The sequence below is a fragment of the Adiantum capillus-veneris genome, chromosome 2 (assembly GCF_014529385.1).
Source record: "Adiantum capillus-veneris isolate H3 chromosome 2, ASM1452938v2, whole genome shotgun sequence".
NCBI classification, from domain to species: Eukaryota; Viridiplantae; Streptophyta; class Polypodiopsida; order Polypodiales; family Pteridaceae; genus Adiantum; species Adiantum capillus-veneris.
The window spans coordinates 124,862,264-125,006,442 of NC_140932.1; the positions used below are offsets into that span (position 1 = coordinate 124,862,264).

General features: G+C 43.8%; 1 protein-coding gene across 1 annotated transcript; it reads right to left on the reverse strand.

The window, feature by feature from the left end:
- Window positions 1–64,094: 64,094 nt before the first annotated feature.
- Window positions 64,095–121,201, reverse strand: LOC147463548 (anaphase-promoting complex subunit 1-like). The gene is made up of 18 exons (XM_086489574.1): window positions 121,131–121,201; window positions 85,884–85,977; window positions 85,707–85,795; window positions 85,324–85,407; window positions 70,227–70,304; window positions 70,022–70,143; window positions 69,757–69,929; window positions 69,573–69,649; window positions 69,369–69,482; window positions 69,162–69,263; window positions 66,476–66,616; window positions 65,754–65,927; window positions 65,605–65,668; window positions 65,375–65,514; window positions 65,118–65,236; window positions 64,941–65,019; window positions 64,737–64,847; window positions 64,095–64,606 (listed from the first exon to the last, which is right to left on the reverse strand). Exons 1-18 carry the CDS (start codon window positions 121,188–121,190, stop codon window positions 64,187–64,189), a joined length of 2,241 nt encoding a protein of 746 aa, XP_086345700.1. The 5' UTR covers window positions 121,191–121,201; the 3' UTR covers window positions 64,095–64,186.
- Window positions 121,202–144,179: the final 22,978 nt, after the last annotated feature.

The following is a 144,179-nucleotide window of genomic DNA, read 5'->3' on the forward strand; positions in this document are numbered from 1 at the left end:
GGGCTTTTGCATTTGGAAATGCTTGATGAATTACAAGAAGGGACCTTCTCTGCTGATTGGCCAAGTCTTGCGGCGTCCCTGGCATGGGAGTGGATTGTGGACAGTGGTGCCTCTCAGTATGTTTCCATCTCTGTGCAGTTCTTTACCCGTGAATTGGCTCCTTGTTGGCTTTTGGGAGCTTGGGCAATGAGGCGTTCATGGTAATCGTACATGAAGGCCTCATCAGAACCTCTTATGTTATTCAGGTGCTCTTCTGGTCTTCACTATTTATTGAGAATAGGAGTCAAGGTCGCTATTACGGTCTAGCGATTCTATTTGTAGAATTGGCAAAGCTGGACAGTGACGACGCATTACCGCCTTCAGTGCGGTCTCTAAATCTTCTATGTTTCTTTACTTCTGTCGTTTCCTTTTCAAGAAGTGGAATTAAATAGTTATGATTGAATTAAGGTTGTGCTTCCTGTCCTGTGTTTGTGATATGAGAGACCAAAGAATCTTCTTAGCCCTATCACACAAGTACAATATATACATCCGTTGCCTGCATGCCAGACGTACTGCTGCATTGGTCTCAAAAGACAACACTAATGAGAAATGCAAGCCTGCAGTGGGAAGATGCGGGGAACGGTACGTATGAGAGACCACGCTTATACATTATCCAATATACTTTGTCACCGTTGTCGAGAATCCATGGCAGCTCCGCAAAAGGCTTGGCTATTGACTTCTTTTTATCACTCTTATCACATTGGAGCTGATTGAGCCAACAAATTTCAGAGCACTTAGCGTGTTTTTTAATTGGGGTGGAACCATGTGGTCCAGCATTTGAACTACAGAGCCTCTTGTAATGCTTCTCACTTCCAGCATCCTTCCCGAAGCATAAAATGCAGTCGCATATCTGATTGCACATAGTATGCAAGATTTATCCTATAATTCCAAACAAGTAGGTTTCATCTTGCTTATGTCCTTCAGAAGGAGGGAGGGTGCTCCAAATGGAACCATGTTATCACTTTTTTTTTTTTTTGTTGAATTTGGAGGTTAGAACTCGCAATTTGTGGCACTGTCAATGGCTCTTGCAAGGATGTCTTGGACCAGAAGCAATAGTTATTGCTCTCATGTAATGTACAATCAGCCTTGTGCTCTAAAAAATCATCCTGACATACAAAGTTTAGTACGACAAAAGTAACTGAAGCACATTGTATTGGTCTTATTGTAAGTCAACAATGAGGTAACTAGTCTGTTGGGTATGGTAGCTAATTTGAACCTATTATAGGTCAAAGATGACACAAAATACATCTTGAAAATACTTGGAAAGAGAGGATATCTTAGCCATAACCCACCCTGCCCGATAGAAAATGATAGCCTTCTTTTACCTTAATTTGGTAACGAAGAGTACTACAATCAATGAACTTTAGATGTACACATTTCTTCCATTATAAACAATAACAGCATGCATATTCGCAGTGTAGACCAATGTTCATCTTGGGAGTGCGAGTTCACCTAAATAATGTGTAGCAATCTTAAGCACAAGCTAGTCTAATTATAGTGACCAATCAGCAATAGTAGTGTGCTACCTCTAAGACACATCAAGGATAAGCTCATGGATTGCATCACTGTAAGTTGACATCATATAGTGTGTTGCACCACTTGTAATCTCATGCTTTGTGAACTACTCACATTGCTTGTGGCTCCTTGATTCGAGGCAACACAGACACTCTCCTCCCTCCCTCCCCCCCCCCGCCAACACACACACGTTCCTTATTTTTGACACATTCGTTTTCTTAGTTTTCACTAACAAAATCCAGGGAAGAAGTTGTTTGCACGTGCCACTCCGTCTCTACTATCATGTTTATTTTTGGCAAGCTTGTTGCTTGGTTCATAGTGAGCCTGTTGAATTCAGGCACCTGCTATAATGGACGGACCGCCAACGTGATGGCTTCTAGGACAACATGCCCACTGAAGAAGCTAAGAATTGTACTTGTTGTATGTAACAGAAGGGTACCTCCCCGACTGCAATCACTTTTCTTAGTGCGCTCAATGCATGTAGTCACTTGGGTTTCTTCAATAAGGGCCAATTTTTTTTTGATAGCATGAGGAAATATGAGGCATCATACCAGACACAAGGCAGATAGACAAGGCATTTTGGAAAAGCTATGTCATTCAGTTTTCCTTTGCATTGTCCACTTCACCTCCACTATCATGTTTATTTCCACCAGTGAGCCCATAAGGCACATTTCGTGCAACTTGTGTGCACCGGAGAGAGACATTTAATTGAGTGGTGAGTAATCACTTATATTTTTTTCTTTTTGACACTGAGAACGCAGTGAATGAATGCATTGAGAATCACATTTTTTCGTGGGAATGACATGTTTCCACGTTTTTATAAAAATTGGGGAGGATTGTGCAAACGCCCCCATGCAAGGAAACTTTTATGTTTTCTTTCTTTTCCAAACATAAAAAGGGAGCAACATTTAAAAGAGAGCATGTTACAAATGATTCATATCACCAGTTTAAATAAATTTTAACCCTAAATGATCCATATCATCAGTTAAAATAAATTCAAATCCTTCTTATGGCTCTTTTGCGAGGGACATTGCAATCATAACTTACTAGAGATGGTACCAAGTAAAAAACAATGTAATATGCTTTGATAAAAGGTAACAAGCTCTCTCTCTCTCTCTCTCTCTCAATGTAATATGCTTTGATAAAAGGTAACAAGCTCTCTCTCTCTCTCTCTCTCTCTCTCTCTCTCTCTCTCTCTCTCTCTCTCCCCATTTTCTTCTTTAAGGATGCATACTCTTGCTAAATTTCATACGACGGAACCACTAATTTATACACATATTCTTATACAAATGACAAGAATGCACACAATAGAGTGAGATTGAGTCAAAGAATTAATACAATCTAAAAGCTAAGTACAAATTTGAACATGCTCTTCTCTAATCCATTTGATTTGACGTCAACTCATTATGAATAAGGCTAACAATGTACTCTAGTTCCTTTCTATATGGTATGAGGAGGTTCCTATCTTATATCATTCGCATGCGGAACACTTTCAGAAGTTCTCTTATAAGAAGCATACAAAGTGGTGTGTGTCAACACACAACATACTCAAGGATTTTAAGTTGTTAAAGGAATGTATTTATTTGAAATCCAAGAGTATGGAAAAGCTTTTTTTGAAAAAGAGAAAAACATGGCACCTCTCAACACCACCAAAATGAATCAAAGCTTACTCCTTTTGGTCTTGACCGTTGATGAAATGCAAGATGTAATTGTTGATGACAAGGGTTCTAAGTTGTTAAGGAAAGTATTTATTTGAAGTCGAAGAGTATGCAAAGGCTTTCTTAGAAAAAGAGGAAACATGGCACCTCTCAACACCCTTTTAAAATGAATTGAACCTTGCTTCTTTTGGTCTTGATGGTCGAGGAAATGCAAGATGTCATTATTGACAACACTCAAGGGCAAAAACTCAATCTCTTTAGACATCTTATGGGAGTAAAAGTACTAGTGTGGTCAAAGAAGAAAAAGAAGTAGTGTCTATTCCTTAGAGCTGTCCTGTTACATAAATTTGTCTGCTAACAAGATTGTAGAGTGCATAGGATCTTTGGAATCCTTCATCATTTGCAAGTTGAAGAGCCAAGAAAATGCCACATGTTGAGAAGAACTATTTTTTACTGGATAAAATAGGGTAACCAATAGTCTATTGCCACTTTTTCCACGGAAATGGTGGAAAAAAAACCTACAACTTGACCAGAATTCATGCTTACAACTCTAGAAACAAATTTATCCTCCAAATCTCATAGTTATTGGTGGGCAGGATGGTGCTCTCATAATAGGTTATGAGATTATGCAGGAAGAGTGCCACCATAATACTCTCCTTACATTAGCCAGATGTGTGGAATCTCTACAGAACACACGAAATACTCTACCACGAGCAAGAAAATGAGACATGCATACCTTTGATGGTGTCCATGTGATGAGAGAGAGAGAGAGAGAGAGAGAGAGAGAGAGAGAGAGAGAGAGAGCACATGCACACCTCCTACAATGGACTGCTATGCATGCATGCAAGCAGAGGGGAGAAGGGAAAACAAGAGATACATGGAGCACTAAGTACAATCTCCCCCGTGAAAGTGAGTATTCCCTCATGCACATATTTATTTATAGATTTTAGTTAATGCTAAAAAATGATTACAAATTGTCAACTTGGATAATCTCAATTGATATATGATTGTCCTGCAAGGCATAAATTGTCCAAGAATGTGGCAAAAATTACATATCAAAAATACAATGTATCAAAATAAAAGCTTACAAACTATGCCTTTGGTCTTTCATATACTGCATATTTCAGTGTTTCATACTAACAAAATAAGTAGTATGCGGCATATCTTGATGTATCAAAATATCATTGGTGAAAGTGATCAACTAATATCCATCAATACCAAGTCCAAATCCATAACAATGTCATCATCATTATCATAAACCAAATCCAATTCCATATTAAAATAATTCAAATCATTTCAATTATATGCCCGAATTGACAACATCACACTCGTAGTGGTGGCGGCCAGTCATTGTAATATGATTTTGAGATCAGTGTTGATTAAATTGGCGAATTGACACCAATTGTGCGTGTTACCTAAACTGACAAATATGCACTTGTGCTACCTAAACTGGTGGATTTCCACTTATTTTGCTTAAATTGTTGAATTTGCATTTATGGTTATGCTGCCTAAATCGATGAATCTGCACCAATGTTGCCCAAAGTGGTGGATTTGCATTTATGGTTGTGCTACTTAAATTGATGAATCTATTTTGTTTAATAGAGTGGATCTGTATTAAATTCTTGAGTCTATATTATAAGGTCATGTTGCCTAAATCGATGAATGTGCACTTATACGGCTTAAACCGACGATGATGGTTGTACTACCTAAATCTCAGCCTTTGCACTAATGTTGCTTAAATCGACGATGATGGTTGTGCTACCTAAATCTCACACTTTGCACTTATGTTGCTTAAACTGGTAGATTTGCATTTATGGTCATACTGCTTAAATTGGTAAATCTACATTGGTGCTGCTTAAACCAGTGGATCTGCACTAAGTAAATTATATAATGTTGCTTAAATTGGTAAATCTACATTGGTGCTGCTTAAACCAGTGGATCTGCACTAAGTAAATTATATAATGCTTAAACCAATGAATCTATGTACATGTGACCAATGGACTCAATTTGACTTCAAATTGAGTGAGGGAGGAAGTACAATAGTATTGTTTAACATTGTTACAATTTTCCTACTCATTTGAACTTAGTGACCGTACCAAGAATGATCTTTTTAGATGCACATAGTTAGAATGATTAGTAAACCAACAAACCAACTGAGAAAATTCAAACCACCATGTAATAACTCAAGTATGCAAAACAATAACATTCGTATTGGTAGATTAGTAACAAAAGTCAAAATTAGGAAAATTTGATGAGCAATACAACAATCACAACATGGTGTTTGCATGAATGTGTAGAAAAAATCATTCCCTTGTGTAGATCTTCATGCTTACTTGCAAATAGTAACGTGATAATAAAAGTTAAGGTGAGTATTATACTGTATGATATAAATCTATTTTTTAAAGGTGTGGTTGGCAATGCTGCTTAAAAGAAATTGAACAATATGCATTATTTGGATAAGTTTGAGTAGAGAAAAACTCACAAGTACTGTTAGTTATTCCAAATTACCTCCACTCATGTGTTTTGGTGGTTTACCTCCAAATGTATACTTTAAAGACAAAGCACTAAAGATGTTGTTCTATTAGATTCAACTATACACCAATGTCTAAAGAGATGGTGAGATGCATTAGATACACATACATAAGAGAATTAACACAATCGAACAATCTCTCCAATCCAAAAATGTATTGATAGGAAATAAATTTAAACACATTTTTTATGAAAGCTATCTTTTACTCTCTAATATATTAACATCTTGGAATTCCATATTCAATATGTGCAAAAATGTGATTGTCTGATATTGTCCAAACTAGTATCAATTGAAAGGAAAAACTAAAAATAAAAATGAATACACCTTCTATAGTGTGTCTTGTATCTAAAGAGAAGGATTTAAAATTTCTTATACTTTGGTGACATATCAATTGTCTCCCAATAGGTCATAATCACAACATTTAATGAGGTGCAATACATGCATTGAACTGTTGCTTAAACAATCAGACACAGTGTAGGTGAAGATAGCCAAATAGCCAAACAACTAGCATGCCTTTGTGAAGGTGAAAATATTCATCAAAGGGCATAGATAAGCAAAATGTAGTACAATCTTATATCCAATGTAGATGCGTTCATACTTCTATAAAGACTCAGACTTGTTAAAAATAACCTTTCATGACATTACACATTTGGATTGTTCTCGGGTGTGATGCTTATTTTGTTCTCGATATTTTTTAAACATTTTTTGCCATAATTTTACTACTGACAAGGGCAAAGACCATAATTTTAGGGTGAAAATACCTTAATTGATGCTATACAATAATACACTGTGGGCCATATGGCTTCTTTCTAGATGCTCATGGGAAATAATGTTTGCAAAGTTGGACAAAAAATGGCCTCTATTGTATTTTATTTATGATTACAATGTTCATAAAATCGACCAAAAGTAGAAAATCTTGATGGTTTAATGAGGCGACCAATAAAATTTTATGAGTTAAAATCAGTAAATGCTTCAAATTTCAATACATGTTTTAAGGGAGATTTCACAAAAAAATTTATTTTTTGAGCGTCTTCCAAATCACTAGACGGGCTTGAGACTTGATACGATATTTTACCTTGGCAATGCAGGGAATGCCCGCCTCTGCTCAACTAATGATAAATATCAGCTAGGTTGGTTGCATGTAGGTGTACGTGATCGATAGAGCCGATCACGACGCTTTTTGGGGGGCACCATGTATTTTACTGTTATGACCAGTAGTGTGTCAGGCTTCATAACGTTTCCGCATGAGGTCCTCCCCCCCAAGAAGAAGATCAGCCAACGTTTTTGGATCGGCCAGACAAGCGATGGGATATGCTGAGTTTTCACCGCGGAGAAATCCTTCTCAACTTGTGTTTTTGCTCTTCCGCATGGAGATCAACCTCTTGGCATCTAGTGCCAACCTTTTCAGGGACTTTCGTCATCGAAAAACCGTCTCTAGCACTTGCGTTTTTAGCCAGCAATTTGCCTTTTTGGCAAATGTGCGTTTTCAGGGCTGAAATGCTTGTGTTTTTTGACAATAGGGCATCATTTTTTGCAAGAGAGGGGGAGTGCTAGCCACACCCACTTGGATGTTGCCTTCCTACCCGGCTTGGCATCCGGTGCCTTGCCGACGACAAACCTCTTCAATCCTTCAGATTTGAGCCATAAACAACTGGTGTTTTCTCTGTTGACAGCCCATCAAGGATATTGACTTTGATTCACCACCCTCCCCACACCCACTGCACCTCTCTGGACCCCTTATGGGAGCATACGAGCACGCTGGAAATCGCTGGATAGCAGCGTTTTCATCACCTTGCAGTTGCATTTTTGGGTGGACAACAACCACATGGTTTGAGTGTCATGGAGAGGATTTTGCTACCTCCTGCCAAGACACCATCCGCTGGTGGTCCATGCGGTCTCTCAGTGATTGCTGCAGTACACGATATCTTTGACATCGGCTTGATCATCTATGTGCGTACGATCCTTGGGAGATCCATTCATTCCAACCATCATTCGGTGGTTGCACACTCCAGAGGGGGTGGTGACTTGTGGTTTGCTATGGACACACCTATGCACTCATCAGAGGAGTTCACACGAGATATGGCCGTGATCATGGCATATGGGATTCTGACATTCCCAAAGAGGACACCACCATCTTGGGTGGACATATACTTACCACTTGACCTCGACACGTCAAATCACTTGCTTATACATGAGCATCTACATGGACTTAGGGAGAGGATCTTGGATATATTCTTGGAGAGGTTCATTGCTTGGATCCATAGACTAGAGTGGGACTTTAGTTCTTTAGACTCTCTTGGAGAGTTTACGTGCGAGATGCGGGAGATCAGGCATCATTACACGACTACACTCGGAGCTTGGCTTGGATGGTAGTGCATTTGCTCTTATACACTCCTGATCATTTGGATTGCTACCTACCGAGTTGCTTACACTCACCCTCGGTAACCTTATAGAAAACTTACCCCGCGACCTGGGAGTAGGCCACTCCCAGCTCATTCACACCGAGTTGCAGTTTGGTGGCACGTATTTTGTTTTGGTTGACACCGGAGGATTGGAGGAAGGAGATACACACAAGATGGAGCAAAAAAATTGGTATGGCTTTTCCTCTTCTTAGAGGTTATTTCACAGTGCAGACTGCTCAATCTAGCTTCCCTTCTTCATACACGATGATTACGGTGCAGATGCCTTGATCTTACCACACCTCTTCTGAGAGGCCCTTCACAGTGTAGACTGTTTAGTCTGGCTTTCCCCTCATCTTGGATTATCCTACCTACTGACAAGACACCATCCGGTGGTGGTCTTTGCCATCCCTCGGTGGTTGCTACAGCTTACGATAGCTTTTAACAATGAAGATTGTTTAGTCTAGCTTTCCTTGTTTTGGAGAACGTTTACGTCGTAGATTGCTACATCTGACCTTCCTAGAGTTTTTCACAGCTTAGCCATCTGGCCACACTGGGTTACAAGTTCATGCATTGAATGGCTTTCGGTCATTGTCATGACGGTTCCTGGGCTTCCCCTTTTTCTCCAGATGGTTTGACTACAGACACCACATATCCTATTGGGCAGGACACTTGCAGGTCTATTGGCACTTCTTTACGACGAGGAGTTTTTCTCACACTCAGTTTAGGACCTACACCGTAGACGCACTATCTTCGCCCTGTATCGATGCAATACACCAGTTTGCTACACTGGTTGTGACGACACTTTACCATGGAGATCTCTCTGCTGTTAGGAAACCCCAGATTGCTACTACACTCACGGAGTATCCTTCAGTGGACATCGTAGCAGAAATCTTCATCATTTGTCTCATGTCTTTGGCTTCATACGGTTTTTTCAGCATCCACCTATGCTGAAAGGGGGTGTTAGACTTACTCCACTCTGCTGCTTTTTCACTTAGATATAGGGCATACTTGTACAACTAGTATGTCTTCCGGACTGGCCACCCATAGTCTAGGTTGTGCATGGTCCGCAGCCGCTCGAGTTTGGGGCAGGTCGTCCACCTTTGTCCGGGCACCCTCATATATTTCCATATATCATTTTCTTCTTGGGTCGTGGGGGATATTTCCAGGAATTGCCCTACCTCCCCTTGGGCACCTATTTACGAGGCCCGGGGAGTACCCACTTCCATCATCTAGTCATTGTGTATTGGGTCTTCTGCTCATGGTAGTCATGGGGGGATTGATCGCCCCCTCTTCACTATATCTTGCGTTTGTCTACGCTCTCTCTCTCCTCGCCTCTCTCACACTTCCCCACACGCACACTATCACAAAGATTAATTTTGAGGCTACAACCAAGATAAAAATTAGAAGAATTGATAAAAAAGAAATAATGAGCTATTAGTTGAGCACACACATTGTGACCCTGAAGTGAAAACCCCATATATATATATATATAGGTAGATAGATAGATAGATGGATAGAGAGAGAGAGAGAGAGAGAGAGAGAGAGAGAGAGAGAGAGAGAGAGAGAGAGAGATTGGGAGGGAGAGAGAGGCACGGGCGGAGAGAGAGAGAGGAAAGAGAGAAGAGAGAGGGCACGAGCGATATTCCTAGTGTCCTGTCTCTTTTTTTCCCGAGAGAGAGAGAGAGAGAGAGAGAGAGAGAGAGAGAGAGAGAGAGAGAGAGGTGTGCAAAGGGAGGGAGAGAGGGAGATAATCATGTGAAAAGAGAGGGGGTATGGAGGGAATTGATGATATTGCCAGTGTCCTCCATAACCCCCCCCTCCCTCTCTCTTTGGTTTTTTTTTTTTTTTTTTTGGGTAAGGGGATGCATGAGGCACCCTTAACACAAAAGCCATCATTTTTGTACGCCAACCATACAAAGCCAAGAAAGTGATAGCACTACTCATGAGGTAGAACCAGAGGTAATGAGAAAGCAATCATGGTAATAGCCCCTTGTTCTCGGGGGGTTCACTATGTGTAAAACTACCATACCACGCGCGTTCAAGACATGTTTGTAAAACCCCTTATCTATGAATTTTGTTAAGAATATAATGTAACCATTTCTTTTAAAATCCGTAAGTTTTTTCAAATTTGAAAAAATAATGCCCTTATGTATATATATTTTTGTAAATTTTAAAAACTTTAAATACCCTTCTGTTGAACTCACGTGATAGGTTACATTTTTATTAGGTGACCTCCCCGGGCCCTTGTTTAGGCTCTCGTGCAAAGAAGAAACAAGCCACATAATTGCTTGGAACTCGCAAGAGTGATTTCCATATCCTTTTGTGTAACAAAGGCTCCTATCACATTGAGACAGGCACGAGCAAGCCAAACTTAGTTGGCAACAGTGTATTGGCTAACGTTCCACAAAAAGGGGACTCAACACTAGATTCTTAAAGAGAATCATGGAGTTGGGAGTTGCTATTGCAAATTTTTGCAGTGGTGGGGTGACGTAGAAGGTTCATATGGTCCCGATGATGAATGGCAATGGTGGGGACAAGAATGAGCATGAAGCAGGACATGGTACACAACATTTGGAACGAAGGAATAGTGCCGGTTCTCCATCTCTATGCCCAGACCATCCTTTGTCCCCTTGGGCCTAGGTTGAGCCCAACAATGGTGGCAATATCAGTATGCTCAATAGCTTTGCCCCCCTTTCATTTACAAATCCATTGCTAAACCATGCAACACTGCGATCACCCTTGTTGGGTAGGATCCAAACCTGTGAAAGCAGATATCTCTCACATTCAACATGGCTAATCATAAGCAAGCAACAACATGTACGGTGCCAAAGTCCTCTGTGAATCACTAGCAAGCAACAATTAGGCACCAAATTCTTCCTTGCTAATGTGTGTGCGACCATTGCAGTAGCTCCATAGTTGGTATTATGCCCTACTAATAGGTTGCTATGTGTCCCCCAACACTAAGAAAATGTAAAACTATGCATATATGTGGATATGCTCTCTCTCTCTCTCTCTCTCTCTCTCTCTCTCTCTCTGTGTGTGTGTGTGTGTGTGTCTATGCATATATGTGGATCTTCTTGGGAATAAGGGAGGGTCATTGAGATAGATCGAGACATCAGTGGAGGCTGCATTAGAGGGTCCGGACTGTTCTGGCACGACATGGGAGATGCTCAATCAAAGTACTCACTGAGGAGGATATTGATAAGTTTCATCAACGACCGACGTTGGATATCGTAGGATAGGATCCGGATTCCATTATTTCAGCCTTTCATTTCATTCCATTTCACTTTAGCTCATTTTAGTTTTAGTTTTCAGTCTTTTACACAGACATTGTATCAGATTCACCATTTGTAAAGTCTTTTGTCTCATAGGTCACTTTGGCCTTTTGAAGACATTAATATGTCATTTCATTTGTGTGTGTGTGTGTGTGTGTGGGTGTTGGGGTGAGGAGGCACACAAGATTTTCTGGTGTGTTTTTTTTTTTTGTGTGTGTGTCTGTTGGTGGGGGGGTTTTGGGGGGGGGGCAGGGGGGGGGGGGGGGGGGGGGCGGTGTGTGGATCTTCCTGGGAATAAGTGAGGAAGATATGATTTTATTTTTATGTTTGCTAGGTATCTTGGTGAGTGAGAAGCGATTCATTCTTACAAGGACCCAATTTCATTATTCTTGAGATATTCCTTATGTGTAATAAATGTCCACTACCTCTATCGGTGACCTCTATCCACCAATAGTAAAAACCAATACCTAGCAATCTCCCTCTCTCTCCTTCCCTGCCCCCATAAGTATATGCGGTTGGTGTTGGATCAAATCTCGATCAGATGCATGCATGGAAAAAAGATTGTGCATGGTAAGCACATGATCGGTGAGAAAGCATTGGAGCTTGAGAACTAGAGCAACCAAGGGTTGGTGGAGCCATCAGGTGCAAAGTAGAAAAGGTAAAATAAAAGGAAAAAATTTATATGCTACTTCTTCTTCATCTTATCCTTCTTCTAAGAGGAGGCAATATGAACCATCATATATACCAGAAAAATTATTACAATTATACCAGATATTACAACTTTCAAAATACCACCTACTGTACTAAACCTATCCTCATACACTTTTCTTCTTTGGTGTGCAAACTACTTCTTCTTGTTTTTGCATGCCCTACTACATACCACATTCAGACAATCATAATCAAAGATTGCATTCAACGAATTAAATATCACAGAGTCATGCAAAAGAAAGAAAGAAATAAATAACCTTATCTTCAATTATCATTGTAATTCAAATCTAGTATCTTTACTATCTCTAAGGCAGCTACATCATCCAACACATTTACTTGGCTTTGATACCACTGCAACAATTGGATACTCTAAGCCCCTGCAAAATACACAAAATAATCTACCAGGAGCAAGAAAAATGAGACATGCATACCATTCATGGTGGTGACCACTTGATGTGTGTGTGTGTGTGTGTGTGTGAGAGAGAGAGAGAGAGAGAGAGAGAGAGAGAGAAGTTAATCTAGGAATTACTAACTTAATGACTATGCCAACCCTAATTGCTTTTGTGTTGGATTCTTACAATGTGACGTACGTACTATGTGCACATTTTTTGGGGTGTCTTGAGTGATATGTAAGTGAACCTATAGATCAACAAGGTTGAGTTTGTCCAAGTTTTTAAGAGTAGAGGTTTTGAGGGAGCTTTTGGAGAGAGTTTTTTTTTGTATTTTTGCTCAACTAGCAATTCAAAAGAAAAAAGCTCGTCTCGTTCCAAAATCAATTTTTAGAGCGAGCTTTTTTTGAAGCGAGATTTTTTTTCTTAATCTCTCTCTTTCTCTCTCTCTCTCTCTCTCTATATATATATATATTCTTCTCTCCCCTCCCCTTTCTCCCCCCCTCTCCCCAATTGTATTACCCTCCCACCATTCCCTTCTCTTTCCCTTCTCTCTCTCTCTCTCTCTCTCTCTCTCTCTCTCTCTCGCGCGCGCGTGTGCACTTGCACACAAATATAAATATAAATATAAATAAATAAATATATTCCTCTCTCTCTCTCTCTCTCTCTCTCTCTCACTCAAAAAATATATATATATATATATTGAGAGAGACAGAGAACGATTAAGAAAAAAATCTCATTTCTAAAAGCTTGTTCCAAAAGTTGATTTTGGAGCAAAGCGAAATTTCCCTTTTGAATTGCTTAGCTGAGCAAAAATTTGAAAAAACTCCCTCCATTCCCATCCCTAGTTTCCAACTGCCCTCTAGTTGAAGGAAGATTAGGAAGGGAGCATATACATTTGATGGAAGAGTATGGCATGGTGGTGGACATTTTATTGGTTTTATTTTGTTTCACTTGTGGTATGCATTCCATTTTGAACAAGTGTTTACAGTGTCTTTAATGTGAATAATTCTCTCTCTCTCTCTCTCTCTCTCTCTCACACACACACACACACACACACACACACACAACACACACACACACACACGCCTTCCTACTTTCTTTGCAGGTACTTATCTATCTACCCACCTCTTTATCTACTTATTTGTTTGTCTATCTACTCATACCTCTTGATAGACATTTTCATCGTTAATCATTTATACACTTTTCCTTACACAAATATGCGTGATTATATCTCATCTCAAAAGGGCAAGAAAACTCATTTCTTCACAGATTGTAAGTAATTCCATGAAGACTTTGTATAGAAACTAGAATGACACGTTTCATGAATAAATAGTAATCCCATGAAGACTTTGTATAGGAACAAGGATAAAATTTCATCACTAATTATTCTTCTAGAATTTTAGTTGCCAACATCAATATGTAGATTATTCTAGGAAGAAAACCATTTTTGAGTGCATAATTAACAAGAAACTTGCCACTTTGTATACTAAACATGACATGATAAAAATTTGATAGAAACCTCTCATGCAAAATAAGTCTTTCTAACATGCAATGCACCTAGTATGTCCCCCAAATTTTGAAAGCTGGTTGCATTAGTGCGAATGTTGGAAGATGCCGACTTCTTAATCAAACAGGAAAAGGGAGGCGTCGCCATCTGGCAGGCAAAAGAGAAGAAGAAGAAGAAGAAGATTTTTAACGTCGTAGGAGAGTAACCTTAAAGATCTAGACGATGAGGAGTTGAACTGAAGACCTGTTATGAGAGAGAGAGAGAGAGAGAGAGAGAGAGAGAGAGAGAGAGAGAGAGAGAGAGAGAGAGAGAGAGACCCTATCTCATGGGCAACTGTCTGCAATGAAGACGATGTCAAATGGCACGAATGCAGGGCGAGTTCGTAGTCTGGAGTGTCAACGCAAACGTGGAGAGAGAGAGAGAGAGAGAGAGAGAGAGAGAGAGAGAGAGAGAGAGAGAGAGAGAGAGAGAGAGAGAGAGAGAGAGAGAGAACATCAGATGTGGCTGCATGGATCTAGGAGGGCAAGTGGCGGGACGTGTTGCAGGTAGGAGAAGAGACGTTCTCTTTCTCGGAGATGCATTTAGTGTGCAACCCCCCTGCATGCAACATGGTCTCTCTCTCTCTCTCTCTCTCTCTCTCTCTTTGCCACGCATTTGTGCCAAGGCAAGGGAATAGTGTCGATCAGCTACTCTTCAGGAGCTCTTGCCTTCAGGCGAGGATGACGAGGGGGCTACTCTGCAAGGCAAGCTTTGAACAAAGTGGATGCAGGACAGGATATTGGACACAGTCCGCAGGGCGGGGAAGGGGTTGTGGCGTGAACTGGCACTGCGATGTTTTTTTCCTTTTACATTTACAGGGCCGTGTTGTGTGCCCAACATAGGACAAGTAGGTGATGCAGCAGCCCTGTCTAGTTTCATGAGAAGGTGATGGTTATCACCATCACGGGGAAACTGAGAAGGGGAGATTTCGTGAGGCTGCATCAGAGAAATCCAGGCTTGGGGCGGGGAGGAGGCTGCGAAGCCAATTCGTGGGAACAGTAGAAGAAGTGGGGTGTATCATTTCGCAAGCTAACGAAAAGGCATCTCAATGGCTAATTAATTAACTGGGAGCAAAAAGACCTAGTATGTATGAAATAACTCCGATGTACAATTGATGACATACATCTTTTCTTGCTTACATATTGCTCTTTTTGCTTGTGTATGAGGTAGAAGTGCAATTTTTTGTAATGAAATGATTGCATAAAAATGAATGGGTTGACTTTTATGGATGAATGTGAGTAAGTGTGTAAGTGTAACATTTAATGGTCTAGTAACTTGTGTGTAGCGGAAAATAGCATAGACATAGTGAGCATTTCATTAGAATAGGTTCCTAATGAGCATAGCAAGAGTGCTTCAAGTTGGATGGAGAGAGAGCAACAAAAAGCATAACACCTAGTAGATAGGCATGAACAATACTTCAGAAAGAGAGAGAATTAAGCTATTGACAACAGTTGAGGGCTGGATTTACATGGAGCCGGTCCCCCCTCCAAAAGGCTTGTATTATAGGTTTCCCCCATCAAGGGGGACATTTTACAATACAATACTTTTGGTTCCTTCAATAACTTGTTGGTGCAATGAAGATGGAAGCTTCAAGCACCAAGCTCACACTTATAAAACACAACATCAATTCCCTCACGGTCTCAGACCCAAGACCTCACACACCTTGAAGATGGTGACAGCTAGCGGGGTATGAGAGTAGATCGAGAGGAAGAAGGAGTATTCTTACGAGAAATAAGTATATCTCCTTACATAATCACTCATAATAGCTTAGCATAGCTTAGTAATTAGCATGGTAGAGGAGATGAGCATGCATTGGAGCTTGGCTCTTGGTTGGATTTGCATCACAAATTCAAGAGTTGTTGGTGTAGGCTTCCTTCTCACAAGCTTGGAGTAGATGATGAGCTTTCCATTAAAGCTTGAGAAGGAGAGAGAGTCTTGTTTACTTCACACATGAGCTTGTGTGAGTGTGTGTGTGTGTGTGTGATAATGCCTTACCAAAATCAGCCCCCCCCCTCTCTCTCTCTCTCTCTCTCTCTCTCTCTCTCTTGGTCGACCTCTCTTTATTTTTACTCATGCTGGCATCCCATTGGACCGTGCAAAGTTTAGCCAATGATAATTAAGAAGCATAAGTGATAGCCTTCTGACATGTGTCCCCCTTTCCCCTTTGGTGAGAGCTTTAGGTAATTAAGTAATGCAATTAAACTCTCATTGGACCTCTTAGTCTTTTGGCCAATAGGAATCAGGCAAGCCATTGGGCTACTGAATGCTCATTGGACCCCTTAGGAGACTATCCAATAGTCTTCTAGAGAGCTTAATTTCTATTGGTTCTTTTATCAAGTGCTTGTAAATGAATTAAACTAAATTTACTCTAGCCTAATTCTCATTGGTCCACCTCTATGGCCATCCAATAGAATTTGAATGCACCTTGGGGGTAACTGGGCTAGGGAACTGACATGTGTCCTCTATTCCCTTTGTGTAAGGGGAGCTTGCTAGAGTATATGTGTGTGTGTGTGTGTGTGTGTGTGTGTGTGTGTGTTTCTATCTCATACCCTACAAGAAAGGCTCGCCCCCTCCTATCTAGGGATATGCGAAACTTTATGGTCTTCACATAAGCATCCAATTTTACCTGGAGTTTGACCATTGAACATTACCTTTGAATTTGGAACCTTAGCATTTTGGAGGTATTTGAAGTCCATTGTTGCACATTGCTCTTTTGCAGATGTCCCCTCCTTTGGATCCCTATTTTCCCTCCTTTGGATCCCTACTGTGACCGGTATGCCAACCTAACCAATATTCTAGCTTTTTCTCCCCTGGTACTTCCCCATATTAATGATCAATTTAACATGAGAAAATCATTTAGGAGAATTAGATATTAATTATTATGACAGTAAGATAATCAATTGCAGGGTTAGATTAATGAAGAAATGGCATACCATGTATCCTATCAATACCATGCAATGGTGCAACCAAAAATGTTTTATCTTTTGTGAATTTTTCATGTTCATCTCTAAATTTTGACTTGCCGCTTGTAGTTGTACCTTTGGTTATTTAAAATTTTCATTTTGTCTATTGACGAGATTTAAGTGAGTGAAAGCTATTGTGCCATACTGATCTTAAGTAAATAATGAGGAGTAATAGGGATATACGATGAAATAATTATGATTACCATCGTAGCTTGGGTCATAATACTCACTAAAGTTAGTATTTGCTTCAAGGTCATCTTTAGCTGATGGTTCATGCTCTATCATGGTTGTTGTTGGACCCTTTTGGAAAAAGACACTTATCTGCAAAATAACATTTGACATTCTTGAGAGCTTCACCATTGGGTTTTGGCATGGAATTGGCATTGTCGAGAGCATTAGGAGGAGTAGGTATGGAAGGATCAATTTGGATACTTGAATCCTTCCTGTAGAGAATGTTGCAAAATTTGAAGATTTTTAGGCCTTTTGCCCTGATTAGTCAAACACCATTTGGAGGCCAATGCCCATCCTTCTTTTCACTATTAAGAGCCAAGGAAATTAATTTTGTAAGAGTTTTAGGATTAAACATATCCACATCTACATCTAGCTATAGAGTTAGGCCAAAAATACAATCCTTCTAATATATCCAATTGATCGCAAGTGTATTAAATGGTTCTAGAGATGGTCTACATATGCTTTATTTTCCGTCTTTTGAGTCCTGCAAATCTTATATGTGTCTTAGATGTAGAATCAAATACATCATATCATAGGGATACAAATGTGCTGTTTCTTCTAGTTAGGCTACTTCTTCTTGAGTTATGATTCCTACCTAGATTCCCTCTCAAAGAATTGGTCCATGTTTGTCCATTATCCATCTTTCTGTCCTCGTCCTTCTTTTTGTTCAACCCATTTATTTTTGTTTAAATAACACTTGACAATCCCTAATCAGATGCCTTTGTTTGAAATAATGCAAATAAGCATTTGTAAATTCTTGAAGAGAACCTTTTGATTGTGAAGAATGTTACCTGCTGCTGAATCCTTAAGATAGAGAAATCCGCTTAGATTTTTGTGAAAATCTACTTTTATAAGCATCTGTGGATGCAATTTTGGGTTGATACTAGTAGTAGGCTTCTTACTCCAACCTCTAGCAAGTTGAGAGCTAACAAATTCAATCCAAGGATAATTATCAATAGCATATATATTCACACATATCTATCCAAACAAGGACCTGTGATGGCTTTTCCCCCCTGGGGTCAAAACCCTTGAGCCACTTGAAAAAGGTGTGTGTGTTTTTTTAAAAAATTAGCCACTATCCATGGCTAATGATCTATAGGGAACTTTGTGAGTCTTCAAAGCAAACATGAAATGATTGATAGGGAGGTAGTGGGCATAGTTGGAGAAGATGTTTCTAGGAATCCAATGAACATGCATCCACCACTTGAGAGATTCTCATGGGGATCTAGGGCCATGATATAGACCTACCAACTTGCAATGTTTGAACTAATTGTCTAGTACCGACTGCCATATGACGAGGATTGTAACATTTAATGGCCTAATAACTTATGTGTAGCGGAAATTAGCATGAACATAGTGGGCATTTCATTAGAATAGATTCCTAATGAGAATTACAAGAGTGCTTGGGTGGAGAGAGCAACAAAAAGCATAACACCTAGTTAGATAGCATCGACAATACTTTCAAAAGAGAGAGAAATTAAGCTATTGACAACAGTTGAGGACCGGATTTGCATGGAGCCGGTCCCCCCTCCAAAAGGCTTTGTATTATGGTTTCTCCCATCAAGAGAGACATGGTACAATACAATTCTTTGTGTTCCTTCAAGACTAGCTAGTGCAATGAAGATGGAAACTTGATGCACTAAGCAAAACACTTAACAAACACAACTTGAACTATCCCCGTTCTCAGACCCAAGACCTCACACACCTTCAAAGATGGTGAGAGCTAGCAGGGTATGAGAGTAGATTGAGAGGAAGGAGTATCTTACGAGAAAGATGTACATCTCCTCACATAATCACTCATATGTAGCATAGCTTAGCTTGGTAGAGGAGATGAGCATGCATTGAAGCTTGGCTCTTGGTTGGATTTGCATCCACATGCCAAGAGAGTGTTGATGTAGGCTTCTATCTCACAAGCTTGGAGTAGGTGATGAATTCTCCATTAAAGCTTGGGAAGAGATAGTCTTCTCTTTCTTCACACATGAGCTTGTGTGAGTGTGTGTGTGATAATGCCTTGCAAAAATCAGCCCCCTCTCTCTCTTGGGCGAGCCCTCTTGCTAATTGCTCTTGCTGAAGCCTCATTGGCCCTCCCCAAGTCAAGCCAATTACAATTAAGCAGCATAAGTGATAGCCTTCTGACATGTGTCCCCCTTTCCCCTTTTGTGAGAGCTTTAGGTAATTAAATAATTAAACTAAACTCTCATTGGACCCCCTTTGCCTCCTGGCCAATAGGAATCAGGCAAGCCATGGGGCTCCTGAATGCTCATTGGACCCCTTGGGAGACTGCCCAATAGTCTTTTAGGAGACTTAATTCTCATTGGTTTCTTTTATTAAATGTTTTTAAATTAATTAAACTAGATTTACTCTAGCTTAATTCTCATTGGTCCACTTCAAGGGTCATCCAATAGAAATTGGGCACACCTTGTGGGCATTTGGCATAGGGAGCTGACATGTGTCCCTCATTCCCTTTGTGTAAAGGGAGCCTGTGTGTGTGTGTGTGTGTGTGTGTGTGTGTGTGTGTGTGTGTGTGTGTGTGTGTGTGTGTGGATTTCTCTCTCATCCCCTACCTTTAGGGCTCGCCCCCTCCCATGTAGGGATGTGCAAAGACTTTTAGGGCACACACAAAGCATCCAATTTTCCCTAGGGTTGACCTTTGGACACAACCTTTGAATTTTGGAACCTTAGCATTTTGGAAGTCTTAATGGGCTGAACCTTAGGGTCTTTTTAGCCCATTGTACACATGGCTCTTTTGCAGATGGCCCCCCCTTTGGATCCCTATTTTCCCTCCTTTGGATCCCTACTGTGGCCGGTCTGCTAGCTTAACCAATATTCTAGCTTTTTCTCCCCTGGCCTTCCCCACATTAAATGATCAGTTTAATATGAGAAAATCATTTAGGAGAATTAGATATTGATTATTATGACATTACCTCTCTCTTGAAATCATAGTCGTCCTCGACTATGGTGTAGAGAAGATAAAGTATATTCATGAGTCCTTTTCTTAGCGGGTAGAGGATCCCTATGTTACCCTACGACATCATTCCACAATGGATGACTAGTCCATTTGGCGCTTGAGAGCCTGAGGCTGCCGCAAGCATGTCTACACATTAGTCCTATCAGTCTTCCATAGTAGAGTGACAAGCTCTACTTGGTGTTTGGGAGATGTCGTCTCCGCAAACTTGATCTAAGCATGCATACTACTTCATTTTTGTGCAAAAATAAAGAAAAAGAGAGTCTTATAAGACAAAAACTTTGTTCATTTTTAACATTTTGTACATTTGCTTACTCTTGGGAAGCATTGTAAGCATTGACAAGGTTTAGGTTATCCTTTAATTGTATGCCTTGCATCCATCTAGCATCTTCAAAAGGATAATTCTTAAACTTAATAAGATATCGTCGGATAGTCTTACCGCCTCTTAGTACCTTGTCTTCATGTCGGAGAATGGACTCAGGCTGCAGCACCTCTTCTTGGTCCTCGATCTCTGGTGGGTCTTCAATAGTTGGTTCTTGAGGTGGCTCTCCTTTGTAAGGCTTTAATAGGCTCACATGAAAAGCATTGTGTACGAGCCAATGATTGGGCAACTTAAGTTGATAGGCCATCTCATTGATTGGCCTAAGAATCTGAAAGGGACCATAGTACCTTTTTGCTAGTTTAGCATAGTACTTTTGGTGACCTGTAGGATTCTTGCCCGTTGTGTGCCTTAATCGAGCCTTGGGAAACTTTAACAAGACCCAATCGTTTTCTTTAAAGGCTTGGGCTCTTCTGTGCTTGTCAGCAGCAGCTTTTTGCCTTTGCTGTGAGATAGAGATAGCATCCTTAATCTTTTGAAAAGATTCTGGTAGGTCTCGGCTATACTCATCTGCAGCGAAGATCTTCCCATGTACCTTAAGTAGCAAGGGACTTTTTGATCTTCTCTCAATTACCTCGAAAGGTGCTTTTCCCGTGGAAGTATGTACAGTGTTATTGTAAGCATACTCCACTAAGGGTAAGTACTTCTCCCATTGGGATCTTTGATCTACTTCCGTTACATAGGCTTTTAGTAGATCGAGAATGGTTAGGTTAGCTATTTCACTTTGGCCATTAGTTTGTGGATGATAGGCCGAAGAGAAGTTTAGCCTTGTTCGTAAATTCTCAAAGAGACCCTTCCAGAAATTACTGGTCATTCTAGGATCTCTATCCGACACTATGGACATGGGCAAGCCATGGTACTTGAAAATTTGTGAAATAAAGAGCGTTGCCATTTGATGGGCTTTGATAGTCTTTTTGACAGGTATAAAATGAGCTTGTTTACTAAACCTGTCTACTATCGTCCATATTCCCATATTCCCATGGATAGACTTAGGCAATCCAAAGATAAAATCCATGGATATGCTCTCCCATGGTGAATTAGGGATTGGAAAGGGTTGAAGCAATCCAAGTTGCTTCCCTCTATCAAATTTTGTCTTTTGGCATACCACACATTTGGAAACATACTCTTGTATGTTTACTTTCATGGTAGGCCAATAGAAATATGTTTCAATTCCCTTTAAGGTAGACTGAATCCCTCTATGCCCTGCATAAGGTGGAGCATGAGATTCATACATTACTTTCTCATGTAGTGAGTTAGTAACGCATAGTCTATTACCAAAGAGAAGATAACCATCTTGTAAAGTAAATGGTTCTTCTTTCTTCCCTAATGCAATGGCTGAAATCATATCTTTAAAATCGGGATCAATAGCATACTCATCTATCATTGAAGATAGATCATTGTGAGTTGCTATGGAAACCGCATTCACCCTAGGCCGTCTTGAGAGTGCATCAGCTACTTGATTATGCTTGCCAGCAATGTGAGCAATATGAAAATGAAATTGCGAAAGGAAATTTGCCAACCTCATTTGTTTGTCGTAGAGCTTGGTTTGCGTCATGAAGTACTTAAGACTTTGGTGATCCGTTCGCAGAATGAAAGGAGTCCCCAATAAATAATGCTTCCATGAGTCTAAGGCATGTAGAACTGCAAGGAGTTCCTTTTCGTATATGCCTAGAGCTTGCTCAATAGGGTCGAGCCTTCGACTCTCATAGCCTATGGCGTGCCCTTCTTGGATCAAAACAGCTCCAAGGCAATCACCACAAGCATCACATTGGACCTCAAACGGTTTTGAGAGATCCGGTAGTATAAGCACAGGTTGAGAGATAAGCTTTTCTTTAAGGTTTTTGAAAGCATTGTTCTCCTTAGCAGACCATGTATACCTAACGCTTTTCTTTGTTAGGTCATGTGATGGTCCCGCAATTTGTGAGAACTTTTCTATGAAGCGTCTATAGTATGCACACATACCTATAAAGCTTCTTAGTTCATGAAGATTCCTTGGTTTAGGCCATCCTTTTATTACCTCTAACTTGGATGGATCCATTTGGATGCCATCTTGAGAGATAATGTGACCTAAATACTGAATCTCTTGCAAGAAAAATTCACTTTTCTTTCGATTAACATAAAGTTTATTCTCTCTTAAAACTTGAAATATTACCTAGAGGTGTTGCTTGTGTTCCTCCAATGAATTAGAGTAGATCACAATATCATCAAAGAACACTTCAGTGAAGGTTCGATGAGGCCTAAACAGCTTCTCCATCAAGCGGTTGAATGTGGCTGGTGCATTGGTCAAGCCAAAAGGCATGACAATGTATTCGTAAAGACCAAATGTAGTACAAAATGCGGTCTTTACAATGTCTTGATCAACTATCCTTATTTGATGATAGCCACTTTTTAGGTCAATCCTACTGAAGTAGGTCGATCCTTGTAGCTTATCAAATAGGACTTCTACCCGTGGAACGGGAAACCTATTCTTGATAGTGATCCTATTTAGTGCTCTATAGTCGACACACATACGATATGTGGCGTCTTTCTTTTGCACTAATAGCACATGTGAGAAAAATGGAGATGAGCTTGGCCTAACCATACCCTTCTCAACTAACTCATGCACTTGCCGCATAATCTCCTCTTGTTGAGCTTGAGAAACTCTATAAGGAGGTTTATTAGGCGGTGAACTTCCTGGAAGAAGTTCAATTGCATGGTCATCATTACCTTGTTTAGGAGGTAGCTCACAAGGGATGTTGTCAATAAAAACATCTTGAAACCCCTTGAGAAAATTGGATAACTCTAATTCCTTTTGGTTGCTTTTATTTTCTTTTGTTAAAGCATTAGGTTCATTTTGAGAATCTTTAACAAAAATCATGTACACGGAAATAGAGCTCTTTATTGACTTGTTGAAAGCTGGTGTATGTACAATGGGGATGGTGTTACCCATTTCCTTAGCATTTATATACATGTCTTTTTCCCTGAACTTAAAGGAGATTCTCCTTTCAGGAAATTTAACATCGGCAGCCAGGCGGTCAAACCATGGTGCCCCTAGGATTACATCCTCATGCTTGAGAGGAGAGATAAAGAAGTCCTCTTTGTCCACATAGCCTTGGACATGAAGCCTCAATTTCCCGATTAAGGGAGTGACTGAAGCTTCTTGCCCCTTGAAGGCACTGTCTGCGGGTAGGACATCTCCCATCTCGTAGGATTGTATGCCTAGCTTGGTGGCCAACTCCATAGATATAAAATTGTGAGTAGAACCAGGGTCAAAGAGAATAAAAGCATCGTGTTCTCTTACCTTTCCCCAAGCATGGCATAGAGGAGATCCTTTGTGATGAGTTTGGTGAATTTCCTCCTCTTGGATTTCAACCAAGGAAGCTCTAGGAGGATCTTGGCGGTTGTTCTTTTGGGGACAAGCGCGGTACGCATGCCCTTGTTCGCCGCACTTGAAACATCGGTTATCCTTACGATAACGCTCAAGCTCTTCAGGAGAGAGTTTATTCTTACCTTTGTAAACTCCCTTCTCTTTAGCTTTGTTGGAGTTGCCCTTAGGAGACTTTTGGACATTGTCCTTCCCCTTAGGCTCATTGGAACCCTTGTTTTCCGGGGGCTTATTATTTCTTTTTGCCCCCGTTTGGAAATTGATTCGAGAGGCCACCATAGTGTGGTGTATTACTGCCGATATGGTACGTGGTCTTTGGGAGTTGACATACTCCGCCATTTCTTCGGTTAAGCCTGCACAAAATTGTTGCTTTTGCTCTCCAAAATCCAACTTTTTGAAGACAGTGGCTTTGAGTTGTAGGTCCCAGAACTTGTCTACATATTTGTGGATAGATTCATTGGGAGAGAGCTTTAAGCTTCGCCATTCGGTGAGTACTTTGTCTTTGGAATCGGTGGCCAAAAATTGCTTCATAATGGAATCTCTTAAAGCTTTCCATGTTCGTGGAGCTTCACCATTGGCTCGTAGGCTAGACCACCATTGTCTGGCGGACTTTTGAAAGTGCATAGCTACATGGCATAGCTTAGAGGACTCCGTGAAGCCCTCATCTCCAAACGCCGCATCGAATTGCTGGATAAAGGCCAAGACTTTGTCTGTGGCACCAAAGGTACCATCATAGGTAAGGAAAGAGATGCTCTTCCCTCCGTCTTTGAATTTCTTCAGCTTGGACGACCTCTTCCATGCGGCATAGGATTTCCTATGGCCTCTTCTTTTTGATGGTTCAAAAGTTGCACCATCACTTTCTTCAGAAGGTGAAGAATTTGAAGAAGGTGGAGAAGAGGGTGACCTCTTTCCCACCTTTTTCTTGTCCTGATCTTTGTCGTCTTCACCATAGCTTTCATAAGAGGAAGAGGATGAAGAAGATGGAGAAGAGGGTGTCCTCTTTCTCACCTTTTTCTTCTCTTGCTTTTTATCATCCTTCTTCGAATTGTGGTGAGGAGAAGAATACGATGGTCTTCTCCGCTTTGGTGGTGATGGAGAGCGTTTAGCTCGCCGTCTTCGTGGAGCCATCTCCGCCGAGGTGGCGGGAGACTTGCTTCTTTCTCGTTCCTTCGGTGGAGGCTCTTGAGTTCTCCTTTGGGAAGGAGATGCATCATCAAGAAGTAAATTCTTGAGCCCTTCATAAGGATTCTCTTCTTCTTCCCGAATCGGAGAGAGACCTCTTTTGGGAGTCTCACAAGGAGACTTCCTAGGTGTTCTCTCGTCATGGTGATGCGCTTGGAGAATCCCGTGAGCACGGAGCTGCCGTTGCACTTCGCTTTGGAGAGATGGATTGCCCATGGCTTGTTGAAGCCTAGTAACAAGATAGTTAACAAGCATTGAAGCATCATTAGTAGCTTGCTCATGAGCAAAATCAAAGTTATCAACATTAATTTCACTCTCTTTACTATTGTCAGCCATTCTAACAACTTTTAGGTGTACTTTGGCACTTCAAGCCCTAGTTTCTACTCCTCTTTACCCCTTTAGAAAAAGCACTCAAGCTACTGTACCCGCGGCTCAAATACCATTAATTGCAAGGAATAGAAGAGAGGGTCTTTCAACACCAAAACAACACCGGCTCCTGTCAAGCTTCTAATAGCTCAATAGTGGTTAAGCCGTAGGCAAGCCCCGTAGGACTCCACTATTAAGACCATAGCTCTCGACGGTGATGCCCCGTTAACTGCACAAAGACAGGCGTACTGCAAGGCTGAAAAATCCCTATTCTACTTACTCACAGACAATTAATAATACCAACCATTTGTAGCTAGCTTGAGGACCTCCCTTCTTGAGCAAGAAAAGAGAAACCTTGAGCTCTGATACCAATGTAACATTTAATGGCCTAATAACTTATGTGTAGCGGAAATTAGCATGAACATAGTGGGCATTTCATTAGAATAGATTCCTAATGAGAATTACAAGAGTGCTTGGGTGGAGAGAGCAACAAAAAGCATAACACCTAGTTAGATAGCATCGATAATACTTTCAAAAGAGAGAAAAATTAAGCTATTGACAACAGTTGAGGACCGGATTTTCATGGAGCCGGTCCCCCCTCCAAAAGGCTTTGTATTATGGTTTCTCCCATCAAGAGAGACATGGTACAATACAATTCTTTGTGTTCCTTCAAGACTAGCTAGTGCAATGAAGATGGAAACTTCATGCACTAAGAAAAACACTTAACAAACACAACTTGAACTATCCCCGTTCTCAGACCCAAGACCTCACACACCTTCGAAGATGGTGAGAGCTAGCAGGGTATGAGAGTAGATTGAGAGGAAGAAGGAGTATCTTACGAGAAAGATGTACATCTCCTCACATAATCACTCATATGTAGCATAGCTTAGCTTGGTAGAGGAGATGAGCATGCATTGAAGCTTGGCTCTTGGTTGGATTTGCATCCACATGCCAAGAGAGTGTTGATGTAGGCTTTTATCTCACAAGCTTGGAGTAGGTGATGAATTCTCCATTAAAGCTTGGGAAGAGATAGTCTTCTCTTTCTTCACACATGAGCTTGTGTGAGTGTGTGTGTGATAATGCATTGCAAAAATCAACCCCCTCTCTCTCTTGGGCGAGCCCTCTTGCTAATTGCTCTTGCTGAAGCCTCATTGGCCCTCCCCAAGTCAAGCCAATTACAATTAAGCAGCATAAGTGATAGCCTTCTGACATGTGTCCCCCTTTCCCCTTTTGTGAGAGATTTAGGTAATTAAATAATTAAGCTAAACTCTCATTGGACCCCCTTTTCCTCCTGGCCAATAGGAATCAGGCAAGCCATGGGGCTCCTGAATGCTCATTGGACCCTTTGGGAGACTGCCCAATAGTCTTTTAGGAGACTTAATTCTCATTGGTTTCTTTTATTAAATGTTTTTAAATTAATTAAACTAGATTTACTCTAGCTTAATTCTCATTGGTCCACTTCAAGGGTCATCCAATAGAAATTGGGCACACCTTGTGGGCATCTGGCCTAGGGAGCTGACATGTGTTCCTCATTCCCTTTGTGTAAAAGGAGCCTGTGTGTGTGTGTGTGTGTGTGTGTGTGGCTTTCTCTCTCGTCCCCTACCTTTAGGGCTCGCCCCCTCCCATGTAGGGATGTGCAAAGACTTTTAGGGCACACACAAAGCATCCAATTTTCCCTAGGGTTGACCTTTGGACACAACCTTTGAATTTTGGAACCTTAGCATTTGGAAGTCTTAATGGGCTGAACCTTAGAGTCTTTTTAGCCCATTGTACACATGGCTCTTTTGCAGATGGCCCCCCCTTTGGATCCCTATTTTCCCTCCTTTGGATCCCTACTGTGGCCGGTCTGCTAGCTTAACCAATATTCTAGCTTTTTCTCCCCTGGCCTTCCCCACATTAAATGATCAGTTTAATATGAAAAAATCATTTAGGAGAATTAGATATTGATTATTATGACAAGGATCATCTACTTTTGGAGGAGCCACATTGTGAAATGGGACCCATTGGGTAGGTAAGATTCAATAGTGGGAGCTTAGAAGCATTAACTTAAGGGGAACAAAGCAATAATGCAAGGTTGCTAAGGCACATCAACCATAATATCAACTCTCTTTATTTATTGTTTTGCTATGTGTATTATATGATACTCTCTATGTCCTCATGTTTACATGTGTGTCTATTTGTGTTCATGCGTTTAGGTCTCCCCAATATCATAAAAGTATTTTTTTTTTCAAAACATATATCAAGTGCATAAGTGAAGGGAGAGTTTAGGAAATCAAGGGCGACTTTAGGAAATGAAAGGACACACTAAGGTGGAAAGTCAATTGACATTTTGTGTCCATATAAAAAAGTGTTTCTTTTTTCCTTTATTTCATTTTGTGTCCATATAAAGAGGTGTTTCTCTTTTCCTTTATTTTGCCCGAAGGTGGGTGAAAAAATAACATGGTAGAACCAAGAATCAATAAGCCATGCCTCAACAAGTATGCCAATACAAGTGGCCATGCACTTTTCAATATAATGCTCACCAATAGAACTTAAAAACTCAAAGATGGTAGGATTATAAGGATGAGATTTGGAATAAAAAAACATGTGTATTTCAGTACTTTGAAATTGTACAACAAAAAATAATCACTTGATACAATATAGTCAGTTAATAGAGTGACACAAAAAGTAAAAACCATATATGAATTCACAAAATAACTACTCAATTAGAAAATGGGGTAGAATGTCATCCCTAAACTACATCTATGGCCATATATACAAATTCTAGATATACACATGAAAGTGCACCACTATAGCAATGACACAGTTAGAAAACAATAATGATTGCAAAGAAACAACTATCACAACAAACTGTGTTATTAGATGAAATAGCTCAAGTCACTATTGAAGTTTGCATTGGTAAATTTTCTCATACAAGTACATTAATAGTCGCACCACTGCACGGTATTGATATGATTTTGGGGATGCCTTTTTGACATGAATTTTACCCACCATTAAATTACAAAACACGCACTTAAACTCTTACCCATGGAAACAAAACTTATTATATCGAAGCAATCATAGAACATCAAAAAAATTTGCTACTTTCTCACACTCGAGCCAAACAAGAAATTTGAAAGCAAGGAAAAACATATCTAGTGCTTCTAAATCAACTTATGATACCAACTTTTGGATAAGCGAAAGCAAGCCTTTCTTTGCACCATACACATGTTTGAGATTTCGATGAATCCCTTCCATTGATGGAGCACTATTATGTTGGAGTTTTTACCATATATGTGGTAGTGATGTGTGTGAACACACTTAGGACCGCTCGGACATTTTTTCCCTCACTAGCAGTTTTTCCCCCGTGCATTTTATATACGCCCATCATTTTAGGACTAGCTGATCTTTCTATTGTGCACTAAAGCAATACACTCTTTGTTGTGTGCCTTGATCTTCTTCATCTTCTCCAAGATGTGTGCATCCCTCCAACCCTAATTCCAACAATTGGCATCAAAGTAGGTTGCATCCTCCCAAGCATAGTCACCAACGTTTCTAGCATCTTCCTGCTCACTTTCTTTGATTTGGGTGAGCTTTGGTGAGCAAAAATAGGTCGATTAGTATGTTGGTAAGCTCAAAGAGCTTGGTTTGCTCAAAATTTTGATTCGGGCTCATTTCAGACTTCGTTTCCACTATAGGAAATTTTGCCCTTTTGTACAGAATTTTCATTAGTACAACTTTTTGCAGAATAGGTCCCTTATAATCCTCTTTGGGTTGTGCTATATAGCACGTGTTATTCCTACTTCATTTTCCTCTGTTCGGGCGGTCTTCACATCAAATACAGTCACTCACCATGGCTGGCAACAATATGTTTTCACGATGTATGTTGTTGCTGAGGATAAACTGGATGGGGATAACTATCGAATGCAAGCTTACATGATGCCCACATTTTCTTGTGTCAAAGTGTTTGGAATGTTGTGCATGGCATTGATGTGCATCCACATTTTATGGATACAGGCTTTGTCAAGGATGTTGCAAGTTTTGGCAGGTCTATTGTTGCTAGAGTTGTTTTTCCTACAGCTGAGCAGTCTCATTGGGATGTCACATATGCACACACTCATGCATTGATTGAATTATTTGTGAAGCGCACTATTAATCCTCACATTTTCTCAGCAAAATCAACAAAACTGGCTTGAAATACTCTGGCTAATCTTTATGCAAGTCGCAATGAGGCTAAAGTTGCATTGCTACATAAAGGGCTTGAGTTGAAGATTATGCAAGAGGAAGATAACATGGACACTTTTCTTGTTATTATCAAGGATGTTAATGAGCAACTCATTTTTGTAGGTGAAATTATTTCTAACATTTCACTTGTGCAAATTGTTCTTGATGCATTGCCAGATTGTTACCAGACTTTTGCTAGTACATGGAGACTTATGACCCAATGAACCCCTCAAGCTATCAAGTTTGATGCATTATGCACATTGCTACTACAAGAGTCACTTTCAAGAAAAAATACGGCTAAAAAACGTGCAATTGAAAAGGATTTTGTTGTTACTCAAAGAAAAGAGGGTAATAGCAATGTAGCCACTTCTCATGGTTCTTCAATGATAGTGAATCACTTGTTTTTTATGCTTCTACTCACACTACCTCATGTGGGAATTCTGGTGAAAAGGGTAAGAAGAAGATGCATTGCCATTATTGCAAGGCTAATGATCACTTGATAAAGCAATGTCCTAAGTTGAAGGCAAAAGAGACCAAGAAGAAAGAGGCTGGATCCACTACAAGTGCAGCTATTAAAGAATCTTCTGGGAAAGGAGAGTGTGATGTTGGTGAAAATACAAAGTGGGCATTTGATACATAGTGTACTTATGATTCTTCTATCCATGATGCATGTATGTCAGCTGCTGCTGTAGATTAATATGTGTGGTACTTTCATATGGTTCTACAAAGCACATTACTTCACATCGTGACTGGTTTACCTCTCTCCAGTCTCTCCCTCATGGGAATATGGTCAAGGGAGTTGGAAATATTGTGCTAACTACTACAAATGGAAATTCTTTCGCACTTGTTGATGCACTTTATGTACCAAGGATCAACAAGAACCTTTTGTCTGTATCTGCACTTGCAAGACTTGGTCTTGTTGTCAAATTTGTGGATGATAGATGTACAGTTCATGAGCTTAGTTTTGGTGATAAAATAGTTGTATCTAGAATTTTGTGCCGTGGGCTATATAAGCTTATTTTGAATGACAGAGTGTGGGCAAAATTTTGCAACTGTAGTTGTGAATTTAAAGGCTATTTCAGATGTAAAAGTTTGGCATGCATGTTTTGGGCATTTGAATTTTGCTAGTTTGCTACGTTTGTAGAAATATGATATGGCTGCTTCTTTGATGCGTCTTGAAGCACCTTCTAATCATGTTTGTGGAGGCTCTATTTTGGGTAAGGTGCAACATTCAAAGTTTCCAAAGGATTTTTCACTAAGGGCTACATGCAGATTGCAACTTGTGCACAATGATGTTTGTGGGCCTATGAAAACTCCATCCTTAGGCAATTACCTTACTTTGTGAGTTTCATTGATGATTACTCCATGCATTCATGGGTGTATCTGCTTAAATCTAAGTCCAAAGTGTTCATGTGATTCAAGAAATTTTTGGCTATGGCTAAAAATGTCTCTAAATGTACTATGGGCACCCTCCGTTCAGATCGGGGGGGGGGGGTGGAGGGGGAGATATGTCTCATGAATTTAATGCATTTCTAGATAGTTGTGGTGTAAAACACCAATGTTCAGTGCCGTATACACCTCAACAAAATGGTGTTGTTGAAAGAAAAAATAGGTCGTTTACGAAGATGGCACGATGTATGGTCAAGAGCCAAGCTTTGCCACATTTGTTTTGTCTTGAGGCTATCATGTGTGCTACTTATGTACTTAACAAGTGTCCTACCAAATCCTTGCATTCTATGACTCCTTATGAAGCATGGCATTATAAAGAGCCATGTATTGATCACATGCACGTCTTTACTTGTTTAGCTTATGCTTTGCTGCCACAAACACAATGAAAAAAATTAGATAATAAGGTTGTTAAATGCATTATTTTTTTGTTACAATATTGAAAGAAAAAGTTAAAGGTTATAACATTTGAAAATGAAATGTATCTTGGTTGCACGAGATATTGTGTTTGTGGGAGATTCTATTTAGTCTGTGTTATCATGTACCAGAGACATTAATATAAGCTCACATGACATTTATGACACTTTGTTGCATCTTTTTAATGGTTAAAACTTAAATGTAAATTCCAATGAGGCACATAACAACCTATGGGGTTTTTTGAAAATGTTATTGACCAACCTATTACTGATGCAGATGTACATGATGTAAATTCCAATGAGGCAAATGTATAACTTATGAGGTTTTTTGAAAATTTTATTGACCAACCTATTATTGATGCATATGTACATGATGTACTTAATGTGGAAAGGATTGAGGAATGAGGAGGATAGAGGTATGTCAAAATGACTGGTGCACACTTTGAGTGACAACAAATTCGATGCATGTATGTCTAGTTGTACTTGTTCAGATTCTCACCATGCATCTTATGTGTCAAATTGTTATGCTTTGGTTGTTTCTACTTTATTTGACGAAGAGCCTCTTTCTCTGATGAAGCACAAAATTCAAAAAACTGAATGGTTGCCATGCAATAAGAATATGATGCACTTATAGAAAATAACATGTGAACTTTATGTGATTTCCCTCCTAGAAAAAAGGCCATTGGTACAAAATGGGTTTAAAAGTTGAAACATAAGCTTGATAATGAGATTGATCGCTACAAGGCTAGACTTGTTGCAAAAGGTTATACACAACAAAAAGGCATTGATTATGAAGAGACCTTTGCTCCCACTTGTTGTAAGACTATTGTTCGTTTTCTATGTGCATTGGCAACTCATTTTGAGTGAAATGTACATCAATAAGACATTGTTGCTATTTTCTTGAATGGTGATATATTTGAGGAAGTTTATGTAACACAACCTCACGGTTTTGTCAAGAAAGGACAAGAAAATAAAGTGTGAGTATATTGTATGGGTTGAAGCAGTCTCCTTGTGCTTGGTATGAGAAAGCTGACACTCATTTGGTTAAACAAGACTTTCATAATAGTCCAACTGAAAGCACTTTGTATGTCAAGCATGAGGGTGATGTATTTCTCATTGTCATTCTATATTTAGATGATTTGCTGATTACTGGTCCGAATGAGGTACACATTGTTAAATTCAAGACTGATTCAAATGCTACTTTAAAGATGAAAGAATTGGGGCTTTTGCATCATTACTTAGGCATACAGTTTAAGCAGTGTGATGGAGGTAATGCCTTACGTCAAACAAGCTACATAGAGATGGAGTTACTGCCTTATGTCAAACAAGCTACATAGAGATGGAGGTATTGCCTTGTGTCAAATAAGCTAGATAGATATATTACTATGTAAGTTTGGACTTGAGGATTGCAAATCTATTGCTATTCCCATGGAAATAGTTTTGAAATTAAGTCTTTATAATGGCGATGATATTGCCAATGTCACTTCACATGCCTTATTTATGTATGAAATACGAGGGCACATATTCAGTTTCCAATCTCACAAGTCAGCAAATTTATGCATAGCCTAGGGTCTAAGCATTGGCAGGTTGCTAAGAGGATCTTTCGCTACTTGGGAACTTTATATCTTGGGTTGTTCTATCCCAAGGGGGGATCATTGCCACTAGATTTGCATGCTTTTTAGGACTCAAATTGGGCTAATTGTTATGACACACGATTGTCCCCACAAGTGGTTTTTGTTTCATTCTCGATAGTTCATGCATATCATGGTTGAGAAAGAAGCAACATATTATGGCCACTTTTAGTTTTGAAGCTTACAAGGTAGTCATAACAGCTATGGTTGAGTGTGCATGGCTCAAACACCTTATGGATGATTTGGATGTTGAACAGAACATTGCCAACCTCATCTACAATGACAATCATAGTGCATTGGAAGTTGTAAGGAACCTAGTTTTTCATGCTCATACAAAGCACATTGAGGTGCATTATCTCTATGTCAGAGAGAGAATCTCAACTTGGATTATATACCGACACATGAAAACCTTGTAGATCTATTCACAAAGGCATTTCCTCGTTAGAAGTTCAAAGCTTTTTGCAAAGCTTTGGGCTCTCTTTCCTTTGTGTATTGATCATATCCTCATGGCATGTCACTTTCCTATACATTATGTGCCATATCTTATTCACTACATCACTCTCGAGGGGATTGGTTACTATATATGTGGTAGTGATGTGTGTGAATACACTTAGGACTACCACGGAATTTTTTCCCTCATTAGGAGGTTTTTTTCTCCTATGCATGGTATATACACCCATCATTGTAGGAATAAATTATCTTTCTATTATGCACTAAGCAATATACTCTATGTTGTGTGCCTTGAGCTTCTTCATCTTCTCCAAGATGTGTGTGCATCCCTGCAAACCTAATTCCAATAGGAGGTAGGATTGGTGGAATGCACAAACAGCTTGGAGATGGAGAAGAAGCTCAAGGCACACAGTAGAAAATTTATTACTTTATGTGTGAATACAAGATAAGATAGCCCTAGAGTGATGGGAATATAAACAAAGTACACAGGAAAAATACCTCCCAATGAGGGAAAAAAGTACCTTGGTGGTTCCAAGTGTGTTCACACACATCACTACCATATACATGATAGAAAATCCCCCCTAAGAGTGATGTGGTGTCTGAGAGCTTGCACATAGGGTAGTGCCATGCCCTATGGACATGATCAATCCACAAAGAGAAGCAAGCCCAAAGCTTTGAACTTCTCACGAGACAATGCCTTCATGAATAGATTTGTAAGGTTTTCCTTTGTTAGCACATAAGCCAAGTTGAATCTCTCCGGATGAGAGTCTCTCCTTGAGATAGTGATAATGTATCTCAATGCACTTTGTGTGAACATGAAAGAAGGGTTCCTTGCAACTACCAATATGCTCTAACTCATTGTAGATGAGAGTACTAACCAACTCCCAAATCAACCACATGTTTTTGAGCCATTCAAACTCAAACATAGTTGTGAAAGCTATCTTATACTCAATCTTGCAACTAGAGGTGCCTACACTAGGTTTCTTCTTGCTCAACCAAGATATGCATGAATTGGAGCATAAGAAACAAAAAATACTCATCAACACTTGTGTGTCATAGCAGCCAACCCAATCCTAGTAAAAAAAAGCTAGTGGCATAGATCCCACCTTGGGGTAAAACAACCCAAGATGTACATAGTGCCACTCAAGTAGCAAAAGATCCTCTAAAATTCTTGCCAATGCTTATACCCTAGTCTATGCATAAATTTTCTCACTTGTCAAATTGAAAATATGATGCATAAGAAGAATGTTGAGAACCCAAACAACTAGGCAAAGGTATATCCAATTTATTATCACACAAAGCATGCACCGGCCATTTTCGCATACCTCTAGCTTGCTCATTGTTTTCCCTATCCTCATCAAGTGAAACATTTACATTTGCATAAAAAATAGGATGATCTATGACATCACTTGAAACCTATAGAGGTTGAATATTTGCCTCATTTGGGCATACATTTGTATTTCCACCATAGGCAACAAGGTATCAAAAATGTCATGTGAGCTTACGCTGGCCTCTTTAGTACATGAAAACAAGGGTACAACATTTACAACAAAAACAAAATCTCAAGAAGGCAAGATATGTTTCAACTGCAAATGATATATCTTGTACCCTTGCTCTCAACACTGTAGACAATAAGCTTTGGTGGGACACTTGCTAGTATGTAGGGAGCACATATGATAGCCTCTAACCAGAAAGCATGTGGCAAAACTTGACTTTTGACCACACATCGTGCCATCTCCATAAGTGACATGTTTTTACTCTCGACAATACCAATTCTTTGAGGTGTATAAGGCACTGTACATCGGTGTTTTATCCCACGACCAACCAAAAATGCATCAAATTCTTTTGACATATACTTGTTACCATATACATGTGGTAGTGATGTGTGTGAACACACACATCCTAAGTGTGTGAACACACTTAGCACCGCCGGGCCATTTTTTCCCTCACTAGGAGGTTGTTTCCCTCGTGCATTGTACATACGCCCATCATTCTAGGGTTATCTATCTTTCCATTGCAGATGAGAGTAATATACTCTCTGTTGTGTGCCTTGGCTTCCTTTGTCTTCTCCAAGCTGTGTGTGTTTTCTTGCAACCCTAATTCCAACAATTGGTATCAAAGCAGGTTGCGTCCTCCCGGGCTTAGTCGCCAACAGCTCCAGCACATGCTTGCTCACTTTCTTTGATTTCCGTGAGCTTTGTGAGCGTTCGCACATTGACAATTTTTTTTGGCTAGCTCGAAGAGCTTAGTCTGCTCAGATTTCTGATTCGGGCACTACAAGTAGTACTATGCAGGCTATTTTGTCATTTTGTGCAAAAATTTTGTGAGTGCCATTTTCTGTTTCACAGGTTCCTTACAGTCTTCTACGGTTTGTGCTATATAGCACGTGTCGTTCCCGCTTCGTTTCTCCTCTTTTCGGGCAGTTTTCACATCAGGTCCAGGCATTCGTCATGACGAAAACAACACAAATGTGTTCAAGATGTTTGATGCCGAGGAAAGATTGGATGGGGACAATTACCCTATGTGGGCTTACATGATGCAACATGTTCTTGTATCAAAGGGTGTCTGGAATATTGTGTAGGGCATTGATGTACGTTTTGGTTCTGAGGATGTAGGCGATGTTGAAGATGTTGCAGGTCTTGATGTTGTTAGAGTTGTTTTGCTACGGCAGAACAAGCTCGTTGAGATGTAAAAGATGCGCAAGCTCATGCATTGATTACGTTGTTTGTGAAGTGCACTATTACTCCTCAGATTTGTTCAGCAAAACCTGCAAAACAAGCTTGGGATATTCTGGCTAGTCTTTATGCAAGTTGCAATGAGGCTAAAATTTCATTATTGCGTAAAGAGCTGGAATCAAAGATTATGCATGAGGAAAATGTCATGGACACTTTCCTTGTTGGTGTCAAGGATATCAATGAGCAATTTATTTTTGTAGGTGAAGTCATTTTAGACAATTTCCTTGTGCAGACTGTTCTTGATGCCTTGCCAGACTCTTACCAGACTTTTGCTAGTACTTGGAGACTTATGACCCAATGAAATCCTGAAGTTGTCAAGTTTGATGCATTGTGCACATTGTTGTTGCAAGAGTCAATTTATAGGAAAAATAGGACTAGACAGTGTGCAGTAGAACATGATTTTATTGTTGCTCAAAGAAAGGGTGGTAACAACAATGCAACCACTTCTCATGGTTCTTCTGCGAGTGGAAAATCACCTATTCCTTATGCTTCTGCAGGTAGTAATTCGTCTGGAAATTCTGGTGATAAGGGCAAAAAGAAGATGCGTTGCCATTATTGTAAAGCTAATGCTTGATCAAGCAGTGTCCTAAGTTGAAGGCCAAAGAGGCTAAGAAGAAAGAGGGTGGTTCCATTGCAAATGCTGGTTCCACTACAAATGCAGCTATTGTTGAGTCTTCTGTGTAAGGGGACTGTGATACTGATGTTGATGCAGAGTGGCTATTAGTGCAGAGTGTGCCTATAATCCTGTTTTCCATGATGCATGCATGTCAATTGCTGTAGATTCACATGTGTGGTATTTTGATAGTGGTGCTACAAAGCACATTATGTCACGTCATAATTTGTTCACCTCTCTTGAGTCTGTCCCTCATGGGAATTCAGTTACTTGTGCCAACAATGCCTCTTATCCGGTTCAGGAGTTAGAAAGATTGTGCTTACTATTGCAAATGGCAGTTCTTTCACACTTGTTGATGCACTTTATGTACCTGGGATCAAGAAGAATCTTTTGTCTGTATCTGCACTTGCTAGACTTGGTCTTGTAGTCAAATTTGTGGATGACAGATGTACAATACATGATCTCAGTTTCGGTGATGAAATTGTTGTATCTGGAATTTTATGCCATGGGCTGTATAAGCTCACTTTGTATGACAAGTGTGGGCAGAATTTTTGAAGGCTATTTCAGATGCAAAACTTTGGCATGCACATTTCGATCATCTGAATTTTGTTAGTTTGCTGCATTTGTGGAAATCTGATATGGTTGCTCCTTTGCCGCCTCTTGAAGCACCTGTGAAACATGTTTGTGAAGAATGTATTTTGGGTAAGATGCAGCGTTCAAAGTTTCCAAAGGATGGTTCAGTTAGAGCCACATGCAAATTGCAGCTTGTGCATAGTGATGTTTGTGGGCCCATGCAAACTCCGTCCTTGGGGCAATTACCTTTACTTTGTGAATTTCATTGATGATTACTCTAGGCATGCATGGGTATTTCCACTTAAAGAGAAGTCCGAAGTACTTCTGTGCTTCAAATTTTTTTTGGCTATGGCTAAAAATGTCTCGAAATGTACTACGGGCAACCTCTATTCCGATCGAGGGGGGAGTATATGCCTCATGAATATAATGCATTTATGTCTAGTAGTGGGATAAAACACCAATGTACAATGCCTTATACACCTTAGAAAAATGTTGTTGCTGAGAGGAAAAATAGGCCACTTACGGAAATGGCATGATGTATGGTCAAAAGTCAAGATTCGTCGCATTCTTTTTGGCTTGATACCATCATGTGTGCCACTTATGTACTTAACAGGTGTCCTATGAAAGCTTTGCAATCTATTACTCAATATGAAGCATGGCATGATATATAGCCTTCTATTGAGCACATGCGTGCTTTTGGCTGTTTGGCATATGCTTTGGTGCCACAAACATAGTACAAAAAATTGGATGATAAGGCTGTCAAATGTAAATTTTTTGGTTATAGTGCTAAAAGCAAAGGTTACAGGTTGTATCAGCCACAAACAAAGCATATTTTGGTTTCACGGGATGTTGTGTTTGTGGAAGATTTTGTTCATTTATGACACTTTGTTCATAGGACATTTATGACACTTTGTTCGCAGGACATTTATGACACTTTGTTGTCTCTTTTCAATGGTGCAAGTTCAAATGTAAATTCCAATGAGGCAAATGTATAGCCTATGGGGGTTTTTGAGAATGTTACAGATCAGCCTATAAAAACTGATGCAGATGTACATGATGTACTTGATGAGGAAGAGGCTGAAAATGAGTAGGCTAGAGGTTTGCTAAAATGGCTGGTGCATACATTCCGTGATAGTAAATTGGATGCACCTTTGTCTAGTCGCACTCTTTCAGGCTCTCGCCATGCATCCTATGCATGAGACTGTTATGCTCTGGCTGTGTCTAGCTTACATGATGTTGAGGAACCTCTGTCCGCTCATTTAGAACTGTGCATGAAATTAAAACTTTACACGGTGTTTTAGTTATTTTCTCCGGATGCAAGTTTTTGATAAAGCACATAAACCAGAAAATTGGATGGTTGCTATGAAATCAGAATATGATGCACTTATAGAAAATGACACATGGACCTTATGTGATTTTTCTCGTGGAAAAAGTCCATTGGTATGAAGTGGGTTTACAAGTTGAAACGCAAGCCGGTGAGATTGATCGCCATAAGGCTTGACTTGTTGCAAAAGGTTATGCACAACAAAAAGACATAGATTATGAAGAGACTTTTGCTCCCACTTGTTGTATGACTACTATGCATTTTCTATGTGCATTGGCATCTCATTTTGGTAGGAATGTACATCAATCAGACATTGTTATTGCTTTCTTGAATGGTGACATATTTGAGGAAGTTTATGTAACGCAGCCTCACGGTTTTGTTAAGAAAGGACGAGGATAGGGTGTGCAAATTTAACAAAGCTTGGTATGGGTTGAAGCAATCTCCTTGTGCTTGGTATGAGAAGGTTGACACGCATTTGGTCAAAGGAGGCTTTTGTAACAATCCAGCAGAAAGCACATTGTATGTAAAGCGTGAGGGTGATGTACTTCTCATTGTGGTTCTTTATGTAGATGATTTGTTGATCATTGGACCAAATGAGAGACATATTTCTGAATTTAAGACTAATTTGAATGCTACTTTCAAGATGAAAGATTTGGGGCTGTTGCCTCATTACTTGGGTGTACAATTTAAGCACTGTGATGGTGGTATTGCCTTGTGTTAGAAAAGTTACATAGAGACATTACTATGTAAGTTTGCACTTGAGGATTGCAAACCTATTGCCACTCCCATGGAAAAAGGTTTGAAATTGAGTCTTCATGATTTTGCTGATCCTACAAGTGTCACTCTTTACCAAACTGTTGTTGGATGCCTCATTTATATATGCAACACGAGGCCGGATATTCAGTTGCAGTCTCACATGTCAGTAGATTTATGCATAGCCTAGGGTCTAAGCATTGGCAGGATGTCAAGAGGATTTTTCACTACCTGAGTGGCACTTTACATCTTGGCTTGTTTTATCCCAAGGGGAGGTCATTGCCACCAGCTTACATACTTTTTGAACTCAGATTGGGATGGTTGTTTTGACACGTGAGTGTCCACAAGTGGTTTTTGTTTCATGCTTTGCAGTTCATGTATATCATGATTGAGCAAGAAGCAACCTAATGTGGCCACTTCTAGTTGTGAGGTTGAGTACATGGAAGTCTTCACAACAGCAGCTACAATTGAGTGTGTATGGCTCAGACGCCTTATGGGGTGGATTTGGGTGTTGGACAGGACACTGCCAACACTCTTTACACTGACAGTCAGAGAACATTGGCAGTTGCAAGGAACCCAGTTTTTCATGCTCGCACAAAGCATATTGAGGTGCATTACTAGTATGTTAGGGAGAGGTTCTCAACAGGAGAGATCAGCTTGGCTTATGTGCCAACACAAGACAACCTTGCATATCTTTTCACAAAGGCATTCTCTAGAAGTTCGAAGTTTTCCACAAAGCTTTGGGATTACTCCCCTTTGTGCACTGATCAGGCCCTCAAGGCATGGCACTCCCTTTACTCATGTGCCATCTCTCGTTCACCGCATCAATCTAGGAGGGATTTGTTACCATGTACATGTGGTAGTGATGTGTGTGGACATACTTAGGACCTCCGAGACATTTTTTCCCTCACTAGGAGGATTTTCCCCCGTGCATTGTACATACACCCCATCATTGTAGGGTGATCTATCCTTCCATTGCACACTAAGTAATATACTCTATGTTGTGTGCCTTGAGCTTCCTTCGTCTTCCCCAAGCTGTGTGTGTCTTCCTGCAACCCTAATTCCAAAAATGCTCTCTCCTCAATCAAAATGGAGGGTTCCCACAATACAACTCATTTTCACTAAACAACAAAAATTGTTTGAAGCACTTAAAAACTTTAGAATTAACCTTAAGAGGATATACCCATGCATGCTGTGAGTAATCATCAATGAAAGTCACAAAAGTATAAATGATTATCAAATGAAGGAGTGTGCATTGAGTTGCAATCATCATTGTGAACAAGTTGTAGCTTGCAAGTGGTGTACATTGGACTATCATTTGGGAATTGAGAGCATTGCATTTCCCCCAAAGTATAGCCTTCATAAACATGCTTAGATGGTGCCTACAATTGGGGTAGTGAGGCATCCATCTCATATTTTTGCAAATGCATCAAACTAAAAAAAATGTAAATGTCCAAAACGTGAAATAGTCTAGCATTTGAAACATCTTTAGAGTTCATAACTGCATCTGCAAATTTTTCTAACACTTGTCATAATAATTGAGCTTGTATAGCCTACCAAATAGGGTACCTGATGCCACAATAGTATCACTTGAACTAAGTGCATTTGTCATCCAAAACTTTACAACAAGGCCAAGTCCCTGGGGCATCCACTAGGAAATATGTAAGATAGCACGTACAAACAAAATAAGGGATTTATAATTAGATACATTTACAGAAAAATATACTTACATAAAGGGTTTTTTAATTGAGAAAGTGAAAATTTTCATACATAAGGGCTAGTTTTTTTACAAAAATGCATACATAAGGGGTACATTTGAAAATATACAGGTAAGGGATTATTTAAATACCTCTTGTCCGAATGTGCTATATGCAATTTTTACATAGTGGACTCCCCAGGGCCAAGTCTTGTGCTTCTTGATCCTAGGCACAACAAGTACATAATAAGCACAATCTTTCCAATTTTGAATGTTTTTTATGTTATGTAAAAACAAAAATGTTTTTTGAAAATTTCAAATGAGTTTTTTGAGAAGCTCACTATGCACCCTCATCTTGTTTGTAAAACTCAATACTAACATAAAAAAGAATTTTGAAACTAGACCCATAGTGTAACTATTACTATATACATGTGGTAGTGATGTGTGTGAACACACTTAGGATCGTCGGGGTATTTTTTCCATCTTAAGGAGGTTTTTCCCCCCGTGCATTGTATATACGCCCATCATTCTAGGGCTATCGATCTTTCCATTGCACACTGAATAATACACTCTCTGTTGTGTGCCTTGAGCTTCCTTCATACTCTCCAAGCTATGTGTGATTTCCTGCAACCCTAATTCCAACAATTGGTATCAGAGCAGGTTGCATTCTCCCAACTTAGTCGCCAACAACTCCAACACACATATGCTCACTTTCTCCGATTTCTGTGAGCTTTGGCGAGCGTTCACATGTCACAAAAGAAATAGGGCTAGCTTGAAGAGCTTAGTTTGCTCAAATTTCTAATTCGGGCTCATTTCGGGCTCCGTTTCCACTACAGACAGTACTGCACATGCTATTTTGTCATTTTGTGTAGAAATTATGTGAGTGCTGTTTTCTACATAATAGGTCCCTTACAGTCTTCTAAGGTTTGTGCTATATAGCACGTGTTTTTCCTGCTTCGTTTCTCCTCTTTTTGGGCAGTTTTCACATCAGGTGCAACATTTACCATGGCTGACAACAACACATATGTGTTCAAGATGTTTGCTGCTAAGGATATATTAGATGGCGACAAATTACCCTATGTGGGCTTATATAATGCAAATGTTCTTGTGTTGAAGAGTGTCTAGAATATTGTGCAGGGCATTGATGTACGTCATGGTTCTGAGGATGTAGGCGATGTTGAGGATGTTGCAAGTCTTATTGTTGTTATAGTTGTTTTGCCTACGACGACAGAACAAGCTCGTCGGAATGTAAAAGATGCACAGGCTCATGCATTGATTGTGTTGTCTGTGAAGAGTACTATTACTCCCCACATTTAATCAGCAAAATCTGCAAAACAAGCTTGGGATATTCTAGATGGTCTTTATGTAAGTCGCAATGAGGCTAAATTTGCATTGCTGCGTTAAGAGGTAGAATCGAAGATTATGCATGAGGAACCCAATATGGACACTTTCCTTGTTGGTGTCAAGGATATCAATGAGCAACTTATTTCTGTAGGTGAAGTCATTTCATACACTCCCCTTGTGTAGACTATTCTTGATTCCTTACCAGATTCTTACCAGACTTTTGCTAGTACTTGGAGACTTATGACCCAAGGAAATCCTGAAGTTGTCAAGTTTGATGCATTATGCACATTGCTGTTGCAAGAGTCTCTTTCCATAAAAACAAGACTAGACAACGTGCAGTTGAACATGTCTTTATCGCTGCTCAAAGAAAAGGTGGTAACAATAATGCAGCCACTTCTCATGGTTCTTCTGCGAGTGAAAAAATCACATGTTTCTAATGCTTATGATGGCAGAAAATCATCTGGAAATTTTGGTGATAAGGACAAAAAGAAGATGTGTTGCCATTATTGTAAAGCTAATGATCACTTGATCAAGCAGTGTCCTAAGTTGAAGGCCAAAGAGGCAAAGAAGAAAGAGGGTGGTTCCACTACAAATGCTCGTTCCACTACAAATACAACTATTGTTGAGTCTTCTGTGAAAGGAGACTCTGATGCTGATGTTGATGCAGAATGGGCTTTTAGTGCAGAGTGTACTTTTAGTGCAGAGTGTACCTATAATCCTGTTGTCCATGATGCATGCATGTCAGTTGTTGTAGATTCACATGTGTGGTATTTTGACAGTGGTGCTACAAAGCACATTACCTCACATCGTGAGTTGTTCACCTCTCTTGAGTCTGTCCCTCATGGAAATTCAGTTACTTGTGCCAACAATGCCCCTTATCCGGTTCAGGGAGTTGGAAACATTGTTCTTACTACTGCATTTCTCGCTAGTCGTGGGATAAAACACCAAAGTACAATGTCTTATACACCTCAGCAAAATGGTGTTGCTGAGAGGAAAAACAGGTCACTTACGCAAATGGCACGATGTATGGTCAAAGCTTTTCCGCATTCTTTTTGTCTTGAGGCTATCATGTGTGCCACTTATGTACTTAACAGGTGTGCTACGAAAGCTTTGCAGTCTATTACTCCATATGAAGCATGGCATGATATATAGCCTTTTATTGAGCACATGCGTGTTTTTGGCTGTTTGGCATATGCTTTGGTGCCACAAACATAGCTCAGAAAATTGGATGACAAGGATGTCAAATGTATTTTTGTTGGTTATAGTGCTAAAAGCAAAGGTTACAGGTTGTATTGTTTGTCATATGCTTTGGTGCCACAAACATAGCAAGAAAATTGGATGATAAGGCTGTCAAATGTATTTTGTTGGTTACAGGTTGTATTGTTTGTCATATGCTTTGGTGCCACAAACATAGCAAGAAAATTGGATGATAAGGCTGTCAAATGTATTTTTGTTGGTTATAGTGCTAAAAGCAAAGGTTACAGGGGTTGTATCAGCCACAAACAAAGCGTATTCTGGTTTCACGGGATGTTGTGTTTGTGGAAGATTATGTTCATCCCTTACTGTCATGTACTAGAGACAATAATGTAAGCTCACAAGACATTTATGACACTTTGTTGCCTCTTTTCAATGGTGGAAGTTCGAATAAGATTCCAATGAGGCAAATGTATAGCCTATGGGGGTTTTTGAAAATGTTATAGGTCAGCCTATTACTGATGCAGATGTCCATGATGTACTTGATGAGAAAATGAATGAAAATGAGCATGCTAGAGGTATGCAAAAATGACTGGTGAATACATTGCGTGACAGTAAATTGGATGCACCTTTGTCTAGTCACACTCGTTCAGGCTCTCGCCATGCACCTTATGTATCAGATTGTTATGCTTTGGCTGTGTCTAGCTTACATGATGTTGAGGAACCTTTGTCTTTTGATGAAGCACATAATTCGGAAAATCGGATGGCTGCCATGCAATCAGAATATGATGCACTTACAAAAATTGACACATGGACCTTATCTGATTTGCCTCCTGGCAAAAAGGCCTTTGGTACGAAGTGGATTTACAAGTTGAAACTCAAGCCAGTGAGATCCATCGCCATAAGGCTCGGCTTGTTGCAAAAGGTTATGCACAACAAAAAGGCATAGATTATGAAGAGACTTTTGCTCCCACTTGTCATATGACTAATATGCGTTTTCTATGTGCATTGGTAGCTCATTTTGGTTGGGATGTACATCAATCAGACATCGTTACTGCTTTCTTGAATGGTGACATATTTGAGGAAGTTTATGTAACGTAGCCTCGCGGTTTTTTCAAGAAAGGATGAGGATAAGGTGTGAAAATGTAACAAAGCTTTGTATGGGTGGAAGCAGTCTCCTCGTGCTTGGCATGAGAAGGTTGACACTCATTTGGTCAAAGGAGGCTTTCGTAACAGTCCAACAAAAAGCACATTGTATGTAAAGCGTGAGGGAGATGTACTTCTCATTGTGGTTCTTTATGTAGATGATTTGTTGATCATTGGACCAAATGAGAGACATATTTCTGAATTTAAGACTAATTTGAATGCTACTTTCAAGATGAAAGATTTGGGGTTGTTGCCTCATTACTTGGGTGTACAGTTTAAGCACTGTGATGGTGGTATTGCCTTGTGTCAGAAAAGTTACATAGAGACATTACTATGTAAGTTTGCACTTGAGGATTGCAAACCTATTGCCACTCCCATGAAAAAAGGTTTGAAATTGAGTCTTCACGATGCTGATGATCCTGCAGATGTCACTCTTTACCAAACTACTACTAGATGCCTCATTTATATATGCGACACAAGGCCAGATATTCAGTTTGCAGTCTCATAGGTCAGCATGTTTATGCATAGCCTAGGGTCTAAGAATTGGAAGGATGTCAAGAGTATTTTCCACTACTTGAGTGGCACTTTACATCTTGGCTTGGTTTATCCCAAGGGGGGATCATTGCCGCCTGACCTACATGCTTTTTTGAACTCAGATTGGGATGGTGTCTTCACAGCTACGGTTGAGTGTGTATGGCTCAAACGCCTTATGGATGATTTGGGTGTTGGACAGGACACTGCCAACACTATCTACACTGACATTCAGAGCGCATTGGTAGTTGCGAAGAACCTAGTTTTTCATGCTCGCACAAAGCACATTGAGGTGCATTACCACTATGTCCAGGAGAGGCTCTCAGGAGGAGAGATCACCTTGGCTTATGTGCCAACTGAAGGGGATCGGGGAGCACCACAGACGGAGAGTGAGAGAGAGAGAAGGAGACACACACACAATGCGGGTGGGGAGACTGTGAAGTGGCAGCTCTCCCTATACAGTATACTCACTATAAGTATAGGGTAACAGTGGGCGGGCGCCCATGACCTGGGCGACCGGTTAAGGCACATAGGCCTTCACCCCAACAACCTCCCACTTAAAGGCCAATGTGCCTTTAAGCAAGATCTACTAGTGTACAGCTAATAGAAGGTGAGATATTCTCTCAACCTATGCCCACTGACTCTTGATGAGCTAGTGCATCCGGCTCTACTGATAGACAAACATCCCGCTGCGGAAGCCACACAGAGCTAACTCCAAGCTCTGCAAATAGTCTACAAGAGCTCATGCACTCTTGCAAGTATCGGTCCTATACCTGCAAACCTCCCCTATGCTCTATGCCGAGATCAGTCATCGAACAACTAATCAACCTTGCTGCAAATGCTCCCACTGCAGCTGCTATGTCGGGCCTCGAGATCAGCATCTCGTACATGAGGACACCGAACGTTGATGCAACCCTGGCAACCTCTGCCACCTCCAACTCAGAACTCAACTCATGGCAATCCTGTCCCCTATCATAGAGACCATGGCACTCTGACTCCGAGCTCTGGAGTGACTCCTAGTGCCCACCACACATCACATGTGTACCAAGAGTATCCACCTGAATCTGCATCAAGCTCTGGCATAAGCATATCAAGAAATGACTCCACAATAGCCGACATCTCAACATCCATGTGAGTCATCTCTGTCATCACCTCTGATGACTCATCCTGCTGTGACTCACTAGAGCTGTCTCGCTCTACCTGTGCATCCGTAGACGCAACCTGCACAACAAGGTCACTGCTCTGTACTCCATGCAAAGCATCCTGCAACCCACAAGCAAAAGAGACTCGCCTGCTCTCTCGCTATCTACCTGGCTGCATGATCACAGAGACAACACTGTCTCTCCCGTGATCCACATGCAATGGGTAACCTATACCACTCTTGGCACCTCTCGTAATCACTAGCAAACCCAAATGCATCACAAAATATCGCTCTCGTAGCGAAATTTGACATCCACAATCTCTAAGCTGACCAATCGAGATCAAACTCACTGTCAAATCTGGTACATAGCGCACATGTCGTAACAAGTAAGATGCACCACTCGGTAATGACAGTCTCACATCTCTTGCACCTGCTATCGCATGCACCGATCCATCGGTCAAACGTACACTGCCAAGCATCCCGCTAGAATAGCTACAAAACCATTCACGATGCGGCGTGACATGAAACATAGCATCTGCGTCTAGCAACCACTGTGAAGGGAGTGCACTATCCACATGTATAGCATCTCGTGCATAGCTCGAGGTAAAAGTGACATCCCCGTCACTAGTATACTCCGACACTACATCTGCCTCAACTGTCAAAGCAACTGAGTCCATGGCATCACTACATACATCTTTGAGACTGTCATGTCTCCTACGATGTCGCATACGACAAAAACAGCGCCGTCTAACGTGTCCAGAATGACCACAATACCAACATGTCACCTGTCGGCGTGCTCGTGAATGTACATGTCTCACACGAGTCCGTGATGACTCAGATCTATCATACATATCATGTAATCTGCGCCAAAGTGCTCTCGAAGTAGGCTCATACATAACAAGAGCATATATAGATTCCGCAAGGTGCAAAGAGAATGTAGATAGTGCCATCTCCTCTAGCTCCTGCCACTGATTGTCAGACATGTTTGAAGGTCTACCTGCATCACCACTCAATGGTCGATGCAACCCTCGCTGTGTCAATGCATCAAGCATACACTCTCTCCATGCTGCAAAGTCTGACCCATCAAACATGCACATTTCGGAGAGATCATAATCTGAGCGATCACATGTCTCTGCCATGAGCACAATGTAGCAAACTAGAAAGCAAAACCACCTCACCAACAACACCTGGAAACTGTCTACAAATATGGCCAGAAACACAATGTAAAACCTGTGAGACACACTCCAAAATAGAGCTCCCGCAATGTCAATACAAGCCTCGCCTGCTCTAGTATCACACTGCAATCTGTGAGCTAATCACCAAGCCCACACTATGCGGTATCGATGCATACGCACGCACAAATCTCCCACCTGCAGAGAACACCGCACGCAAATGCTGAGTGCAACCCGCAATCTCTACCTAGATTGCATAAATGATACGCATAAAACTCCTAGGAAAATTTCGCCAGAGTTTCGACGCACAATGGCTATCAACACAAAATAACCATTGTCCTGCAAGCTCAATACAATGAGAAATCAATGCGCATCAAACTACACTCAACATACATGCATAAGCTCTGCAAAACTATGGCAAACAATGCTCGAGACCACAAGACTCTCCCACCCGAGAGCAAACCACTGTCTCAAGCAAAGAAAGATACACAACTCCTCACTCTTGCAAGAGTGGATACAAAAACACAAAACTGTGTCCAAAGTGACAAAACCTGTCAAAGTGAGAGTAAACACTCGATCACAAACTATGGCGAGAATCTGGGAAAAATCTGACAGAATTTCCCCTGAAAACTGAGCAAAAAACTCAAGTACAATCTCTACCATAAACCATAACACTACTCAATGCCAATGAGTAGAAATGCCAAAATGGCTCCACATTTTCACACACAATGGCAATCCACACTTAACGTACATCAACGGAGTGATCGCGCATAAGCAAGCGCCAAAAGATTTGCAATCCGGAAACTTGATCAATGTGAAAACAATGCTCTCAAGAGAGCTCACCGGCACTTGAAAGTGCTCGCCAAAATGCATGTATAATGGGCATCAACCATGCGCCATAACCATATGCAAACCATCCGCAAAGACCATGAATCCCATCACAAAATCACTGCCAAAGTATCCTGTGAAAACTAGTGAAAGAAGCTCCACCTATGTGCTCCAAAAAACTGCGTCTCAAGAGACACCTCGGTGGTGTGTAAACGCCTCCGTACTTCGTTGCCCAAGTCTACCAAAAAACCTTTAAACCACAAGCTTAACACAAGCTGCAATTGCATCTTCAGCTCAGAATTTATGCACTCAACTTCAAGCATCTCCCGTGCTTCCAAAAGTGCATCAAACTCGCACACAATGCGACAACAGAAAATCTGGAATTTCTGTATACAGTCAGTCTGAGCTGAATATCAACAAAACGATGAGGAATTTGCAAAAAGTTTCTTCTGCAAAGTTGTAGACCACGTCAAAACGAATGGGTTGCGCGGTTCGAAATCTCAGATCTACATTCTACAAGGAGAAAAACGAATCTGAAAACAGTGCTGCTGCGCACAGTTTTTAGGGCAGCACCTTCACTTACACACAATCTTCCACACTCCTTTCTGAGCTTCCACAAGAGCATACATCACTCTCAACTGAGCTCACAAGCTCCCATTGCATTCTCACAAAGCTTCCAAGCTTTCTTAATGTCTCCACCGCCGAGAGCGAGCGAGCTATCATCTCGAAGCTCTCAAAGCCATCGTGCTCTCCGCGGTCGCCATAGCTCTGATACTAATTGAAGGGGATCAGGGAGCACCACAGACGGACAGTGAGAGAGAGAGAGAAGGAGATACACACACAATGTGGGTGGGGAGACTGTGAAGTGGCAGCTCTCCGTATACAGTATACTTACTATCAGTATAGGGTAACAGTGGGCGAGCGCCCATGACCTGGGCGACCGGTCAAGGCACATAGGCCTTAACCCCAACACCAACACATGACAACTTTGGAGATGTTTTCACAAAGGCGTTGTCTCGTGAGATGTTCAAAGCTTTCCGTAAAGCTTTGGGCTTACTCCCCTTTGTGACCTGATCATGTTCTCAGGGCATGTCACTTCCCTTTACTCTACGTGCCAGCTCTCGTTCACCGCATCACTTCAAGGGGGATTTGTTACCATATACATGTGGTAGTGATGTGTGTGAACACATCTCCGGCGGTCCCAAGTGTGAACACACTTAGGACCGCCAGGGAATTTTTCCCCTCTTTAGGAGGTTTTTCCCCCGTGCATTATATATACGCCCATCATTCTAGGGTTATCGATCTTTCCATTGCACACTAAGTAATACACTCTCTGTTGTGTGCCTTGCTCCTCCATGTCCAAGAACTTGCGGGCCCTGAAGCCATTGAATCATCTCAACCTTGTTCAAGATTCTTCCACTGAACCCAAATACAAGCGTTAGCTTAACTTGCCTGGCTAACTGTTTTTTGATAAGTGTTGGTGGAATCGCCATAGTAATAGCCTCGACAACCTCCACCTGCTATGGCAAAGTCTTTTTTAAAGCAAAAAAGACCCGATCTGCCAACGCGTCTTCTACCAGCCGGCTGTCATTTGCTTGGGAGAAAGTTCTTTTGTTGTTGTTAGGGCCGGACTCAATCATTTTGTTGACTTCCTTGAGCTTTTTCTCGAGTCTAGATTTTGCATTCTGCAGCTTTTCAATATCTGCTTCACTCAACAACCCTTCTGATGGACCTTTTCCATAGTCCTTAGAGTTGGTCCCCTTGTGTATGCTAGCAAACGAAATGCCTGGCCTACGAGCTGTAGATACACTTGTCACCTTACTTATGTTCGTACAGATGGGACCCTGAGGAACCTCGGCTTCGAGGGTTTTTACCTCGAATTTGAACCCTTGAGCTGATCCCATTTTTTCTCTTGATTCTCCAAAGGAAACTTTTTCAGTTGAAACATTTTTGTCCTTTTCCATGGTTGGAGCCCTTGGCGAATTGGGGCCATCTCTTTCTTCCATCGGCACGACTAACTCCCTTTCGGGTATCTTTCCCATTGCTAACATATGTGAGAATTTTGACAATATCTTCATCTACAACTAGAGTGTCGATTTCCATTACCAACAAGTAGCTGAGGACAACTTAGTGCCAAGAGGACAAAAGGATGAGATCTAGAGAGCCTTTAATACCTTATCAATGGCTCAATTCTTCAATAGGGCCAAAAAGGGGATTATTATCAAAAAGCGATCAAAAGGCTTTGAGGCTTTGGTATGTAGAAGGTAACCTGTGAAAGGGAAGTCTCAAGTAAAAAAAAGGCAATCATTTTGGCGCGAGCACAGGACTTAGGAGCGATAATTTACTCATGCAAAAAAAAGAAACGATAATTAACTTGGTGAGAAAGGTGATTATTTAGACGAAGTGCGTGCAAAACGCACACGGCCTAGCCTGCTCAAAATAAGGTGCAATGGATCACAATCGAAGGTGATGTCGAGCCTAGTTGCTGTAGTAAGCTACGGGCAGACAAGGTCGGAATCGAGCAAGAGAGGCAGGGAGTACCGCACTAGGGAGTAGCAAACGAGCAAGTGCCTACATCCTATCGCTTACCCCCATGAGGTGACATGTGGATCACACCAATGCAACCTGCTTACTTGCTTATAACCTCTGTTGTTGGTAGCAACACAACAAAGTAACCTGCAACCAAACCCTTCACTCTCAGAAGACCATCGCGAGTCTACAAATATTCTATTAGCCTCTTTAATGCATTTGATACTTTTGTATCTTTTTGTTTCCCCTTTCATTTCCTTGCTTAATACACAAAATTTTCATTTAAAAATGATAAGAGAGTGCTGGGGAGATAGTTTCAAAAGGGAAGATATTTTGTCGCCTAGGAGCCCCGTTGGGATGGGAGTTACTCACAAACAAAGGTTCTTATGGGTTATGGAGAAGGTCAAGACCAAGATGCGCAGGTGGGAGTACGTCCTTCTCCCCTTCCCAAGCTGGATAAAGGTTATCAATTCTTTCATGTTACCCTACATATCCTTCAATGGTTTGCTGCTTAAGCTAGCTAAATGCAACTGGAAAGAGTTCTTGAAACCAGTAAAAAGATTTTTTTGGAAAAATAACACTAAAGGCACAACACCCTGGAAATGGGGAAAATGGGAGACGGTTGCGAGACTTGTGGAGCAAGGTGGGATTGGGATTCTTAATCGGGCTTGGGATTCTTAACCTGAGCACTCACGCAGAGGCTCAATGTGCCAAGTTTTTCGTAGCCCTTGCTAAGGAACACTAGGCTTGGGATATTATGGCTAAAGATATGATGGACAACTCGGGCATCCTTCATCTTCTCCAAATGTGTGTTTTTCTGCAACCCTAATTCCAATAGTAACAACTTGCAGAAGTAGGATAGAAGTTAGTAATGTCCCTACAAGATTTTGGGACATCTACAAATTCCACCTGAGATATCTAGTGAGGACCATATCAGTTAAGTCAAGCAATTGTTAAGTCCGTACTAAGCATCAACAACCCTTTTGAAACTAAGAGCAGTCAAGGCATAGATAGAAATCAGTAAGAGAACAACCTTTACTATTGCTTAGACACACCATTATATTCAAAGGAGCACACCATATGTCAACAAAGTTAAGTAAGTGAGCATAAACAAAACTATATACAAACTAGCAAGGCTCAGGGTACAAACAAAAGGTAGCAATGGAAAGGTTATGTACAGGGACCATGTAAAAAAATATAAAATTAATAGGAGAGGCCACAATCAAGTCATGAAACTACTCAATAATAAGTAAAAAGTCAGTGAAAAAATTAGAAAAAAAGGTTACCCATTATTTATGATAATTCAACAAGTACATAGGATATAGTCCTATATGTACACTAGTCAAGCAATCATGCATTAGGTACACTGGACATGTTAGAAAATAGAAAGCACAAAAAATGACTATCCTCTAATTATGAAGAAGGTAGGTAGAAAACAACATAGATAACAAGAAAATCATTCTGCAAAGTGGTAGGATTTAAGAGTAGATCTTTAGCACTCCAAGCTCAGAGGAAGGAAAGAAGATAAGTATAGCCAAGCCAAGTAGACCTCCTAGTTGTCAATTAACCATTACCCAAAGCATGAGTCATAGAATCAAGCAATAGCCCTATTATCAAGGGATGATGTCAACAAGTTTCTAGAAACCCATTACCCACATTCTACCATAAGGTATAATGTATAACTACTTAAACCTCAAAATTTTCTATATAATTGTATCCCATTTTTGAAGCTTCCATGTAATCATAAAATGTTTTAGAAGAGATAAAATAAATTAGCTGGCAAATCATGTTGCTCACACTTTCCAAGAAGTACACACTAGTAGTAAAATATTGTTGGTTCACTAGAGAACCTTTGAAAAAGAAATCAACAATTCATCAATTATCCCTCATGAATTTCCCAATACAACTAGTGAAAAATTTATATTCGAGCAAAGAATCATCAGGCTGTTACCAAATACATGTGGTAGTGATGTGTGTGGACACACCAGGACCGCCGGGGCATTTTTTCCCTCTTTAGGAGGTTTTTTCCCCCCGAGCATTGTATATACGCCCATCACTCTAGGGCTATCTATCTTTCCATTGCACACTAAGTAATACACTCTCTATTGTGTGCCTTGAGCTTCCTTTGTCTTCTCCAAGCTGTGTGTGTTTCTCTGCAACCCTAATTCCAACAATTGGTATCAGAGCAGGTTGCATCCTCCTGGGCTTAGTCGCCAGCTGCTCCAGTACACGCCTGCTCACTTTCTCCGATTTCAATGAGCTTTAGCGAGCGTTCGCAGGTCGACAAATACTTCGGGTTTGCTCAGATTTTTGATTTGGGCTCATTTCGGCCTCCGTTTCCACTACAGGCAGGTTTGCACATGCAATTTCGTCATTTTGTGTAGAATTTTTGTCAGTGCTGTTTTCTGCATAACAGGTGCCTTATAGTCTTCTACGGTTTGTGCTATACAACACGTGTTGTTCCCACTCCATTTCTCCTATTTTCGGGCAGTTTTCACATCAGGTGCAACATTTACCATGGCTGACAACAACAACACAGATGTGTTCAAGATGTTTTTTGCTGAGGACAGGTTGGATGTGGACAACTACCCTATGTGGGCTTATACGATGCAACATGTTCTTGTGTCAAAGGGCGTCTGGAACATCGTGCAAGGCATTGATGTACGTCCTGGTTCTGAGGATGTAGGCAATGTTGAGGATGTTGCAGGTCTTGCTGCAAGGATTGTTGCTGTAAGAGTTATTTTGCCTACGGTAGAACAAGCTCGTTGGGATGTAAAGGATGCGCAAGCTCATGCATTGATTGCGTTGTCTGTGAAGCGCACCATTGTTCCTCACATTCATTCAGCAAAATCTGCAAAACAGGCTTGGGATATTTTGGCTGGTCTTTATGCAAGTCGCAATGAGGCTAAAATTACTTTGCTGCGTAAAGAGTTGGAGTCAAAGATTATGCATGAGGAAGATGACATGGACACTTTCCTTGCTAGTGTCAAGGATATCAAGGAGCAGCTTATTTCTGCAGGTGAAGTCATTTCAGATAGTTTCCTTGTGTAGACTGTTCTTGATGCCTTACCAGATTCTTACCAGACTTTTGCTAGTACTTGGAGACTTATGACCCAAGGAAATCCATAAGTTGTCAAGTTTGATGCATTATGCACATTGCTGTTGCAAGAGTCGCTTTCTAGAAAAAACAGGACTAGACAACGTGCAGTTGAACATGCTTTTATTGCTTCTCAAAGAAAGTGTGGTAACAGCAATGCAGCCACTTCTTATGGTTCTACTGCGAGTGGCAAAACTTCTGTTCCTAATGCTTCTGCTGGAGCACTTCGTTTGGAAATTCTGGTGATAAGGGCAAAAAGAAGATGCGTTGCCATTATTGCAAGGCTAATGATCACTTGATCAAGTCGTGTCCTAAGTTGAAGGCCAAAGAGTCTAAGAGGGTGGTTCCACAGACATTGTTGAGTCTTCTGTGAAAGGAGACTGTGATGCTAATGTTGATGCAAAATGGGCTTTTAGTGCAGAGTGCACTTACAATCCTGCTGTCCATGATGCATGCTTGTCAGTTTGCTACAGATTCACATGTGTGGTATTTCGATAGTGGTGCTACAAAGCACATTACCTCACATCGTGAATTGCTTACCTCTCTCGAGTCTATCCCTCATGGGAATTCAGTCACTTGTGCCAACAATGCATCTTATCCAGTTCAGGGAGTTGGAAAGATTGTGCTTAGTGCTGCTAATGGTAGTTCTTTCACACTTGTTGATGCACTTTATGTACCTGGGATCAAGAAGAATCTGTTGTCTGTATCCGCACTTGCTAGACTTGGACTTGTAGTCAAATTTGTGGATGACAGATGTACAGTTCATGATCTCAATTTTGGTGATGAAATTGTTGCATCTGGTCTTTTGTGCCGTGGGTTGTATAAGCTCACTTTGTATGACAAGTGTGGAAATTTTTTTGCAAATGCTGTTGCAGATTCATGGGCTATTTCATATGCAAAACTTTGGCATGCACGTTTTGGTCATCTGAATTTTGCCAGTTTGCTGCGTTTGCAAAAATCTGATATGGTTGCTTCTTTGCCGCCTCTTGAAGCACCTGTCAAACATGTTTGTGAAGGCTGTATTTTGGGTAAAATGCAGCGTTCTAGATTTCCAAAGGATGGTTCAGTTCGGGCCACATGCAGGTTGCAGCTTGTGCATAGTGATGTTTGTGGGCCCATGCAAACTCCGTCCTTGGGCAATTACTTGTACTTCGTGACTTTCATCGATGATTACTCCAGGCATGCATGGGTATTTCCGCTTAAAGCGAAGTCCGAAGTTTTTATGTGCTTCAAACAATTTCTGGCTATGGCTGAAAATGTTTCAAAATGTACTATGGGCACCCTCCGTTCCGATCGAGGGGGGAGTATATGTCTCATGAATTTAATGCATTTCTGGCTAGTCGTGGGATAAAACACCAATGTACAGTACCTTATACATCTCAACAAAATGGTGTTGCTGAGAGGAAAAACAGGTCACTGACGGAAATGGCACGATGTATGGTCAAAAGTCAAGCTTTGCCGCATTCTTTTTGGCTTGAGGCCATCATGTGTGCCACTTATGTACTTAACAGGTGTCCTACGAAATCTTTGTAGTCTGCTACTCCATATGAAGCATGGCATGATAGAAAGCCTTCTATTGAGCACATGTGTGTTTTTGGCTGTTTGGCATATGCTTTGGTGCCACAAGTACAGCGCAGAAAATTGGATGATAAGGCTGTCAAATGTATTTTTGTTGGTTATAGTGCTGAAAGCAAAGGTTACAGGTTGTATCATCCGCAAACAAAACGTATTCTGGTTTTTCGGGATGTAGTGTTTGTGGAAAATTCTGTTCAGCCCTTGCTGTCATGTACTAGAGACAATAATGTAAGCTCACAGGACATTTATGACACTTTGTTGCCTCTTTTCGGTGGTGGAAATACGAATGTAAGTTCCAATGAGGCAAATGTACAGCCTATGGGGGTTTCTGAAAATGTTCTAGATCAGCTTATTACCGATGCAGATGTACATGATGTACTTGATGAGGAAAGGGCTAAAAATGAGCAAGCTAGAGGTATGCCAAAATGGCTAGTGCACACTTTGCGTGACAGTAAATTGGATGCACCTTTGTCTAGTCGTACTCGTTCAGGCTCTCGCGATGCATGTTATGCATTAGATTGTTATGCTTTGGTTGTGTCTAGCTTACATGATGTTGAGGAGCCTCTGTCTTTTGATGAAGCATAGCATTCAGAAAATTGGATGGCTGCCATGCAATCAAAGTACGATGCACTCATAGAAAATGACACATGGACTTTATGTGATATGCCTCCTAGCAAAAAGGCCATTGGTACAAAGTGGGTTTACAAGTTGAAACGCAAGCCGGATGGTGAGATTGATTGCCATAAGGCTCGACTTGTTGCAAAGGGTTATGCACAACAAAAAGGCATAGATTATGGAGAGACTTTTGCTCCCACTTGTTGTATGACTACTGTGCGTTTTCTATGTGCATTGGCAACTCATTTTGGTTGGGATGTACATCAATCAGACATTGTTATTGCTTTCTTGAATGGTGACATATTTGAGGAAGTTTATGTAACGCAGCCTCGCGGTTTTGTCATAAAAGGACAAGAAGACAAAGTGTGCAAATGTAACAAGGCTTTGTATGGGTTGAAGCAATCTCCTCGTGCTTGGTATGAGAAAGATGACACTCATTTGGTCAAACAAGGCTTTCGTAACAGTTTAACAGAAAGCACATTGTATGGAAAGCGTGAGGGTGATGTACTTCTCATTGTGGTTCTTTATGTTGATGATTTGATGATCACTGGACCAAATGAGAGACATATTGCTGAATTTAAGGCTGATTTCAATGCTACTTTCAAGATGAAAGATTTGGGGCTGTTGCATCATTACTTGGGTATAAAGTTTAAGCAGTGTGATGATGGTATTGCCTTGTGTCAGAAAAGTTACATAGAGACATTGCTATGTAAGTTTGGACTTGAGGATTGCAAACCTATTGCCACTCCCATGGAAACAGGTTTGAAGTTGAGTCTACATGATGCTGGTGATACTGCTGATGTCACTCTTTACCAAACTGCTGTTGGCTGCCTCATTTATGTATGCAACACGAGGGCAGATATTCAAGTTGCAGTCTCACAGGTCAACAGATTTATGCATAGCCCAGGGTCTAAGAATTTGTAGGCTGTCAAGAGGATTTTCCGCTACCTTAGTGGCACTTTACATCTTGGCTTGTTTTATCCCAAGGGGGGATCATTGCCGCCAAACTTACATGCTTTTTCGCACTTAGATTGGGTTGGTTGTTTTGACACGAGAGTGTCCACAAGTGGTTTTTGTTTCATGCTTGGCAGTTCAAGTATATCATGGCTGAGCAAGAAGCAACCTACTGTGGCCACTTCGAGTTGTGAGGCTGAGTACAGGGCAGTCTTCACAGCTACGGTTGAGTGTGTATGGCTCAGACGCCTTATGGCTGATTCGGGTGTTGGACAGGACACTGCCAACACTATCTACGCTGATAGTTAGAGCGCATTGGTAGTTGCGAGGAACCCAGTTTTTCATGCTCGCACAAAGCACATTGAGGTGCATTACCACTATGTCAGGGAGAGGCTCTCAGCAGAAGAGATCAGCTTGACTTATGTGCCAACACAGGACAACCTTGCAGATCTTTTCACAAAGGCATTGTCTCATGAGAAGCTTGAAGCTTTCTGCAAAGCTTTGGGCTTACTCCCCTTTGTGGACTGATCATGTCCTTAGGGCATGACACTTCCCTTTACTCATGTGCCAACTCTCGTTCACCACATCACTCTAGGGGGGATTTGTTACCATATACATGTGGTAGTGATGTGTGTGAACACACCAGGACCGCCGGGGCATTTTTTCCCTCTTTAGGAGGTTTTTTCCTCCGAGCATTGTATATACGCCATCACTCTAGGGCTATCTATCTTTCCATTGCACACTAAGTAATACACTCTCTATTGTGTGCCTTGAGCTTCCTTTGTCTTCTCCAAGTTGTGTGTGTTTCTCTGCAACCCTAATTCTAACACAGGCAACTAGCAATCCTAAAAATATTCCAAACTTAGTCTCTGAGAGGCCAACCCATCCTTGTGTCTACCAAAGATACAAGCTTAGTTCTAGATAAAGGAGCAAGTCCAAATAGATGAGGCCAAGATTGTATCATGTAGCAAAAAATAGTAGAAACAATTAGGTCCAAGACCAATAAGAAGATCCATGTAGCATTAGAGTAAGGGATATTCATCCATTACAATATAAAAGACAACAACATTATGGTTTTTCCAAAGAACACCCAAAACATTCCTAGTTCTAAGAGTGAACTAAAGATAAGAAATCATCAAGCCAATATTCAGAAGCAATGCAGCTATAAAATGCTATGTTTAAATGACATATCTCATTTTAAAAGCTAATTCCTCTCATTTAAACATAGATCATAGCATCAAGGCCATTCTCAAAGTGTTTTCATAAGAAAAAACTAAAAGCCAAGTACACATGAGAAAAATAATGAAAAACCAGCCATGAGGAAGCACCCTCAACAATCTCCATTTGTAGAATGGGGAACACACCCCACTTGGAGACCAAAAAGAAGGCACCACTTCAAAGCACTCTTTCTTTCCCGCACACTCTCTCTAGCTTGAAAGATAGCACAACAAGAAAACCAAACACTAATTGAGGGATGTAAATCCCTCACCTTTATATAGAGTATAGGAGTTGAAATGAGTTGGCAACCAATTTCTCTCATTTTATAGTCAAGCAACCCTCCCACTAGTTCATAAGAGATAAAAAGAGCTAGTAATGCATTCCATCTCCAAAGCAAGCAATCAACAAGGAATGTAGCCTCCAACATCCATGAGTCAATCAATGGGGTTATACATGATCAAATCCATGTATCATAACATGTGTATTTTGAAAGAGCGAGCATGCAAATGCAGCGGTAAGAGAGATGATACAAAACACCCTCTAGGTGATAGTTTTAAAACCATTGGAAGCAAGAATCAAATAAAGAGGAAAAAAACATTATAGCAGAACTTACAGCTATGAATGGTGAGCCCGTCAGTTGCACAAAGGGGGATAACTGTATAGTGAAGAGAGGGGTTTAACCCCAAGGGAAGTCACTGCAATGCAAGTTTGGTAGAGGAGGGGACATAGGGGAAGGGCTTGAGAAAGAACATGTGGTGAGGAAGGCGGAATAAAGTGCCTCTTATAGTTCAAGAGGTTTTACATGTATGACTCACAAGGAGAGGATCCACCCCAACCAAGCACTCCTCTACGGAGCTTGAAAAATTGTAAATAAGAAGCCATTCTCATGGTAACTCCAAAGTGGGAAAGAAGGTATCAAGGTACCATCCAATCAAAATAGGGGTAATATTTTAGAGTGAAAGTCATAACTGCTAGGTTTAAGCAAAGCCAAGACTAAGAAGGTAGGAAAGTCATGAGATACAAGTAGAACCCGTGTCATAATACGTGCTTTGAGAGATCCAAGGCTTTAATGCTAGAATTCATTAGTGTAGGAATCAGATACGCTATTTAAACTCAGAGGAGCTAGAATTTTGGGGATAAGCTTTACTTCCGAGGCAAAGCATGAGTTAAGAAATTCCAATATATAGGCTTATCCACGACTAAAAACTAGCCAAGCCTTGAGAGGAAAAAGATCAAGGTAAGTGAAGTAAACTCAAGTATGTGTGAATGCGTGTGTGGTCATCTTGTAGAGGTTTCATGCTTTGATATAATGATTTTTATTTTAGGTGAGCATTTTTTAGCAAGGTTTTTTTATTCCAAACAAAAGAATTAAATTAATAATTGCTTAAAATAGTAAAAAGGATCCAAAAACAAAAAATAGAATAATACAAAGAGACTATTATTTTAAAGAGCCATCTATCACCCATTTTGATTTTCAAAGAGGCAAAAAAGCTCAATAGAATAATACAAAGAGACTATTATTTGAAAGAGCCATCTATCACCCATTTTGATTTTCAAAGTGACAAAAAAGCTCAATGCCATTGAAGATAGTATTATTTAAACAATCCATCTCACAGATCGATTTGAAAAGAGAAGCTACTATCATTTGAAAGAGCCTTCAATCACACGTTTTAATTTAGAAAAGGACCAAAGCTCTTGAAAACTCCATGTTATATGTGGTAGATAGATACAAAGCATAGATAGTTGTGGGAAGTAGGCCTACTCCATACAAGGGTAGGTATATCGACTCAAGGCACTGTGAGGATCCTCTATACAAAGGAGTGGCTCAAGCAAAGAATAGGAAGAAATAAAATTTACAAGTGTATCGGCAAGACAAGGCTTTCCTTGCTCCTTGTGTTCTACAGCGTCAAGGCAAGTGTACGACTTATCCTTTTTGATCTCTACATCATATATGTTGGTCCTTTAACAATCAATGTTGAAGGTCTCAAAGGAAATTCTCCACTCACAACACCTCCTCTATGATTCTTGCTTTTGTCTTAACTTTATTCTTATCCTCTTTGTTACCGCCTTAGAGATTGACGAGTGATGTTTCACCTGAATGCCATTGCATAGACATGAGTTGCGGTTGGTTTCCACTTCCTTTGTTAGAGTATCTTGTTTTAGCTTATGATATTGTTGGCCCATTTTCCATCGCCCATTATCATTTGTAATGTGATTGTATTGCCCAAAACACCTCATTCACTTTTTGTGACACTACATCTTCTTCATTGCACTTTGCCCCTCTACTAGGTGTAGTTTTGGTAAATTGAATCTTTCTAGGCTGGCCTCTAGTTATTCTATGGATGTGACATTGTACTCTAGATGCTACAATCTTATCCTTTTGTTGTTAATGAGCAGATTTTGTGGTTTCTTGTCAAAGGGAATTGCCCTCCATACATAGCATTCATATATTGGATGTGTTTACCATTCACACCACTTTCATTGGATTGTTTTTTGTGCATGTATCACATAGAAGATCTTCCTACTAAAATCTTCACTTGCTAGCCAACTACCATCCTAGCATATTGGTTTGTGGAGTTTCCGATTGTTCCATGCCTCCCTCTTATCTATGCCAATGCATTCCTCAATTGTCCTATTTGTACCTCCCACATGCTTATTAAAATATCCCTGATCAAAAGGTCTTGGTCTTGAACATGTCCACTATCATTGAAGAACTTGTGGAAATTGAGAAGTTTATCATGCTAAGATATTGTGTGGGGATGTCATGGACAATGTATAGAACCCAATTGTGTGCATATCTAACCAAAGGAAAAACCTTGTGGGATAAAGCCTTTGTTTACTAGTCTAAGGCACAATACACTTTAATTGAGAGGTGTTTTAAATCATCCAAGCATCCTCACTATCTAAGTGAATAAATTGAACTGCCTTGTCAATAGAATCTTGTCCATCTTCTTTTGCAACAAGCTTATCATGTTGTTGATCCCATGGTAAGTCCTACTTGAAACATTCCTGAATTGCTAGACTCTTTTGCAACAAGCTTAGCATGTTGTTGATCCCATGGTAAGTCCTACTTGAAGCATCCATGAATTATGTGACTTTTTGCAAAATGAATACCTTTTGACTTTTCTCTTGGTGACAAACGCTCCAATGGTGGTATCAAAATCAATGAGACTTCAACTTTCTTCACGGGACATTTGTCTACCTGCGTTCAAAGCAATGACAATCTCAACAAACATTGATTCATTAGTGATGCTCTATAGAACAACCTTTATTTTCTCATAATCAAGTATACATTCCATCCTGTACCTAGATGCTATGATTACAACAATGAGGTAAGCAAGGTCTCTTCAGGGCATTAAGGTTTGGACAAAACGATGCGTAATTAAGCGAGGAGGTTGTGTTTAGATGAGCATTTTCAAGCAAGTGTTTTTTATTTTTAAATAAAATAATTAAATCAAAAAACTAAAATAGTAAAAAAGATCCAAAAATACCTCAATCCTTAAGCAAGAAAAAACATCGACCAACATTCTTCAAACAATACGCTAGACTTTGATACAAATGTAACGACCCCTCTAGATACGCACTGAGGTTTGTTTTGCTAGTGAGCTGGATCCATGGATTCCTGTTTTGCACACAACTCTAACTCCCATATTTGGAAGTCGCAATCATAACAAAAAGAGAACTAACCTAACTCTACCTCACAAGGGAGTGGCTAAGAGTCCTAAATTCATCAAGGTCCTAATTGCTTAAGAGTAAACTGATTAGTCCACTTGGAGAACCTACACTTTTTACCTCACATTGAAGAGGCACAACCACCAATTCCCTTCGCAAATCCAACTTGGCTTAAACTCTACGTACCTAGCATCTAACTAGTGGAATGTTACCCAACTCATCGGGTGCACCCATCCATAGGATGCCACCTTTGAGCATCCATCCACCCACACATAATAATACAAAGATACCATTATTTGAAGAGACATCTATTGCCGATTTTGATTTATATTGAGAGGCCACTATCATTTGTACAGCCTTCAATCACATACTTGAGTTTAAAAAAGACTAAAGCTCTTGACAACTCCATTATATTTGTCATACAAAGATACAAAGCATAGAGAGTTACACAGTGGCTCAAGCGAAGAATACGAAGAAATACAATACACTAGTGTTTATAGGCAAGACAAGGCTTCTTGCTCCTCGTGCTATACAAAGTCAAGGCAAGTTTAAGACTTATGCTTCTTTAACTCTATATCCATTGACTATCAATGTTTGAAAGTTCTTCGAGGATCTCAAAGGACATTCTCCACTCAAACCACCTTCTTCATGATTCTTGCTTCCATCTTAAGTGCCCCTCTTGTTATCTACCTAGTTGCCACCTTTGAGATTGCTGAGCAATGTTTAACCCGAATGCCATTGCATAAACACGAGTCTTGGTTGCTTTCCACTTCCTCTATTAGAGGATCTTGTTTTGGCTTAAGGCATTGTTAGACAATTCTCCACAATTGTCTGCCTTCTTTGAGACCAGTGGCAATCCCAACAAACGCTGATTCATTAGTAATGTTAATAAGAAAAACCTTCATATTCTCACAATCAAGTATAACTTTTGACTGTAGTGAGTTGCCAAAAGAGTATCACAAGATTCATAAATTGAACTGGATAGTCAAACTTGGTTCATTAGCTTAGCTATTAAGAAGGCCAACCTTTATATCATCATCAAGTAGAACTGAGTATAATGACAGTCAAAAGAAAAGGATTTGAAGACTCATGAAGTTGTTGAAACACTAGACTCACTTTCTACATACTTCTTACCAGATGGATAAATTGCATCTAGGAAAGTGGCTTTAAAGTTATCAATATTACCACCAAATGTGGCCTCTAAAGTGGTCCAAATGTCATTAGCTGATGCAAAAGATTAGCAGGAGCAAGAAGCAATTTACTCTTCTCGACCCAAGTAGAATGCCGATGTAGATCTGTACAATCATGTTCAAGTTCTTTAATCATGACAACCTTCCCAACTAACCTCATCAAAAGTGTCATTTGGTTTTCCAAAGAGAATCAAATTCCTAAAGATCTTTCCATGGTGTAAGCTACAACAGATATGAGAACCAATTATCAGAACTCCTGAGCTCCTTTTGAAGGTGTTTCACACCTCTAAACATGGTAAGAATTTTAACTCCCTTTCTTTAACACTAGCAGCCACGGGACAAAAGAAGGCGGAGTCAGCACACGGCGAGATGGATTGAGAAATTCTCCACTAATGTAGAATAAGGTGGATTGAGAGTCTCTCCGTGGTATTAGAAGAGGACAAATCCTCCCTATAATCATAATAACCTATCATGGTTACACAAAAATAATCCCGACCATAAAGGGTAAACAGTGCGTGATCAAACATTAGTACTAATCACAAGAGTAAACTAAGATTGAGATAAGATAAATAAGGCTTTACACATTAATCTTGCTCTTATATCATGTTGACTATCACAAAGAAAATCAACATCTTATTAGATAATTGATCTGGACAAGGGCTTTAGTTGCGGTCCCTGGTAACAGTAAGGCTACCCAAGGTAAGCTGAAAGAGCAATCAGCATTTACAGGACACACAGCGAGAAAGCTTGCAAATTGCTTGAAAGCGTCACAGAGTCGAGCAGGGCAGGGGATATTGTACCATTGCAAGTAGAATGCAAGTAAAGCAGGGTTAGTTATAGGTGTCCAATGACGACCACTTTGAAAGCTTCTCAAGTAGTTGAGAAGATCTGTTGCAAGTGTGCTTGTTGCACCTCCAGGTAGCTGGACATTTAATAGATCATCAATGTGTATTGCAAGCGCTGCAAGGAAAGTTTTCTGCAGCAAAGGTATTCCTTGCAGTTGCAATGAATTGCTTCCTATGGCTTCGTTGTAGGCTAGTGCCACCTGTAGGAGAAGACAAGATCGGTATGAGCTTGAGGGTTTGCATGCATACATGTATGAACGAGTGCATTCTTGCATTGCCATTCATAGCCCAGTAGGTTCGTTGAAAAATAAGCCTGACATCCTCAGTTACCTTCAGACTTCTAAGGGATACGGATCTGCATATAGAACTGCTTGGGGTTCCATGCGGACTTCTTGCCTCTCGAATAAGCTCTTCCACAACGGTGTAAAAAGCCAAATAAGCCTATACAAACAGAAGCTATGTGTGGTGAGCTCAAGGCGAACGCTTCAAGGCCAAACATCTTCTTTGTGGCACAGCAGATAATGTCATTTGTACCTGTAGAAGTGCTGGCTTGTCTGAACTAACACATTCAAGAAGGGCTTGCAGACAGAACTCCTCAAATTGGCTTCCCACTCTACAAAAAAGCAGAAACTCATATTGCTTGTGCATTAATGGTTTAGGGTCGGTAAAACCAGAAGTGTTAAAAAGGTTTGCAAAACTTCAAATTTATACTTTGTGCAGATCATTTGCGAGAATGCTCTCAAGCTTGGATCTGCAGAAAAGGTGCTGACTACTTTGTCCACTTCAGAATTTTCAATAAGTTCTACTGATGCATTGACATCTCTGAGACCCTGGAAAATGATTTGAATACAAAATCAAGTCAATGTGGAAAGTCGCAAACCTTGAGCATGCTTTGCAATTCAAGACTGGCAATAGAGATGTGATTTAGCACTTAACAACAAGAAGAAATGTAGATTGCCACCATTCACCTGTTGCAAAGTTCTCGACAATAGTGAGCGACATCCGATAGGATCATCCTCATAAGATCGTGCACCCACTTTCCGCTTTACACGAAGAACGCCTTTACCAAAAGGATTGCTCAAGTCATTGGATTCCCACCACGATGAACCTGCTAACCAAAACGAACTCTTAGCAAGGAAAAAGTACACTTCAAGCATGATACTGGTTCAAACAAGTCTTGTGCTAGCCTCTGCCTAACCACAGGGGGTAAGCTTGATATCTTGGGGCCAGTAACGTGGACCGCACACTCGAACACGTTGCAGCTGCAAATGTCACACCAACTCATCAGAGAACCAAGTGCATACATCAAGTTGCCTAAGTGCATTGATAAATGTTTGAAGCACATACTGCAGAACGCTCTGGCAACAGGCAAGGAGTGACTTGACAAAAGGTAGTGTCCACATGTGAGGCAGATTCTTGGAGGGTTACTTCAAGCGGCACATAAACAGGAAGTCCCGTGTCCACATCAATGGTCTCAATGCAACGAGACTCGGTGGCTAGCACATACAAATGTCGAAAAGCCTACATAGTAATAAGCAGAAAATGATAGAATGTGAAAGAACATCAATTACAGTCCCAGCTAAAGCTTGTAAATAGATAACAAACAGCCATTCATAGTGGAACTCGCACATCGGGATGATGTTTCTATGAAAGCACACTAACCGAAACCACGACAGCCCATCGCCAAAACAAATCCTGTTCTAGCCAGGAGTTTGTGGATTCAACTAACCAATTGAAAAAATCTGTTCTAATTAACCCGGCTATAAGTACTAAAGCACTAGACTAAAATAATACAGTGTGTTCCCATGGATGACCTCAAACTTCGAATAAGAAATCCAGAATCCTATGATATTTCCTGAACAAAAGGTAGTCTTTCTAAATAGCCAAAGACAAAAAAATTCTGTTAAACTATTACAAAATAAAATAAAGTGGAATAACTAACAACTAGAATTCATACTCACAACCAAAAAAAAACATTGCAACAGAGATGTAGGAGCACCTATCAACATCTAAAGATGCTGAACAAATCATGATATAATCAATAGAGAACATGATAACTTTTAAGATACCTGAAGATGGCATCTATGATCATTTGGCGCAGTTGGAAAACGTGGGTACAAGGCAATGAGTAGAGCTGCAACTGCATTGTTGTTTGTAGCAAAAGTTGCAGTACCGCCCCCAAGAAAAAGAAATCCCAACGCCATGCTGATCTGAAACCATCACCAATAACAGTTAACATTCCAAAGCCACATGTGAAATACTACTGCTTGAATTTTGGCTTGGAGAACATTTCACATTCATGAGCACTCTCTAGGGTCAGCAGCTGTTTCAAAGCCCATACCCTATTGAAGAACTTCCTTGCTGTGCTTTACAGCCACAGCTATGTCCTGGTTTCCTCTATCTAACTCCTACAAAGCTGCTCCATTCTGAAAGAATGGAATATCTCTTTGTCTGTTGTGGCAAAATGATCATTCTAAAAACATTCATTGAGGGTATCTATATAGGCAGGCCTATAACACCAATATGTAGGACACAAACTGAAGATAAGCTATAAAATCCTGCAGACGTTGAACAAAAGTCACAATGCACAATTCATGCATCCCCTCATTGCAATGAGGACCTAAACGCTGCTACACTCCTTGACATAACACCAAAGGAACCTAAATGTTGCTATACCTGTGTCATCATTACTCAAATGTCACCCCACTCCTAAAAGTGCCCTCATAGGATTGACGATGTATCGTCCACAGGACGTGACATAAGCCGTACTAGTGCATATAACAAGCAAAAGGAAAGGACTTTCTTGTAACACTGATGTCCCATGCAATATGCAGAGACACCCTCATTCCCAAGTCTTGGTGGGAAAAGCAGGTTGGTAGGGCCCCCCAAAATAGGTCTGTTGACGCCATCTAATAGAAGATTGATTAAAAATGATCGCCTTCGTAAAACAAGCCACTTCACACTAGCAGCGAATGCCATGTGAACCCATCCTGATATCTAAGGAATAACAGTTATCCCTGAGATTGATTGATGCCCACAGAAAAACATTCAGAGACCAAAGGCAGGAGAACATATCTTAAGGAGCAGTAGAAATGAGAATTATGTCAAATTTGCCTCAAGTGGCGCTTCATCTTCAGCATGGCTTACATGGGGGCAGCCATAGTGGCCACACGATGCCAGATTTTCTAGTCAGTTGGTGGTTGCCGCAACTAGCTTCAGCTAAGGAGAGGCTTGTGTGCGGCAAAGAGGGGGAAAATGAAACTCCCTACAAATAATTTGGACCCTTGTGTTGGAGTTCAAGTTATTGGTGTTTGAACCCATCGGTTGGAGTTCAAGGCACATGCATTTGGCAAGGAACCAATCAGACATATCTAAAACACTATGGATGAGTGCACCAATCCATTGCTGTTGGCCGCCGGATAATGGATAGGATGTGTTTCAAAGTTCATTGTCTTGAAAGTTTGGACGTGATGTGTTCACAATTCATGAATGGGGATTCTTGAACGTAGTGTGGAGCTATAGTTCGATCTTCTATGAGGCAAACGGTGCTCAAGATGGCATTCGTCTCAGCTTATCAACAAATATTCGGCTTAAGCCATCTTCCTATGATGTCTAACGTCTGGTCAAAAAACAAGTAGGGTTCAAGCAGAACATAGCAATTTAGCCCAAATTCAAGGTCTACCTCATCTTCTTTCAAACAACTCTGACGTGCACATTGGAACACCATGTAAATGGCAGTCTGCAATGCACAACATTTTCTTGAACAATCTGACTTGTCAACAATATTGCGAAAGTAGCAACACCCTTGAATACAGAGTATTCCCATATCCTTTTCACAGCAAGGTAAAGGCCCATACAATCTTGGAGCTCACCCGTTTGAATTTGACAATGGATATGAGCAGCACACACTCATTCGCTAGTGTATCAGGAGGTAAAATAGTTAGACTCATCAAGAACTTCCGAGGGTCTTCCAAAACAAAAGTTAAACTAGAGACAATAAGACAAAGAAAGAAGGAATGAAGACAAGTTATTGGCTTTATCACTCAAATCCTCATCTTGAAAGCAATGGGGCTATGCAACTCCACAATTGCCCCAGCACAAGAGCTAACTGCTTGACTGATGTTGTTGATGCTAGCTGCAATAGCCTGAGACCTTCTGAATCATAACTGTCTGGTTGACAAGCTTCTAAGTATTAGTCCTAAGTATATCGTTTTCGATGGATGTAGAGTAAGATTTCTAACAAGTACTCACTCTTCTGTGCTGCCTCTGCACTAACTGAAAGAAACACTGAAGAGTGACCAAACTCAAATCTTCAAGGATGCCTCAGAGATGACATGACCATTGTGTAAAGCTCTGATGTGAGCGGCACCGCTCATCTAATAACTAACCCATCTCACAACGGTCCAAATGCAGCTCACGTTCCCTATGGCCGAACAATCCCGACAGTTATACACTAGCCCTTAGAGGAGTCAAACCTTAGATCCTCAGCCCTTTGTAACTCCCACTCTCTGTATGTACTATGTATGCAACGATCTTCTCATTTCTCTCCTCTCTTTAAACTTTAAAGATTATGGCTCAACTTTGGAGGTGACCTTTTTTAGTTAGAAAAGAGGCACAATATCGTCATCAAAATTTATGTAAACAGAGAAATAATATCAAAGCTGCCTAAAGACCAAAAGTAAGACTGTTTGTCAAAAACGGCATGCATTGTTCTTCCACTTCAGGTCATGCTGTGAAGAGACAAGGAAATCTTACAGCCATATGATTTCCATAGCTGATTGTACCAGCTGTGTCACTCCTGCGTCTCAAGTAACGTAAGAGCTTAAAAGTGCCCAGGTGACCACTGCCTGCCATAACCTGAAAAAAGTTAAGCCATCCGATCTGAGCAAAAGGAACATACAAATGTAACTTGAAATACTTTCTTATTTGAAGCAACTCTACATATTCAAGAAAGGCCCTTACCACACTCAAAGAAAGTGCAGCCACATTTAGGCACGTTTCTAATGTACCACGATCAACATATGAGTATTTCCCATCTGGACCCACAGTTCCTCCCACAGGAGCTGCAGATCTTTTCTGCAACATCCAGGGAGGTATTTGCATCAGCACAAAAAAGCACAGTATGATTTTTTCTGCAATGGTGCAAGGTGTCAGATAACTACACACCTCCTTCAAGAAGTAATGAGTGTATTGGTATAGCAATTCCTGAGCTTCTGCACTGCAGGTACCAGCATATCTCAAACCTGAAAAAATGGTGAAAACATTAGAAGCTTTCAAAACAAAAGCAGCTGAGGCTTGGAACAGCTAAGTAATAACTATTGGGTGAATATTTAAATTAATGAAATGTAACCTATTGACAAGCATGCTCCGGCCAAGATATTAACATGAGCGTGAGCAAGAGCTTCCATATCAACTTCTGCTGAGCGACTATCGTAGCCTTCTTTCTCCTTCATTGTGATACCAATAAACTCCTTCACAATTGCAGGTACTTGACCTTGAATCCAATCTTCACTTGCCTGCACACTAGCCCAATATGCATACTGTGTTTGTATTCTCTCCCCATAAGACTCAATCCGAATTTTGCAGTTTGTTCAAGGCACTAAAAGAAAAGTAACCTATCCCATAAGACAAGATTGCGAGCAACAACACGAATCAGGATGAAATCTGGTCGCACATATTCCAGTGCGAAGTGTGTGTCTGGAGTAGAAAGCCTTGCAGCTACTTCCTCACAGTTTGTCTGTTAGCCCGCAACATCAAGCTGCGAATATCACTCCACCATATATGTTAGAAGGATTCAGGATTCCGCAAGAGAGAGCTCACCTTTAAAAACATTAGACCAAGCGCGAGCGTTGCTCCAGGTGACGTTACATCAAGGTTGACATTTGAGCCTTCCATCACCTATCAGTAGCCATATTAGAGCTTGTGTGATAGAAAACTCGTAATGGTGAAGAATCATTATGAACCTCAGAAGTAAGTATTTATTGCAATTTGGCTTTTAAACTCTGAAAACACCTTTAGAAAGAAAGAAAGATGCATATGTCCCTTAAATGCCAAAATGGCCTATGAGACAGAACAAGGTACAACTGATGATAATATCTTTGATCATAATGTTGCAAAATTGAAGCTAGAATAGAAAAGAAACAGCTCCTTGATGACTCCAGAGCTGTAGACTACAACTAGCATGTCAAGGGAGTAGTCTATATTCAGCACTTTATCTCACAGCTTCACTGTGAGATCTCTATCCGCACCTACCGCTCAGTCCCACAATGTAGAGGTCCACAAGTGAATGGTACCCCTTTCTACCCTTTCTAAGTTAGGGTATGCATAGCCGAAGCAATCTCCGCAAACTGTTTGATGAACCGCCTATAGTAAGAGCACAAGACCAAGACGCTCCTCACATCATACACCTTCTGCAATGTAGGTCAATTGCACTAGCCTCAATTTTTGTTTGATCCATACTAACACCCTTGGGCGAAACAATGGGTCTCAAGAAGTGTATCTCTAGCAAAAAAAACTTGTTCTTCTTTCCGTTGATTGCCAATCTCTATTCCCGTAACGATCGGAGCAGCTGTGTCAGATGTTTGCGACATAGTTACAGGGGACGGGGGGGACGGGCCCTTGGGTCGGGGGACACCCGTAACTGGGCCGGGGACGGACGGGGACGCCATGGGACGGTCGGAATTCTGGCCGGACGGATGGGTCACAGGTTGCCCGACCGGGGACGGCTGGAACGGATTGGGGACGGTAGGGAACGGCCATTTTCAGGCGGGCAAAAAAATCCAGTTTTTGAAAAAACTGACCATTTTAAACGGCCAGTTGCAGTCAACGATTACTTTTTTTTGTGGGGGGGGGGGGGGGGGGGGGGGGGGGGGGTTTGGCCCTTGGGAGGCTATAAAAGCCCCCTTGGGCCTCTTATTCCCTCAAGCTCTCCTCTCTACTCAAGGCTCAAGCTCCATGACTATGGGCCGTGGCCCGTACGCTCTACGGTCTACCTTCTAGAGGCTTCTAAGCCTTCTACACTCTAGTGACTCTACACTCTACCCTTGAGTCTCCACTCTCTCCCTCTTCTACCCACTTTGAAGCTCTCCTCTACTCTCTCTCCACACAAGCTCTCCTCTAACTCCTATAACTTCTAAGCTCTACTCTCTCGAGTCTCTCCACCATCATGTCATCTCAAGCCAACTCCACTTCTCAAGCCGGTTCTTCTTGAAGGAGGCCCGCCGTGCAAACGTGGTCATGGTGGGATGAAGTCGACTTTAGCACGCGTGGCAAAGGTGGCGGTGCAAGACCATGGACATGCAAGCTATGCCCATACAAGAGAACGGGTGGTTCAAACAAAGTGCGAGCCCATCTTCTTCATGAGCCCGGTCACGAGGTGAAGTTTTGCCCTCGAGTAACTCCCAAGAAGAGGTTGGATCTTCTTGAGAAGCTCACGGTGTATGAGGTCGAGGAAGCGGCCAAGAGGGGCCGTTTTGTTGCCGTTGATCCCTCCGCCACGGCGACACCGCGAGAGCAAAGGGAAGCCAACCTTGACGACATCTCTCGAGGCTTCAAGAGCCATGCATCTACACCGTCCTCTTCCGTTCAGCATCGCCAAAGCACCCTCAACGAAAATTGGAATCCTAAATTGAAGGAAGAGGTGGATAGGTCGGTTGCCCGATTCTTCTTCCACGACCACATTGCCTTCCATGCTTCGCGGTGAGTTTCCCTTGGCATATGCACATTGCAATCTTCCATTTTGTATTCATAATGGGTTCTAACTTCTCGACTCTCGACTCTCCATACTAAAACAACATGCTCTATTTTGTGTGGATAGGTCTCCATACTTTCGAACCATGGTTACGAAAATAGGGGAATATGGCTCCTCTTATGTGCCACCTTCATCGGAGAGGCTTCGCACCACCCTCCTTGACAAAGAGAAGCTTGCCATGGAGCAAGCGGCCCAAGCAACAAAGGATTTGGGAGACCAATGGCGTCTCTCTCCTTGTAGATGGATGGAGCGACATTCGCAAGAGGTCCATCCACGGGGTGGTGGCCTACTCTCGGGGGGAGATGTACTTTGTGGAGTCACATGATGCATCCGATAGTGGCAAGGCCGCGGAGATGCTTGCTGCGGAGTGGACAAGCACCATAGAGATCACCGGCCCAGAGAATGTCCTTTGTATGGTTGCAGATGGAGAGGCGTCAAATAGGGCAGCCGGGGCTATCATTGAGGGCATGTATCCCACATCCATGTCACATTTTGCATGGCGCATTGCCTCAATAACCTCCTCAAGGACATAGGGAACTTGTCATGGATTTCACCCACCATTGGTGACGCCTCTCGAATTGTCTCCTTTGTGCTCAACCATCAAAAAGTGCGCCATGAATTCTCAAAGAGGAGCCACTTGTCCTTGCTCAAATATTCAGAGACAAGATTTGCATTCAATTGGCTTATGCTAGGCCGCTTGTCTACATGTGGCGGAGCTTTAAGGGGCCTCTTTCTCAGTGATGAGTTCCAGGCCATGCCGGAGTCTACATCAGCAACAGGATTGAAATGCCGAGAATGGGCCGACGACGCTGCTTGGTGGGAGGAGGTGAAGACTCTTGACGCCATGGTCAAGCCTATTCTACACCTACTTCGAGTTGTGGATGGCTTGCAACCATGCATTGGCAATGTCTACGAAGCCATGGATCGGATGATAGAGGCACTTGAGAAGCTTGTGCCTGACCTTGTCAGTATGCGGAGATTCATGGCTTATGTGAGTCGAGGTGGAATGGATACTACTCTCCACTTCATGCGGCAACTTATGTGCTTGACCCTGAGTTTCAAGAAAGGCGTCAAGAGACCGACAAGAAGGTGAGCAAAGGATGGTGGGCTGCATTGGAGCGCCTTGAGCCTAGCAGTGACACTAGGCGCAAGATTAGAGACGAGCTACTGAACTACAGGCAAAAGAAGGGCTCCTATGGATGTGTAGATGCACAGCTTGATCGCAACAAGATTGGCTCGGTTTTGTGGTGGGCGGACTATGGAGGAGATGGCCCACATTTGCAGCGCTTGGCTGTTTGTGTCCTTAGCCAAGCATGTACCACTAGTTGCTTGGAGCAACTATGGAGTGTGTACAACCACATTGCCTCTAAGAAGAGGAATCGCCTTGGGGTCGAGAGGGCCAATGATTTGGTGTTTGTGAGCGCTAACTTGCGCATGCTTGCCAAGAGCGTCACACACAAGGCAGATCCCTTCACTGAGTGGGAGATGGCACAAGAGAATCCATCTATGGTCAATACACTTTTGGAGGAGCTAGAGGAGGACTTGGAGCCTCAATGCGAGCCTCCCGAGCCCTCATACGTCGCTGACAACCTCGACTACGACGACGATATGGAGATTCAACAGGCAAGCACTTCTTGAGTTTGATGATCATTGATCACTCGACTCTCGAGTCTAGACTCTTGAGTCTACGATTCTACCTACTACATAGCCCTTTGTACTTTTTGTTATCCTTGAGGCCTCAGGCTTGTCCTAAGTCCTTTAGGCTTTTTGACTCTTGAGCCCTTGTGGCATGCACTTCTCATTTTGTATCCATCGATCATCGATGTTTTATTAGCACATTTCCGCCTATATGACTCGTGTTCTTTGGTCTATTTAGTGTAAATTTGTGGTCAAAGTGATGCTCTATGTGTGTGGCATGTGTGTAGGTCAAAAAATGCCAAAAAAAATCTCTTTTTTTTTTGCCGTTCCGACCCCCGTCCCGGTTTCCTGACTTTTGCCGTCCTGTCCCCATTCCCGACCCCGACTCGCCGTCACATGTAACTATGGTTTGCGATGTTCTTCGGCCTTGGAGAAAACAGTGATGTCGTCAAAGACTGTCTATGTTCTTGAAAGATCATGTCCATCATCCTACTGAATGGTGTAGGAGCATTTGTGAGGCCAAAAGGCATCTTTTCAAGCAATAACTCTAGAGCTCGTCCGGTAAACCACAACATTAGCGCTCCATCTGCTCTTTCTCGAAGACCTTCTTGAAAGAAGCTATCGACAGGAAAGTGTCCCAAAATCTCTCACTGCAGGTGGTGAAAAATGTGTCTACCATGGTCATTTGAAGATGTTTCCATGCCATCAAAACCTTGGCTTTGTACTTTGGTGTCAACCATAGAGATGAGAAGAGTCTCTTAAACCCTACCCAATTGCAAGATGCTCTAATGTGCAACAAAAGAGTTGACCACCAAGTTCGTACATTTCCTTAGAAGTTAGAGAAAAGGAGCTGCTTTTCGAACTTTAGAAGCTTCTTCAGGTTGCCTCTGGAGAAAGCGATGTTAAACTATTAGATAAGGGATGCCGCCTTGTTTGTATCTGCAAATCCAAAGAAAGTATCAAACTTGACACTTCGATCGCCATCCGTGAAATCTTTCTTGGCCTTTCATCATGCATTGTCGACCTAAGTATGTGGGAGAGTAGGTCTGTCATCCTAGTCATCTTCCTCTTCAGTTCTTCATCCGTAGAATCTTGGTCCTCATCCTCGATGCGAGCGACATGTCGACGATGTTTCCTTCGGGAACATGTGCTCATTTCAAGAGCCCTTTTGAGCTAAGTCGGAAAAAGTAGGTTTCCTGCCCAAGTAGCCTAGAAAAAACTTGGGACTTATGTCCCTTGCAAGTTGAAAAATGCCCCGAGCTCTTCATATGTTTGCTCACTTGGCACTCTATCTCCCTCTGGATGTTCTCTACTACGACAGGAGAATTTGAACTCTGCTTGCTAAGGGAAGATGACATTTTTGGCTTTGTTTTGACCTTCATTGACTTAGGGTTCGCTACACTTTGCCATTTCTCATGAACTTCAACCATTGGACGATCTCGTAGTGGCCAATACCACGTGCCAACATAGATATCATTGATATAGAATTTAAATAACTTGAAAATGACTTGAAACAACTTCACACTTGGGAGTCTAAGTCAACATGGAAGAGGCTGAGTTCCCCTTTAGAGAGTGTTTGTTACGTCCCAGACATCAGGATGGGCGCCTGACTTAAGTTTGGCTAGTGTGAACCGACCCTACGTGTGAATGCACCATTGGTTGAAGGGAGGTTAAGAAGGGCAATTAAGGAGTCCAATAAATAGGCGTAAGGTCTCATTTGTGGACCATCTTGTGTGATCACCACACTTGGACTCTAGGCCTTGGGCAGCTTTACCCACACACCCGCTAGGTGTGGGCTTGGTGGTATGGGGAACCAACACTTGCGGTAGAGGCTAGCCCGTTATCTGCAAGCTTCCAGGATAGGGGGTGAGCCTGTATCGGCTCTATGCCTGGGAGATGAGTTTGATGTCCGCTCTCTATGCTCGTCATTAGCTTATCTCTCGGCTACCATTCGTGCGAGGGTGTCCTTGGGAGCTGCCACCCTAGGACATGGCAGTACCCTCCGCATACACGTCATGGTAAGAGGGATTTCACATTCTCGAGTATGTTTATTTTGCAAGCCATTCATGGAGAATAGGGATATTTTCCAAATGCTTTTTGTGCCATAATTGGGAAATTTCCTGAGAAGATTCTCTTTGAGGCGGCTAAGCAACAAGGGTGGTTACGCTTCCCCACGGAAAGTTTCCCCTAGAGACGGCTAGGCACCAAGGGCGGTTGTGCTTCCCCGTACGAAATTTCCTTGGAAATTTCCCAATGAGGCAGTTAGGCACCAAGGGCGGTTAAGCTTTCCCGCAAGAAACATTAAGCTTCCCCGCACAATGTTTCCTGGGAAGCTTCCCCTTGAGGCTTAACCGCCTCAAGGGGAGGCGGTTAAGCCTGTGGGGAGGCGTTAAGCCTCCCCACAGGATGTTTCTTCGGAAGCTTCCCCTTGAGGAGGTTAAGCATCAAGGGTGATTAATTAAGCATTCCATCTATAAATAGGCTCCGGCGAGTCAGAGTGTGATCACTTTGTTCACCACAAACTCTCACTGGCCGGCTGGGGCGAGTGCATCTGGAAGCAGAACTCTCTCTCTCTCTCTCTCTCTCTCTCTCTCTCTCTCTCTCTCTCTCTCTCGGACTTTGTATCAGATCCACCACATTGTAACTTTTAGGTCTCATAGGTCACTTTGGCCTTTTGAAGACGTTAATATAACATTTCATTTTAAGCCTTAAGGAAATTTTAAGTTAAAAGAGATTTTAAGCCTTAAAGTTTAAAGGCCTTTAAGCTTTGAAATAAACTTTTAAAGTTTAAAAGTTTTTAAGCCTTCCCTAGTGCCCTACCCCACATTTGTGGCTCGGGTTCGATGGATCCACCTACCGAAGGGGAAGGCCCGGGTGTAGATAGCTACACCACCCCAAAAAAAACGACGGCTACTTTCAAACGAAGAAACAGAGATACTGTACTATCACCAGGATCCTTAAGAGTCGGGAAAACCTCCAGGATACATGATGAGCTACTGATGGAAAAGGTCCAAGTGATGCTCAAATCAGAGCTAAACTATATGAGGGATGACATCAAGAAGGAAATGCATGCGAACGCTGAGAGCTACAGGAACTCCATGTATGGAGACATGATGAGAGAACTAAGGAGAGAGATGAGGGGGATACAGAATGAGGAAATTCAGATCGTGAAAATGGAATTAGGAAACCTAATCAAGGCCGAAGTAAATGTAACAGAATGAGTTATGCAAAAGAAACTCGACGAGGCAGTAGCAAGTTTTGAAGCATGGAGAACAAATATGGAAAAGCAAATGGGGGAAAAAGACGCAATAATCGAGGAGCTAAACGGAGAACTTGCGGCTTGCAAATCTGCAACTAAGGAGAAGGGAGACGACCAACCTTCGGTGCTGAAGGAGCTCGAGGACATGAACGATCAGATGAAAGCTCTACGGGAAGGAGATGAACAGAAATCGAAAACGGCATCTTCATGGGCGGAACCTCTTGTTAAGACACAAGAAAAGGTTGATGAAGCAGAGAAATGGATTGAGGATGCGAAGAAAGGGAAGGCCCAAATGCCTGAGACCACACCTACCTTTACCATTATTAATATGACCATTGAGGAAGAGCAGAAAAGGAAGAATCGGGCTCTGCATGTGCAGGTCACAGGAGTCAAAGACAAAGAGAATGTAGATGAACAAGTGAGGGAACTGCTACAACGCATGGGCATCACAGAGCCTACTCACACAAGTGCATGGAGAGTGGGCAAGAAAGGAATCGACGAGAAGGAAAACGTAAAGGATAGGGCACTTATTCTCCGCTTCCCGAATATAGAAATAAGGAAAGAATTTCTAGAGAAGAGGCCAACTCTTAAGAAAACCGGTATTTTCCTGGGAGATGACCTTACATTGGCACAAGTGGCACACATGCAAGAGTTGATGCCAGAGATCAGGGCAGCAAGAGAAAAGGGGAAAATCGCCTTTTATAGAGGAGGGAAAGTAGTCGTTCTGGAAAAGCGCTCAGCATGACGGTGCGAGACCTATGGGGCGATGCTCCGGATAACGGCGCTGAGTTCTAATGGATCATATAGGCTAGATGTAGCTGCCTTTGAAGACAGCTTTAGGGACAGAGACATAGTTTTCTACTCAGAGACACACCAGATACTGGGACAACTTATGCCACATGTGAAGGGGTATTTATGGGAAACAGCTGGTCGACCAGACAAGAGATCTCTACGAGGTAGCCGGGGTTCAGGAGGAGTAGCAGTCTTATTTAAAGAGGAGCTGAGACCACTACTACAGATTATCAGGAAAGATGAACAAGCAAGGTATATGTGGGTGAGAATGAGAGCCGAGACAGGTAGATTTCTATATATCGCTATATGCTACTTCCCTCCAAGTACATCAGTCTACTCCTCACCTAAAGGACAGTCCCCTTTCTCCATATTGAATAATGACATATGGGAGTTCTCTAGAGATGGAGACATCGTTCTCTTAGGAGACTTTAATGCCAGAACGGCCAACTCTCAAGCAGTATTCTATGATACTTCTGAGGAAATGCTCAGAGAAGTGGATTTATCACGGGAGGGGCTTACTAGAAATTCACAGGATAAAGAACACACTGAATATGGGAGACATCTCATGGAGATGGCAACTACACATGGTTTGGCCATACTTAATGGTCTAGAGAATTTCCCTTTATCTGGGGGATTCACATGCTTCCAGCACAGGCATGGGGCCAGTACAGTGGATTATGTCATGACTTCACCAAGCTTTATTTCTAGTATCGAGGACTTTAAGGTGGGACCCAGACCGGTTGGGATTGCAGTGGATCATGCTCTCTTGACCTTATCAATCTCCTTCCAATACAATGCCTCTCAAGTCCAAAGGAAGAAGACACACACAAGATATACTTTCACGCCAGAGACTGATTCAGTCTATGTGGAACAGATCTATAATAGGATGTGGGCAGCCGAGCCAGTATATACTATAAAGGAGATTACCTCTCAGCTAACAGAGATACTACATGGAGCAACACAAGAGGCATACCCACATACTCAGCCTGATCAGAAGAGAGGATCTGGGAACATGCCTCAAAATAGTTGGTACGACGAGGAATGCAGAGACACAAGAACCCAGGTCCAGAAAGAGCTTACACTTGGGATCATCACATATAAGCAGTCTCGGATTGCTCTTCGACGTATAGTACGTCGCAAGAAAAGGGCATTTTTAGCCAAACTGGAGAAGGATTTATATCAGCTCTTCTTGAGTCAGGACTCACATGAGGCCTGGCGTTTATTTCACGAGCACTCATCACCTTCGACAATTACTTCTCCTGAGATTTGGGGTCAATATGTAACATCATTATATACGGTATCTGGACAGCCTCCATTACCAGATCCGCTAGAGCCACGCCCTGCTACTAGTACTTTCTTTACTGCCGAAATGGTGGAAAAAGCCATTGATAAGATGAAGACAAGAAGAGCATATGATCATGAGGGTTTAGTAGCAGAACATCTGATCCATGCAAGGGATCTACTTTCAGAAGTCCTTGCTCGTCTGTTTAATCGGGTCATGTGTGGGATTACCTGAATCTTGGAAATTATCTACTATCGTACCTATTTTCAAGTCAAGGGATCCTATGATACCCGAGAACTACCGTACCATTATGGTGGGTCACACATTGACCCGACTGTACGCATCCATTCTGGAACAAAAATTGAGTAGATGGGCAGAGAATGAGGGCATAAGGGCAACAGGACAAGCTGGATTCAAGAGGGGTTATTCCACTTTAGATCACATTCTTACGCTCAGAGCCATTATTGAGGAAGGAAGAGCAAGCGGGAGAAGGATGTATTGTTGCTTTGTGGATTTTCGGAAAGCTTTTGATACAGTACCAAGGGCTAGATTGCTGCGCAGAATGCAAGAGTTAGGGGTCCCCAAAGAGATTATCTGGGGGATCATGGCCTTATAAGGGTCAGTAACTGGTTATGTACATACTCCAGAAGGGGATTCCGACATTGTTCATTCCACCGTTGGAGTAAAGCAGGGATGCCCACTCTCCCCTACTTTATTTGGTATGTATATAGATGAGGTATCAGATTACATTGATAGAGAGGGTGACAGAGGTGCTCAACTTGCAGGGTCATGGATCCCTTTGTTGTTGTATGCAGATGATATTGTATTGATAGCAGAATCACCAGATGGAATGTAGAGGCAGTTAGATGCATTACATAAATTCACGGAGGACAACGGACTGTCAGTAAATTTGGGTAAAACCAAAGTTATGGTGTTTAACACCACATCACAGTGGGTTAGGAGATTGGCACCTACATTTGCATATGGCCAGGATACAGTAGAGTACACAGATGCATACACATACCTTGGTGTGGTATTTACAGGACCGAAGTTTACTCTTAAGAAAGCAGCGGATGCTAGATTGTCCAGAGCCTCTGCGGCCTTGGGAGGGTTGGAGAGGATGTGTTCACAAGTGCAGTTTCAGGAACCATGAACAAAACTTTGGCTCTTTGATACTGTGGTGGCTTCGGCTATGCTGTATGGGGTCCAGATTTGGGGACCATCTGTGGATCAGGATAATTGGAAGTCAATGGAGAGACCTTTGGTATCTATGATTTCCCGAATGATTAGAGCCAAGGCCTCCGTACCACACGCGATTAGCCGAGTGGAACTAGCTGCCCCTCCAATAGAAATTGAAGCTCTTACCAGATCAGTGTCCTTTATACATGGTTTATGGGATACAAATAATTGCCGATATACTAGATTGGCCCTCGAATCCTCTCGACAATTAGCAATGAAAGGAGATACATCATGATGGTATGCGCAACTGTCCTCGTGGTTTCACAGACACGAGTTCAGTATGGAATGATTACCCCCCTTCCAATACTCTCTTGAGGCTCCATCACTGGCAATCACACGAACGGAGATGAATAAAATCATCCGCCAGGATCTTATACAGTACAATGGGGTGTCGAGGCTCAGATGTGCAGGGATGGTGAATCAGTGCTCTGTGTATAGACTCACTCTAAACGACTACATGAAAGATAATACTAATGGCCCAAAACGACTACTCATATGTACAACCATAAAGAGCCACCAACGGCTCATAAATGTCCAGTTAGCTAAGTCTATCTCCAAACTGAGTGGTGGTGGTGGCCTGGCCACGATGTCCACTAGATCACCGTCGGTACCCTGCCACGTGTCACTCCCAAGCCCAGAGGGTCAGTCTAGTGTGAACCAGACCAACCGTAACCAACCGTCCAATTGTCAGCCTGTCCTGTGAAGTGACACTGTAGCCCTGCTACAGAGCTCCAGCCACTACTACACATAGTTCGGAGAGATGATCAGGCCAGATACATGTGGGTGAGGCTGAGGTAGAGACTGGACGTTTCTTGTACATCGCCATATGCTATTTTCCTCCCAGCACTTCAGTATATGCTTCACCGAGAGGAGTCTCCTTACTTTGTACTTGATGATGATATTTGGGAGTTCTCCAAGGATGGAGACATCATACTATTGGGGGATTTCAATGCTCGTACAGGCAGTTCACAGACGGTTTTCTATGACACCTCAGAGGAGATGCTCAGAGAGCTAGAGCCAGAGGAGATGGGGCTTGAGAGATGCTCACACGACAGAGTGCATACAGAGGAGATCAGCACCTACTTTCACATATGGTCATGATACTGTGGAGTATATAGATGCATACACGTACCTTGGGGTAGTCTTCACTGGGCCGAGGTTTTCTTTGGTGAGAGTAGCAGAGACTAGATTGACTAGAGCTTATGCGGCCTTGGGAGGCTTGGAGAGGATGTGTTCGCAGGTTCACTTCCAGGAACCTCAGACAAAGCTATGGCTCTTTGATACTTTAGTAGCCTCAGCTATGATGTATGGGGTTCAGGTATGGGGACAATCTGTAGGCCAGGATGGTTGGAGAGGTATGGAGAGGCCCTTGGTATCTATGATCTCTTGACTACTTAGAGCCAAGGCCTTTGTACCTCACGCTATCATTCGAGCAGAGCTAGCTGCCCCCCCTATGGAGATTGAGGCACTTACTAGATCAGTCTCCTTTGTGCACAGCCTATGGGATACTACTAGAGACAGATATGCTAGACTGGCCCTTGAGTCTTCCAAACAGTTAGCGCTACAGGGGGACAATTCATGCTGGTACGCACAGATGACATCATGGTTTCAGACGCACGGCTTCACCATGGACATGATGCCCCCTTTCCAGTACTCTCTTCAGGCACCCTCGCTGTCTCTTACAGGGGTGGAGATTACTAGACTCATTCGTCAGGACCTGATCCAGCTGGACACTAGGAGTACATGGATAGACCCGCCTCAATAGTTGGGCACGAAGATGGCTTTCTATAGAGAGCATCTTCTCCACCTAATAGAAGATGGGTTTGTGATTTGACCCAGCTACATGGACACACATATGTCCCATGGTTTGCGTTGTGCCATTGGTCAGATACGCACATCCTCACATCATCTCGAGATTGAGACTGGTAGATTCCAAGGGATACCAGCAGACAGCAGGTTAGGCCGCTTATGCCAGATAGAGCCAGAGACAGAGTTACATTAAATAAGTGATTGCACAATGTACTATGAGATACGGGGCCGTTTCCACTGCCTATTCAGAGAGGGTTTCGGTCCTTTATCTAGGGTCATGAGTCATGAGGATCAGAATTGTCTTGGACTATAACTACTTGAGTTACACAGACATAGAGACACTTTACTGGGGAGAGCTAGAGAGAGATAGATTATAGCTTTCTTTTCACTAGATAAGGGACAGCCAGAGGAGCAGCCACCACCGCAGAGCTCGGCCCAAACTCACTTGACCACTATTGGCACTCTTATCGACCGAGCACTAGAGCTACGGAGATCCAAATGACCACGACTGAGGAGAGGAGCTACGCAGCATAGACGGAGACTACAACAGCGGATTTGAGCTATACTCTCTCGACATCCAGAATGCAGATGAGAATGGATCCTCACCCTTTTTCCACCCCCCATTTTGTCATTGTTTCACATTCACATAGTTCCAGCTTGTAGCAATAATATTTTGTTCTGTTTCTTTGTACCCAGACATGATATCAGATTCACCATTTTGTAACAAATTGGTCTCATAGGTCATTTTGACCTTTTGAAGACGTTAATACAACATTTCATTTCAACTCTCTCTCTCTCTCTCTCTCTCTCTCTCTCTCTCTCTCTCTCTCTCTCTCTCGTTTTCTTTTATATCCACTACATTTTTCTTATTTATGTAAGTGCCTTGGGGCATTTTCCCCAAGCTACCCTCTACTACATACTCCTGCCTATCACTATCTACGCGCCGCTAGAACATATCAACCCATGGAGGAAACACGAGATTCTTCTCCCAATTCCACACACACACGAGCATCGTCCCGCAAGCTCTCCTTCTCTATCTCCTGCCGCTTCCGATGCCTCTCTCGTATCTGTGCTCCAATGCCAACTATAGGAAATGCAAAAGCAACTCTTGGAGATTCGCACCATGTCAGTCCAGTTTTTGCCCGCGGCCCTAAGAACTTCGCCTCTTCCATTCCATCCCGACCCCTTCAAAGGGGAGCGGAAGGAGTGTGAAGAGACCGCCATTGACTCTTGGTTGGCAGAATGGACACCTACTTTGATTTGTACCGTTTTATCGATGCCCAGTGCATCAGTTAGATACAAATCATGCTGTAATGCAAGGCCTACACATAATGGGTAGGATTATGCCCGTCAGCTGAGGACTTGGGCAAGATGGAATGCTACAAGAAACCGTTCAAGTTGGAGATGGGAAAGAAAGATTTGGATGCTTACTCACAAGAAATGAAAGACCTCGTCCACAAGACGAAGGCCTTGGAAGACCGAAAAGTCATTTTACACATGCTGTATCGATTCGGATTGCCAAGGGCATACCAAAATGAGGTGCGAGTGGACAAGATTGAATGCTACAAGAAACTGTTCAAGTTGGAGATGGGAAATAAAGCTTTAAACACTTACTCACATGAATTGAAAGACCTCGTCCACAAGACGAAGGCCTTGGGAGACTGAAAAGTCATTTTACAAATGTTGTATCTATTCGGATTGCCACCAGCATACCAAAATGAGGTATTGTGCAATCCTGTTCCATCATTGGAGGACATCTACAAGTTCGTAAAGAATTAAGACAATACTTTGGCCGTGTCAAGGAGTGGCCCGACGGTGGGGGAGACCGCTAACCGTGGTACCTCTTCATCAAAGTGTAAGCGCTTCACTACATCGACTGCACCTCCACGGACGAAATTCAGAGACAACAACAAATCAAAGGCAGCTTGTATGGAGGATCATAAGAATAATCAATGCTTTGACTGCCATCAAACCGGTCACTTCTGCAGTGATAAGACATGTCCCAAGCGAAAGAGCAAGCCGGTTATCTTTGCACCAACGAGTACTTCGGTAAACGCCAACGACAATCTAGGTACTTTGTCTTGTTTTAATTCATAGAGTTTTCATGTGAATGCACATAGCTACTCAGGTTGTCGCGTTGACAAGGCCGCGTTAATAAGGTCGTGTTTGGCCCACATGATCTTCTCCGCGTTAAAGGAGAGATCAATGGCCAAGCCGTGACGGTCTTATTCGACAATGGTTCTACTCATAATTTTATTTCTATAGCCCATCTATGCTTATGTACGGTTATGAGACGAAACCACCGATTGCCAATGGACTCAAGGGGGTGAAGATGTGGTCAATCGTCGATTTCTTGCGCGATATGCCAGAAATGCTCAAGATTCCAAAAGAAAGCATAAAGACGGTACAGGATCGTGCCACTTTTTATGCCAATCAGCATCCACAACCTCGCAAACTCTAGGAGGGCATGTGGGTGCACCTTAGGATACCGAAGGATTTTGAAATGATCTGAACTGGTCCATGCTTGAAATTATTTCTTCGCTATTTGCTCGAACTGTTACTGTTGGTACAGCCAAAGGGATTATTTATCGAACGGAGTTCAAATACAATAGATCCGCAGTGTATGCATCCAGCCCTGGTGTTTGCACCTTCTCTGTGGAAGCTGCCAAGAAAATCTGAGATTTGTGAGAGCCGAGGGCCAATGTCATCCCCTCAGACAGGGCAGATAAGGGTACAAGGAATTACTGGAGGATTGAAACTCCAACTTATGCGACCTGACCATGAATCGTTACTATTCAGCCATAATTCTAATGTCTCTTTAGGGAGGGTTTTTTGTACATCTCCTTAATAAAGACTACAATATCCAAGATGGTCAGGACTGTTTCTCCTTGCCACCCTTCAAGGGTATATTTAGAATACAAGTAATCAATAACACGATGCCTCAGCTTCTTCGCAATTGAAGTGTGGCCTGACTGTCCACCTAATTAACAGACTCCATTAATCCCACCTGCAACCAGTGACCCACACAAGAAAGCTCAAAGTAAAGTCCACCAATCTCTTCACTTATCTGTACTGTGAAATAAATAAAATGCAGCAGCTCAGCAAAAAAATGCAAACATTTGACTAGGTCTTGTAATATAAAGCCAACCTGACCATTATTCTGATAAAGATCATCGAAATTTCTGGGCACATTTGCGAAAGCGTTGCCAGATGTTGCATTTGAATGTCTTCCCTGAGAAAACGTACCAAAAGATGGAACCGAAATGAAGAATCTTTTTTGAGTACCATGCAAATGGCTATTATGTATGAGCCAGTCTTGGCCAATGTAAACTAGTTTTTCACGGCGTTATCTCACAGCTGCTTCCTATTGTCTTCATACTATAAGAAGCCCTAAAACGTGGAGAAAAGGCGATAGTTAACAAAAGCAGTGTGCTTGCAGAGCCAACAACGAAGAGCAGAACCCTTCTTTGATGCAAATGTGCAACTTGTAAAGGTCAGGAAAGCCATGGGTGAGGGTCTACAGAATAATACCTCTCCAGGCTCTGTCCCTCCTGACATGTAATGAAGAAGCCGCTCCTCAATTGACAGATCTGCCAGTCCCCATGCACTCTTTCCTTTTCCTGTATGCTCCAACAAAATGTTTCAACATCAATAAACTTGAATTGGAATACCCTGCTGATGCACCCTGCATGCATCCTGAGCTGTTACCTAATGTCACTAGTCCCAAAGCTAGGCCAGCTGCAAGTGCATAGCCCTCCCTTTCAAGAACATTATCGCTGCCTGGTTTGCGACCAATCTCTGCCTACAACAGATTTGATCAATGTCAACAAAGATGAAGAGCAAAACAATATCCATGAAGTAAATAGATAAATAAATCATTTATGTCAAGCCAGACAAAGTGAGTAAAAGTAAATAGTCGAGTCCACACAGCCAAAGATGGGCCAAAAGACAAATTGCCTAAAGTAAAAAATTGTTGTAACAATCATTTACATGAAAAAAATATAAGTAAAATCCTTAATATTCTAGAATCTAAGTAACCACATAATATAGTAATCAAATAAAAATCCTTTTTTAACACATACAAATAAAGTCTTAAAATCCATAAAGTATCGATGAGCCGTGCACAAAACGCCCTTGCAATATATATATTCCTGGTGATCCTTTCATGTGCAAGCAAGAACCTGGCATGTTTGATTTTGTGACCATAAGCCTCTATTGAGTCATCTAGATGGGTTAAGCATTGCTTGTGGCCACTCACCAGTAGTATCACTTATTGCACTATCATTGGGTTAATTTAGCCTATAGTTACTGAACTAAAAGAAAAACTTGGACAAATTACTATGTAATGACAAGGATATAAATGAGTTTATTTCACTCATATGGTTGTGGCACCTCAAACAGCTCAAAAGCCTCATATAGGATTCAAGAACGGTTGGATAGAAAAATCCATAGATTTTTCACCCACCCACTTTGCATCTGCTGTGCAAACATCATCAAACGTCAACTACTTGCAAGGCCACTTCTTGTCACCCTCTCTTTGTGTAGTGAAATTTGTGCTCAAGGATATGTTACCAAGGGTAAATCTTCAAGAATTGCTTAATTTGGTTATCGCCCTATGTATAATTTCAATAGGATGACATAAAAAGCATAATGGATTTTCCAAGTCGAGGATATTTTCAATCTAAATAAACCCTTACTCATTGAATGGGTGTCACGAGTTGGGGCACCACGTGCCAACGGAGAAAGAACAAACTGAACAACTTTAAGCACTTCAAATAACAACTGGACTAATAGAGATGGAGAGTGCACAACACACAAGACGGGGAGTGGCCGAGTTCCACCCCAAGAGAGCACTCGCCCCAAACATTGGCGCCCCTTTCGGTATTTCTTTATATTGCTTCAACTGAGTACAATGCCGGTACTCCAATCCCTGCACCTTTACACTGAAGCATGCTAGAGAATGAGCCCTCTGCACATATTTGACGGCCCTTGGCCTTGAAAAGCAATTACATGAAAAGCAATCAAACTCAGCTGCTAGCGCGTTTTGCAGAAATCCGTACAGCTGCCACATCAGCATGTCAGCGCGGAATCCGAGATTTCATACAAGCTGCGTGTTTTTATGCTATGTGTGTGTGTGTGTGTGTGTGTTGGCCCCGCTTTAATTTTTAATGCCTTTAGGTCACTTAGGCCCCATCGAACGGGGTCCCATAAGTTGGTGGGGACCACTCGACAAGACTTTGTAAGTCGGTAAACTTCTTCTGCTACTTCTGCTTCTTCACTTAGGGTTTAGGCTTCTCGACCGGGATCTGCAAGTTGGTTCCGTTCTTCAGTATCTTGACACGTCAGCAATTTGTGACATTCCCCCTTCCTTGAAAGAAAGTAGTTGTCTGTGATTATAGCATATCTGCAAAACAACTCAAGTTAGCTCAAAAATTTCCGAGGGTCAATCCAAGGGACAATCAATTTTCTCATTTCAAATCGAAGCTCTTGATTTCCTAGGTCGTTGGCTTCTCAGAAGAATCTCATCCAATAAGGAGTCTCATTCCAGATTGGAGCTCTTGATATCCTGGGTAGTTGGTTTCCCAAAAGTATCTCATCCGATAAGGAGTATCATTCCAAATCGAAACTCTTGATATCCTGGAACGTTGGCTTACCAGCAATATCTCATCCAATAAGGAATATTTAGTGGTTGGCACATCACATTGCAACACAAATGCTCACATATGCATGTTACAAGACACAATGAACAGCGCCGCTGAGCACTCCCTTGAGACAGACGGTCTGCAGTATGAAGCTACTCAACGACTACCTCGTCACTCCCCTCGCAAATAACCTTTTTAGGTTATTTGCGAGGTCAGGGACATGAGCTCAGAGGACTGGTACAACCAAACGCACCTAGACCGCAACCTACATTGCTAGGAGATTCAAGCATACAACCAAACGCTCCCCAGACATCCCGTCTACATCGTTCGGAGGTTTTCTAGCATACAACAAAACGCTCCCTAGACATCCTATTTGCATCGTTCCGAGGTTCAAACAATACCAAAATAGCATTTCTTACTTCTCCACCCAGGAGTAAAATCACCAATCATTGAAACCAGTATTACAACCAGTCAAAAATTCAAATCGGCACCAAGACATGTTCAAAACAGATACCATCAATTTCAAACAAATTCCAAACAGAATCACCAAACAAGTTCTCAAATAGAACTCAAGCTTTAAAAGCAATCTTGACATCAATCAAGCTCGAAAAGTCGACTGACTTTCCACCCTTGGACCAACACCAAAAATTAGGATTAGGTTCCTTCCATAAGGTCGTAGCCGACCATAGCATGGTCCGTCAACTCTTGGACAAACAATATTTCTCTGGCAGCGATGGTAGTCCCAAGACATGTCAATCACATCGGACCTCCAAGGTTATTAGCTCAAGAAGAGACACCTACTGAGAGATGTCGAGAAATTTCAAGTTATAATTTGCTAGGGTTTTTGTGACAAGCATTTCAGTATACCCCACTCTGCCAGAAGCTGCACTCCGAAGGAAGATGTATGAAAGCATGTAACTTCGGGCAAAAAGTTTCTTGAAAGCTTGCCAAGTCCTTGGAGTATGCGGCTTGGTAGCTATAGACATCCACCACTGCATGACACAATGGCCTTTGAGAAAAAAAGTGGCTTGAAAAAAAAAAAAATTGATCCTTCCCGTGCAAGTGATCTTTATGGCTTATGCCCTCTAAGACAGAGCGATGCAGACGGGAGCACGCCTATGTGGGATGAAGTAAGGGTGGGAGTGGCTAATAAGTCCAGGGTCAGGATACGAAGATTCTTTAATAAGATTCTCTGAAAAACTGGAAGCGCCATCTTGCTCTGTCTGCTCTTTGGTAGGACCGGTATGCTTTCAAAAAGGCACATGCTTGAAGCTCTGATACCACTGTCAGGACGGGACACCACTTGAACGTGCCAACGGAGAAAGAACAGACTGAACAACTTTAAGCACTTCAAATAACAACTGGACTGAAAGAGATGGAGAGTAAACAACACATGAGATGGGGAGTGGCCGAATTCCACCCCAAGAGAGCACTGGCCCCAAACGTTGGCGCCCCTTTCGGTATTTCTTTATATTGGTTCAATTGAGTACAATGCCGATACTCCATCCCTGCACCTTCACAGTGAAGCATGCCAGAGAACGAGCCTCTGCACATATTTAAAGGCCCTTGGCCTTGAAAAGCAGTTACATGAAAAGCAATCAAACTCAGAAGCAATTGGTCCCGAGAGCACTAGCGCCAAAATCTGCCAGCGCGTTTTGCGGAGATCCGTAAAGCTGCATCGTCAACATGTCAGCGCAAAACCCGAGATTCCGTACAAGCTGCCACGTCATCAGTTTTTACGCTTTGTGTGTGTGTGTGTTGGCACCGCTTTATTTTCTAATGCCTTTAGGTCACTTAGACCAATGGGGTTCTACAAGTTGGTGGGAACTCTTCTTTAAAAGCTAGGCCACTCGACAAGACTTTGTAAGTCGGTAAATTTCTTATGCTGCTTCTCCTTCTTCACTTAGGGTTTAGGCTTCTCGGCCGAGATTTGTAGGTTGGCTCCGTTCGTTAATGGCTTGACACGTCAGCAATTTGTGACAATGGGCCACCTCAAAGAGCCAATAATACCTTAAAGATAGTTTTGGAAGCTTGTCCCAAACCCTTTTTGAGAACCCTATTTAGAATACACGACGTCCCGTATTGAAACGTACAATACGTCTCATAACGTTTTCTACTAGCGTTTTTTTGCTCAAAACGCATGTCTTTTTCTAGTTGATCAATTGTGTTTTAGAGCTTCATGGTGCTTGTTTATGTATGCTATGGTTAAATATTGAAGAGTCATTGAGGAGGTCCATGAACCGCTTCATTTGTTCTTATTAAAGTACCATATCTAAAAAAGTTGACGTATTTTATTTTTTATCCTCAAAAATACGTCTAGTATGCGTATTGTACACCCCGTATTAAACATCCCGTCCCGTACCGTAGCTGCTATGCTTTCTGTTAGGACCTGTGCTCGCATGCACATGCCCGGAAATGCCTTGTGTGCGAGCTTTCCGCAAGGTTTACTGTTCTTGTGTGGGAATGTCCTCTAGTCATAGGCTCATGAACGGGGACCATCCATACCGATGTTGCATCGTATTGCATATTTATGTGCTTGTGCCCTTGATTTTTGCATGCTATTTTCTTGCATGAATGGCGTGATTTGTTTTGGAATAGGGGACACACATTTCAAACCATGCATGTGTTGCTTGCTCACAAGTGATAAGTATACCCCTCTCTTCGTGTTGAGAAAATCCTAGGACTAGAACCTTGGATAACTTAAAGCCCACTTAGGCCTTCATTATATGTGTGTCCACACACATTTTTCAAGTTTGAGTGGACAAAACTCAATGTCCAAGCCTTGAATTAACGGCTTTTGACTCAACTGAAAAAACTGACATCCGACAAGTCTACAAAGATTTAATCATCCAAAATAGAGAAGGAAGACTGTCCTCTGGGTGGTGCATAAACTGACGTACTCGGCGGAAAGTAGCAAATAGCAATGTAAAGATATCTGCTTGTCTCTGCTCTCAATCTCACCCACATGTACCTAGCTTGCTCATCCCTGCGGGCTATATGTATCAATGGTTGCAACTCCTCCCTGAATAACACTGCCACTCCTCCTGAGTGGAGTCCTCTGTGCTCTAATCGTGTTTCTTGTCTACAGGCTATCTCCCATCTATATCCACTAATGTGAGGCATAGATTGCCCCGGGGCCTGATGTGTCTCAGAGTAGAAGACGATGTCTCTTCCCGTAAAACTATCCTCAAAAGCACCCACATCCAGGCGCATAGATCCGTTACAATTCCAGGTGGAAATTTTGAGTGGGGTCCCATAGGTCTCGCACCGTCATGTGGAGCGCCGCTCTACAATCACCAACCTGCCATCTCTGTAGAAGGCCGTCTATCCCTTCTCCCTTGCCGCTTGAATCTCTGGCATTGCCTCTCTCATATGTGCATATTGTGTGAGAGTTAGGTCATCTCCAAGGAATATGCCCGTTTTGTTTAGTGTAGGTTGCTTCTTCAAGAAGTCCTTTGCCTCCATGGATGGGAAACGGATGATTAAAGCTCTCCCTTTTGAAGTCTCCCCATTGCCTTGTGTCTTCTTCCTTACCCTCCATACCTTTGTATGAGTAGCCTCACTACCCATCATGCGGAGAAGTTCTTCGACTTCCCCTTCCACATCATCTCGGTCTTTTAGACCGGTTACTCTTATATGCAAGGCTCTAGTTTTCCTTTGTTGCTCTTCTTCTAGAGTCATGTTGATGATTGTAGGAGTGGGGACAGATGTGGTTTCTTTTTCCCTTTCTTAGAGACTTCTATCCATTTCTCGGCCTCATCCACCTTCTTGTGCATCTTCGTGATCACATCCATCCACGAAGACGTCTTTACCACCACCTATTTCTCCTCCTGTGTGATCATCCGTACCTGCTCCTTGATGACCTTGATCTCCTCTATCACCGAGGGCTCGAATTCCCCTTCTTCCAGTCCACTGCTTACTCTATCCGCAAGCTCTCGCTTGAGGGCTGTGAACTCTTCTCTAAGTGCTTGTGAATCCGCCTTAAGTGCTTGTAGCTCTGCGTGCAAGTTCTCTTTCTCCTTCTTCCATTGCGCGCCTTCATTGAGAAACATTCGAAGAAGGTTGGCCTTCTCTTTCCACCATCCCTCCGTCTCTGCTTTCCATTCTTTCATCTCGCTTTCCATTTGTGTTATCCGCTTGTTTGTAAGCACAAAGGTTGCCTTCGTATGGGGCTTATATACTGGCGAAGCGCTCATGGCCTCCATTGGCGATGCGGGTATAGCTCGACGCTCTGGCTCGGCTGAGTCCAGGCGGAGAAGTAATAACCACAACCCGAATGCGGGTATATGCACTACCACAGTCCACTGCGGGACACTCAGTTTGCTTTGCCAAATATCCAAAGGCTCAACCCCCTTTTGGGTTACTCACGATACCTGCACCTGCCAAGAGAGTCAAGAGCACACAGCTCCCACGGACACTTGATGGGGTCCCAAAGTCCCCCTCCAAGGGCCCCCCACTCCGTTAGCGGAGCGGTATTTAGTTTTAGATTACACAACTCCTGATACAACTTACTAAGTGCTGGCTGGGAATGTTGATGCTATACTGGCTAAGGTACTGTGGCAATGACTCAGCAAAACACTTGCTAATTTGGCTGAAAACGCTGGCAGGGAGAGACAAGCGATGGAGAGGTGAGGTTGACGATCTGGTCTGCTGAAGGCTAGCGCTACCTCTTTGGCCTGCTCTGCTCCAAAAAAACCAACGCTTGTAGCTGCCTGTGGTGTGACGAAACCCCGCGACCTGCACAGCCTACTCCTGCACGTGCAACCTTCGCCTCTTGTGTGTGATGCCCTTAGGCCTCTACGCATCCTACCTACCCGCTGCAAGCGACTCCTTCACTCACACTTGTCTGCGCATTGCTCTGCTCGCTGTTGTGCTGTGGCCGCCTGAACCTCTTTAGGGTTATAGACCTCTTTAGGGTTACAGACCTGCTCGCGTTGTCACGCTGCAGAGAGCTGCCATCTCAGAGAGAGTCTTCCAGCCAATACTCACTTCGCGCTGTCACGCTGCATATCTATATATATATGGAGAGAGAGAGAGAGAGAGAGAAATGAAATGAAATGAAATGTTATATTAACGTCTTCAAAAGGCCAAAATGACCTATGAGACCAATCAGTTACAAAATAGTGAATCTAATACCATGTCTGGGTACAAAAGAACTAGAAAAGAACTAGAAGTGGAACAAAATACTACTACTACTACTACAATCTAAAACTACGTGGGTGTAGCAGCTGATACAATAGGTACCCGGTAAACTGGATGTAACAGTGTGTGAAACAAAGATGGAAGAAATGGTGAGGATCCATCCTCATCTGCACTCTGGATGTCGAGAGAGTATGGCTCGAATCTTCTGTTGTAGTCTCCGTCGATGCTGTGTAGCTCCTCTCCTCAGTCGCGGTCGTCTGTATCTCTGTAGCTCCAATGCTCGGTCGATGAGAGTGCCAGTAGTGGTCGAATGAGTGTGGGACGAGCTCTGCAGTGGTGGCTGCTCCTCTGGCTGTCCCATATCTAGTGAAAAGAAATCTGTAATGTGTCTCTGGGACTGCCTCTCTCTAGCTCTCCCCAGTAAAGTGTCTCTATACCTGTGTAACTCAAGTAGATATAGTCCAAGACATCTCTGATCCTCATAACTCATGACCCTAGATAGAGGACCAAAACCCTCTCTGAATAAGCAGTGGAAACGCCCCCGTATCTCATAGAACACTGTGCAATGACATATGTAGTGCAACTCTGTCTCTGGCTCTCTCTGGCATAATCGGCATATCCTGTTGTCTGCTGGTATCCCTCTGAATCTACCAGTCTCAATCTCGAGCTGATGTGAGGATGTGCGTATCTGACCAATGGCACAACGCAAACCATGAGACATATGTGTGTCCATGTAGCTGGGTCGAATCACAAACCCATCTCCTGTGAGGTGGAGAAGATGCTCTCTATAGAAAGCCATCTTCGTGCTCAACTACTGAGGCGGCTCTATCCATGTCCTCCTGGTGTCGAGCTGGATCAGGTCCTGACGAATGAGTCCTGGAAAGAGAGAGAGAGAGAGAGAGAGAGAGAGAGAGAGAGAGAGAGAGAGAGAGAGAGAGAGAGAGAGAGAGAGAGAGAGAGAGAGAGAGAGAGAGAGAGAGAGAGAGAGAGAGAGAGAGAGATGAAATGAAATGATATATTAACGTCTTCAAAAGGTTAAAATGACCTATGAGACCAAGTTGTTACAGCATAGTGAATCTGATACCATGTCCGGAATCAAAAGGAACTGAAACAAAAATACGACGACTACAAACTGGGACTGTATGGATGTGCCAACTAATACAAAAGGTGCACAGTTGACTCTGTAGTTCAATGAGAGAAGGGGGGGAGAACATAGATATGGTAGAGATCCATCCTCATCCGCACTCGGGCCGTCGAGAAAGTATGGCTTGAGTCTTCTACTGTAGTCTCCGTCTATACTGTGTAGCTCCTCTCCTCAATCGCAGACGTCTAGATCTCCCTAGCTCCAATGCTCGGTCTATGAGTGCAGGCAGAGCTCTACAATGGTGGTTGCTCCTCTAGGTGTCCAATATCTAGTGAAAAGAAATCTGTAACTTGTCTCTGGGACTGTCTCTCTCCAACTTTCCTCACTAAAGTGTCTCTATGCCTATGTAGCTCAAGTAGATACAATCCAAGACATCTCTGATCCTCATTACTCATGACCCTAGATAGAGGCCCAAAACCCTCTCTGAATAGACAATGGAAACGGCCTCGTATCTCATAGTACACTGTGCAATGGCATATGTAATGTAACCCTCTCTCTGGCTCTAGATGACATCAGCGACATATCCTGCTATCTGCTGGTATCCCTCTGAATCTACCACACTCAATCTCGAGCTGATGTGAGGATGTGCGCATCTGGCCAATGGCACAACGCAAAACATGAGAAAGATGTGTGTCCATATAGCTAGGTCGAATCACAAACCCATCCCCTGTGAGGTGGAGAAGATGCTCTCTATAGAAAGCCATCTTCGCGCCCAACTCCTGTACCGGCTCTATCCATGTACTCCTCGTGTCCAACTGGATCAGATCCTGACGAATGAGTCTAGTAATCTCCACCCGTGTCATAGACATCAAGGGCGCCTGTAGAGAGTACTGAAAAGGAGGCAACCTATCCATGGTGAAGCCATGTGTCTGAAACCATGTGTGATCTGTGCATACCACCATGATGTATCCTCTTGTAGAGTGAACTGTCTGAACGACTCTAGGGCCAACCTGGCATATCTATCTCTGGTAGTATACCATACGCTGTGTACAAAGGAGACTGATCTGGTAAGAGCCTCAATCTCCATACGGGTGGTAGCTAACTCAACTCGCAGCTAATAATATCATGCGGTACAGAGGCCTTGGCTCTAATCAACAAAGAGCACATAGATACCAAGAGCCTCTCCATACGTCCCCAGCCTTCCTGGCCTACAGAAGGTCCCCAAACCTACACCCCATATAGCATAGTAGAGGCAACCAAAGTATCAAAGAGCCATGACTTTGTCCAAGGTTCCTGGAACTGAACCTGCGAACACATCCTCTCCAATCCTCCCAAAGCCGCTGTCACAAGACGGGCACCACGTGCCAATAGAAAAGGACAGACTGAACAGACTTTTAGCACTTCAATAACAACTGAACTGAGAGAGAGAGAGAGAGAGAGAGAGAGAGAGAGAGAGAGACGACACCCGACACGGAGTGGCGGAATTCCACTATATACCATCCCAAAATAGTCTCTAAACAACCTGCACCTGTGTCCTGTACCTGTACCTATATCTATAGCAAAAGTGGAGTTGAAAAAATACAACTCCTAAAGCGTAGCTCTAATGAAGCTTTCGAATGCACGAACAGCTTCAAAAGGGGGGTAAAACCCTAGGAAACCTATTGGAAACGCTCTCGGAACGCTGAATTTGCCGATGCCAAAATCAAAAACCTGTTTGCACTTTTGAAAGTGCACGTGCGTGCGGACGCGAAAACGGTAAGCACAAACCCTACTCTGATACCAGTTGAAGGTGCCACGAGAAGCGTGTGCGAGTGCTAGTGCCAGAGCAGAGAGAGAGAGAGAGAGAGAGAGAGAGAGAGAGAGAGAGAGAGAGAGAGAGAGAGAGAGAGAGAGAGACCTACTTTGGGTGGAGCGCACAAGAACGTTATCTATTACTGTTGATTCGCAAAGTACAACAGTCGAAGAGCACCTGCTCTGCAATCTGCGCGCTAAAAAGTGCCAGAGAGGGCCCCCAAGGCTCATATTTAAAGGCCCAAAACCTAAAAGCATCAAATATGAAAAGCTGACCCCAAAAAATCACTTTCCTAAAATTTCGGGATTTCCCTAAAAATCTGCTGCGAATTCCGGAACGTCCGTACAAGTGCCACATCATCATATTTTGATGTGCAAAGTCTTTTGAGTGTGTTCTGCTTTATTTTTAATGCCTTTATGTCACTTGGGCCCCATCGGACGGGGTCCCATAAGCTGGTGGGAACTCTTCTTTAAAAATAGGCCTCTCGTCAAGACTTTGTAAGTCTGTAAAACTTCTTCTTCTTCTGCTGCTTCTTCGTAAGGTTTCTGATTTTCGGGTTAGGGTTTCAGTAAAATTAGGGTTTCGGCAAAAATTTAGGGTTAGGGTTTCTGTTCTCGGGCAACCACGTCATCACTTTGTGACACTTCTTCTGTTACTTGTTCTTCTTAGGGTTTAGGCCCCTCGACCGGTAGCTCCGTTCTTCAATAGGTCGACACGTCAGTAGTTTGTTACATCTCCCCTTCTTGAAAGAGAGTAATCGTCCGCGATTACAACATATCTGCAAAACAACTCAAGTTAGCTCAAAAATTTCCGAGGGACATTCCGAGGGACAATCAGTTTGCTCTTTTTATTAAGGAGTTAGCTTCTCCTTTCTACTCTTTTGATCAAGGAGTTAGCTTCTCCTTTCGGCTGTTTTGATCACAGAGTTAGCTTCTCCTTTCTGCTCTTTTGATCAAGGAGTTAGCTTCTCCTTTCGTCCAGATCGAAACTCTTGATATTCCGGCGTAGTAAAATTAGCCATCACACCCAAGCCGTACTGATCTTCCATGGGTGTCTTGATGCACTAAAATTACATACCCATGCAATCTCATCCAATTAGGAATATTCAGTAATTGGCACATCACAATGCAATACAAATGCTTACATATGCATGTTACAAGACACAACAAGCGCCTCTGAGCACTTCCCCGGTATGAAGCTACTCAACGACTACCTCGTCACTCCCCCCGCAAATAACCTAAAAAGGTCCAGGCCATGAGCTCAAAGGACTGTACAACCAAACGCTCCCCAGACCGCAGTCTGCGTCGCTTGGAGGTTCAAGCATACGACCAAACGCTCCCCAGGCATCGGCCTGCATCGTTCGCAGGTTTTCTAGCATACAACGGAACGCTCCCCAAGCATCGCCCTGCCTCGTTCCAAGTTTTCAAACATACAACGAAACGCTCCCCAGGCATCGGCCTGCATCGTTCCGAGGTTCAAACAATACCAAAATGGTATTTCTCACTTCTCCACCCGCAAGTAAAATCACCAATCATTGAAGCCAGTATCAAACCAAAGTCAAACAATTCAAATCAGCACCAAAACAGATTCAAAACAGATACCATCCATTTCAAACAAATTTCAAACAGGATCACCAAAGAAGATCAAACAGAACTCAAACTTTAAAAGCAATCTCCTCAAACCTGCACCAAAAATTAGGGTTAGGTTCCTTCCATGAAGTCGTAGCCGAGCACAGATGGTCCATTGGCTCGTGGACAAAGTGTTTTTTTGACGGCGATGGTAGTCCCAAGATAGCAATCGCACTCGACCTCCAAGGTCATCTGCTTGTGAAGAGACATCTACTGAGAGATGTCGAGAAATTTCAACTTATAATCTGCTAGGGTTTCCATGGCAAGCATTTCAGGATACCCCACTCTGCCAGAAGTTGCACTCCGAAGGAAGATGTCAGAAACCATATAACCTCGAGCAATTTTATTTTATTTTTCTTGAAAGCTTGCCAAGTACTTGGAGTATGCTGCTTGGTAGCTGTAGACATCAACATCTGCATGGCACGGCTTCTGAGAAAAACAATGACTTGAAACAAATCTAGATCCTTCTCTTGCAAGTGATCTTAATTGGCTTATGCCCTGTAAGACATGAGCGGTGAAGACGGGAGCGTGTCCGATGCGCGATGAAGTATGGGTGGGAGTGCCTATTAAGTCCGGGTTGGAGGGCGAAGATACCTCAAATAAAGCGCTATCTGCTCTTTTGTGGGACCGGTATGCTTTCAGAAAAGCACACGTGTGATGCTCTGATACCACTGTCACAAGATGGGCACCACGTGCCAATAGAAAAGAACAGACTGAACAGACTTTTAGCACTTCAATAACAACTGAACTGAGAGAGAGAGAGAGAGATAGAGACGACACGCGACATGGAGTGGCGGAATTCCACCCCAGAGAGTATTGGCCCCAAACATTGGCGCCCCTTTCGGTATTTCTTTATATTACTGCAGATTCGCAAAGTACAACAGTCGGGGAGAACCTGCTCTGCAATCTGCGCACTAAAAAGTGCCAGAGAGGGCCCCCAAGGCTCATATTTAAAGGCCCAAAGCCTAAAAGCATCAAATATGAAAAGCTGACCCCAAAAAATCACTTTCCTAAAATTTCGGGATTTCCCTAAAAATCCACCGCGAATTCCGGAACGTCCATACAGGTGCCACATCATCATATTTTGATGTGCAAAGTCTTTTGAGTGTGTTCTGCTTTATTTTTAATGCCTTTATGACACTTGGGCCCCGTCGGATGGGGTCCAATAAGTTGGTGGGAACTCTTCTTTAAAAATAGGCCACTCGTCAAGACTTTGTAAGTCTGTAAGACTTCTTCTTCTTCTTTTGCTGCTTCTTCGTAGGGTCTGATTTTAGGGTTAGGGTTTCGGGCAGAATTAGGGTTTTTGATTTTAGGGTTAAGGTTTCAACGGAATTAGGGTTTCAGGCAGAATTAGGGTTTCTGATTTTAGGGTTAGGGTTTCAGCAAAATTAGGGTTTCGGACAAAATTTAGGGTTAGGGTTTCTACTCTCAAGCAACCACGTCATCACTTTGTGACACTTCTTCTGTTACTTGTTCTTCTTAGGGTTTAGGCCCCTCCGCCCGTAGCTCCGTTCTTCAGTAGGTCGACATGTCAGCAGTTTGTTACAACCGCATAAGCTCTAGCCAGTCTAGTCTCTGCTACTCTTCTCAAAAAAAAATCTCGGGCTTGTAAAGACTACCCCCAGGTAAGTGTATGCATCTGTATACTCCACAATCTCCTGACCATACGTGAAAGTAGGTGTTGATCTCTTGATCCACTGTGGTGTGGTGTTAAACATCATAACCTTGGTTTTATCAAGGTTTACACACAATCCACTATCCTCTGCAAAACGTGTAGTGGCATCCAAATGTCGCTGCATACCCTATAGTGAGTCAGATATCAACACAATATCATCAGCATATAACATCAATGGGATCCACGTCCCTGCCAGCTGGGCACCTCTGTCACCCTCTCTGTCAATGTAATCAGACACCTCATCAACATACATACCAAATAGGGCACGAGACAATGGGCAGCCCTGTTTCACCCCAATAGTAAAGTGAATCAAATCACATAACCCCTCCGGAGTGCGTACATGTCCCATCATTGATTGTACAAAGCCATAATCCCCCAAATCGACTCTATAGGAACCCCCATCTCCTGTAGTTTGCGCATCAATCGAGCTCTCGGTACCATGTCAAATGCTTTGTGGAAATCCACAAAGCTACAATAAATCCGTCTCCCATGTGACCTGCCCTTCTCAATGATGGCTCTGAGTGTCAAATATGATCAAGAGTGGAGAAACTCCTCTAGAACCCCACTTGACCCTTTGCTCGTACACCCTCACCCTCTGCCCAATTACTCAAGTGTTGCTCAAGAACGGATGCATACAACCGTGTCAATGTGTGTCCAGCCATAGTGCGGTAGTTCCCAGGCTCTGTAGGATCACCTGCCTTGAAGATAGGCACAATAGTAGACAACCTCCAAGTCTCAAGTAACCCCTCACACATGGCACGGTTGAACAACACTACAAGGACCTCCATCATTATATCCCTAGCATGTATAAAGTGCTCCGCTACTAGACAGTCATGATCATATGCCCTCCCGGTCCTCATCCTGTCAATGGCCCTCTGCACCATCCTAGTGGTAAAGAAGGTGCAATGTATAGAAATCCACCTGTGTCAGCTCTCAGTCTCACCCACATGTATCTAGCATGCTCATCTCTTCGTACAATATGTAATAGTGGCTATAGCTCCTCTCTAAATAGCACTGCTACTCCTCCTGAACCTCTACTCCCATGCCCAGATCTCGTAGCTGGCCTGTGGGCTATCTCCCATGTATATCCCACCATATGTGGCATCACCTTTCCAGGGGCCTAGTGAGTCTTTGATGAAACTGTCCTCAAATGCACCAACGCCCAACCTCATAGACCCATTCCAATTCCAAGTAGCAATCTTCAGTGTGCTCCCATGGGTTTCGGTCTTCACACGGTCTTTCAGTGTGGTTACCATGCCTTCTTTGACCAGCCCACGTTCTTCGAGCATCTTTATTGTGCCCTAGAGGCTGTGGTTGATGTTGTTAATGGTCTCGGTCATCTCTTTGTTGCACTTTTGAATGGCACCCTCTAAGGAGTCAGCTTTGTCACTTTGTTTCTTCAAGCTTGATAGCCGCCGAAAGCGAGAGGGAGGGAGGGGTCACACCCACTTACATTCTCTGCAATTCCGAAATTACTGAAAATATGAGAATGTCTGCACTGCTGAGGTTACTCAAAATCTGAAGATTCTGCACTTCTAAATTTCTGAAAGTCTTGAAATCTGCAAAATTTGAAAATTGCAGAATTTCCTGCCTCTCTGAGTTTTAGAAAGTCTGAAAACAGGTAAATCTGAACGTGAACAGCGGGGGGGGGGGGGGGGGGGGGGGGGGGGGACCTGAGCTAAGGGGGCGCGAGGGGCTCGGTTGAGGGTGGCGGGGCAAGAGGAGGGGGAGGGGAGGGGCTGAGGGTGGGGCTGAGGGGGCAGGGCTGAGAGGAGTGCGAGGGGGCTGGACTGAGAGGGGTGCGAATGGGCTGGGCTGAGAGAGAGAGAGAGAGAGAGAGAGAGAGAGAGAGAGAGAGAGAGAGAGAGAGAGATGAAATGAATGTTATATTAACGTCTTCAAAAGGCCAAAATGACCCATGAGACCAAACAGTTACAAAATTGTGAATCTGATACCATGTCTAGGTACAAAAAGAATAGAACAAAAATACTACTACTGCTAGAATCCATCATCATCTGCACTCTGGATGTCGAGAGAGTATGGCTCGAATTCTCTGCTGTAGTCTCCCTCGATGTTCTGTAGCCCCTCTCCTCAATCGTGGCCGTATGGATTTCCGTAGCTCCAGTGCTCGGTCGATGAGAGTGCCGGTAGTCGTGGAATGACTATGGGCCGAGCTCTGCAGTGATGGCTGCTCCTTTGGCTGTCCCATATCTAGTGAAAAGAAATCTGTAATCCGTCTCTGGGGCTCTCTCTCTCTAGCTCTCCCCACTAAAGTGTCTCTATATCTGTGTAACTCAAGTGGATATAACCCAAGACATCTGTGATCTTCATAACTCATGACCGTAAACAAAGGACCAAAACCCTCTCTGAATAAGCGCGCGCGCACACACACACACACACACACACACAAAGAGAGAGAGAGAGAGAGAGAGAGAGAGAGAGAGAGAGAGAGAGAGAAATGAAATGAAATGAAATGAAATGTTATATTAACGTCTTCAAAAGGCCAAAATGACCTATGAGACCAATCAGTTACAAAATAGTGAATCTAATACCATGTATGGGTACAAAAGAACTAGAAATGAAATGAAATGAGAGAGAGAGAGAGAGAAATGAAATGAAATGATATATTAACGTCTACAAAAGGCCAAAATGACCTATGAGACCAACTGATTACAATGATGAGTCTAGTACCAAGTCTGGGTACAAACAAAGAACTGAGATAGGAGTGCTACCGACTCCTATGGGTGGCTGGTAGGCTGAGCAATGGTATCATGCCAAAAAGGTACAAAAATGGGGATAAGTGTCACCATGGTATAATAAAGCAATAGCATGGAGCCTATCCTGGTCAACACTCTGGGTGTCGTGCTAGAATCCTGTGGATCCTCTACCGTAATCTCCGTCGGTGCTGCGTGGCTCCCCTCCTCAGTCGCGGTTGTCTACAAACAAAGAAATGAGATAGGAGTGCTACCGACTCCTATGGGTGGCTGCTAGTCTGAGCAATGGTATCATGCCAAAAAGGTACAAAATGGGGATAAGTGTCACCATGGTATAATAAAGCAATAGCATGGAGCCTATCGTGGTCGACACTCTGGGTGTCGTGCTAGAATCCTGTGGATCCTCTGCCGCAATCTCCGCCGGTGCTGCGTGGCTCCCCTCCTCCGTCGTAGAGAGAGAGAGAGAGAGAGAGAGAGAGAGAGAGAGAGAGAGAGAGAGAGAGAGAGAGAGAGAGAGAGAGAGAGAGAGAGAGAGAGAGCAGAAAAACCCTGATCTACTGCAACAGTGAAACCCTAAAAACCAGACGAAACCCTGATTTACAAGCAAAACCCTAATCTGTGGCAGTTCAACGAAACCCCTAATCTACAAGCGAAACCCTAAACTGCAGCAGAAACCCTTATGCGCCGAGAGAGAGAGAGAGAGAGAGAGAGAGAGAGAGAGAGAGAGAGAGAGAGAGAGAGATGAAATGAAATAATATATTAACGTCTACAAAAGGCCAAAATGACCTATGAGACCAAACTGATTACAATGGTGAGTCTAGTACCAAGTCTGTTTACAAACTAGAAACTGAGATAGGAGTCCAACCGACTCCTATGGGTGGCTGGTAAGCTGAGCAATGGTATAATGCCACAAAGGTACAAAGTGGGGATAAGTGTCACCATGATACAATATCGCAGTAGCAAGTAGCATGAAGCCTATCCTGATCGACACTCTGGGTGTCGTGCTAGAATCCTGTGGATCCTCTGCCGCAATCTCCATCGGTGCTGCGTGGCTCCCCTCAGTCATGGTCGTCTCGATCTCCCCAACTCTATAGCTCGGTCAATGAGCGTACCGCTCGTGTGTGTATGGGTGGGAACCGAGCTATGTGGTGGTGGTGTCCCCTCTACCTCTGTGGTACTCGGATTGAAGAAATCTGAGATGCGTCTTTAGGACCGTCTCTGTCTATACCCTCTCTATAGAGAGTCTCTATGTCTCTGTATCTCAAGTAGAAATAATCCGAGACATCTCTAATCCTGATATCTCATGACTTCATCTAACGAGTCAAAACCATCTCTGAATAAACAGTGAAAGCATGCCCGTATCTCATAGTAGACTGTGCAGTGACATGTAGTGAAGCTCTGTCTCTGGCTCTGCATGGCATAACTGACATATCCTACTGTCTGCTAGTATGCCTATGAATCTACCTGTCTCAATCCCAAGCTGGTGTGAAGATGTGCGAATTTGGCCTATGCCACATCGTAACCATGAGATAGATGAATGTCCATGTAGTTGGGCCGTGTGACAAATCCGTTTGTCGTGAGTTGGAGAAGATGCTCTCTATAGAAAGCCCTCTTCGTACCCAACCCCCGTGATGGCTCTATCCATGTCCTCTTGGTATCAAGTTGGATAAGATCCTGCCGAATGAGTCTAGTAATCTCCATCCATGTAAGAGCCAAAGATGGTGCATCATGGAAAGGGGGCAACCTGTCCATGCTGAAACTATGAGCTCATTTGTGCATACCAACATGATGGGGAGAGAGAGAGAGAGAGAGAGAGAGAGAGAGAGAGAATGAAATGAAATGAACTGTTATATTAACGTCTTCAATAGGGCAAAGTGACCTATGAGACCAGAAAGTTACAATGTGGTGGATCTCATACAAAGTCAGAGTAACAAGATGACAAAATGACAGAATGACAAAATAAAATACTATACTACGGAATCCTAAACTGCTAGATGTGAACTAAGCAGCTAGCTGCGATAGCTAGATCACAAGAGATCGAGCATCGGTTGCTGGCGGATCTCATCAATCTCCTCCATGGTCAGTAGTCTGACCGGGCGTCGAGCATGTCGAGCCAAATTGATCCGAATCCTCTGATGCAGCCTCCGTCGATGCTGTGTAGTCCTTCGCAGTCGTGGGAGTCTGGATCTCCCCAGCTCGGTCGCTCCGTCGATCAATGTGCCTCTGGTGTGAGGCGACGAGCTCCGTTGTAGTAGTAGCTCCTCTGAGTGTCCAGTGGCAGCTCTAAAGAATTTTGTGAGACTGGCTAGCCTCTCCTCTCATCAAGCTCTCCGTGTGTCTGCGCAGCTCGAGCAAAAACAAACCCAAGCATCTCTGATCCTCGTACCGCATGACTCTGGAGAGTGGTCAAAAGCCCTCTCTGAACAAGCAATGGAAGCGACCTCGTATCTTGTAGTAGACAAGGCAGTGGCATGTGTAGTGCAGTTCTGTCTCAGGCTCGATGTCACACAGGGGGCATGTCCTGGCCTCTGCTGGTACTCCGCTGTATCTCCCAGTCTCGATCCGCAGCTGGTGTGAAGATGTGCGTATCTCGCCAATAGCACATCGTATCCCATGAGACAAGTGGGTGTCCATGTATCTGGGCCTTGTCACAAAACCATCCTCCCTAAGCTGGAGAAGATGCTCTCCGTAGAAAGCCATCTTCGTGCCCAGCTCCTCTGTTGGCTGTATCCATGTCCTCCTTGTGTCTAGCTGAGTCAGGTCCTGAAGGATGAGCCTGGTCATCTCGGACTGTGTAAGAGTCAGAGAGGGTGCATCCAGTGAGTCCTGGAAGGGAGGCAATCTGTCTATGCTGAACCCATGCGCCTGAAACCATGATGTCATCTCCCCATACCAGCATGATGTATCTCCCTGCATGGCTAATTGTCGAGAGGACTCAAGTGCAAGGCCGGCATATTTGTATCTGGAAAGTGCCCACATGCGGGTGTATGAAGGAGAGATCTCGTGAGCGCCTCAACCACTAGAGGGGGGCAGCTAGCTCTACTCGGACAATAGCACGTGGTACTGAAGCCTTGGCTCTAATGAGCCATGAGAACATAGCGACCAGAGGCTTCTCCATGTCCTCCCATCCATCAGTGAGGCCTGTCCTCCCATTATGATCCAATGAAGGTCCCCAAACCTCAGCTCCATAAAGCAATGCAGAGGCCACTAAAGTGTCAAAGAGCCACACCTTCGTCCGAGGCTCTTGAAACTGAACCTGTCAACACATCCTTTCCAATCTACCCAAAGTTGCATGGGCTCTGGTCAATCTAGTCTCTGCAACCCTCCTCAATGAAAATGCTCGCCTACTAAAAACCACTCCAAGGTAGGTATAAGCATCTGTATACTCCACCGTCTCCTGGCCGTATGTGAATGCGGGCGCTGACCTCCTGATCCACTGTGGTGTGGTATTAAATACCATGACCGTGGTTTTACCAAGGTTGACGGACAAACCACTCTCCTTGGCAAACCTGTGCAAAGCATCCAAGTGACGTTGCATTCCCTCCGGAGAGTCGGAGATCAACACAATATCATCAGCATATAACAATAGTAAAATCCATGTCCTTCCAGCTGTGTACCTCTATCACCGTCTCTCTCAATGTAGTAAGAAACCTCATCCAGATACATACCAAATAGAGTAGGAGAGAGTGGGCAACCCTGCTTCACCCCAATAGTGGAGTGGACCGATGTGGATAGACCCTCTGAGGTGCGTACATGCCCCACTACTGACATATATAATGCCATGACCCCCCAGATGAGCTCTGTGGATACTCCCATTTACTGTAATCTGCGCATCAATCTAGCTTTGGGCACTGTGTCAAATGCTTTGCGAAAATCCACAAAGCTACAATAGATCCGTCTCCCACGTGATCTGCCCCTCAATGATGGCTTTGAGTGTCAAGATATGGTCAAGAGTAAAAAACTCCTCCTAAACCCTGCCTGCGCGGCTGCGCGTATCCCCTCACTACTCAACTGCTGCTCAAGAATAGATGCGTACAACCGTGTCAATGTAGAGAGAGAGAGAGAGAGAGAGAGAGAGAGAGAGAGAGAGTTAAGGTTGAGCTGGTTTACTTTGAATTCAATCCTTGGAGCCAGTTTTTCTGGTTAACCCTAGGGTTAGCGAGGGGTTTGAACAACACGAAGTCTACCTCTAGGTCATGCCTCAAGCTTGCAGCACTACGTACACACAGAGAAATGAGATGAAATGTTATATTAACGTCTTCAAAAGGCCAAAGTGACCTATGAGACCAAAAAGTTACAATGTGGTGGATCTGATACGAAGTCAGAGTAACAAGATGACAAAATAACAAAATAAAATACTATGGAATCATAACCTGCTAGGTGTGAACTAGGCAGCTAGCTGGGATAGCTAGATCACAAGAGATCTAGCATCGGTCGCTAGTGAATCTAATCAATCTTCTCCACGGTCAGTAGTCTAACTGAGCGTCATGCATGTCGGGCCAAAGTGATTCGAATCCTCTGATGCAGCCTCCGTCGATGCTATGTAGTCCTTTGCAGTCGTGGGCGTCTGGATTTCCCCAGCTCGATCGCTCGGTCGATCAGTGTGCCTTTGGTGTGAGGCGATGAGCTCTGCTGTGGTAGTAGCTCCTCCGAGTGTCAAGTGGCAGCTCTAAAGAAGTTTGTGATCTGTCTTTGAGACTAGCTAGCCTCTCCTCTCATCAATCTCTCTCTGTGTCTACGCAGCTCAAGCAAAAACAAACCCAAGCATCTCTGATCCTCGTATCGCATGACTCTGGAGAGTGGTCCAAAGCCCTCTCTGAACAAGCAATGGAAGCGGCCTCGTATCTCGTAGTAGACGGGGCAGTGGCATGTGTAGTGCAACTCTATCTCAAGCTTGATGTTACACAAGGGGCATGTCCTGGCCTCTGCTGGTACTCCAATGTATCTCCCAGTCTCGATCCGCAGCTAGTGTGAAGATGTGCGTATCTGGCCAATAGCACATCGTATCCCATGACACAAGTGGGTGAGAGAGAGAGAGAGATTTTTGTCTTTTCTCGTTGAGTTAATTGATTTTGCAGCATCTATTTGTGTGTTGCTATTGATTTCTCGCTTGGAGTGTCCAAGCTTGTAACAATGTATCACAGCTTAGAAAGATTCTTCTTCTATGGAGGATCCAATCCCTTCTACACCACACATGGATTCTCGCGGAGAATCTGATAGAGACAACACTTCTCTGCGAGGAGGTGAAGAAAAATTGAAACCCAGAGCGGGAACTAAAGAAACAAACGGAGATTTAGGCAAATTTCTATTGGGAAATTTTTCCAGAGCGGAGTACAAACGTCAATTGCAGGTTGACACGTGTGTAAAAAGATTCATGAAGTGCTCCCAGAACCGGAAATATGTGAGGCATTTGAAGACTTACCCGATGGATGAGATTCACTCGAGATGGCGAGAGGCCATTGATTCTCCTCTCAAGTCGGGAAGGAAACTAAGAGACAAGTTGAGTGCAAAAAAGTGGAAACTATACTCGCAAAAAGAGCTGGACAAAGCTCTTGAAAGGAAGATGAATCAGATAATGAAAGGCTTGAAGCACTCTCAGAAGAAGAGGAAATTGGCAGATTTCCCCGATTATTTGGACCGGAAGTCGATTTTCGGGGTGGCAAGCAAATCCAAGAAGCGTGCTCATTTCAAGGATGACCCAGATTTTTCTTCGTCTTCAGAGAGTTCTGAAAGTTCCTCGTCCTCTAGTTCAAGCGAGGATGAGAAAAGGCGGAAGAAGCAAAGAAAAAGCAACGAAAAAAGATTTCTGAAAAATTCTAGGAGGCATGGGAGGCCATCTAGCAGTTCAGAGGAGGAGAGCTCATCCTCTTCTGACAGTGCACAGATGAGCAAGAAGACCAAGGAGTTCAAGGAAGGGGATCAAACCGACCATTTTGACACGTTTATAGGCTACTTGAGGTTATACAACAATTTAACGTCAACTTCTCAGGACGTCAGTTCTAGGAATGCTCCAAGGTGCGAAGGGCGGCATCTTACTTGAGAGGAAATGCACAGACATGGTCTCCTTTGTTGTCACGCAGAGAAGCACCTACGAAGTGGGCAAAGTTCAAGAAAATTTTCACGTCAACTTGGATATAAGAAGAAGATGAAGAAGATGTCATCATGGCTTGGCATCATCTGCGAATGATTAAGAAAGACACACTGGATGACTACTACCAGAGGTTTTGGGATACGTTTTTGCCAATGTCCTCGTTTTGCAGAGATAGGGAGAGGTGGTTCTAGAATTTGGGGGTCTCGTGAACACGGTAACAAGATAGTGAAGGGGGGATTTCCAAAAGTAGTGCCACCATCGGTCAAGGATTGTGGATGGTAATAGTGTGGCACGGAAGGGATTCTGTTTAAGCAAACCAAGCAAGAAGCTCCTCATCTGTCGAATGTTCTATGCGTTGATCAGGGTTGGATTAGTCAAAGAGGGAGATTTGTTGGATATTGGGATCTACTCCGTCTTCGAGCTTGATGAGCCTCATACGATGACTTGAACTAGATAACTCCCCAATCATGCAATACTTTTGAGTGCTGTAGCCGGGGAAAACCTCATGCCACCCGTGGAAGTCGTACCACTACAAAGTCTAATTAGAAGGTAAAGTCTTGTACCTGCAAAGGAACTTGTTCCCCAAAAAGTTTTACAACGGATCGTTGACAAGGTCGATATAAATATCACATGGGTGATTATCATGCACAATGGAAAGAAGCATATCCAAGAGGCTCATTGAGAGATGCATATCCGAGAGAACGCATGATGTGGATGCATGAATACTAGATAATGGAGCATCAATTACCCAAAAAAAAAGAACATCCTCCTCCGTGGGCCATCAATGTCTAGCCAGCTCGTTCTTGATAGTATGACTAACAATGTGAAGCATAAAAATTGCTCCCAAAGTTCGACCCAAGGGAAGAGACCCTAGGCTATGAGCTTGGGAAGCAATGCATTGCTCTACATCTTGAGCTCACTGATACTCAAGCCTCCATCCTCCCTCAAAATAATAATTCTATGCCACGAAACTTGAGGAGGCGTGTCTCTAGTGCCATCGAAACCAACCCATAGAGAGAAGCACACGAGGCACCACAGCTGAGATGAAACCCCTAGATGCAACGTCCAACTGGCAGTAGTAAACCAAGCCGTCACAAGTACCTGGTTTGTGAATCATGGCCCTGCCAGCAAGTGATAAATCCATACAAGACCAATGGATAGCTTCCGGTGGATGGACATCAAAACTCCCCAAATTGCTACCATGGAGACACATAGACACCCACCTGCAATCCCCAGTAACGCATGTCCGACTCAAAGCTAGCAAAGTGAAACCATCTAACCAGCCCCAATGGCACACCTTCTCAACGCCCAACTGAAAACCAAAAGACTTGTACCGACTGATGACAACGCCACTGGCCAAACAAAATCCAGTCTATGGTGCATGATTGAGATGCGACAAGAAGGGCCCGTGCACTAATCATTTGTGCCAATATTTCACACACAGAGGACACAAGCGTGACAGGTCTCCCCTGATAAAGGTAGGAGGTATCACCGCCCTTAGGTATAAGAGGAATCCGCCCATATGACATAGAGAGAGGCATGTCACCAGTATCAAAAATGTGTTGCAAACCCTGCAAAGGACGGCAGATATATCCCAATACTGCAAGAAAATTGACAAATCAAACCATCCTCCCCCGGATGCCAAGAGCAGCATCATGCATCTCTCTAATAGAGAAAGGTGCCATCAAAACCTGACACATAAACATATGACCAAACCTCCTCTTTGGCAAAAAGGAAAATGCATCAGTGACCGGCTCAACAATAAAGAGTGAAGTAGAATAATCAGAAGCAATATCTTATGTGCTTTGGTGATCCAGGTCGACACCAATGCATGGTAAGTGAAGTCCGATTTCTCTTGCAATAAATAAAGAAAAGTCTATCTAATCTCCACCTCTCTCTCCCCCAAGAAACGTCCTTTAGTAACTTTGCCACCAAGCCTTGCATGTAGATCTTTGTCCATCATCTCCTCAAGAAGATATGCCAAAACCAAGACTGAGTAGCGCATCAATCGATGCATAAATGGGCATAATCCCAACAAGTGTGTCTCCAGTATGTAGTGAGAGCTAGATGGCTTTGCCTGGCATCAAAGAACCATAGTCATGGACATAAGGCAGCCACCTAGGGCCCACAGATATACATACATCCCTAGTGCGATGCATAGGGCCAACCCCAAGCTCCTAGAAAGTAAAAGTTGCACGAGAAAGTAGATTGCCTCAATGGCAAGTGCCAAGAATGTGTCATGGAGAGCTTGTGATCCTACACAAGAATAGTTTAAATGATAGTGCGACACCCCATATCACCACATTTAAGTGTATGAAACCGAGGAACTACAATGTCATAGATACATGTAATGTCGTGTCTGTTTGGTCCAAAGCTGTTGAGACCAAACAACCAAAGGTGAAGCATCTACATCCGATGACAAAGGGCCATAGAAGTCCCCCTATGACAAAAGATCCAATAGTCAGATACCACTTTGAATAATAGAAAAATGGACATTGGAGAGCCTCAGCTACAATTTTCTTGGATCACTCTCTCATAGTCATAGGAGATTCAAAAAGATGCATCAACAAAAAATACTAGTGACAAGCAGAAGCAGCGACGATGTCTAGCCACTCCAAAAAAATACTAGCGGCAAGCACAAGCAACCTTGTGTGTCTAGCCATGGTATGTCCCCAATGCATCGAAGTTACAGAGAGGGGAAAAGATCCTGTAGTAGAGAGAGTATAGGAATTTGACTACAGAGTGTGTAACAATGTCAGTCTTTGTAAATAATTAACTTATTTACTACAAAATAATTATTTAATTAGTTGTGTCCACATCAGGATAGAACTAGTAGTTCTAGGGCCTCAAGTGTGCCTAAATGCGGGCACCTAGGGAGACCCTAGCGAAAAATTCCCTGAAGCCTTAATGATTGGGAATCGAGCCTTCAAAAAAGGTAGACAGTAGCCTCAGATTTTAGGCTCAGAAAAATTATGCGCGTCAATGCGAGCACAGGAATGAAATGGGGTCCTTAGAATAGTTACCCTAAGGCCTTCATTATTTCTTTAATAAAGCCTTAGGATAAGCAAGTAAAATTAATTTTAATTATTTGTGCCCGGACAAATGAGCAGACGAGTGTGAACAGGTAATGCAAGAGCAGTGCCTATGCAGCGTTGTGTCCGGAACCTTTAACGTTCTCATGGGTAGAATTAATGTTAAAATTTGTGAGTTAGTTGCACATTATTTAAGTGACTTGTGAGCTTTTAAAACTTAAAAGTTGAAAAGTTTAAAGGAAGTGTGCCAAGTGCCACAATTACCCATGCAAGCTCTCTCTCTCACCCTCCCTCATCTCCTAGCGCCCCCTCCTCTTCCTCCTCTCTATTTAAGAGCAGCACCCCTCCCTCTTGGCAGGTTCGCAATGCTCCTAACCCCCCTAATGTGAGCGTGCTCTAGGCGGTGGAGCTCTCCATTAAAGCTTGAGAGTAGCCCCTTGTGACATATGTGGTAGCTTTGAGCTCCCATTGTCTAGAACAAGGGCTCTCACAGCCATAGCCACCTTCTTGAGAAGTTTTTTCATGAGAAGCTGCAACACACGCTCATTTCCTAGAGTGTAGTGGCTGCAAATTCTCTATTTTCAGCCCCTAATCATCTCAATTAGGGCGATTTTCAGAGCACTCGTAGAATCTCAGCCTTCTCTACTTATCCTACGCATACAGAAAGTTTGGCGAAAAAGGCCTCCAATTCGGCACAAGTAAGAGTTTCAGGTTATGTGCAAAAAATTACAGCAAGCATATGTGTGCGTTTTGCGTGTTTCTCTCTTGTGTTCATTGCAGGAATGATTAAGTATGAAAAGAACCAGTTAGCAGAAGATAGACTCTCTTCTTTGAGAGCTTCCGAGAAGGTTTGTTGGAAGATAGACTCTCATTAAAAGAGCTTCCAAAATCTCACAGAAGAGAGCAAAATCCTCTTAATAGTTAGAGAGTAGTTTTCTCACTTTCAATCAGAAGCAAAAATAGAACAATAAAGAATCAAGGGCAGGCATTTGCCCCATTCCTGTGCTTGTAAAGATTCTCCCTTAGTAATAAAGATATTCTCTTTATGGGGGGGACCAGCCCATCTTCTAGTGCCCAATGATGTGTCAAAACTTTTTTCTCAGTTCTCAGTCCTCTTGAATATATGAATTTCATTTAAATGTTAGTTTACGCTTCCGTCTTTGTGACACTGTGCCTTTGCAATCGACGGAGAATTTATGCTCACACCATGAGAGGTCCAAGGGAGTCACCACTGCTCCGCATATGAGTACTCTTAGGTGGAGGAACAAATCTACAAAGGTCGCGGGATTGAGAGTGGGGGAGGAGTGCATATGAGAGGTACTGACTAGGCAGTAGGAGATGAAGTTGAAATTTTCTCTCTTCCTTTTTGGATTGATTTTCTAGTTCCTTTTATGAACCCAAAAAGCACCCTGCTTTCAGTTTTTTAGAAAAAGTTTTGGAGCTCAAGGTCTGTATCTAATACACCACCCTAGGCTCAGGGACAAGTTGTTGGGATTACTGAAACCGGCCTGTTCAATCCAAAAAGGGCGGTAGACTTTAGACTTAAACCTTATTTGCTTTCACCCATTTAATTTGTCGCCCACTTTACCTGTACTTTCAAGACACAACAAAGGGGAAAGGGATACAGGCTGCTAGGTTGCATCTGTATGAGAAGACCGACACCAGACTGGCCCCTAACTTAGGCGCCCCTTTCGGTATTTCTTTATTGTTTAAAAGAGGGAATAAACGTTGTGGTTCCTTACAAGCTGCTCCGCACAACCTTGGCTGAATTTCAACTGTTCTGGCCCGATTTCGGCAACATAACTATACTAGAACCCTTCACGGTCAATATTCCCACGCATTGAATGACTTTCCCGACGCATACGGGCACTTTGCAAGACCTGGCAAGAATCTGCAGCACGCTGAATTCTCTGTTTTCAGCCCTGAAAATGCGCCAGATCACCTGTACAGCGGTCCCCTCGCGTCCCCGAACCTCCTGGGGGTATTAGGGTTCGTTTAGGGCCAAAACCCTAAACCTGCAAAAATACACAGCAGGCTGTAATTTACTGTTTCGGGCTCCGTTTCACGTGCCGATCGCATCCGTAGCAAGTCCTTGAGGTCCCGCACCTGTAGGGCTACTTGCCCTTTGAATCGGACGAGATTTCTGGCGTGAAACCTCTCCGAATTCACTTGTACCTGCAGGGGATTAGCCGCTAGCTAATCCAGTACCTGTGCAAGAGGCTCTTGCCTCGGCAATCGCGCATTACCCCACACTACTGTACATTGGTCAATTGAAAAGCCCACTAGTGGGGCATAACATACTGCCATAGGGGAGAGAGAGGGCAGTGCGTAGCGTGCAGGGCATCACTCCTGGCACCGCATTGTACATAGGAGGGAAAGGAAGCACTCCATAGCTCTTACAGGAAACTTGAAAATGAGCTCACAGCTGAAAATCACGTTTTTGCCTTCTCTATAAGTAGTAAACTGGCCTCGGAGTGCCAAGTGTCACTCATTTGTGCATTTTCCCGCTTTAGACCCTCGGGTCTAAAAATATCTCACCTACAGCCTCTGTTGACTTGGCCACAGAGTAACAAAATGATCCCCATGTCAAACTGCACGTACTGATGCGAAGACATTTTCAGGTCCCAAAATAGCAGTTCCCTAAATTTTAGGAGATGCTGCCATTGTATCTTTCTAGGTCATCCGACCCTCTTTGTACACTGCAGCCACACCCAGAACTGAAATGTAGCCTCTGTAACAAAGGATTCCAGTTTGGTTAGTCAATGACCCCACTTGGCTAACCATAGTCCTTGTCCAACCTTAGCGCTCTCTTGCCCTCAAGCCTGGACTCCCTCTGAACAGTTCCACACTAGCTATGCAATGCAGGGCAGTTAGATTTCCCGAGGGGCGTTTTCCAAAAAGTGGAAATAAATAAATAATCGAAAAGAAATCAACAAAAAAGATAGATAGTAGTCACACACTGGTGACAATTACCTACAAACATATCCGGCTAGAGTTGCAACGATACTTGTGCATCCACACCGAGAGTGCAAGGAGCTCTTATAGAAATACATACGGGGCGGGCCACCACCTCTCTGTCCAAGGAGAAGTTGAGAAATTATGGTTGTTTTAAGTGTCACATACGGTAAAAACGCGCTCGCTGCTGCTGCCCCCCCCCCCCCCCCCCTCGCCATCGTTGCCCCCCAACGCGCCCCCCACCACCACCGCTGCCACCTAGCCCGCTCCCTGTCCCGCTGCCCGCCCGTCCTTCGCCGCTGCCCCACTCCGAGAGTGCAAGGAGCTCTTATAGAAATACATACGGGGCGGGCCACCACCTCTCTGTCCAGGGAGAAGTTGAGAAATTATGGTTGTTTTAAGTGTCACATACGGTAAAAACGTGCTCGCTGCTGCCCCCCCCCCCCCCCCCCCCCCCCCCCCCCCCCCCCCCCCCGCCATCGTTGCCCCCCAACGCGCCCCCCACCACCACCGCTGCCACCTAGCCCGCTCCCTGTCCCGCTGCCCGCCCGTCCTTCACCGCTGCCCCACTCGCCTGCTGCCCCGCCATTCGCCTCAGCCCACCAGCCCCGCCTCCCAATACCTCCTATCCCGCCAGCCGCGCCTCGCATCCCCGGTTTTCAGCGCTCGTCTTCTTTCTCGACGTACTCGGACGCAGAAGGCCTCCTCTCGTCAACGACTCTTCGCCTTCTCTTCACAGCAGCAGACACAGATGGAGGCTCAAGCTCCGCCACAGAGGGACTCCCCCGAAGCCCCTCGCCCGACCCGTTGAGCCCACCATTCGACTTGCTCTTTCACCGACAGAGCAAGCGAGCCTAGCCGCAGAGATAGAGCGCTTGCAGGCGACTTCTGTCATCTGCAAGATTCTCAGCTACGTGACCTTCTCCAGGCCCGCCTTCTTGCAGAGGTGGGCAAGATCTTGGACATTTAGATCCTCGAACGAGGCTACTATCAGATCGAGTTTGAGACCTCCGAGATGGCGTCCAAGGTCATCCCCATGAGCCCCTTGACTATCCGAGTAGTTCGAGCCCACTTTCGACAGTGGAGACATGGTTTTGACCCTGCTTCAGATGTGTTGGTAGAAGAGGTAGACATTCCCATCTCCGTCTACTTTTCAGGTTTGCGGAGGGAGTACCTACCACTTTTGTCCAGGATACTCAGCGATTGGGATTGTCCTGGAGACACCTCGCACGGAAACCTCGGTAGCTGCCAATGCGGCCGGCAATCCCTCAGTTCGCGTTCTGGTTAGGGATACTCACACTCTCCCGAAGGTCATCCTCCTTCCTCAGGTGAATGGGGGTTGGTTTAAACAGAGCGTGGAGTATTCGGGCCCCCCGAACCAGTGCTTCATTTGTCGACAGATGGGCCATCTTGCGAAGGCCTGTCCACGGAGGAGGCCCCGACCTACGTCACAGACTCAGCCCCAGTCTGCAAGGGCTGGCCAGCAGCCGCAGGCAGAGACAAAGCACACAAGCAGACCCACCCTCCGAGCTTGGGGCTCCAGCGGAGGAGGGATGGCAGTAGGTTCATGGTCGACGCGGGCAGGGGCCACAGCGATAGCCTGGCACTCAAGAGTGGTCCTCAGCGCCTGCCCAGCAGCAATGGGTTCCCACGGGGAACCGATTCGGTCCTCTCGATCAAGACGAGGTCCTTGCTCCAGCCCCCACCTCAGCTTCACCCTCGACAACTCCTCCTCCCCCCTGAGTTCCCCCCCTCCCGCTCTAGTTCCACAATCAACTCAGGGGGCAGGGCCATCTCCGGCTGCTAGGAGATCTCTTGGCAGCGCCTTTGCCACAAGTCGCTTGGCGAGAGAGGGACAACCTTCTTGCGACCCCCTCTACAAGTACAGATGTCTCCCTTTGCAGCACTCCCTCGAGGTCTGACGAGCTTTGACATTCGACGCCGATGGGACTTCTTTGCCTATAACTTTACACGCTTTCTCGGCGACTCCTCCTCAGACCTTGAGGCAGCCTGCTTCAGGGTTCATGTTCTGTTCCTTGCAGCCAGGGGGATAGAGGCCTTGGACTCAGCAGTTTGCTTCTCTTTTCCCCTTTGCGGCAGGGACCAAACTGAGTGGACCCTCGACTCAGTGTTGGGAGTGGTTGCATACACACGCCCTAGAGTTCTCTCACCACATGGGAGATCTAGGAGTTACAGACATGCTTTTGACTCTATGGCCATTGGCTAAGTTTGCAGTGACTCCTCCAGATGCAGCAGAATGTAGACACATTGTGGTTCACTTCTTTGTTGATACTCAGTGCTCGCCATGCAATGTATACATTCATGAGAGGTTGCTTTACGTACAGCTCGGGCTACTTGGGCTTGGGCCAGACACTCTTTGCAGTCACGCCTATCTAGAGGACGCTCGGATGCAGATTACTCCCAATACAAGCCAGCCTCGAAGGTAGCACGTTTAGCTGCTGCGACAGCATCTATTCTTTCTTGCTCTCCATGAGGATCGTCGCATGGAATGTGCAGGGACTAGGTGGGCCCCAGTTTCAACGTCATAGGGGCCGACTACGTCAAGAGATTCAGCGTTGCCTTGTGGGAGGAGAGATTGATCTCCTTATGCTACAGGAGCATCATCTGTGTGAGAGCCGCATTAGACGTTGTGGTCAGCTCTTGCGTGGACGATATGATACTTTTTGGTCAGCTGCTTTTGGACCTGGAGTCATCCAGGGTGGGGTATGTATGACTATTGCGGATTCTTTGCAGCAGGCCATTGTGGGCAAAGGGATTATTGTGTCAGGCAGGGCCCAGTGGATCACTATGCAGGTTCAGGGTTGCCTTGTGGGCTTCCTGAACATATATGCGCCCAATGTGGCGAGTGCACGAGCAGGGTTTTGATCACAGATTGTTGAGTCTCTTCCGCAGGCAGAACAATGGTGCATAGGGGGTGACTTCAACATGTTGGAGAACCCTTCTGACAGGATTGGTGATAGCCATGCTATTGTGCATGGAGTTGAGCTGGCAAATTGGGAGAGGTTTTGTATGACTTGAGGGTTTCGGATGTGTGGCAGCACTCTAGCTTTGTGAGGCCCCCAGACAGCCTGGCCTTCTCTCGTTCGGACCGCAGAGTGGGAGGAGTGAATCTATCGCGGATAGATCGCTTCTACACTAGTGACCATTTCTGTGACTTGGGTGCGAGAGTTGGCATTCTGGCAGGGACTTCCTTCTTGAACCATGCACCAGTGATCCTCACAAGGGCAGATAGACAGAGGAGGGGAAGCACGATGCTTCGCATCCCTAAGAGGGTCTTGTTGGACTCTGCACTCCAGAGCGAATAGAGGCTCTCTGGACAGAGAGCTTAGACATGCAAATTCTCCTGCTAACAGAGTGGCCTCAGGACTAGCTCAGCTTAGTCGCTTCTTTCTCCGGGAGTCTTTGGCTCGCCTAGCTGCAACGAGAGAGGAGGAGCAGCGTCTCAGACAGGGCGTTGCTTCCTTGCAGAGGATACAGGAGCAGCATCCAAACAGTCCTTGGTTGGAGGAGCAGTTAGAGCAAGCTCGCCAGGAGCTGGTTAGCACAGAGAAGCGGTGCCATGAGTTTGCTTTCCATCGACAGGCATCTCAGTGGATGCAAGTGGGTGACAGTGGCTGGTGCTTTCTTCGAGGCAGTGGGACCTCGGCATACGCATGCCAAGGTCAGTCAGCTGAGGAGGCCCGACGAGGAGCGACGCACAGCCTCAGTCAAAGCATCAGGATGCATGCAGGGAGCAGGTGTGGGCACAGATGCCTTGCTTGGTGACTGAAGAGATGCGTCAGAGGCTTGAGCTGCCACTTCAGCTTGAGGAATTGCACACGGCTCTTAGTGCACTCCCCCGTGGTTGCTGTCCAGGTGAGAATGGCAAGACTCCTAGTTTTTTCTTGGAGTACTCGGACTTGCTTGGCCCAGATCTCTGTAGTGCTTTTCAATACATCTTGCACTCAGGAGAGATGCCTGACAGCATGAGTGAGGGTCTCATCTACCTCATTCCCAAGGAGGGTGGCTCCTTGGATGAGATTCGACAGTGGCACCCCATCACCATCCTCAACTCAGCCTACAAAATTCTTGCCAAGGCTCTGAGTTTGAGGATCTAGCCACTGCTAGAGAGCCTTATACATGGGACTCAGACAAGTTTTGTCAAGGAGCGCAGTATCCTTGACAACATCTTTACTTTTTGGGAGGCTTCTACCGTAGCACAACTCCGTGGTGAGGATCTGGTGATTCTTCTTCTCGATTTTGAGAAGGCTTACGACAGAGTTGACAGGGACTTTCTGGAGGGCACTCTACACAGGATGGGCTTCTCAGATGCTTGGATCAGAGGGGTGTCAGCTTTGTACGGACGGCACACAGTCAGGTACTTTTGTCAAGAGGTAGAGGTGATCGTTTCATGCTCACACGTTCGGTCAGACAGGGCTGCCCTCTTGTTCCTTTCCTCTTTCTGTTCTATGCTAAGGCGATGAGCAAGTTTTTGGTGTCGCAACAGGTTGGTTTACGGGCCTTAGCTCTTCCTATTTGGGGAGATTAACTATTGGACACTGAGTTTGCTGACGACTCAGCCTTATACTTGGATGGCGAGGAGGCCACCCTTCACAGCTGTGAGCAGGCTCTTGAGACCTTCTGTTGTGCATCTGGCGCACTGATCAACTGGAGAAAGCCAGTGGATTTCTCGGTTGGTAGTGCTCCTATACCCGATTAGATGCAAGGGGAGGGTTTCAAGTGGATTCCCCCAGGGACTGCAGTTCGGTACTTGGGCTGTCAGGTTGGTTTAGACCTATCTCCCGAGCAGCAGAGCAGATTGCTTCCCTCCTCCTGTCTATCTGGAGGAAGTTGCTACATTGCAGCTCCGCACGACTTTCTTTGGCTGGCAGTGTTGTAGTGGCCAACCAAGTGTTGTTGGCCACTATGTGGTACATCACTTCTTGCTCGATCTTCTCGAGTTCTTGTATCAGCGAGGTAGAGAGGCTGATCAGGAACTTCCTTTGGTCAGGGCGTGACACTCAGATAGCCCGAGGGCTTGGCAGGTCATCACTCTTCCTTGTTCACAGGGAAGGCTTAGGATCATAGACCCAACAAAGCAAAGCAGAGCCCTTCCTGGGAAGTTCATCGTCCGAGGACTTCTTCCAAGTGAGGAGCCCTTGAAGGAGTTCTTGCTACAGCGGCTTCGTGCTAGGGTGCCTCACGCAGGAGGCCCATGGCAACCTTCGACCAGATGGATCTTCACAGAGATGTGCAGAGTTGGTTTGAGCAGGAGATTGGAGGACCGCTTCGCTGTGGGTTTGCTTCGATCTTGGAGCACTTGCGGCGAGGCTTGGAGCAGCGGCAGCCTACTTGCACGGAGGAGCACCTGCGACAGCCCCTTCTTTGGAAAACCATGGTTAGCACTCAGAGAGGCCACCTGGTTGGTAGTCGGCATCATGTTTCCTGGGGTGCCATGGTAGCGGGTCCAGCACGCTCTTTAGGTGACTGGTTACAGTTTTCAGGCCTATCAGAGGAGCTACAAGGCCTTCAGGTACTACAGGGGATGAGAGGGGTACAGAGCATGTGCCAAGAAATTTCAGAGGTAGTACCAGCTGAGTGGCTCACGCCTCTTGAGTCAGTAGCGCCCACATGGATGGGAGTCTTCACACGACTGGAGGTCCTCATCTCTATTCCGGCTTGCTCAGAGACTGTTCCTTCCCTGTTTTTCGAGCTACAGGGTGAGGGACGCTTACAACCAGTTGCAGCAAAGCCCTCGCAGGTGGCAGAGTGCTGTTTTCAGAGGATCTGACTCGTGGGCATCTGTGGGAGGACTTGTGTCATCGATCTTGACCCAGCTGCTCTTGAGATTGGACATTGGAGATTGTGGGCTTGGGAGTGCTGTCCACTGGCACGAGTACAGTGGGATCCTGGAGAGTGGCTATGGAGGGACCCTTTCTCTTCTGTAGACCACCCAGGTGTCCCTTTCTTTCAGTACACTGTTCGGCTGGGACGTCACATTCTGGCAGAACAGAGAGAGGCTCACCCTGCTATAGCACCTCATTGGCAGGAGGAGGGTCTCACAGCTAAGTTCTTGGCAGCTTTTTGGGAGATATTGTGGGACTCCAGACAGCCGAGGCGAGTCACTTTGTTTCAGTGGCTGGTCGCACACAGAGCTACAGCAGTTGGGAGCTGGCTTGTGCATAGTGGCCTCTCGGCCGCATGCGCAGCTTGTGACCATCTTGTGGAGAGTCAGTGCCACTGTGTTTGGGACTGTCCCGACTCCCATGGCCCAGCAGGTGTGGCTTCGTGTTCCTCGGCTGATGCCTGCTCTCTCCATGGCTCAGCAATACACTTGGGGGACAACTGCTTGGTCCACTCTCACGGGCCCGGCACTTCAGTTTGAGCTATCTTCCACCAGCAGGATGATAGTGATGCAAGGGGGGTGACCTACACTCCAGCCTGCCACAGAGCTTACTCCACAAGAGTGGTGCAGTGAGAGAGAGGAGTGTTGGGAGCTCATCAGTGGCCAGACACTCTGGTTCATCGGCGGGTCCGTTGCTTCCGCATCTTTGAGGCTCGCCCTGTACCACCAGCAGAGACTGTTCCACACTCTCAGAGGACAGCTCAAGAGACTTCAGGGCAGCTCCGACTGCATGAGAGAGCGTAGAGAGGCCTTCCTCCGACTTTGGCATCCTGGGCCTTTTTTCACCATGGTCCAGGGTGTACTCAGATGGCACTACTGTCCACTTGTGTGGCTTTTCCCTCCTCCCATTTCTTGATTTAGCCTTATTGTACATATGCAGTTTTTTCATTGGGAGTCTCCCCATCATGGTTGTTGTAGCCCTCTCTCGAAGAGGTGGTTGTAGCCCTATGGGCAGTTTCATTAACTAATAGAAGGATCTTCTTCTTGGAAAAAAAAAAGTGTCACATACGGTATCACTGCTGGCCCACCCAGATTATAAATGTTCACCTGGATATTCCATTAATATGTAGTCCAAAGAGGGTGGATCAGAAAGGACACCTTTGCTTCACCCAAACGCTGTTGACAACTACATTCAACAAGATGACAAACTTTTTTGCTATTTTCACAAGAGTTTTGAAAGACGCATTTCAATGGCACAAACATACCAATAGCATTTATGGTGAACAAAGAAGCAAATTGTAATCAACATCATTCAAGAGTTTACCAATTGGTGATTTTTCCCAGAACAATCATACCAGTAAAATTTCTGTTGTAAGACGATGCGCAGATCCTTGATACAAAAGTCCTACTGCCATCAACGCCGCAGACTGGTAGGACAGAAAAACACAAATGCTTTATATAGCACATAAGCACAAGAATTGCACAGTTGTTTCAGGAGATCGTTGATTTTCTGACACAAGCTTGGCATAATCAGCACACCATATATATACAAGTACACATCATTTATCAGAACGTGTGAAATTCTATTGAAGGTTAGGGAAAGACAAGCACAATCATGAACCAGCATAGCAACAAACTAATTGACACACACAAATCAGATGGAAGTCTTTGCAAAGAGAACAATAACTGAACATACTATATATTCATCAGGTTTATGACACATTTTCTTTGAGAAAATCAAAAAATGATCCTACCTATGATAAAGAGAAAAACGCCATTAGGGAAAGCTCACCTATGAGGCAGAAACACCACAAAAGAAATTATCCTCACAATAGTCTTTGTTGGCAGACAGGAACCCAAGTAAGTGGCCTGTGCTGCCAAGGCATAGGACTACTACACTCTCCCAAATAGGACTACTACACTCTCCCAAATACAAAGAAACGCCTCACATCTGCACTGCATACCCTCAAAGCTCCCCATTCTTGGAGTGCGAAAACAATTTCATAGGGCCAGTTGCAGTCACACTGAGATTTCTCATCCACAGAAAGGACATGTGGCTGGCCAGCCACCGAAAACAAGTAGATCACCTATGCAGGAACAAGTCACAGATACTGCAGGGGTGAGCTGTCCCACAGCTGGGGTGAAACTTGTGAAATGAATCTTTTAGAGAGGCCCTCACATAGCTAACACAAACACTCCATAAGGCCCTCAATATAAGTGAACCTCCAATGTTCGTAAAAACTGCCCAAAATCCTAAAATCCTACTGAGAGCAGTAAGCAAAGTTCCCAACTTCTCCAGGCAGATGGGGTTAAACCAAGTCTCCCATTGTTGGCCACCACAAACATTTGAGCCCTTGAGGCTTTTACCACTCTGCTTTAAGCTTTTCAGACCATCTAACTCACCTGACCTTTTACCCCTAGTACAGAAGTTGTCTCAAATCAACTGTCCCTTGTCAAGCCAAGCCCCAGAGTACGGAAGGGGCTTGCTTTAATAGCTTTGAGAATACATGAGCTCACACACCAGTCATAAGCGAAATGGTATTCCAAAACATAGGGCTCCTGCCTCATCAGACAAAGTCCCGCATCTGAGGAATCCTCAGCAAGCTCTACAGTTACTGATGATTCAACATTGTCTTCCCATGGAAGAAGCATGGGGCTATAGCTGCCACTCTGAATCTCGTTCCAAGACTGGCCCTGAAGGAGGCGGCAAGGTGCTGGGTAATCTAAATTATTATGCTACTTATGCTAATGAAACAGAACATGACTGAACACCCTTTTGTAACAGATGATATAAAGGAACCAGATGGTTGAGAATGACACCCTTCCCGTCTACAACCAAAAATTTTGGCATACCTTTCTACGTATACCTTCTTTCAGGAAGGTCTCTCCAAAGAACAGATGGAGCACTATTGTTGTGGCTTACCTGACGAGCTACAAAGTTATTGCCTGAAGTAGAGGTCTTTCAGAATTCAGCAGATTATGGAACAAGCTTTGGACAGCTATTCTCTGTGACAAGCTCCTTGACATTTCAGACGGGTACTCGGTATCCAAATCATTAGAAACAGAGACTTGCAAAGGGAAGAAGGGTAAGAAGTTAGTATAGAAGAAGAAGCCCACTGTTCCTCGGATGTCTGCCAAGAGTTCTTCAAACAGGGAAAGTGCTATGGCTGCAGTGAGGTGGGGCACATTTTGGCAAAGTGCCCCAAGAAAGAAGACAAGTCAGAAACATTTAAAGCAGCAAAAGAACGAGCAGTAAAGAAGGGAAAGATGAAAGCAGAGCTTGTAACATATTTCATGGGGACGCCAAAGGACCATAAATATGAGAGAACCGACCTCTACAGAGTGTGGGGTAAGGTATAAGATCAGGAAGCCTTGATCTTCTCAACAACTGAGCAAAGGCCAGCTTCAATTCTACAAAGATGGCGGATCATTTAAAGCAAACCTCGAAGATAATGGGACCACACATGTATACGTTTTCAATGAGCAGGCCACATCAGCACTTTCTCTCTCATCTGGCTTGCAGGTTTGGTACTGCCACGTCGTCACTTTGTCACATTATACATAATACATATAAAACACACCCCCCCCCCCCCCCGCCCCCAAAAAAAAAACAATCGCCGATCTTTTCTGAAATCTGAAAGGGCCCAAAGTATGGCATATTTAGCTGTGGAAAAAGCTTCTCATTACCCTTCTTTCTCAGGTGCGCCTTGTCACACCTAAGAATTATCCAATCACCTTCCTTCAACTGCAAGTCTTGTCAATGCTTGCCTATTGCTTTTATGTGTTGTTTTTGAGACTTCTGCAAAGCCTCCTTAACCTTGGTAAAGTCTGTGGCAAGATCCTCAACACCATGATTTGCCTGGAGTATCTTTTACCTGGTGAACAAGATAGGTGGAACCTTCTTGCCACCTTCAACAATCTCAAATGTTGTTGTAAGCAAGCCATAGTAATGGAGAATGGCCATTTTTAGGTCTCCGTTCCCCGTTCCCGTTCCGGATTCCCATTCTGTGTTTCAGACGTGAGTATTCGAAACAGGGAATGGCATTTTATGCATGTTGCCATTCCCCGTTCCCGTTCTGTGCAACTATGAAGCAAGCTACATCGATGACGAATACTTCTCCCTCTGAGACTTATTTTAAAGATATAGCACTTGAACAAGACTAGTACTCCTGAGTTGGTAATCTTTGATTGTCTATCGGTCTGCGGATGAGAATTTGAGTAGAGTATTCACATTCTACACATTGCTCTTCAAAACAAGCTCATAAATTTGGAGTCTCTATCTGACAAAAGAGATTTAGGCATCTCATGTAACCGTCAAACAAAAAGCTTTGCCAAATGACTTCACGGTCTTCTTTGTTTGGACCAAGTGAGCCTATTTGCTGAATCTATGCACAATAGTCCATATGCCATCATGCCCACCTGATTCTTGGGATGATCAAAGCTGAAATCCATAGCTATACTCTATGTGGAATTGGTAAAGGATGTAGAGTCTTGTCACTTTGTACCCGTCATACGTCACTTTCTAACATACTATAAAGTATGCACAAAATCATCCACATCCTTCTTCAGCTAAAGCCAATAGAAGTAACGCTTGAGTGTTGCCTCTATTACCCTATGCCCTACAAAGGAGGATTGGGACACTACACCAACATCTTTTGCCTCCAACCATGTGTAACATGCGACATAATTTTACATATCCAATAACCTTCCTCGAGAGAATATACTCAAACTGTCTCCCCACTATGTACCCTGTCAAAGATCTCACCAAAATAGAAGTCTGTAGCATATTGCTCTCGCATCTCATGGAGGTCCTCATGATGCACAGTTGTAACAATGGATATTGCGTTGAGCAAGTAATGCTTCCACTGACACAAAGCATGTATCACTCTTAACAGCTCCTTCTCCGCGGATGTGAGTAGAATATGAGCTTTGCAGTGGTGCCTACTCCTCTATCTGTCCAGTGTCTGGTGTGAAGAAATCAATAATCTGTCTCTGGGATTGTCTCTCTCTAGATCTATGTCTATGAACTCAAGTAGATAAAGTCTTAACACATCTCTGGTCCTAATAGCTCATGACTCTGGAGAAGGGTCAAAAGCCTTCTCTGAATAGAGAGTGGAAGCAACCCCTATCTCGTAATGCACTGTGCACCGACATATATAATGCATCTCCGTCTCTAGCTCAGTATGGCATAGGCGGCATATCCTGCTACCTGTTGGTATCTCTCTGAATCTACCAGTCTCAATCTCAAACTAGTATCAAAATGTCCGTACCTGACCAATGACACACCGTAACCCATCAGATAGATGTATATCCATATAGCTAGGCTGAAGTACAAACCCATCCCTGTGAGTTGGAGAAGATAGCCTCCATAAAAAGCCATCTTTGTGGCCAACTCCTGTGTCAGGTCTATCCATGTCCTCCTAGTGTCCAGCTGGAGCAAGTCTTGCCGAATGAGTCTAGTAATCTCCACCCATGTAAGAGACACCAATGATGCATCAAGGGATACTGGAAGGCAGGCAGGCTGTCCATGTTGAAACCGTGTATTTGGAACCATGATGGCATTTGTGCATACCAACATGATGTGTCCACCTGTAAAGCTAATTATCTGAAGGACTGAAGGGCCAATCTAATATATCTGTCTTTGGTAGTATCCCATTAGCTGTGCATGAAGTCCCCAAATCTGAACACCATAAAGCATAGCTGAAGCCACTCCAATACTCTTTCAAGTTCAATGTGGTTAGTTTTTCAGTTTTACGTCTGTTTGTTGCGGATTCACCGCCTCACCAGTGGCTTGCTGGTTACATATGTCTACCTCTCATATAGCCCGGCACACTCACAAATCCCTAATCTTCCCCTCGGAGATACTGGAGCCACCACTAGACATGACGTGAGATTCTAACACCGTCATGATGGTACAAGAAAAAAGAGAGAAAGCAATGAAATGAAATAAAAGAAACAAATGGCTACGCAGAGTGGGACCCAACATTTATCCTTTTAATCATCTTGCGCACTACCTAGACAATATGCTGCAACTCTTCCCTATAATACCACTACTCCTCAACGCTTGTTCCCCAAGGCTGACTTTACCTCCTAGCAAATCAATGTTGGCACGTACACAATCGAACTTAAAACAAGTCGTCTCGAGACAGATGTTGGCACTGCCTTTCATTCTCACTGAAGGAAGAGAGAAAAATGAAATGAAATGAAATGTTATATTAAACGTCTTCAAAAGGCCAAAATGACCTATGAGACCAAACTGATGCAATCCTTGTGGATCTAATCCTATGTCTGCGTACCAAAAAAAAAAAGTAAAATTAAAGACTAAAACGTCAAACTGATAATCATCATCATCATCATCATCCATACCCGAGGATGCCCAGCATTGGGTGGTGTCTAAGAAAGTAATGCATCGGTCGCTGAAGAGCTTCGTCAATGTCCGCCTCTGTAAATAGTCGTACTGGCTGTCTCCCATGTCCTACTAGAATAGTCGTGATTCTTTGGTGGAGTCTCCCTCGATGTTGTGGTCAACCCGTAGATGTGGGGGTCTACCTCTGTCGAGCTCTGTGGCTCTGTCCACTCATATACTTTTGGTAGAAGTGTGCTTTGAAGTCTGTTGTGAAACATGCTCATCCGGCTGCTGTCCTTGCTCTAAAGAAGTCACTGATCTCCCTCTGTGAATGTCTCCCACTACCTCATCTCCTCAAGAGACTTTACCTGTGTCTACGCAGCTCTAACAGAAACAACCCAAGGCATCTCTTATCCAGATATCTAATGACACTAGCCAACCGTCCAAAGCCCTCTCTAAAAGTAAAAGCGGCCTTGTATCTCATAGTATACCGGACAAAGACAAATGTGATGTAACTCTATCTTTGGCTGTATATGACACAACTGGCATACCCTAACCTCTGCTGGTACTTTCCTAAATCTGCCAGTCTTAATCTCTAGCTGAAGCGATGATGTCCGCATCTCACCAATAGCACATCGTATCACATAGGATAAATGAGTAACCATATAGGCCGGTCTGATCACATATCCATCCTCTGTTAGTTGGAGAAGATGCTTTCTGTAGAAAGACATCTTCCTGTCCCACCACTCTTGTATCGGCTGTATCCATGTGCGTCTGGTATCTAGTTGGATCAAATCCTCAAGTATAAGTCTAGTGATCTTCGTCCGTGTGAGAGAAAGGGAGGGTGCATCCAAGGAGTACCGGAATGGAGGCAGTCTATCCATGCTAAAGCCATGTGACTGAAACCATGTTGTCTTCTGCCCATACCAGCATGCTGTGTCCCCTGTACTGCTAGCTGTCGGGATCACTCAAGGGCTAGCCAAGCATATCACTCTCTGTGGAGGTCCCATAAATTATGCGTGAAAGAAACTCATCTAGTAAGGGCGTCAACTACGAGAGAGGGACAACTAGCTTGGCTCGCATAATCTCATGTGGCACTGAGGCCTTAGCCCGAATTAACCGAGATCATAGAGACTAGAGGCCTCTTCATACATCTCGATCGATCAGTGCTACCATATCTACCATTGTGCTCCACTGAAGGTCCCCAAATCAGAACACCATAAAGCATAGCTGAAGCCACTCCAATACTCTTTCAAGTTCAAGTGTGGTCAGTTTTCCAGTTTTACGTCTGTTTGTTGCGTATTCACCGCCTCACCAGTGGCTTGCTGGTTACACATGTCTACCTCTCATATAGCCCGGCACAGACAAATCCCTAATCTGCCCTTGGAATGCACTAGAGCCACCACTAGACAGAAGGTGAGATTCTAACACCGTCATGATGGTCCGATTATCTTGCGCACTACCTCAACAATGTGCTGCAACTCTTCCCTATAATACCACTATTCCTCAGCCCTTGTTCCCCAAGGCTGACTGTACCTCCTCCTAGCAAATCAGGATTGGCACGTACAAAGTTAGAACTTAAAACAACTTGTCTTGAGACAGACGTTGGCACTGCCTTTCACTCCGACTGAAGAAAGAGAGAGAAATAAAATGAAATGAAATGTTAAATTACACGTCTTCAAAAGGCCAAAATGACCTATGAGACCATACTGATACAATCCTTGTGGATCTAAACCAATGTCTGGGTACAAAAAAGAATTAAAGGCAAGTGAGAGACTCAAACTATATGACTAAAAACGTCAGATTGATAATCATCATCATCATCATCCATGCCCGAGGATTCACGACATTGGGCGTTGTCCGAGAAAGTATTGCATCGGTCGCTAAAGAGCGTCGTCAATGTCCACCTCTATAAATAGTCGGGCGGCGTCTCCCATGTTATGCTAGAATAGTCCTGATTCTTTGGTGGAGACTCCGTCGATGTCGTGGTCAACCCGTAGACGTGGGCATCTAGCTCTCCCGAGCTATGTGGCTCTGTCCACTAATATACTTCTGGTAGCAGTGGGCTTTGAAGTCTGCTGTGAAGCATGCTCATCCGGCTGTTGAGTCCCTGCTCTAAAGAAGTCAGTGATCTCCCTCTGTAAATGTCTCCCACTACCTGGTCTCCTCAAGAGACTTTCCCTATGTCTGCGCAGCTCTAGCAAAAACAACCCGAGGCATCTCTGATCCAGATATCTCGTAACAGTAGCCAACCGTCCAAAGCCCTCTCTGAATAGACAGTGAAAGCGGCCTCGTATCTCATACTACCAAACAATGACAAGTGTGATGTAACTCTATCTTTGGCTCTATATGACACAACTGGCATATGCTGGCCTCTGCTGGTACTCTCCTAAATCTGCCAGTCCCAATCTCTAGCTGATGCGATGATGTGCGCATCTAACCAATAGCACAACGTATCCCATGGGATAAATGAGTGTCCATATAGGCCAGTCTGATCAGGTATCCATCCTTTCTTAGTTGGAGAAGATGCTCTCTATAGAAAGCCATCTTCCTGTCCCACTCTTGTATCGGTTGTATCCATGTGCTTCTGGTATCTAGTTGAATCAAATCCTGACGTATAAGTCTAGTGATCTCCGTCCGTGTGAGAGAGACGGAGGGTGCATCCAAGGAGTACTAGAATGGAGGTAGTCTATCCATGCTAAAGCCATGTGACTCAAACGATGATGTCATCTGCCCATACCAGCATGCTGTGTAGACCTGTAGCACTAGCTGTCGGGATCACTCAAGGGCTAGCCGAGCATATTAGTCTCTGGGGAGATCCAATAAATTATGCGTGAAGGAAACTGATCTAGTAAGGGCCTCAACTACGGGAGGGGGGACAGCTGGCTCCGATAGAATAATTTCATGTGGCACTGAGGCCTTAGCCCGAATCAAGCGAGAGATCATAGAGACTAGAGCCCTCTTCATACATCTCCATCCATCAGTGCTACCAGATCGGCCATTGTGGTCCGCTGAGAGTCCCCAAATCTGAACACCATAAAGCATAGTTGAAGCCACTCCAATACTCTTTCAAGTTCAAGTGTGGTCAGTTTTCCAATTTTACGTCTATTTGTTGTGGATTCACTCCTCACCAGTGGCTTGCTGGTTACATATGTCTACCTCTCATATAGCCCGCACAATCACAAATCCCTTATCTGCCCATGGAAGGCACTGGAGCCACCACTAGACAGGAGGTGAGATTCTAACACCGTCATTATTTTACGAGAGAAAAGAGAGAGAGCAGTGAAATCAAATATAAGAAACAAATAGCTACGTAGAGTGGGACCCATATTTATCCTTCCGATTATCTTGCGCACTACCTCGACAATATGCTGCAACTCTTCCCTGAAATACCACCGCTCCTCAGTGCTTGTTACCCAAGGCTGACTGCACCTCCTCCAAGAAAATCAGAGTTGGCACGTACACAATCGAACTTAAAACAAGTCGTCTCGAGACAGACGTTGGCGCTACCTTTCACTGTGATTGAAGAAAGAGAGAGAATTAAAATGAAATGAAATGTCAAATTAAACGTCTTCAAAAGGCCAAAATGACCTATGAGACCAAAACTGATACAATCCTCGTGGATCTAATCCAATGTCTGGGTACCAAAAAGAATCAAAGGAGAGTGAAAGACTAAAACTAAAAGACTAAAAACGTCAGACTGATAATCATCATCATCATCATCCATGCCAGTGGATTCCCGGCATTGGACATTGTCAGAGAGAGTATTGCATTGGTCACTAAAGAGCTTCGTCAATGCTCGCCTCTGTAACAAGTCGTATAGGGCGGCGTCTCTTATGTCCTGCTAGAATAGTCCTGATTCTTTGGTGTAGCCTCCCTCGATGTCGTGTGAGAGAAAGGGAGGATGCATCCAAGGAGTACTGGAATGGAGGCAATCTATCCATGCTAAAGCCATATGAGGCAATCTATCCATGCTAAAGCCATATGACTGAAACCATGATATCGCTAGCTATCTGGCTCACTCAAGGGCTAGCCCAACATATCACTCTCTGCGGAGGTCCCATAAATTATGCGTGAAGGAAACTGATCTAGTAAGGGCCTCAACTACGAGAGGGGGGGGCAGCTAGCTCGGCTCGAATAATCTCATGTGGCACTGAGGCCTTAGCCCGAATCAACCGAGAGATCATAGAGATTAGAGGCTTCTCCATACATCTCCATCCATCAGTGCTACCAGATCTGCCATTGTGCGCCACCGAGGGTTCCCAAATCTGAACACCATAAAGCATAGCTGAAGCCACTCCAATACTTTTTCAAGTTCCAGTGTGATCAGTTTTCAAGTTTTATGTTTGTTTGTTGCGGATTCACCGCCTCACCGGTGGCTTGCTGGTTACATACGTCTACCTCTCATCTGGCCCAGCACAATCAGAAATCCCTAATCTGCCATTGGAAGATACTGGAGCCAATAGACATGAGATGAGATTCTAACACCGTCATGATGGTACGAGAGAAAAGAGAGAAAGCACTGAAATGAAATAAAAGAAACAAATGGCTACGTAGAGTGGGACCCAGCATTTATCCTTCCGATCATCTTGCGCACTACCTAGAAAATATGCTGCAAATCTTCCTTATAATACCACTACTCCTCAGCGCATGTTCCCCAAGGCTGATTGTACCTCCTCCTAGCAAATCAGGGTTGGCACGTACACAATTGAACTTAAAACAAGTCGTCTCAAGACAGAAGTTGGCACTGCCTTTCACTCCGACTCAAGAAAGAGAGAGAAATAAAATGAAATGAAATGTGTCAGTCTCAATCTCCTAAATCTGTCCTAAATCTGTCAGTCTCAATCTCTAGCTGATGCGATGATGTGCGCATCTGACCATAGGACATCGTATCCCATAGGATAAATGAGTGTCCATATAGGCCGGTCTGGATCACATATCCATCCTCTATTAGTTGGAGGAAATGCTCTCTATAGAAAGCCATCTTCATGCCCAACTCCGGTACTAGCTGTATCCATGTGTTTCTCAGAAATGAAATGAAACGTTATATTAACGTCTTTAAAAGGCCAAAACGACCTATTAGACAAATCTATTACAAAATGGTGAATCTAATACCATGTCTGGATACAAAAGAACACACACACACACACACACACACAGAAATGAAATGAAATGTTATATTAACGTCTTCAGAAGGCCAAAATGACCTATGAGACCAGAAAGTTACAATGTGGTGGATCTGATACAAAGTCAGAGTAACAAAAATGACAGAATAAAATGCTATGGAATCTGAAAGAGCTAGGTGTGATCTAAGCAGATAGGTGGCATAGCTAAATCACAGATCACAAAAGATCCAGCTAGGTGGCATAGCTAAATCACACATCACAAAGTATCCAGCATCAGTCCTGGCGGATCTCATCAATCTCCTCCATGGTCAATAGCCTGACCCGGCGTCGTGCATGCTGGGCCAAAGTGATCCGAATCCTCTGATGCAACCTCCGTCGATGTTGTGTAGTCCTCCCGCAGTCGTGGGCGTCTGGATCTCCCTAGCTCGGTCACTCGGTCGATCAGTGTGCCTCCAGTGTGAGGCGGCGAGCTCTCCTGCGGTAGTCGCTCCTTCGGGTGTCTAATGTCTGCTCTAAAGAAGTCTGGGATCCGTCTCTGAGACTAGCTGACCTCTGCTCTCATCAGCCTCTCTGTGTCTGCGCAGCTCCAGCAAAAACAGACCCAAACATCTCTGATCCTCGTACCGCATGACTCTGGAGAGTGGTTCGAAGCCCTCTCTGAGCAAGTAAGGGAAGCGGTCGCGTATCTCGTAGTAGACGGGGCAGTGGCATGTGTAGTGCAACTCTGTCTCAGGCTCCAAGTCACATACGAGACATGTCCTGGCCTCTGCTGGTACTTTGCTGTATCTCCCAGTCTCGATCCGCAACTGGTGTGAAGATGTGCGTATCTGGCCAATAGCACATCGTATCCCATGAGACAAGTGGGTGTCCATGTATCTAGGTCTTGTCACAAAACCGTCCTCCGTAAGCTCGAGAAGATGCTCTCCGTAGAAAGCCATCTTCGTGCCCAGCTCCTGTGCTGGCTGTATCCATGTCCTCCTGATGTTTAGCTGAGTCCGGTCCTCGCGATGAGTCTGGTAATCTCGGACTGTGTGAGAGTCAGAGAGGGTGCATCCAGTGAGTACTGGAAGGGTGGCAGTCTGTCTATGTTGAACCCATGCGCTTGAAACCATAATGTCATCTCCCCATACAAGAATGTTGTATCTCCATGCATGGCTAACTGTCGAGAGGACAAAACTGCAAGGCGGGCATACCTGTTTCTGGGAAGCTCCCAGATGCGGTGTATGAAGGAGACAGATCTGGTGAGTGCCTCAGACACTAGTCGGAGGGCAGCTACCTCTGCTCGTATAATGGCACGTGGTACTGAAGCCTTGGCTCTAATGAGCCGTGAGATCATAGAGACTAGTGGCTTCTCCATGTCCCCCCATCCATTAGTGCGACCAGTCCTCCCATGATGGTCCAATGAAGGTCCCCAAATCTCAGCTCCATAGAGCAATGCAGAAGCCACCAGGGTGTCAAAGAGCCAGAGCTTCGTCCGAGGCTCCTCAAACTGAACATGTGAACACATCCTCTCCAATCTACCCAATGTTGCATGGGCTCTGGTCAATCTAGTCTCTGCTGCTCTTCTCAATGAAAATGTTAGTCCACTAAAAACCACTCCAAGGTACCTGTAAGCATCTGTATACTCCACCATCTCCTAGCCGTATGTGAATGCGGACACTGACCTCCTGATCCACTGTGGGGTCGTATTAAATACCACGACCTTGGTTTTACCAAGGTTGACACACAAACCACTTTCATGGGCAAAGCTATGCAAAGCATCCAAGTGACGTTGCATCCCCTCTGGAGAGTCGGAGATCAACACAATATCATCAGCATATAACAGCCAGTTGTGCACCTCTATCACCATCACTCTCAATGTAGTCGGAAACCTCATCCACATGCATACCAAACAGAGTAGGAGAGAGAGGGCAACCCTGCTTCACCCCAATAGTGGAGTGAACCGCTGTAGATAGGCCCTCTGAGGTGCGTACATGCCCCACTACTGATCTGTACAGTGCCATGACCCCCCAAATGAGATTTGTGGGTACTCTTATCTGCTGTAATCTGCGCATCAATCTAGCTGTGGATACGGTGTCAAATGCTTTGCGGAGTCCACAAAGCTGCAATAGATCCGTCTCCCATGTGATCTGCCCTCCTCAATGATGGCTCAGAGTGTCAAGATATGGTCAAGAGTAGAAAAACCTCTCCTAAATCCTTCCTGTCCAGCTGCGCATATCCCTTCCCTCTCTGCCTATCTACTCAGCTGCTACTCAAGAATGGATGCGTACAACCGTGCCAATGTGTGTCCAATCATGATAGTGCGATAATTCCCAGGCTCTGTAGGGTCTCCTAACTTGAAGATAGGTACAATAGTAGATAGGCTCCAAGTATCAGGCAAGCCCTCACACATGGCACGGTTAAACATAACTGCTAGGAGCTCTGCTAGTAGATCTCTGGCATGCATGAAGTGCCCAGCCACTAAACCATCATGATCATATGCTCTCCCAGTCCTCATCCTGTCAATGGCCTTCCTCACCATCTCAGCGGTGAAAAAAGCACATGAGTGGGGGCATGGATCGGGGTGTCGGGAAGGGGCAGCTGTCCAGGAACTGTGTACAAAGATGACGCGTACTGGCCCCAAGCCTCTATGGAGGTAATGGCAAGGGGAGGGGAGTGCTCATGAAAGAGCCGCCATGCCTCACGTGAGTCCCGACTCGAGAATAGCTGGTATAGATCCTGCTCTAGGCGAGCCAAAAATGCCCTCTTCTTCCGCCGCACTAGTCGTCGGAAGTCAATCTCTAACTGTCTGTGAGTGATGTCCCCCAAAAGCACCTCCCTCTGAAGTCTAGCTATGGTCTCTCGACATTCCTCATCATACCAGCTATTCTGGGGCATGCTCCCAGAACGACGTCTCTACTCAGGCTGTGTGTGTGGGTATGCCTCTGCTGTGCTGCATCATGTAACGTCTGCGTCTGTACAGTAGTAAGCTCCTCCAAAGGTCGCCTTGGCTCTTCTGTACACAAGCGTCTGTAGATCCCACTATGTATACAGAGTGAAGGTGTAGCGAGTCGGAGCTGCCACCTGTGGCCTATGTGCTACACTAAACTCGAAAGATATGGTCAGCGACACAAGAGCATGGTCTACTGCCACACCAATAGGTCTGGGTCCAAGTGTGAGGTCCTGGATACTAGAGATGAGACTCGGCTGTGCTATGACATAATCCATTGTGCTAGCTCCATGTCTGTGTGGAAAGCATGTAAAACCCCCCGTAGCGGGAAATCTTTGTAGGCCATTCAAGATGACCAATCCATGTGCAGTCCCCATGTCTATCAAGTGTCGTCCATACTCAGTATGCTCCCCATCATGTGATAGTCTGGATAGGCCCGTCTCTGCAACATCCAGCTCTCTCAGCATCTCTTCTGAAGTATCATAAAAAAATGTCTGATGATGAGCAGTCCTAGCATTGAAATCCCCTAGAATGATGATGTTACCATCTCTAGAGGACTCCCAGATGTCATCATCCAAAATAGAAAAGGGGGACTGTCCTCTGGGTGGTGCATACACTGACGTACTCGGGGGAAAGTAGCAAATAGCAATGTAAAGATATCTGCTTGTCTCTGCTCTCAATCTCACCCACATGTACCTAGCTTGCTCATCCCTGCGAGCTATGTGTATCAATGGCTGCAACCCCTCCCTGAATAACACTGCCACTCCACCTGAGCCCCGCCCTGTGTGCTTTGATCGTGTCTCCTATCTACATGCAGTCTCCCATCTGTACCCACTAATGTGAGGCATAGATTACCTAGGGGCCTGATGTGTCTCAGAGTAGAAGATGATATCTCTCCCACTAAAACTTTCCTCAAAAGCACCCACATCTAGATGCATAGATCCATTACAATTCCAGGTAGCAACTTTAAGTGTGGTCCCATACGTCTCACACCGTCATGTGGAGCGTGGCTCCAATATCACCACTCTTCCATCTCAGTAAAAAGCAATCTTACCTTTTTCCCTTGCCGTTCTAATCTCTGGCATTACCTCTTGGATATGAGCTATCTATGAGAGAGTAAGGTCATCCCCGAGGAAGATGCCTGTTTTCTTAAGAGTTGTCTCTTCTTCAAAAAGTCCTCCTTCGCTTCCATGGAGGGAAAATGAAGGATGAGTGCTCTTTCTTTCGAGGTTTCCCCCTTGCTCCCATTTTACTTGTTACCCACTCTCCAAGCTCTTGAGTGCATCGGCTCATGAATCCCCATCAAAGCCATGAGTTCTTTTACCTCTTCGTCCACATTATCTTTGTCTTTAAGACCGCAAATCCGCACATGTAGAGAGCGCACGCGCCTTCTTTGATCCTCTTCAAGTGTCAAGTTAATGATGGTGGGTGTTGACGTAGTTGTTTCCTTGCTTTTCCCTTTCTTCGCAACCTCAATCCACTTCTCGGCCTCATGTGCCTTCTGCTGGGTCTTTGTAATAACGTCCACCCAAGAGGTCGTCATTTCTTTGTGTTGCTCTTCCCCCTCTTTGATGGCTCGCACTTGCTCTTTGATCGTGTTTAGCTCTTCTATTACTGAAGGTTACAATTCTCCCTCTTCAAGTGTATTTCGTGATCGTGCCTCTGCGCGCTCCCTCTTGAGTGACGCAATCTCTTCGTCTTCGGCCGTCACCCGATCTCCCAGTGTAGCCATCTTGCTTTCTTGGGCCAACACGCGTTCCTCGAGCATTTTTATTGTGCCCAGTAAGTTGCGCTTGATCTTGTTAATTGTTTCGGTCATTTCTTCTTTGCAATTTTGAACTGCATCCTCTAAAGGGTCAAGCTTGTCATTTTGTTTCCGCATGCTTGGTCGCCGCAAAAAACGAGAGGAGAATTTGCGATGGTAGTAGGAGACGGCCCTACATGCCCCGCACTATGCATACATGTTCTCCCCACTTTAAGCATACATGGCATACGTTTTTGCCTTTCCTGCAATTTCTACCGTTTTCTGCAACTGCCGATTCTGCAATTTCTGTAAGCTCTGTAAATTCTTGAGATTTTGAAAATTCTGTAAATTTCTGAATTTGCGTGCAGTCACTGTTTTCCTGCAAGGCTTAGAAGGCTGTTTGGAAAAAGTCGCTTGGGAACCTGCACCTGCCCCAGGGAGGGGGGGGGACGCTCGGAATCGCTGGAAATTGCTAGGCTATGGGGACGGGCGCGGAAAATGCAGAGCGCGCACGCGAAAAAGGGGTTGGGGGGGTGCGCTGCAGGTTATGCGGGGGGTGGGCTGCGAGCAGGGTAAGACGCGAGCGCGCAGGCCAGGGCAGCGAGCAGAGCGGGATGCAGGGCAAGGCGAGCGGGGAGGGGGGGGGGGGGGGGGGGGGGGGGGGGGGGGGGGGGTGCAACGAGAGAGAGAGAGAGAGAGAGAGAGAGAGAGAGAGAAATGAAATGATATATTAACTTCTTCAAAAGGCCAAAATGACCTATGAGACCATCAGATACAAAGTGGTGAATCTAATACAATGTTTGAAGTACAAGTACAAAAAGTACTGAATGTAGAAATGAAAACTGAAAATGAGGTGTGAAATGTGAAATGTGAAATGTGAAATGTGAAATGTGAAAATGTAGAGTAGGCCCTCAATGACACTCTAAGTGTAGTGCTAGAATGCCTCTGATCCTCTGCTGGAGTCTCCGTCGATGGAGTGTGCTCCTGTGTCTCGGTCGTGGTCATCTCGATCTCCCCGAGCTCAATCGCCCTGTCAATGAGGGTGCCTCTGGTATGAATGTGGGTACAACCCTGTGCTGGTGGTTGGTCTCCTGGCTCCCTCGATCCAAAGAAATCTGTGATCTGTCTTTGTGACTGTCGTACTCCATGTCTCCTCAGCAGACTATCTCTATGTAGCTGTAGCTCAAGTAGATATAAGCCAAGGCATCTCTGATCCTGATACCTCATGACTCTATCTAGGGGTCCAAAACCCTCCCTGAATGAGCAATGGAAGCGCCCTCGTATCTCATAATACACAATGCAGTGGCATATATAGTGTAGCTCTGTCTCTGGCTCTCTATCACATAGCTGGCATATCCTTGACTCCAGTGGTATCCCTCTGGATCTACCCGCCTCAATCTCCAGCTGGTGTGAGGATGTGCGAATCTGACCAATAGCACATTGCAGACCATGAGACAAATGAGTGTCCATGTAGCTCGGACGAATCACAAACCCATCTCCCGAAAGTTGGAGAAGATACTCTTTGTAGAAAGCCATCTTCGTGCCCAACTCTTGCATCGGCTCTACCCATGTCCTCCTGGTGTCCAACTGAATAAGATCCTGACGAATGAGTCTAATGATCTCCGTCCGTGTGACTGGCAGGGAGGGTGCATCCAAGGAATACTGAAAAGGAGGCAATCTATCCATGTTGAAACCATGCCTCTGAAACCATGAGGTCATCTCCGCATACCAACATGATGCGTCTCCCTGCATCGCTAACTGTCTAGAGGACTCAAGAGCCAATCTAGTATATCTGCCTCTATGTGTATCCCATAGATTGTGCATAAAGGACACTGATCTGGTAAGAGCCTCAATCTCTATAGGAGGGGCGGCTACCTCCGCTCGAATAATCGCATGTGGTACGGAGGCCTTAGCTCTAATCATCCGGGATATCAAAACTACCAAGGGTCTCTCCATGCTCCTCCAACTGTCATGATTCACCGATGGTCCCCAAACCTAGACCCCATAAAGCATAGCTGAAGCAACCAAAGTATCAAAGAGCCATAGCTTTGTTCGTGGTTCTTGAAACTGAACCTGCTAACACATCCTCTCTAGCCCTCCCAATGCCGCATAGGCTCTGGACAGTCTAGTCTCTGCTGCTCTCCTCAGAGTAAACCTCGGTCCTGTGAATACCACCCCCAAGTATGTATATTCATCTGTGTACTCCACAATATCCTGACCATATACGAGTGTAGGTGCCGATCTCTTGACCCACTGTGGTGTGGTGTTAAACACCATAACCTTGGTTTTACCAAGGTTCACAGACAATCCACTATCCTCTGCAAAGTTGTGCAATGCATCCAACTGTCTCTGCATGCCCTCTGGTGACTCTGATATCAACACAATATCATCAACATATAATAATAAAGGGATCCATGTCCCTGCTAGCTAAGCGCCTCTATCACCCTCTCTGTCAATGTAGTCAGAGACCTCATCTACATACATACCAAAAAGTGTAGGGGACAAACGACACCCTTGTTTCACTCCAATAGTGGAATGAACAATGTCAGAAATCCCCTCAAGAGTGCGTACCTGGCCAGTCACTGAGCCGTATAAAGCCATGATCCCCCATATGATCTGTGTGGGTACTCCCAACTTCAGTATCCTACGCATCAATCTGGCCCTCGGCACTGTGTCAAATGCTTTGCGGAGTCCACAAAGCAACAATACATCCGTCTTCCATGTGCTCGACCCTCCTCAATAATGGCTTTGAGTGTAAGAATATGGTACAAAGTGGAGAAACCCCTCCTAAATCCAGCCTGTCTTGCTGCTCGTACGCCCTCATTTTCTACCCATTTACTCAGTTCCTATTCAAGAATGGAGCATACAATTGTGCCAATGTGTGCCCTATCATAATAGTACGGTAGTTCCCTGGCACCGTGGGGTCCCCTGCCTTGAAGAGAGGTACAATAGTAGATAATCTCCAAGACCTCGGGTAGTCCCTCACACATGACACGGTTAAACAACCGTGCAAGAACCTCTAACAATAAATCTCTAGCATGTATCAAGTGCTCTGCCACCAAACCCTCATGATCATAAGCTCTCCTAGTCCTCATCCTGTCAATGGCGTTCTTCACCATCTTAGTAGTAAAAAAGGTACTAGTGGCTGGACATGGCTCTAGAGGGTCTGGTAATGGTGGTTGCCCAGGTACTGTATATAATGATGCTGCATACTGACCCCAAATCTCGGCAGAAGTAATCACTGGAGGAGGTGAGTGTTCATGAAAGAGACGCCAAGCCTCACCTGAATCTCGACTCAAAAAGAGCTGATACAAATCACATTCCATCTGGGCTAAAAAGGCCCGCTTCTTCCGTCGCACTAAACGTCGAAGGGCAATCAGAGACTGTCTATATGTAATGATTCCAAGTATAAACTTGCTCTGAATCTGAACTCTCATCTCTCTGCACTCCTCATCATACCAACTATTCTGAGGCATGTTCGTGATGTGATGAACAACAGTTTGCACATAGTGTAATGGGAAGTTCCATGCCCTAAGGACATGATCAATTCATAAACAGGAGTAAGCCCAAAGCTTTGCAGAAAGCTTCAAAATTCTCACAAGGCAATGGCTTTGTGAAAAAATTTGCAATGTCGTCCTGTGTCAGCACATAAGCCAAGTTGATCTCTCTTGCTGAGAGTCTGTCTCTGACATAGTGATAATTCATCTCAATGTCCTATGTGTGAGCATGAAAAACTCGGTTCCTCACAACTACCAATGTGATTTGATTGTCAGTGTAGATGATGTTGACAATGTCTCCCACAACGTCTTCTCTGATATGGTTGAGTGTGTGGGTATGCCTCTGCTGCTGCCCCATGCAAGATCTCCGTCAATAGAGTGGTGATCTCCTCCACTGTATATACAAGTTTGGCTGCCCACAACCGCCTGTAAATCTCCTCCACATAGACTAAGTTCGTCTCTGGTGTAAAAGGATACCGCGTGTGCAATCCTCTGTGGTGTCTGAAAGACGCTATACTGGAAAGAGACTGAAAAAGTCAGGAGAGCATGGTCCACTGCTACTCCAACAGGTCTAGGTCCCACACTGAGATCTTGAATACTAGAGATGAAGCTCGGTGAAGTCATGACATAGTCCATTGTACTTGCCCCATGTCTGTGTGGAAAGCATGTGAATCCCCAAGACGAAGGAAAAATCTCTAGACCATTAAGTATGGCCAAACCATGCGTAGTCGTCATCTCCATGAGATATCTCCCATACTCCGAGTGCTCTCTGTCCTGTGGGTGTCTATCAAGCCCCATCTCCGATATATCCATCTCTCTAAGCATCTCCTCCGAGGTATCATAAAATACCGTTTGAGAGTTGGCCGTCCTGGCATTAAAGTCTCCCAAGAGAATGATATCTCCATCTCTAGAAAACTCCCATATGTCATCATCAAGTAAAGAGAAAGGGGATTGCCCTCTAGGTGAGGTATAGACTGATGTGCTAGGGGGAAAGTAGCACGAGCAATGTATAAGAATCTGCCCGTCTCAACTCTCAGTCTCACCCACATGTATCTCGCCTGGTCATCTCTCCGGACAATCTGTAATAGCGGCTGCAACTCCTCCCTGAATAAGACTGCTACCCCTCCTGAACCTCGACTCCCATGCTCGGATCTAGTGTCTGGCCGACAAGCTGTCTCCCATGAATAACCAATCACACTTGGCATCAACAGTCCAGATTTCTGATGTGTCTCTGAGTAAAAGACAATGTCTCTATCTGTGAAGCTATCCTCAAAGGCACCTACATCCAGCCTATATGACCCATTACAATTCCATGCCGCCATCCGGAGTGTGGTCCCATACGTCTCGCACCGTCATGTTGTGCGTCTTTCCAAAACCACTACTTTCTCTCCTCTATAAAAGGTAATTTTTCCCTTCTCCCTTGCTGCTTTGATCTCTGGCATCAACTCTTACATATGTGCTATTTGTGCTAAAGTAAGGTCATCCCCCATAAATATCCCAGTTTTCTTGAGTGCTGGTCTCTTCTTCAAGAATTCCTTCCTTGTTTTCAAAATCGGGAAACGCAAAATAAGTGCTTTCTCTTTGACGTTTCCCTTCTCATCTACTCCCTTCTTTCCTACTCTCCAAGCACCTATGTGCATAGGTTCCGGGATGCCCATTCGCTGCAGCCTGCAAGAGTTCCTTCACTTCTTCTTCTACATTTTCGGTGTCTTTGATACCAGTAATACGCACATGGAGGGCTCTATTCCTCCTCTTCTGTTCCTCCTCAATGGTCATATTGATGATGGTAGAAGTCTATGTGGCTTCTGGCATCCGGGCCTTCCCTTTCTTTGCACCTTCAATCCATTTTTCTGCTTCGTCAACCTTCTCCTGCGTTTTAAAAAGGCGCTCCGCCCATGAGGAAGCCTCTTTCGAGTTTTGTTCCTCCCCTTCGCGCAGAGTTTTCACCTGCTCCTTAATTTCTTCGAGATCCTTTAGCATCGAGGGCTGATTTCCCCCCTCCATTTTGGGCATAATTTTGCAAGCTGCAAGGTCCCCTTTAAGCTCTTCAATCACTGCATCCTTTTCCTTCATGCATTTTTCCACATTGGTTTTCCAAGATTCAAAGCTTGCAATTGCCTCATCCAACTTTTTCGGCATAATACATTCCATTACATTCACTTCTGCCCGTATTAGAGCCTGCATCTCCCCTTTCACAGATAGATACATCTCATCATGCTTACCAAGCATCGCTTTATCCAATTCTTTCCTCATATCTGCATACATAGAATTCTTATAACTCTCTGCGTTTGCGTACATCTCTTTTCTGATGTCATCTCTCATAAAGCTGAGCTCCGATTTAATCATGACTTGAACCCTCTCCATCATTAAATCATCTTGGACTCTGACAGTTTTCCCTACCCGTAGAGAGCTTGGCGAGAGTATACTATCTCTGTTCCTTCGCTTGAATGTCGCTTTCATTTTCTGTGGGGTGGTGAAGCCACTTGCATCACCATCCTCGACTGGTTTAATCATCACTTGAACCCTCTCCATCATTAAATCATCTTGGACTCTGACGGTTTTCCTTGCCCATAGAGAGCTTGGCGAGAGTATACTATCTCTGTTCCTTCGCTTGAATGTTGCTTTCATTTTCTGTGGGGTGGTGAAGCCACTTGCATCACCATCCTCGATTGGTTGGTCCATCCGAGAGAGAAGAACAGAGCAAGCACTGAGTCAAGGCCCTCACCAGCTGCCACTGATGTTGATGTGACATGCCACTGATGTTGATGTGACAGAGCAATGTAAGTTGCTGCAGCCTCGCCTTGCAGAGGTCTCGCCCTCGCCCTCGCCCTCGCCCTGGTTGGCCTCGCCCTCGTCACCAAGCCCTCGTCCTCGCCCTGGCTAGCTGCCCTCGTCCTCGCCTTCACCTTGACTGGCTCGCCCTCGCCCTCTTGGCTTGCCCTTGGCTGGCTCTTCTCGTCCTCGCCCTTGGCTGGCTCTTCTCGTCCTCGCCCTGGCTAGCTCGCCCTCGCCCTTGGCTGGAGAGAGAGAGAGAGAGAGAGAGAGAGAGAGAGAGAAGAGAGAGAGAGAGAGAAATGAAATGAAATGAAATGTTGTATTAACGTCTTCAAAAGGCCAAAATGACCTATGAGACCAATCTGTTACAAAATGGTGAATCTAATACCATGTCTGGGTACAAAAGAACTAGAATAAAGATACTACTACTAGAATCCATCCTCATCTGCACTCTGGATGTCGAGAGAGTATGGCTCGAATCCTCTGCTCTAGTCTCCGTCGATGTTGTGTAGACCCTCCCCTCAATCGTGGCCGTCTAGATCTCCGTAGCTCCAGTGCTCGGTCAATGAGAGTGCCAGTAGTGGTCGAATAAGTGTGGGCCAAGCTCTGCAATGATGACTGCTCCTCTGGCTGTCCCATATCTAGTGAAAAGAAATCTGTAATCTGTCTCTGGGACTGTCTCTCTCTATCTCTCCCCAGTAAAGTGTCTCTATATCTGTTTAACTCAAGTAGATATAGCCCAAGACATCTCTGATCCTAATAACTCATGACCCTAGAGAAAGGACCGAAACCCTCTCTAAATAAGCAGTGGAAATGGCCCCGTATCTCATAGTACACTGTGCAATGACATGTAATGTAGCTCTGTCTCTGGCTCTAGCTGGCATAGGCGGCATATCCTACAGTCTGATGGTATCCCCTAAATCTACTAGTCTCAATCTCCAGTTGATGTGAGGACGTGCGTATCTGACCAATGGCACACCGCAAACCATGAGACATATGTGTGTCCATGTAGCTCGGTCGAATCACAAACCCATCTCCTGTGATTTGGAGAAGATGCTCTCTATAGAAATCCATCTTCGTGCCCAACTCCTGTGGCGGCACTATACATGTCCTCCTAGTATCCAACTAGATCAGGTCCCGACGAATGAGTCTAGTAATCTCCACCCATGTAAGAGACATCGAGGGTGCCTGAAGAGAGTTCTAGAAAGGGTGCAGCATGTCCATGGTCAAGCCATGCGTCTGAAACCATGATGTCATCTGTGCATACCAGCATGAAGTGTCCCCCTCAAGAGCTAACTGTACGGAAGACTCAAGGGCCAGTCTGGCATATCTGTCTCTAGTAGTATCCCACAGACTGTGCACAACGGAGACTAATCTGGTAAAAGCCGGGGTATGGAGGCCTTGGCTTTGCTCAATCGAGAGATCATAGATAGCAAGGGCCTCTCCATACGTCTCCAACCATCCTGACCTATAGAAGGTCCCCATATCTGCACCCCATACAACATAGCTGAGGCTACTAGAGTATAAAAGAGCCAAAACTTTGTCCGAGCTTCCTAGAACTGAACCTGCGAACACATCCTCTCCAAGCCTCCCAAGGCCGCAAAAGCTCTAGTCAGTCTAGTCTCTGCTGCTCTCCCCAAAGAAAACCTCGGCCCAATGAAGACAACCCCAAGGTAAGTGTATGCATCTGTATACTCTACAATCTCCTGACCATATGTGAAAGTCGATGCTGATCTCCTGATCCACTATGGTGTGGTGTTAAACACCATAACCTTGGTTGTACCATGGTTTACAGACAATCCACTATCCTTTGCAAATTTGTGTAATGCATCCAATTGTCGTTGCATACCCTCTGGTGAGTCAAAGATCAACACAATATCATCAGCATATAACAACAATGGGATCCACGTCCCTGTCAGCTGGGCACCTCTATCACCCTCTCTGTCAATGTAATCAAACACCTCATCAACATACATACCAAATAGAG

Bases quoted from the DNA above. Each gene is read 5' to 3' on its own strand.
- LOC147463548 (XM_086489574.1), bottom strand. From the start codon at position 121,190: ATGGCAGTAGGACTTTTGTATCAAGGATCTGCGCATCGTCTTACAACA. The intron at 69,650-69,756 runs GTTACATTTCAT...CCATTTTTTCAG, and splicing joins CGGAGCATGCTTGTCAATAG to GTTTGAGATATGCTGGTACC. The intron at 65,669-65,753 runs GTATGTGCTTCA...TGACATTTGCAG, and splicing joins TGTTGCCAGAGCGTTCTGCA to CTGCAACGTGTTCGAGTGTG.